At 44.6% G+C, this 144,179-nt stretch overlaps 1 long non-coding RNA gene across 1 annotated transcript; it reads left to right on the forward strand.

Moving 5' to 3' along the window:
* The first annotated feature begins 1,024 nt into the window (after window positions 1-1,024).
* LOC146805791 (uncharacterized) lies at window positions 1,025-87,647 on the forward strand. The gene is made up of 3 exons (XR_014967511.1): window positions 1,025-1,070; window positions 50,940-51,002; window positions 85,123-87,647. It is a non-coding gene; the product is annotated as an uncharacterized LOC146805791 (long non-coding RNA).
* Window positions 87,648-144,179: the final 56,532 nt, after the last annotated feature.

Raw genomic sequence — 144,179 nt, forward strand, 5'->3', positions numbered from 1 at the left:
ATTCCACTCAATAAAGTAATTCAAACCCAGTTGGTCTGTTGATTTGCATTTAGACGGGCGTGCAATTTAAAAGATAAATTGGTGCACACGGGGCTTCTGCAGAAACCGAAGATGACAACAATGCCGGCTGGACACTAACCTACCCACATGTCATTGCGGGCTTCATTATATTGGCTTGACGTCACGTAAGATCAAGGTTCGCATCCAGGAGCACCTATGCACTATTAAAACAGGCAAACTGACCACATGTTAAGTGCAGCATTTTTGCGAACAAAAACATGATTTAAGAGCACTAAAGTGGGTGGTTTTAGAGAGGGTAACAGCTGGCATTGATTGTGTGGACAGGATACTGGCATCAAAAGAAGCACGCTGGATTTTCTTTGAGAGGGCAGACCAACTGGGTTTGAATTACTTTATTGAGTGGAATAAAGTCAGCAGATAGAGATATAAAGAATTCTGTCCCTATGTATACAGGAACAAAGAGGTACGTTCCTTGGACTCAGTGATGGTTGCTGTCCAGACTTGTGGATATGAGTTTGGAATGTGCCGAAATGAAATAGTAAGGCTTCGCTTGAGAGAAGTGATTTATTTCACCAGATGACACAAGATTTCCTTATAAATTCAATATCGGGAAATTAAGAACATGAGAGAGTGGACCATGTAGGAGCTGTCATAATCAGAGGGGCATTTTTAAAGATGACACCCGCCAGCTGGAGTAGACATGAGGAATATTTTAAACATACATGTCTAAATATACAGGCTTGAATATACATGTTTGAACCCATCATGACTGCTTACACATGGAGATAAAAGAATACATTGAAAGACCAACTTAGGGGATGGAGTATGATGTAGTGTGCAGTATTATAGTATATAATAAGCAGCTAACGATATTAAAGCACAATCCAAGATGGCGCCCGCTGTGGGCTGGAGAACTGGCAGGTCTAGAATGTATGATCACGTAAGTTACGTGATGCGTGCAGAGAGCTTTCTGGCTCATTAAAAAATTCCCCGGCATTTTGGCAAAGCGAAGCTGGGACGAGACAACACACACAAAGCTCAAATACGCGGTAAGAGTGTGGACCCAGGCTGCTTTATGGTGACGGGATTTTGAAACGTCAGTCAGATACCTGACGTATTGTCGCATGTTTTTGCTTTTAACTGTAATATGGTGCACTTTTGGAAACTGAGGCGCTGCACGATATCTCTCATCTTGGCTAAGGAGTTGAAATGGTAATGTGATACCTCATGTAGTATCCCATAGAGTATCGGTATTACAATAAGGGGTATTGTAATGAATCAAGACGATCTAAGACATGCCTTATCTAAGAGGAGGGATTGAAACTGCCCGTATGAGATTTATATAGGAAACAGGGGCTACGGTAGCTAAAGCATGAATGAACATATGATGGCACGACTAGAGGTATGAATGAGGAGTGTAATATACCTCCCAGCACGAAAACGTCTAATGAGGCATGGGACTCATTTTGATATTGAGAATTTGTAGCAATCATACATGTAATCACGATATATACCTCCACAGGTACAACAAAAAGCAATAGAAGTGCTTTAAAGAGGGGAAATTTCGATAAATCCAACCCCTTGTGGTATGTTGGCAGCTGGTACAAATGCCCTTGGCTCCCACATGGTAATTACAGATTGAGCTTGATCAAGGCTGTGTGTTATACATGAAATGTATTGATAGACACTGTGTCTGGTTGGTCAGTTTTGAATAAAGAATTGCTGTTCTGTTTGTGTTTTTATCAGCCGATCCGCATCACAAGGTTTACTGTCCAGTAAGGCGAATAACAAACCTCGCGCCCTGACGAATTTGCCACAACTTAGCAATGGCAATGAAACATGTTGGCCTACTTTGACATGGTTTGCAACATGCAGTGCTTTTAATTTGATTAAGCTCACGACTATGAATAAAGAGGGCAAATCTAACTGCGAGTCTCACCTCAATTTTAATTAACGGAGCACATTGTCCTTTACACATCACGGGGTTTCTATATTGTAATTAGCTAAAATTCTCTCTTCTACTCTTTCTATCTTCTTGCTGGACACGATTCTGTTTTTACAGTGAGTAGGCAACCAATGAAGACAAACGTGGGCATGCTGGTGAGAACCTGCCGGTAGCCTCCAGGGTGTTGCGTGCGTGAGGTGCCTACTCACTCTTTCACTTATTATATTTTTATAAGTGTCCTTTACTCACACGTTGAGGGTAAGGATTTGTGGTGGTGGATTGACTGAATGCAGTTCATTTTTAAGAAACTCAAATGGTCGAGGGCTCTAGGACTGGCCTATACTGGACATATTGCCAGAGTCTAGTTGGAGGTAGATATCCTCACGTCATAAGCCTTTCCTCTGAAAAAAATCTGTTTACCCTCTTAAAAGCCAAGCCCTATGTTGTTTTTAAGCTAAAGCTCTTGCCAGGTCCAAGCCTTCCTTTATAATACATATATGTCACCCCTAAGATAGGTCCAACATGGCACAGAGGGAAGGGTGCAGTGTATTTAAAAAGTGGGACATATAAGTTTAAGTTTTACATGTCCTGGTAGTGAAAAACTCCTAAATGTATTTTTCACTGTGGCGTGGCCAAGAGCTTCAAGATGCTGGTCGCACTTTAGAAGTGCTCCGGACACCTCCGTCATCCGCTCCTGCATCCACCACCATCGGAGAGTACCTACCCTGCACTCCGACTGCCTGGCTGTCCTAAACCCTCGAGCCTTCCCTGGAAGCTGTGTGGGTGGCATCCTAACGCCACAGGCAGCCCTTGCTGGGAATCCTGCCTCGCCGTGATCCCAAGATGGCGGCTCTGTGGCGGCGATCTCCCGGTCGCTCTACGGCCCTGAGCTCTGGGATTCCTCCTAGTGTGACCTAGAGAGAGGAGGATCCCGGAGAGTTGTTGGCACAATCCCGACTGGTGTTTGCAGTACCGCTTTCCCCGCCCCCCATCAACAGAGTGTGCCCGGCTGGACGGGAGGCACTGGGGACGCCCTAGGGAGGCCCTGCCTGCTGCGCATTCTGAGGCGGACCCTGATCTGAGGTGCTGCCACACGCGATCAGCCGCCGACCGGGCGGCGGTGAGGAGAGAAGAGCGATGCTTTCCCCCGGGCTCCCTTTCTGCTCTGCCCTGGTGAGGGCTCACACAAGTTGCCGGGCCTGAGATCTGAGCCTGCGGCTGCTGACCTGTTGTGGCCGGACTTGTGCACAGGCCGGGTGCTGGGGCATTGGCTGTGAGCTCCGCTGTCAGTCGGATGGCAACAGAAGGGGTGCGCAATCCCGTTCTACACACACCCCCACGCCATTATACAGGAGCCCGGATCAGTGCTGCAGGGCCCTGCGCCGGATGCGGGCCCCCCCTTTTGTGAGGTGACTGCAAGCCAGGAGTGGGTACAAGGCCTGGTGACGGACTGCCGCATTGCCCAGCAGCGGGCTGATGAGGTGAGGATCTAATTGATCCTGGGCAGTTGGGGTTTGGCCGGGCGGCGGGGGTCCGTATCCTTACGCAACCCCTCCCCCCACTGTGTCCTGAGGTCCCCAGATGTATCGCTCCTCTGGCTGGCGGCAGTGGCCCTGGACTGTGGATATTGACTGAATCTGCCCTCTGGCCCGAAACACTCCCCGGCGCACTGGTGGTGTTTGAGGGGCACCTCGGCTGCTGACTCGAGCAGCGGCGCCGTTCGGGGGACTACTTCCTTCTTGTGGGTCACTGAAGATCCGGCGGACGGAGCCTCTTGGGGGAGTATCGGTCACCACATCGATGTGAGGAATCTTCTCATTTTCCCCCCCCATCTCCTGGATGCCCCGCTCCCTGCGCACCTTGAGAGCTGCGCCCTATCCCTTCTTTTGTGCTGGCCTTGTGCCCTGACTCCGGCGATGACCCCGGCCCATCTGTGAGACCCCGAACGGCTGAACTCGTCCCAGGGACGTGGGAGGGCCCACTGGAAGAGAACATCTGCTGTCGGTCGGACAGCGAGGTGCGGAGCGGCAAGGCACTCTCCCCTCATCCTCCTCCTCCACTCTCCTTCCTCCTGTCTGGGCGCCAGAGTCCCTTTTAGACCTCCTGCCTTGCTGGGCGACGGCCATGTGTAGGGACAGAGCATCGCAAAACCCCGCCACCCAGACTAAAATGGACCGACTAACTACCACGGACTCTGGGGTGGCTGGGGGAACTGTGGACAAAGACGCCCCCTCACCTGTGGACCTGTTCACTATCCTCCAGGCTATCCATGCCTCGCAATCTTCAGTGGAGGGCAAGATTACTAAAGTCCGGGTTGATGTGACTCTCATCCGGCAGGATCTTTGCAATGACATGGCCTGGATTAAAGAAACCGAATCCTGTATATCCACCATCGAGGACGAGGTCCAGCAACTTAAGGATCAGGTCGCCCGCTTCCGGTCCAACACCGAGGAGCTTCACCGACGGGCCGAGGATGCCGAAAACAGGTCCCGTTGCAACAACCTTCGCTTGGTGGGATTTCCAGAGGGTGTGGAGCAGGGCCGGGCGGCGGACTTTGTGGAGCACTGGTTTCGCTCATGGATGCCCGAACGCTCCCTCTCCCTATGGTTTGCGATCGAACGGGTGCACCACTGCCTTGTGCCCAAACCACCACCGGGAGAACCCCACAGACCGATAATAATACGGATCCTTAACTTCAAGGATAGAGACCCTGTACCGGCCGAAGCCCGTAAGCAGCAACATCTCAAGTATGAAGGCCAGACGATCATGATCTTCCCCAACTATACTCGTGAGGTCCAGGGCCAACGCCCCTCGTTTGGCAAAGTCAAGCAGAAGCTGCGTGCTCTCAACATACAATACAGTCTCCTCTTCCCGGCTCGCCTAAGGGTTGTGTTTCAAAATAGAACCGTCTTCTTTGTCTTCCCTGAAGAGGCATGGACATGGGTGACAGAGGAGCCCCCTTAAGGCTCAAAGCCCGGAATCCGTCTCCCATAACCGGTGCTGGAGATGCCTGCCGGGACATCCCTGCCCCCCGGCCACAGTGCAACTGCTCACGCAGGTGGCGAGACCAGAGGCGGGCCCGTTCAGACTCACTATTGGGCCCCACTCGTCAACCGACACCTGGGGCGCTCTCCAGAGATCTCCTTGTTGTGCTCTGATTCCTCGGGCCACTCAGACCCTGGGGGCGTCTCACCTCGCTCATCAACGTTGGATATACCTGACACAGATCTTTCTCGCAGCCCGACGCTTCTCACAGGACCTGTTTGAACCCATCTTCACGTTTCGGATGCAACTAACTCAGCGGCCGGGTATCGCACTTCGTACTACCAATTCTATCTCCCGATGGACGATGTCACGAACATCCTGTTATGAGAAGGGGTCCTCCAGGATTCCCCATTCCCAAGCGTTTTAGATTGGTTCTCTCTTGGTTATCCACTGTAAGGGTGAAAGATGCTTCCTTTCCTGAAGTATAGGGAGGGGGGAAGGAGTTGGGTTGGGGGGGACTGGTGTCCCGATCTGTTTTTGTTGTTTCATTTGTTTATTGTATCAGTATACATTTCCAGCTACACTACAAGCGCACAAGGCCCCACCCTGTAGAATCACACCCACTACCTCGCGCAAATGCACTACTCTGCCCACACTGGCCACTCGCGCTAGGTGTCCTGTCCGCCCGCTTTCCCTATGTCTGACAACCATACTGAGAAGGCGTCGCTTCACATAATGTCTTGGAATGTTAACGGCTTGCTGGATAAGGTCAAGCGCACAGCGGTCCTGCGTTATGCCCAGCGTCAAGCTATAGACATATTGCTGCTCCAAGAGACCCACCTGGTAGGCAACCATTGCCCTTTCCTGGCACGCTATGGTTATGGCGAAGTCTGGCACTCTGGCTTTAACTGGGGATCATTCGGGGTGGCTGTCCTGGTGCGACGTAGTCTTCCACTCGTGGTGAGTAAAGCAACCCATGATCCAAAGGGCTGGTTTGTCATCTTGGAGGGGAGCCTTGGGGACCAGCCTCTGAACTTGCTCGCTGTATACTCCCCCCTCCCTACTGACCTCCACACTTCAGCGTCTCGCTACACTGGTTGCCGCCCTGACCCTGGGGATGACCATTGTTGGAGGAGACTTTAACGCAGTTATGGACCCTGACCTTGACACTGCTAAGGCCCCTTCTGCCTCCAGAGTTGCTCAATCTAACCTCCTGTCAAATTGGGCTGCCACTTTAGGTCTCGGAGACGCCTGGAGACTCTGGCATCAAACAACTTGACTTTACACCCACCCATCAGCTTCCCATCACACGCATGCACAACTCGATTATGTTTTCCTGCCGGCCCTGGACTGTCGAGCAATTCAAGATGTCACCATCCACCCCAGAGGTTTATCAAACCACTCCCCAATGCTGATGCGGATGGGCAGCCTCCCTGAATCTTCACGCCCGATCTGGCTGCTGAATGCCTAGTTCCTCCAGGACAAGGACTTCAGGGACCAAGTGGGAGAAGAGCTCCGCCATTACTTTACCACTAATCACGGGTCGGTTTCTTCTCCTGGCACCCTATAGGAATCTGGTAAGGCCACCATCCGGGGCTTTGCCAAAGGCCAACTCAAACTTAAGCGTGTGAAGCAGGACTCCCGCCTCACACTCCTGGAGGACCGGGCTGTCCTAATTGAGGCTCAACCTCAGGAGGAGAGAACTGAAGCCCAAGATACGAGACTGGCGTTTCTGAGGGATGAGATTAAGCAGACCTCCCTAGAGGCTGTCAAGCTGCTGTGGAGGTCCTCCGTGGTGCAAGTGTATGAGTGGAGAGACAAAAATGGGAAACTCCTTCACTGCTGGCCACTTACCCAATGGCCAACCATATCATCCCTGAGATGATCGGCTCGGATGGAGTGATCCAGCGAGCCCCCGTTGCAGTGGCCCAATGCTTCACCACCTACTATGCTACTCTTTACTCTGCACAGCCTCCCATTCTCTCCCTCCTGGAACTCCTCCAGCGCGAACAGTTTTCCCTCCCGCGACTCAGTGAGTCTGATTCGGAGGCATTAGACCTCCCTGTCACCCCAGAAGAGATCAACAATGCCATATCACGTATGGCTGCAGGTAAGACACCAAGGCCGAACAGACTCCCGCAGGAGTTCTATGCGTCCTATCGGGACATGCTGATTCCCCAGCTTCTAGAGGTGTATCAGGAGGAGTCTGGTCAAGGCTCTTTTCGTACCGAGATGGATATGGCCACTATCATGGTGATCCCTAAGTCTCAGCATCTCTCGAAGCACTGCCCCGATTACCACCCCATCTCCCTCATTAATTTGGAGCTTAAAATATTCACCTCGGTCCTAGCCAATCGCATACAGCCGTACCTAGTCAAACTGGTCCATCCCGACCAGTGCGGTTTTGTGCCCTCCCAGGTAACCCAGCACTGCCTCAGACGTCTCCAGCTCGCTTTAGCGAATCGACAACAGCTGACCCCCTATTTATCTCTCCTTCTCGTAGATTTCGAGAAAGCATTCGGCTCGGTGGACTGGCGATACCTGAATGCGGTATTGATGGAAATGAGTTTTGGAGCCCCTTTCCGCGGCCTGGTTAAGGCACTCTATTGCAAACCAAGGTCCCATGTACTAGTCAACAGAGCCCTGTCACACCCCTTCCCCATCAGAAGAGGCACGAGGCAAGGATGCCCCCTCTCGCCCCTCCTATTCGCATTGGCGATGGAGCCCTTTGCCTATCTTGTCCGATCTGACCAGCTCCTCACGAGATAGAGATGGCCCGGCTTGGAGGAAGATAAGATTGCTCTCTATGCTGATGACGTTCTGCTATTCCTAGCAGATCCGGCTCGGGCAGGACCCCGATGCCTCCGGGCCTTGAGTCTTTTCGAACGAACCTCCAGTCTTTGATTGAACTCGGCCAAATCTGTTCTGGTCCCCCTTCACCTTTCGAGAGAGTGCTTCGACTGGCAGTCATCGATACCTCTTTGACGACAGTCCTTCAAGTACCTGGGAATTTGGATTGCCTTCCTCCCTGACCTCGCTTGGTCACTCTACGTAACCCCGCTAGTGCAAACCCTGCTACTGAACCCTATGGGCAGAATAGCTCTATTTAAAATGATGATCCTGCCCAGATTCCTTTACATGCTTCAGAATACGCACCTCTCCTTCTCAAGGTCGTGGTTCCGGGAGCTGGACAGATGGCCACCAAGTTCTTGTGGGGAGGTCGGGGGCCTCGGCTGGCCCTCGCCCAGTGCTGGATCCCACCATTTAATGGTGGCATGGGGATGAAAAATCTCTACCTTTCTTATCTAGCGAATCAGCTCCTTACCGTGCATGATTGGCTTAACGGTGGCTGGTCTGACCTGCTATACCACTTGGAGCTACACATCCTGGACTTGTCTAACATTCAGGGGATGCTGTATGGGAGCACCATCTCCCAAACTCTACCTGAGGTCACGCGCTGGGTGCTTTTGGCCTGGCAGGCTTCTCTGCGTCACACCCACTGGTCGGATAAACTGACCCAACATGCCCATTGCGGTGCATCACATGGCTCGGGGAGGTTGCCAACCTCTCTGGTTTTAGAACGTGGGATATCATTGGCATTTCCCTACTGAGGGACATCTGGGGTGGGAGCCACGTACGCACTTTCCAAGAATTGCAGACTCGCTCCCTTCACGCGTCCCAGTTTTATCGTTACATGCAGATACGCCATGCCCTCCACTCTCACATTTCAGAAGGCACCTCCCTGCCCAAATATAGCCTGCCCGAAGCCCAGACCATGACCAGTAACCTAGGGAAGGGAGGGATCTCTCGTATGTATCGCTCCCTTACCAATAACACCCCCAACACACTCTCACAACTCAGGGACAGATGGGAGGGTTAGCTTGGGTCCCCGGATGACCCTGATTGGAGGGACGCATTGATGGCTCCCAAAACAGTCACAGCCTCAGCCAGGCTTCGCTAGTTCAAATATACTATCTTCACACTGCCTATCTTACGCCGCTGTGTCTCCACCACGCTGGGCTCCGACCCTATGCATCCCGTCCCCGCTGAAGCCACCCACAAGCTGACTTTTATCACATGGTATGGCTTTGCTCCACAATCAGGCGCTACTGGGAGTCAGTAACCGAGGAACTCACTGAGGTCCTGGGCTGGGAGGTTCCCCTTAACCTAATGAATGTCCTTCTGGGTATCACCGAGGGCATGGATGGTTCCAGAGCTGAAAAACTCTTTCTAAACACGGCACTGATGGTGGCCAAAAGGGACATTGCGGCCAACTGGCTGAGCTCAGCTGCCCCCACCATGACGCGCTGGCGCAGAGGGGTGGATTGGTGCACCGCACAGGAGCGGCCCCTGTACGAGGCCAAAGGTTGCCCGAAGAAATTTTGTAGAATGTTGGGCAAATGGGTCAAGGTGGTGGAAGACTAATACTCTTAATGAGTAATTGGGGACTGGAATGGGTGTGAACCTGTTTTTGCTTTTGCCTTGTCTATCAGCTCATCTGTGCTGGTGTAATGTCCTCTTGTATTTGTCTTGCACCACTAAATGCCCAAACAGCTGGTATTATCATCTCTTGTTGGTCTCTCACAAAATCAATAAAATTGGTTAGAAAAAAAATGTATTTTTCACTACTGTAAGGCCAATAGGATGACATTGGGTTACCTTATTACATTTAATTAGTGAACACTTTCAATTGGGAGCAGGTGGACAGGTTGAGTTTGGTTTCTAAAGAATTGTAATTAAAAGTCCCCTTTAAATGGTAAAGTTGGATTTTTAATCACAATTCTGAAAATGTCACTTTTAAAAAAGCATTTTCTTGTCCCAACCATTTGGTGCTTACAGCCTGTTCCTTGGTCATATGACTAAGTGTTGCTGGCATTGTGACTTTGTCTATCACTCCCAGACACTGAGCCAAAGGGAGGCTTGGCGTTGGCAGGATGGGCCACTCTGTCTTAATGAGGGGGAGGAACTGTCACCTACTTCACATCACAAAGGCTCTGCCAGAGCACTCTCACAGTGGGTTTGCCACTAGCCTTTTGTGACTCCAGAGAGGCTCGGGCCAGGGCAGGGGGTGAAGGAGATGCCTGAAACCTCACGGGGATGAAAGCCTCTAGAAATGTTTCCTACTTCAAAGTTAGCATTAGGTATACATTTTAGACCTCAGCCTCTACCTCTTCAGTACACCTCTGGACCTGTGAAGAAGGACTGCTGTGCTGCTCTGCAAGATGGGCTGCTGCTCTGTTGCCCTGCTGCCCTGCTACATGCTGCACTACTGCCTATGTGAAGCACTGGACCTGCCTCTTGAACCCAGGACCACTAGATTGACTCCAAGGGTCAGTGGCTGGCCTCCTGATTAGAAGCCTCAGGGATGGAATAGGTTTCTTCAATCTTCTACCAAGCACTTGGACTCTTCCAGCTGTGGGTGCTACCTTCCCAAGTGGTGCCAGTCCTGGACCTTTAGAAGTGGGCCTAAAGCCTGAAGCTACATTTGATTGACACAATGGCAGAACAATGTCTGAAGAAGGTTGTCCCACAGCCCCTCTCTATATGTATTATATTACGTATTAAATACAAGAGCTAAAGTTGACTTTTAGTCAGACCTAAAAAAAAAACAATCATTGCCTAACCATGTTTTATTTTGTGTTTACCTAAAAAAGAAACGCCTTCGCAACAAAGCAATCCTCTTGGGCATGCGTTAATACATCTGACACTTTGTGACTTCCGTAGTGGTAGAGATTTCTTGTGTGAACGTCTTTGCTGCACGTGCAATCATAACTATTCTGAACCCACCGACGTTACTTTCTGAAGGGGTCTGCTGCTGTAAATAACGTGTTTTTTTCACATTCGAGCTGTCTTCTGAAAGGTCCTGAATTGTAGATGCTGGTACGAGGTATTATTTCAACCCTCTTCTTAATATATATGGAAGCAATAATGTCTATATCCTACCCTCAGATTCACTAGCGTTACAAGACTTGAGGGGTCCTCCCTGCAAGGTACGTGGAGGGGCCCCCTCCGGACTCAAACGGGAGCTCTCCGGCCAGAGTACTGTGCTAAGGGGGGCCCCTGGAGCATGCCCACCCCCCGCACCCCAGGGGCTGCGGGGTCCTGTGTTACGCCAGTGCTCACATTATTCAACTAATTCTTTATCTTCGAACAACAGTTAACAAATACCAAATTACAGCATCTCAAAAATGTTTTCCTTTATGCCATGTGTAATTCATGTGTTTCACTGTTATATTTCTTTGCTGAGTTACCAGCTTTACCTCATTACAAAAACGTCATTGCTACTCAAATGCATTGTTATCTATTCTTTATCTTTACTTGCTTTCATACACTTTGAAACATATAATCTTCAGTTTTGCGACATTTAATGTGTTAAAGTTGAATGTGTTTTGATAATTCATCAAAATAATAAACCACCATAAAAAACTGTATAAACTGTGCCTCAATATATTATAGACTCATTGCCATAGGGCTATTGTGGCCATTAAATGAATGGTTCAGCTTTAGGGCCTATAATGAGGGAGTGGGCCTTTAATGGCCAGTATAACCTGCCATGCCGCGTATAAGGCTATTAGTAGGCAACCAGACAACGGATGATTTTGTGACCTATATGAAGCATCTTGCTATAAAACGATTGAAAAAAAACCCTGTTTCTCAAGCTATCAAAGAACCTGAATGGTTCTAAAAGAACATCTTTGATACTGAAATTAGAACACTGGTTTCTAACAGCGTCCTGAATAATTGTTAAAAAAGTTGTTTTTATTCACACCATATTCACTTCCAAACACTATGCCTTTACATAAAACCTACCTCCACACCCCGTGTGATGATCCATTCAAAAGCTAAAGAGCATTCTAAATGAAACAAAAATCTATAAGATTACAAAGATTTGTGTGGGTTGTTTAATTAAGTATGGACCCTAGAGCTCCAAATTTACATGTGAGATTTTTACAAATGAAGGAGCAAAACCTAAGCATACAACACCTAAGGCTAATGAAAGGGAAGCCTGGCTTAGGTAGTAACATATGCTGATCCTCAGAAAATAGACAGAAAGAACACAGGTCAGTGTACTAATTGGAAGACATTACTCCTTAAGGACTACACTAATTAGAACACAAATACCCTCTGCATCAACATTGCTATTAACAACTCCAAAAACAACATTTTATCTTCTGAATAAATAAGAGTAGAGTAAAGATTTAATTAGTGTAGTGTACCCCCCTGCTTAACACTATCCTTCTCTACAGAGGCAAGAAACAGATGTATGTACCCTTTATAAACTAAGTTAATAGAGCATTACAGAGTTGATTGCAGGATGGGCCTGCATATCAACAATGCATCATTAGATTTGAATGAGAGGATGCAACTTTGGACCATTTTAAAGGTTGATACTTTATTTGTGGTTGTGAAATAGCCTCCTAATTAATGCGGACTCTCCTTGCACCCTATAACACCCTCTAATCTTTGGTATGCATTTGTGAACTGACATATAACTTGCCATGTTCCCTTATTCCACTAATTTGTTTATCCTCAAGGATAGTGGCACTCTTTTTTTGGTTTGTAATTCTTGATTTAGTGTATCCGCTTAGTATTAAACGGTTATTCACGCTACATCCCTGAAAATCATGTTTTTTGAAAATATTTATTAATAATATTATTTTCTGTAGTTCCTAATGCACAACCCTGACTCAGTGACACACAGATCAAAGCAAGGTAATATACTTCATCACTGAAACAAAGTAAAGCAAGCAATAAAAGCTTTGAATTAACAATAGAAAACACACATGTGGTTCAAAGTACGCCCTGCCAAAGATTTTAAGGATATTGCAAGTCACTGAGGAGTTCCATGGACATATTAGTGAACAAGGCAGAAGGCCTCCAAGGTGACTTGTAATATCCTTATAATGTATGGCAGAGGGTCCTTTGTTCCTTAAAATTCATAGCCACACCATTATCCCTCCCTCTAAGCACTTACATTTTTGATGTGTTGTCTGTCATATGAAAGCAATAGGATGGTTGCAGATATGAAAAATAAGAATGTCATGCACAAATACTGCAAAATTGAACACACCAAAAAAAAAGTTGTTACATACGGCCTCATTACGATGCCGGTCAGACAAGCGTTCGACCGGCATCGTGTCGGAAATGGGACTGCCTGACAAGGAGTCAGCGGTATCACTTCTCAAACTATGATGTGACTGCGGGCCGCAGCACAAGCCGCAATAGGAAAAATACACCTTTTAAACATCCGTGCCCCATGTGGCAGGCACCATGCATCACGTGTTGCCTGCCACATGATGCATGGATGTTTGGGGGGCACCACAGGTGACTCCCTGGGCTCATAGCTGAGGGCCACAAGGGACAGAGAATCTATTAGGGGCCCCAAATAACCCTTTCATGGCGGAAAAACCAACATGAAAAGGCTGTAGGAAACGCGCATCGTAATCCTCATAGCAGTGCCTGAGCACACACCACCTTCATTTTGGGGATTATGATCCATCCTCCGCCCCGACGGGCCCCTTGAGCCTGTGATATACGGAGTGGATTACCCCCATAGGCATCGGGCGGACTGCCTATACCATAATACGGCGGTCGGACCGATGCCTCAGATGTCGGGTGGAACGCCACCGACGAGCTGTCGGATGGCTTTCTCCCCGAAATCATAATAAGGTGCTTTGTTGATTCAAAAATATATTAGAATCAGTTTTACAAATCAGATTTAAAAAACGATGTAGGTCAAAATGTTTAGAAACATGAGACATTCTATCCTTCCTATAATTACATAAAATGTGCACAAAAAAAATGTTGCCGCAAGTATCTCCTTTCTGCTGATCACTGTTCATATAGAAAAACAGAGAAGAAGAAAAATCCAGGCTTTGTTTTTGTTATTTAAACTGCAGCCTTTATTATGCTCCATGTCCTGCCTTTTCTTTTGGCTGCTTGCTCTGGCACCAGGCATCATGGCATCAGAAATCAAATGTGATAATATATTACAGTTGAGCAGTTGCGCATTTCTTTATTACAGGGGACTAGAGACGTCACAAATCGCTAGTAATAATGAAATTAGAGGCACACATGGATTGCAGGCTCTTAAGTATTTTTAAGAAATATACCTCTCCTCAGAATCATCAGTCAAAAGTCCAAGATAAGAATTAACAAGTACCAGTAGAAAGCCAATTTAGAATAACCTAATTTTCCCTGGGATTAGAAAAAGTTACCAGTTTCTTCTCGGAATACAACAATAACTGCACAAGACAATCAACAACTGGAGAACTGTTCTACAAGTTTGAAGTTGTGAATGAAAATGCTTGCTGCTTGGTCTGAGAAATCGTTTTCACTTATTTGCTGTAAGAAGAATGCGACCACCTGAGATTCAGTAAATGGTGTTATCGTAATATCTATGTGTCAACAAGTCCAGCTTGGAGAGCAGGTGGTGTGCAATAAGCAGCCAACAGAGAAACTGTGAAACATGATCCAATTTGAGAGCTGCTACTACCAGTTGTGCAGCAGAATGGCAACCTACCTTTTAAGAGACTGGAGCAGAGGTTTGTAGGCCTCAACCAACATGGTGATGCCCCCCATCAACATGAGATATTGAAGATACTGAGCAGAGGTCTGCAAATAATATTTTGGCAGAAATATTATTAGTGTAAAGCTGATACAAAGCATGCATTAGTCCCAGGATGCAACCACCTCCAAATTAGATGATAAAATCATCATAGACCAGAAATTATCCCTTTTCAACTCTTTTAATCACTTGATCCTCGTTTTATGGAAACAGTAATTCCGATTTACAAATGCATGTATAATGCCAATCCAGGCCTTTTCTAAAGCATGTCAAAATTACCAATTCAAAGAAAGATGTGAAGTTTTCAACCCAGTACATTTCAGGCTTTTCGTCCTTCTTCAGGGGTAACTGTGATGTAGGAAAAAACAACATATCAGAAGCACTTTACATGCCCAATAGTTAACAGTTTTTGAAAATAGTGCCTCATGTCTTCTAAAACTTTAAATAATTAGCATACCAAAACCCCATGGCTATTTCTTTTATCCATCCAGCAAATACAATTTCCCCTTTCCCGTAATGGGCTGCAATAAAATAAAATAAAAAAATAATAATACACCCATGTCGTGGCTTGAATTAAACTTTAATGACGAGCATATTTAGAAGTGTGCGCTCAAATTGTCTGAACGCCTCCTACCTTCAACTCTCAGACCGATCACACAGCGCGGCACCTTTGTAAATTACTCGTGCTTACACACTGGTGCCCCAACTGCCATTAATCAAATGAACGTAACGCCCGTTCAAAAACATGTGCTTCCCAACTGCATGCAACCATTGAAACAGAAAAAATACATAGTGACCAATTTAACGTAAAAAACCACTGTGAAAAGCCACCATAACAACATAATAAATTGCGCAATGGCTTTTTCCAAAGTTTAAAAGTCGCTCTCGGATATGTATTGTAAAAAAATTGGATGGCACCCCGAAATGAATAACCATTTGATAAATTTGGAGTAAAACTGGTTTGCGGGTTACGGACTATTTTCCATATTGTGTATGTATCTGTCCCATCCGATACTCAGCACCCTAGGATTAGATTAACTTTGAGACAAACTTGATCGCAATAATAAGGCCATTTGTCAAATCATGGGCTCCATCCATATTTTTTTTTTAAACATATCCAAAAGCGACTTTTAAACTTTGGAAAAAGCCATGGCACAATTATTGACAACACAAGATGTGAACGCTCATGGTTTTCATGGGAGCGCGGAAATCTGCACATCAATTTGTATTTTATTATGTTGTTATGATGGCTTTTCACAGTGTTTGTTACGTTAAGTTGGTCACTATGTATTTTTTCTATTTCAATGGTTACATGCAGTGGGGAAGCACTTATTTTTCAATTTTATTTTATTGTAGTCCATTACAGGAAAGGGGACATTTTATTTGCCGGGTGAATAAACGGAATAGCCATGGGGTTTTGATATGTTAATTATTGAAAGTTTTAGATGACATGAGGCACTCTGGCAAAAACTGTCAACTATTGGGCATCTAAAGGGCTTCTGATATATTGTTTTTCCCTACATTACAGTTACCCCTGAAGAAGGGCATAAAGCCCGAAATGCAATGGGACAAAAACTTCACATCTTTCATTGAATTGGTAATTTTGACATGCTGTAGAAAAGGCCTGGCTTGGCATTATACATACATTTGAAGATCGAAATTACTGTTTCAATACATCAAATAAAATGAGGATCATGTGATTGAAAAAGATTGAAAATTGATCATTTCTGGTCTACGATGATTTTATCATGTAATTTGGAGGTGGTTGCATCCTGGGACTGATACATGCTTTGTATCAGCTTTACATTTGTACATTTTCTGGTGCCATGAGATGGATAGCTCCCCAAAAATGAATAACCATGTGATAAATTTGGAGTAAAACTGAAGTGCGGGTTTCCAGAAAAATTATTAGAACATTGGAATGTTAGGAGCTCTATTGAAGACAATGGAGTAGCTGCGGGCTTATAATGGCTGGTATAAGCCCGGAGCTCCAAAATTCCAATGTTTGTCTTCAGTTTTCCCTTTTTATTTTAGAACATTCTACCAGTAGTGGGTGGAAGGTTCTAATAGCCTTATAACTGTTTCTGCCTCAGGCAATGCCAGTTGCTAAAGACCCTCTCCCTTGTTATAGGCTCTCGCCTGCGGCTTGGACTTATACCTCAGGTTTAGGGCCTTTAACAACCAGTATAGCTCGCAGCAGCAGGCTAGAAGGCTATATTATATGTCTTAAAACAGTCCACGCAGGTTGTGCAACTTGAGTCTACGTGGTCCGATGTGCCTTCCAAAAAAGCCCTGTGACGATGTTAAATCGCAAAGACATAACAGAGTTTTTATCGGTTGAATTTAACTTTCAGAGTCCATCCCTACCCAAAAGGTTGAAAGACAGCATCCCAGGAGGTGGACATAATCCTGAGATAACACCAATAAATGCAGTTGTTTGCTAACTGTTTCCTGGTGGATAGCAACACTGCAGACTGATATCATATCTCTCATCATATCCATATTGAGTTTAAAAACAACTCATGATAAGCTGGACCCCTGAGTCAGAGCAAATGTTATGGGTAGGTGGGCCTGAAGGATCACTTCAGTACAAATTGGAGTTCTACCGGAAAGGAAAAATCTAGATGAGTCCTGAACCTTAACCCCATATGTGAAATCTGCAGTCTGAAGGCTTTGGTGGTTACCTGGATTGTAACTGTTTCAGGTATCTGCTGAGGTGTAATATGGGCTGATATTTATTGTGTTTGATAAAACATAATGTCAGGGGGTGGCCGGCATGGCTCACGGGTGGGGGGCGGGGGTGTCATGCGGGGTTAGGGTGCGCAATATTAAAAAAGCGTTGTGATTGGTAAGCACCTAGGCTCCCTTGACCAATCACAATGCTGCAATGCAGCGTTGTGATTGGTCTGAGTGCCATAACACGGCATGGAGAACAGGGAATGTGGACATGACTGGTATGGGCGACCCAAGCGTCTGACCAAACAGTCACTGCGCACTTAGGAGTGGGCAAACCACTCCTTTCCTGCTCCGAGAACAGAGCAGCCCCGCCCACCTGCCTGCCCGCAAAGCAGCAAGAAGCATAAAATAATAATTACTCAAAGTTATTATCATTTTATGTTTCGTACTTTGCACTGCTTAAAAGCAGTGGTGAGACGCTCCTCTGCCATTGCCGAGGAGCTGCCACTGCATAATGTATCCATTAAACATTGATACTTACTGATGTGATACTGTCTAAAATTTAGATATTCAGTTGTTTTCACTCACTCACTAATCTCAAAGTTCTTTTTTTAATGTAAAATATTAACTGAATGCATTCTTATCTGATAACCATTTCATCAACTTTAATCAAAATTGGCATACCTTTTTCATAGTATATCCATATTTAATTAACATGAGTCTCTGGGTTGTGTTTTACTTTATAGAATCCCTTCTTCAGGAGAAAATAAAAAAAAATGCAATAGTTGATTGACACTCAGCACTCCAAACAATCATCAAACTGAATGGTTGGCAGACCACTTGCCTAACACCTTGTTGTCATGAGCCACTGGTGTGGCCCTCGACCTCCAAGTTGCTCTACCCAACTTCTCTCACGCATCATCTAATGTGTCCATTAGACTCTGCAAGAAATAGTTATTTTATGATCCCTAAATAAATCAGTTACACAACAAAAATCAGATGGTTTCAACAACAGTGTTTTCAAAAGTGGCTGACTGATCAAATTCTTGTTAAATCCTATCAGTGTCAACTTCTACTGCAATCTATTCAATGTTTATAAATTTAGTACCATTGAGTTGGTTATTATTACCATCTGCTAGTTAAAACAATTCTTAGAAACAAAAGAAATCCCATCTAAAGCATCATAAAAAACAAGGCATAATCATTATTTTTATTAATAAATCTATTATCATCCTTATCAATAGTATTACTACTATTATTATTATTATTAATAAACTCATTGAGGGAGCATTGATGACTCCTTTGGTATTTCCTAGAAATTGTATGGTATGAAAATAGGCAATTTACTGTTCAAAATAATCATCTCATAATGAATAGTTTGCGCCGCCAAATTTACAATCAAAGAGAAAGAATTTTAACGTTTACTAGATATGATAATCACAGTCCCAACAGATAAGAGTTCAAAAGTGTGATGTGTAAAAGGAAGGGGCAACTCAGAGACCTCACAGGCAATGTATACGATCAGACTTGCTAAATGAGATAATGCTTGCGGCTAACTTCTGCTTGGATCTGCCTGTCAAAATTCAACTTCCAGCAAGACCATGATCCTTTTACGTCCTTCCCAGGTCATAAAGTACCACATGATGCTTACTGGACTTAGAAATGCAAGAAGCGCTATTTAAATGGGCCATTGCACCCTCAATTAATAGTGAAAATAATGTTCAAACACAGTATTAGTTATCATGTCAACTCATAAATAAAACATAATCTCTATTACAATGCATGGAAATTAACTGATAATAAGGAATAAATATGAAGGATGCTCCTGTCAGATCTCTTGTCTTGGGTACTCTAGTAATTACCCTTTCTAAAGTGCGCATGTGAATCTAATCAGCACAGGGAGTCATCAACCAATGTGATATTGAAGGATCTGTAATTTAGTGCAGACTTTTAAACATTTATTTTGTAGGCTTTATAAACATGTTAAAAAGGACCTTGTATCATGGAGCCCCGTATTGTAAATGCAGTGCATCTGTGGCGTTGTAAGGTTTTATGACACAGGCACAAGAAATTTGGGGGCATATTATCAAGACAGGCGATAAAATTATCGCCGCTTTAGCGGCAGAAAACTGCTGCTAAAACGGCGATAATGGGCTTGATAATATGCTCTATGGAATTCCAATTGAAGCTCAGGTTAGATGTCCTTCACATCTAACATGGGCTTCAGTTGGAATTCCATAGAGCATATTATCAAGCCCACTATCGCCGTTTTAGCGGCAGTTTTCTGCCGCCAAAGCGGCGATAATTTTATCGCCTGTCTTGATAATATGCCCCTAGGATCCATAGCTGCCTTGGCGCAGCGATGCGTCATTTCTTGTAAATGAGTCCCCTGGAGAATTTCATACTCTACCAATTCCTGTGGCTGGTCAACATATTGCAGCTTTACAGTCCCTTTCTTGCCTTCCATAATGTCTAACTGGCTCAGAACGCACTATCGAAGCTTTCTTTTTTATAAAGGTTTCCTGGCAACGAAATTGCGTTTCTCATGAGATCTCACTATCCAGAAAATCTCCATGTCCTACTCAGTGTCTGATGCACGCCTAATGCCAACCAGCAGAGGATGGGGAGATCCTACAGGGACTCCCCACGGACCTGACTGTTAGAGCAGAAGCATCTCCCCACCCCAGCCGAGCATGAGTGGGGAGAGCACCGACAGCCAGTGTCTTCACCAGCATGAGCCTCACAACAACACAACAAATGAGCGTTAACTTACAGAAAGGAGCATGGCTTACTTGGTCATCTGTCCTCAGTAGGAAAAGAAAACAGGAAAAGGAACAGGAATGAGGAACATTTTAGGCAGTTAGTTCTTAGACATAGAAAAAAGACTGCTCTAGGTCTGATAGGGATTCCAGAGTATGCTAGTCTTCTGACTGTGGCAGGAAATGCCTCATATGATAAGAACTGGGCTCAGGAGAAGTAGATGAGGGGGTAATTGGAATCTGTGATCATCAAATTACCCAGAAGTCACTATGGGAGATGTATTGAGCAACTAATTCATTTAACCAGCTTCGGTCTGGAGGAAGAAGCAATCCTAGTAGTAAAAGAGCCTCAGAGGAGGTCACAGAATCATTAACCCCTTCGATGCTCATGACGGAACGGTTCCGTCATGAGCATCGGTTGGGCTGTGCTCATGACGGAACCGTTCCGTCATGAGGACAGCCCCCGGGGGAAGCGCTGGCGCTCCCCCCCTTGTGCAGCGATCTTCACCCCCTTTACGGGGGTGGCAGCGGAAGAGCTTCCGCTGCCACCCCGAGCCCCCCCGAGCCCCCCCACGCTTTCTGATGACGTCAGCGCGCACAGCGCGCGCCGGCGTCATCAGGAAGCGTTGGACGCGCTGGAATCCATTTCTTCCAGCGCGTTCAAGGGAGCAGAGGTAGGTTTTTGTAGTCCGGTGGGGGCCGCGGCGGTGAAATTTGTAGTATTGAGGCATCGGGGGAGAGGAAAGAGTATTTCCTCTCCCCCGATGTCTCAATACAGGGCATTCCTGCTCCACGATCGCGCACAGCGTCGCGATCGTGGAGTAGGGATGCCCCACTAGACACCAGGGATTTGTTATTTCGAATTTGGGAAGCGACCCCTTAGGCAAGGGTCGCTTCCTTGGGGGTAAAAATTTGGCGAAGTCTTTTCTGCCCCCCCTGGGGGCAGATCGGTCCGCTTTCTGCGCGTTTCTGCCCCCAGGGGGGGCAGAAAAGCCCACTAGACACCAGGGATGTTGTTTTTACTATGTAGGAAGCGACCCCTTAGGCAAGGGTCGCTTCCTTGGGGGCAAAATTTTTGGAAGTCTTTTCTGCCCCCCCTGGGGGCAGATCGGTCCGCTTTCTGCGCGTTTCTGCCCCCAGGGGGGGCAGAAAAGCCCACTAGACACCAGGGATGTTGTTTATGCTATGTAGGAAGCGACCCCTTAGGCAAGGGTCGCTTCCTTGGGGGGCCCAATAATTTGAAGACTTTTCTGCCCCCCCCTGGGGGCAGATCTGTCTTCTTTCTGCCCGTTTCTGCCCCCAGGGGGGGCAGAAAAGCCCACTAGACACCAGGGATGTCTATTTCGTTATGTAGGAAGCGACCCCTTGGGCAAGGGTCACTTCCTAGGGTGGTAAAGTGATTAGAAGACTTTTCTGCCCCCCCCTGGGGGCAGATCGGTCGTCTTTCTGCCCGTTTCTGCCCCCAGGGGGGGCAGAAAAGCCCACTAGACACCAGGGATGTCTTTTTCTTTATGTAGGAAGCGACCCCTTGGGCAAGGGTCGCTTCCTTTGCGGCCTAATTATTTAGAATACTTTTCTGCCCCCCCTGGGGGCAGATTGGTCGTCTTTCTGTCCGTTTCTGCTCCTAGGGGGGGGCAGAAAAGCCCACTAGACACCAGGGATATAAATATTATTGTAGGAAGCGACCCCTTGGGCAAGGGTCGCTTCCTTGGGCCCCTAAATGTTTTGAAGACTTTTCTGCCCCCTCTGTGGGCAGATCGGTTTTATTTTTTTGCCGTTTCTGCTCCCATTGGGGGCAGAAAAGCCCACTAGACACCAGGGAATTAGTTCAATTAGAAATAGAAGTGACCCCTCGCTTCCAGGGTGCAATTTGTTATATGTATTTGGCTCACCTGCCCCGGGACTGAATAGCCTTTTTTTTCCTGCTGTTTTCTGCCTGACCTGGCACACAAACTGATTGACCATTTGGGTAGTGACATGGCATGTTATAATGTTTATTGTTATATTTTTTGTGATTTCCAATTGTAATGTTTTTTTTGTTTACTTTTTTGTTCTAGGTGAAGGCTTTTCTTCTGTTCACGTTGACGTTTTGGTTCTGGTGGTTTTGCTGTTTGTGTAGTTTGGTAAGAGACTGTTTTTTTGTACAATGCAAATGTGTTTGATTTCTCTGCCTGTTTTTTTTTGCAAATGGTGTAATAATAGCAGTATGTGTGGTTTTTGAGTTTCAAAAACTTTTTGCATTGGTGCTCGATGTGTATTTTGTTGTCTTGTGAGTAATTTGTTTTTTTTTCTTCTTTCTAGTTTGATATCGTTGGTCTTTGCTGTGTCACTGCAGAGTTTGTTTCTGGTGAGTGCAGCTGTCTCTTTTGATTTTGGATTGTATAGTTTTTGAGTACATTGATCTTATTGATATAAGGTACACATTTCTTTACTTACTTGGTTTGCACATTGTTGGTTGTTGTTGACTTGTTTGTGCAGTCTTCTATCTTAGTAGGTATAATGGCTAGCCGCAGGATGACTGCTCAGCAGGTTGTTGGTTTGCTGTTTGAGTCTTCCTCTGATATTGGGTCAGAGACTGACTCTGCTTCTGAGGGAGAGGGGGCAGGGGACGATTCTGGCAGTGAGTTTTCTCTCCGTATGGGGTCATCGGATGATGAAGATACTCTTAGTGCGGATGAAGTGCCTGTGTTAGAGGAGGAGACTGATGTGCCGATAGTGCGGCAAGAGGCATCTGGGCTGCAGCCTGCGGCTGCAAGGCTTCCCGTTGGTGTAGTGCGGCAAGAGACATCTGGGCTGCAGGCTGGGACTGCAAGGCTTCCCGTTGGTGTAGTGCGGCAAGAGGCATCTGGGCTGCAGGCTGGGGCTGCAAGCCTTTCCGTTGGTGTAGTGCGGCAAGAGACATCTGGGCTGCAGGCTGGGGCTGCAAGTCTTCCCGTTGAAAGTGATGACCTCTGGGTTGCCCGTGGCATGGTGCAGCCGGAATTTCCAGAGTTTACTGGTGTTCCAGGGTCTAGAGTGAATACTGAGAACTTTTTGCCTGTAAATTTTTTTCAGTTGTTTATGGACGATGTGTTTGTGGCAGAGATTGTTGAGCAGACTAATTTGTATGCCGAACAGTTTTTGAGGGACAACAGTGCCAGTCTTAAGCCACACTCTAGAGCTACCCGGTGGACTCCCACAAATGTTGAAGAGATGAAGAAGTTCTTGGGTTTAACTTTTTTGATGGGCTTGCTAAGGAAGCCATCATTGGCTTCATATTGGTCTAGCAGTCCCTTGATGGCAACGTCTATTTTTCCGGCAGTCATGACTCGTGACAGGTATTTGCTTCTGCTTCGGATGATGCACTTTGTTGATAATGGTTTAGCGTTGCCACGAGATCACCCTGATTGTGACCGTCTTTTTAAGATTAGGCCTGTCCTTGATCACTTTGTTGATCGATTTTCTGAGATTTATGCCCCTGGTAGAGAAATTGCAGTGGATGAGTCTTTGGTGTTGTTCAAGGGCCGCTTGGTTTTTAGGCAATACATTCCTAGTAAGAGGGCACGCTATGGAATAAAGCTGTATATGCTGTGTGACAGTAGGACTGGATATGTCTCTAATTTCAGGGTGTACACCGGTAAGGAATCTAGGTTTAACCTCCCTGGTTGTCCGTCCACTTTTGGAGTGACTGAGAAAATTGTTTGGGAACTTGGTAGAGGATTTTTTAACAAAGGCCACCATTTATATGTAGATAACTTCTACACTGGTGTGCGGTTGTTCAGGGAATTGGCCAAAGTGGACACTTTTGCTTGTGGCACAGTCCGCTGTAACCGTAAAGGTTTTCCGAAAGAACTTGTTTGTCAAAAGCTTGTGTGGGGACAGTGCAGTGCGTTGCGTTGCCAGGAGCTTCTTGCTGTGAAGTTTACAGACAGGAGAGATGTCTACATGCTGACTTCCATCCATGATTAAAGCACTGCACCTGTGACTGTTTGGGGTCAGGTCGCTGAAGCGCGCAAACCTGTATGTGTTTTAGACTATAATAGGCACATGGGTGGTGTTGACAGAGTAGATCAGAGGTTGGAACCTTACACTGCTCTTCGTAAGGCTTACATTTGGTACAAGAAGTTGGCTATCCATCTTTTCCACTTGGCAATGTTTAATGCTTTTGTTGTGTTCCAGGATTCTTGCCCTGAGTCAAAGATGACTTTTGCTAAGTTTCAGGAGTCTGTAATAGGCAGCCTTGTTGTAGTGGAACAGGCAAGTGTTCCTAGAGTTGGACTGGTGGAGGATGTTGCTAGATTGAAAGAACGCCACTTTCCAGATCACATTCCTCCCACACCCGCAAAAGATTTTCCCAGTAGGAGATGTAGAGTCTGTTGGCGAAGAGGTTTGCGGAAGGAGAGTCGTATGTACTGCCCCGATTGTCCCTCTCATCCTGCACTGTGTCTCTCTGCTTGTTTCCGAGCGTACCACACGCGTAAAAACTTCTGGGAAGATTCATGAGTGGTAAAGTGAACTGCCTGGTCTGTATTCTTTGGAAAATATGATTCTGTTTCAAGGTTGGTGTTAGTGAAATGTATTTAGTTGCTGATTTTCTGTTAGAAGATTTGTATCTATTTGCAATTTGTTTGTGTTTTTATTTTTTTCTAAAAAAATCCAAAATGTGATGGCGGTGTGTGTAGGCTTGCGCTTGGCTGTTGGTGTGTGTGGACTGGCACTTGGTTGGTGGTGTGCGTGGAATGGTGCTTGGCTGACGGTGTGCGTGGACTGGCGGTGTGCATGGACTGGCGGTGTGCGTGGACTGGTGCGTGGCTGGTGGTGTGCGTGGAATGGTGCTTGGCTGGCGGTGTGCGTGGAATGGTGCTTGGCTGGTGGTGTGCGTGGAATGGTGCTTGGCTGGCGGTGTGCGTGGTCTGGTACTTGGCTGGCGGTGTGTGTGGACTGGTGGTGTGTGCGGACTGGTGTTTGGCTGGTGGTGTCCGTGGACTGGAGCTTGGCTGGTGGTATCCGTGGACTGGAGCTTGTCTGGTGGTGTGTGTGGACTGGAGCTTGGCTGGCGGTGTGCGTGGAATGGTGCTTGTCTGGTGGTGTCCGTGGACTGGAGCTTGGCTGGCGGTGTAGGTGGATTGGCGATTGGCTGCCGGTGTGCCTGGACTGGCGATTGGATGGCGGTGTGCCTGGACTGGCGCTTGGCTAGCGGTGTGCGTGGACTGGCGTTTGGCTAGCGGTGTGTGTCGACTGGTGCTTGGCTGGCTGTGTGTGAGTAGTGACTTTCTGCTGGTCACTACACACACTGCTAGCTGAGTGCCACTCCACGCAATCCTTCAGCCTGTGTAGTTGCTGTGTCTGGATTGTGGGCGTGTGAAAGTGATGGGCCCTTGAATGGCGCTGTGTGCTGGTGTGAGTTTTGTTATGTGATGGGCCCGCGGCTGGCGGTGTGAATGGTTTTTTATGTCTCACACGTATGAAAGGTGTATGAATGGCCTGTAAAGAGGTTGGTGCCTTGTCGTGGCTTTACAGCTCACGAGCTGTGAGTCAATGGTTCAGTTTCTTGCCCTTTCAATTATTACCAGTGCATTTCATGTTTTGTGAAATCACTTGGTAATACAATTTTATCTACTGAACCATCACTCACCCTCGTGCCAAATCCAACCAGTATGTGTGTGTGCTTGCGGGTTAGATGACTGTGCAGTAATATTTGTCTTTCTGAAGCAGGGTGTACCTTGTCCCTTTTTGGTGATTTTTGTACTGTGTTGCTTTTGTACCTGGTGGTGCGAATGGTCTTGTTTGTATCACGTATGAAAGGTGTGTGAATGGCCTGTAAAGTGGTTGGTGCCTTGACGTGGCTTTACAGCTCACGAGCTGCAAGTCATTGGTTTGGTTTTTTGTGAATTTAATTATTGACAGTGCATTTCATTTTTGTGAAATCTCTTGTTAATAAAATTTAATACACTGAACCATGACTTGCCCTCGTGCCAAATCCAACCAGTATGTGTGTGTGTTTGAGGAATAGATGGTTGTGCAGGAATCTTTGTCTTTTGTTTCTCTGCCAAGGTACACTTTCCATGTAAGAATAACCCACCAACTGTAGATATTGTCGAAAACCCCTGGGAGTTCATGGTGATGTCTCTCTAGTGATTTGAAAAATATTTTTTATCCCCATTGTCCTGTAAACCTCAAATTGTCTGCCACATTTTCTTTGCAGTATTATTCCTAAATTCTCACGCTGTAGTAACAATAGGTAATCTGGTTTTGCAAGGGGGGTTACTTTGGTTTTTTGCCCAGGGCTCGGCGGCCATCTAGGGAAACCTTTCAAACCCACGCATTTCTGAAAACTAGACACCCGGCGGCTTCCAGGGAGGTATGGCTTGCGTGGATCCCCCAACGTTTCCTTACCCAGAATCCCCTGCAATCCTCATTTTTTGCCCAAAAAATCACTTTTTTCACACATTTTGGGGTGGGAAAGTAGTGGCATCACCGGGCTCACACAAATTTACCACCACCCAGCGTTCCCCCAGGTCTCCCGGTAAAAATGGTGCCTCACTTGTGTGGGAGGCCCAAGTACCCGCGGCAGGCAAGGGCCCCAAACGTAGTGAGGCGACATCAAGATGGCCTATCGCCAAACCACCTGGTTTTGCAAGGGGGGTCACTTTGGTTTTTGGCCCGGTGCGCGGCGGCCATCTAGGGAAACCTACCAAACCCAGGCATTTTTGAAAACTAGACACACGGCGGCTTCCAGGGAGGTATGGCTTGCGTGGATCCCCCAACGTTTCCTTACCCAGAATCCCCTGCAAACCTCAATTTTTGCTCAAAAAATCACTTTTTTCACACATTTTGGGGTGGGAAAGTAGTGGCATCACTGGGCTCACACAAATTTACCACCACCCAGCGTTCCCCCAGGTCTCCCGGTAAAAATGGTGCCTCACTTGTGTGGGAGGCCCAAGTACCCGCGGCAGGCAAGGGCCCCAAACGTAGTGAGGCGACATCAAGATGGCCTATCGCCAAACCACCTGGTTTTGCAAGGGGGGTCACTTTGGTTTTTGGCCCGGTGCGCGGCGGCCATCTAGTGAAACCTACCAAACCCAGGCATTTTTGAAAACTAGACACCCGGCGGCTTCCAGGGAGGTATGGCTTGCGTGGATCCCCCAACGTTTCCTTACCCAGAATCCCCTGCAAACCTCATTTTTTGCTCAAAAAATCACTTTTTTCACACATTTTGGGGTGGGAAAGTAGTGGCATCACTGGGCTCACACAAATTTACCACCACCCAGCGTTCCCCCAGGTCTCCCGGTAAAAATGGTGCCTCACTTGTGTGGGAGGCCCAAGTACCCGCGGCAGGCAAGGGCCCCAAACGTAGTGAGGCAACATCAAAATGGCCTATCGCCAAACCACCTGGTTTTGCAAGGGGGGTCACTTTGGTTTTTGGCCCGGTGCGCGGCGGCCATCTAGGGAAACCTACCAAACCCAGGCATTTTTGAAAACTAGACACCCGGCGGCTTCCAGGGAGGTATGGCTTGCGTGGATCCCCCAACGTTTCCTTACCCAGAATCCCCAGCAAACCTCAATTTGTGCTCAAAAAATCACTTTTTTCACACATTTTGGGGTGGGAAAGTAGTGGCATCACCGGGCTCACACAAATTTACCACCACCCAGCGTTCCCCCAGGTCTCCCGGTAAAAATGGTGCCTCACTTGTGTGGGAGGCCCAAGTACCCGCGGCAGGCAAGGGCCCCAAACGTAGTGAGGCGACATCAAGATGGCCTATCGCCAAACCACCTGGTTTTGCAAGGGGGGTCACTTTGGTTTTTGGCCCGGTGCGCGGCGGCCATCTAGGGAAACCTACCAAACCCAGGCATTTTTGAAAACTAGACACCCGGCGGCTTCCAGGGAGGTATGGCTTGCGTGGATCCCCCAACGTTTCCTTACCCAGAATCCCCTGCAAACCTCAATTTTTGCTCAAAAAATCACTTTTTTCACACATTTTGGGGTGGGAAAGTAGTGGCATCACCGGGCTCACACAAATTTACCACCACCCAGCGTTCCCCCAGGTCTCCCGGTAAAAATGGTGCCTCACTTGTGTGGGAGGCCCAAGTACCCGCGGCAGGCAAGGGCCCCAAACGTAGTGAGGCGACATCAAGATGGCCTATCGCCAAACCACCTGGTTTTGCAAGGGGGGTCACTTTGGTTTTTGGCCCGGTGCGCGGCGGCCATCTAGGGAAACCTACCAAACCCAGGCATTTTTGAAAACTAGACACCCGGCGGCTTCCAGGGAGGTATGGCTTGCGTGGATCCCTCAACGTTTCCTTACCCAGAATCCCCTGCAAACCTCAATTTTTGCTCAAAAAATCACTTTTTTCACACATTTTGGGGTGGGAAAGTAGTGGCATCACCGGGCTCACACAAATTTACCACCACCCAGCGTTCCCCCAGGTCTCCCGGTAAAAATGGTGCCTCACTTGTGTGGGAGGCCCAAGTACCCGCGGCAGGCAAGGGCCCCAAACGTAGTGAGGCGACATCAAGATGGCCTATCGCCAAACCACCTGGTTTTGCAAGGGGGGTCACTTTGGTTTTTGGCCCGGTGCGCGGCGGCCATCTAGGGAAACCTACCAAACCCAGGCATTTTTGAAAACTAGACACCCGGCGGCTTCCAGGGAGGTGTGGCTTGCGTGGATCCCCCAACGTTTCCTTACCCAGAATCCCCTGCAAACCTCATTTTTTGCTCAAAAAATCACTTTTTTCACACATTTTGGGGTGGGAAAGTAGTGGCATCACCGGGCTCACACAAATTTACCACCACCCAGCGTTCCCCCAGGTCTCCCGGTAAAAATGGTGCCTCACTTGTGTGGGAGGCCCAAGTACCCGCGGCAGGCAAGGGCCCCAAACGTAGTGAGGCGACATCAAGATGGCCTATCGCCAAACCACCTGGTTTTGCAAGGGGGGTCACTTTGGTTTTTGGCCCGGTGCGCGGCGGCCATCTAGGGAAACCTACCATCCCAGGCATTTTTGAAAACTAGACACCCGGCGGCTTCCAGGGAGGTATGGCTTGCGTGGATCCCCCAACGTTTCCTTACCCAGAATCCCCTGCAAACCTCAATTTTTGCTCAAAAAATCACTTTTTTCACACATTTTGGGGTGGGAAAGTAGTGGCATCACCGGGCTCACACAAATTTACCACCACCCAGCGTTCCCCCAGGTCTCCCGGTAAAAATGGTGCCTCACTTGTGTGGGAGGCCCAAGTACCCGCGGCAGGCAAGGACAACAAACGTAGTGAGGCGACATTTGGGATAGGCAATGTTGATGTTGCCTCACTACGTTTGTTGTCCTTGCCTGCCGCGGGTACTTGGGCCTCCCACACAAGTGAGGCACCATTTTTACCGGGAGACCTGGGGGAACGCTGGGTGGTGGTAAATTTGTGTGAGCCCGGTGATGCCACTACTTTCCCACCCCAAAATGTGTGAAAAAAGTGATTTTTTGAGCAAAAAATGAGGTTTGCAGGGGATTCTGGGTAAGGAAACGTTGGGGGATCCACGCAAGCCATACCTCCCTGGAAGCCGCCGGGTGTCTAGTTTTCAGAAATGCCTGGGTTTGGTAAGTTTCCCTAGATGGCCGCCGCGCACCGGGCCAAAAACCAAAGTGACCCCCCTTGCAAAACCAGGTGGTTTGGCGATAGGCCATCTTGATGTCGCCTCACTACGTTTGGGGCCCTTGCCTGCCGCGGGTACTTGGGCCTCCCACACAAGTGAGGCACCATTTTTACCGGGAGACCTGGGGGAACGCTGGGTGGTGGTAAATTTGTGTGAGCCCGGTGATGCCACTACTTTCCCACCCCAAAATGTGTGAAAAAAGTGATTTTTTGAGCAAAAATTGAGGTTTGCAGGGGATTCTGGGTAAGGAAACGTTGGGGGATCCATGCAAGCCATACCTCCCTGGAAGCCGCCGGGTGTCTAGTTTTCAAAAATGCCTGGGTTTGGTAGGTTTCCCTAGATGGCCGCCGCGCACCGGGCCAAAAACCAAAGTGACCCCCCTTGCAAAACCAGGTGGTTTGGCGATAGGCCATCTTGATGTCGCCTCACTACGTTTGGGGCCCTTGCCTGCCGCGGGTACTTGGGCCTCCCACACAAGTGAGGCACCATTTTTACCGGGAGACCTGGGGGAACGCTGGGTGGTGGTAAATTTGTGTGAGCCCGGTGATGCCACTACTTTCCCACCCCAAAATGTGTGAAAAAAGTGATTTTTTGAGCAAAAAATGAGGTTTGCAGGGGATTCTGGGTAAGGAAACGTTGGGGGATCCACGCAAGCCATACCTCCCTGGAAGCCGCCGGGTGTCTAGTTTTCAAAAATGCCTGGGTTTGGTAGGTTTCCCTAGATGGCCGCCGCGCACCGGGCCAAAAACCAAAGTGACCCCCCATGCAAAACCAGGTGGGTTGCCGATAGGCCATTTTGATGTTGCCTCACTACGTTTGGGGCCCTTGCCTGCCGCGGGTACTTGGGCCTCCCACACAAGTGAGGCACCATTTTTACCGGGAGACCTGGGGGAACGCTGGGTGGTGGTAAATTTGTGTGAGCCCGGTGATGCCACTACTTTCCCACCCCAAAATGTGTGAAAAAAGTGATTTTTTGAGCAAAAAATGAGGTTTGCAGGGGATTCTGGGTAAGGAAACGTTGGGGGATCCACGCAAACCATACCTCCCTGGAAGCCGCCGGGTGTCTAGTTTTCAAAAATGCCTGGGTTTGGTAGGTTTCCCTAGATGGCCGCCGCGCACCGGGCCAAAAACCAAAGTGACCCCCCTTGCAAAACCAGGTGGTTTGGCGATAGGCCATTTTGATGTTGCCTCACTACGTTTGGGGCCCTTGCCTGCCGCGGGTACTTGGGCCTCCCACACAAGTGAGGCACCATTTTTACCGGGAGACCTGGGGGAACGCTGGGTGGTGGTAAATTTGTGTGGGCCCGGTGATGCCACTACTTTCCCACCCCAAAATGTGTGAAAAAAGTGATTTTTTGAGCAAAAATTGAGGTTTACAGGGGATTCTGGGTAAGGAAACGTTGGGGGATCCACGCAAGCCATACCTCCCTGGAAGCCGCCGGGTGTCTAGTTTTCAGAAATGCCTGGGTTTGGTAGGTTTCCCTAGATGGCCGCCGCGCACCGGGCCAAAAACCAAAGTGACCCCCCTTGCAAAACCAGGTGGTTTGGCGATAGGCCATCTTGATGTCGCCTCACTACGTTTGGGGCCCTTGCCTGCCGCGGGTACTTGGGCCTCCCACACAAGTGAGGCACCATTTTTACCGGGAGACCTGGGGGAACGCTGGGTGGTGGTAAATTTGTGTGAGCCCGGTGATGCCACTACTTTCCCACCCTAAAATGTGTGAAAAAAGTGATTTTTTGAGCAAAAAATGAGGTTTGCAGGGGATTCTGGGTAAGGAAACGTTGGGGGATCCACGCAAGCCATACCTCCCTGGAAGCCGCCGGGTGTCTAGTTTTCAAAAATGCCTGGGTTTGGTAGGTTTCCCTAAATGGCCGCCGCGCACCGGGCCAAAAACCAAAGTGACCCCCCTTGCAAAACCAGGTGGTTTGGCGATAGGCCATTTTGATGTCGCCTCACTACGTTTGAGGCCCTTGCCTGCCGCGGGTACTTGGCCCTCCCACACAAGTGAGGCACCATTTTTACCGGGAGACCTGGGGGAACGCTGGGTGGTGGTAAATTTGTGTGAGCCCGGTGATGCCACTACTTTCCCACGCCAAAATGTGTGAAAAAAGTGATTTTTTGAGCAAAAAATGAGGTTTGCAGGGGATTCTGGGTAAGGAAACGTTGGGGGATCCACGCAAGCCATACCTCCCTGGAAGCCGCCGGGTGTCTAGTTTTCAGAAATGCGTGGGTTTGCTAGGTTTCCCTAGGTGCCGGCAGGGCTAGGGTACAAAATCTACAGCTAGTCACTTTGCCAAAAAAAGGGTAATTTTTCGCTGCAAAACCACGTTGCGTTTTGCGCCATTTCCTGTTGCGGGCACTAGGCCGACCCGCACAAGTGAGGTACCATTTTTCTCGTAGGACTTTGGGGAACGCGGGGTGGGTGGAAATTTGTGGATCCACGCAGGTTCCAGAACTTTCCATCACAGAAATGTGGGGAAAATGTGTTTTTTTTGTCAATTTTTTACGTTTGCAAGGGATTCTGGGTAACAGACCATGGTGGGAGGCAGTCAAGTCACCCCATCCTGGATTCCCCTGGGTGTCTAGTTTTCAAAAATGTATAGGTTTGCTAGGTTTCCCTAGGTGCCGGCAGGGCTAGGGTACAAAATCTACAGCTAGTCACTTTGCCAAAAAAAGGGTCATTTTTCACTCCAAAACCACGTTGCGTTTTGCGCCGTTTCCTGTCGCGGGCACTAGGCCGACCCGCACAAGTGAGGTACCATTTTTTTCGTAGGACTTTGGGGAACGCGGGGTGGGTGGAAATTTATGGATCCACGCAGATTCCAGAACTTTCCATCACAGAAATGTGGGGAAAATGTGTTTTTTTTGTCAATTGTTTACGTTTGCAAGGGATTCTGGGTAACAGACCATGGTGGGAGGCAGTCAAGTCACCCCATCCTGGATTCCCCTGGGTGTCTAGTTTTCAGAAATGTATAGGTTTGCTAGGTTTCCCTAGGTGCCGGCAGGGCTAGGGTACAAAATCTACAGCTAGTCACTTTGCCAAAAAAAGGGACATTTTTCACTGCAAAACCACGTTGCGTTTTGCGCCGTTTCCTGTCGCGGGCACTAGGCCGACCCGCACAAGTGAGGTACCATTTTTCTCGTAGGACTTTGGGGAACGCAGGGTGGGTGGAAATTTGTGGATCCACGCAGGTTCCAGAACTTTCCATCACAGAAATGTGGGGAAAATGTGTTTTTTTTCCCAATTTTTTACGTTTGCAAGGGATTCTGGGTAACAGACCATGGTGGGAGGCAGTCAAGTCACCCCATCCTGGATTCCCCTGGGTGTCTAGTTTTCAAAAATGTATAGGTTTGCTAGGTTTCCCTAGGTGCCGGCAGGGCTAGGGTACAAAATCTACAGCTAGTCACTTTGCCAAAAAAAGGGTCATTTTTCACTCCAAAACCACGTTGCGTTTTGCGCCGTTTCCTGTCGCGGGCACTAGGCCGACCCGCACAAGTGAGGTACCATTTTTTTCGTAGGACTTTGGGGAACGCGGGGTGGGTGGAAATTTATGGATCCACGCAGATTCCAGAACTTTCCATCACAGAAATGTGGGGAAAATGTGTTTTTTTTGTCAATTGTTTATGTTTGCAAGGGATTCTGGGTAACAGACCATGGTGGGAGGCAGTCAAGTCACCCCATCCTGGATTCCCCTGGGTGTCTAGTTTTCAGAAATGTATAGGTTTGCTAGGTTTCCCTAGGTGCCGGCAGGGCTAGGGTACAAAATCTACAGCTAGTCACTTTGCCAAAAAAAGGGTCATTTTTCACTGAAAACCACGTTGCGTTTTGCGCCGTTTCCTGTCGCGGGCACTAGGCCGACCCGCACAAGTGAGGTACCATTTTTCTCGTAGGACTTTGGGGAACGCGGGGTGGGTGGAAATTTGTGGATCCACGCAGATTCCAGAACTTTCCATCACAGAAATGTGGGGAAAATGTGTTTTTTTTGTCAATTTTTTACGTTTGCAAGGGATTCTGGGTAACAGACCATGGTGGGAGGCAGTCAAGTCACCCCATCCTGGATTCCCCTGGGTGTCTAGTTTTCAGAAATGTATAGGTTTGCTAGGTTTCCCTAGGTGCCGGCAGGGCTAGGGTACAAAATCTACAGCTAGTCACTTTGCCAAAAAAAGGGTCATTTTTCACTGCAAAACCACATTGCGTTTTGCGCCGTTTCCTGTCGCGGGCACTAGGCCGACCCGCACAAGTGAGGTACCATTTTTCTCGTAGGACTTTGGGGAACGCGGGGTGGGTGGAAATTTGTGGATCCACGCAGATTCCAGAACTTTCCATCACAGAAATGTGGGGAAAATGTGTTTTTTTTGTCAATTTTTTACGTTTGCAAGGGATTCTGGGTAACAGACCATGGTGGGAGGCAGTCAAGTCACCCCATCCTGGATTCCCCTGGGTGTCTAGTTTTCAGAAATGTATAGGTTTGCTAGGTTTCCCTAGGTGCCGGCAGGGCTAGGGTACAAAATCTACAGCTAGTCACTTTGCCAAAAAAAGGGTCATTTTTCACTGCAAAACCACGTTGCGTTTTGCGCCGTTTCCTGTCGCGGGCACTAGGCCGACCCGCACAAGTGAGGTACCATTTTTCTCGTAGGACTTTGGGGAACGCGGGGTGGGTGGAAATTTGTGGATCCACGCAGATTCCAGAACTTTCCATCACAGAAATATGGGGAAAATGTGTTTTTTTTGTCAATTTTTTACGTTTGCAAGGGATTCTGGGTAACAGACCATGGTGGGAGGCAGTCAAGTCACCCCATCCTGGATTCCCCTGGGTGTCTAGTTTTCAGAAATGTATAGGTTTGCTAGGTTTCCCTAGGTGCCGGCAGGGCTAGGGTACAAAATCTACAGCTAGTCACTTTGCCAAAAAAAGGGTCATTTTTCACTGCAAAACCACGTTGCGTTTTGCGCAGTTTCCTGTCGCGGGCACTAGGCCGACCCGCACAAGTGAGGTACCATTTTTCTCGTAGGACTTTGGGGAACGCGGGGTGGGTGGAAATTTGTGGATCCACGCAGATTCCAGAACTTTCCATCACAGAAATGTGGGGAAAATGTGTTTTTTTTGTCAATTTTTTACGTTTGCAAGGGATTCTGGGTAACAGACTATGGTGGGAGGCAGTCAAGTCACCCCATCCTGGATTCCCCTGGGTGTCTAGTTTTCAAAAATGTATAGGTTTGCTAGGTTTCCCTAGGTGCCGGCAGGGCTAGGGTACAAAATCTACAGCTAGTCACTTTGCCAAAAAAAGGGTCATTTTTCACTCCAAAACCACGTTGCGTTTTGCGCCGTTTCCTGTCGCGGGCACTAGGCCGACCCGCACAAGTGAGGTACCATTTTTCTCGTAGGACTTTGGGGAACGCGGGGTGGGTGGAAATTTGTGGATCCACGCAGGTTCCAGAACTTTCCATCACAGAAATGTGGGGAAAATGTGTTTTTTTTGTCAATTTTTTACGTTTGCAAGGGATTCTGGGTAACATTTGCAAAAAAAGTGTAAATTTTCAGTGTCAAAATGTGGTGTGTTCACCTTAGGTTTTGAGCCACTTCCTGTCGTGGGCACTATGCCTACCCACACAAGTGAGGTACCATTTTTCTCGGGAGACTTAGGGTAGTTCAAATTTGTAAAGCAACTGTTATTACCTATTGATTTTTGATGCATTTCTCCCTTCCAAATGAAAGACATTGTGTAAAAAAAAAGTCATTTTGAAAAATGACCAATAATTGTCATGCAAATATGAGTATTCCCAATTTCGAAAATGTGCAAATATGCACTGTTTCTGAACTCTGTAATTTGTTCCCATTTCAGAAATACATAGGTGACTTTCATACCGATTTTTCCATGTATACATTTTCCCACAATAATTGCTATATACCCGGACCAAAAAAAAAATACATTACAAAATGCTGCTCATTTTTCTACTCTGGGTTCGTTGGGCTCTTGGTGAACCTACAAGTCCTATATGTCCCCACAACCAGGAAGGTCTACCGGATGTAACGGTACATTGCTTTCAAAGAGATGTCATAATTCGAAGAAGTTACAGGTAAAAACGTTGACTCAAAAGGCTGCTTTTTTCAACAAATTTTTAATTTTTCCTATATTTGCCTGTAAATTTCTATAAAGAAACCTTGATGGATCTACACAAATGACCCCTTGCTGAATTCAGAATTTTGTCTGCTTTTCAAAAATGTATAGCTTTCCAGGATCCATTATTGTTTTGTTACCCTTTTCTACCATTAACTGGAAGGAGGTTGAAAGCACAAAAAATAGCAAAAATAGGGTATGTCCCAGAAAAATGCCAAAACTGTGTAAAAAATGTTGGTTTTCTAACAAAATTCCGTCATTCCCTAAAAGCTGGAGAAATTGTGATTTCAGCCCCACAAACCCTTTTTTGATACCATTTGCAGAGAAAAACCCAGAAGCTTTCATTTGCAGCCCGTTTTTCACATTTTTCACAAAAAAAAAAAGAAATTGCTGTATTTTGACTAATTTCTGGGAACCCTCTAGGAGAATCCACAAACCCTGGGTACCTTTAGAATCCCCAAGATGTTGGAAGAAAAGGACGCAAATTTGGCGTGGATACCTAATGTGGTCAAAAAGTTACAGGGGCCTAAGCGCGCACTACCTCAAATAGCCCAAAAAGGGCTTAGCACAGGAGGGGAAAAGGCCTAGCAGCGAAGGGGTTAAAGTCACTGTAGTGTTGAAGGAGTTTACTATACAGAGTCCTTACTGGTGGCAGTAACTTAGAATCGGAGACATCAAACAGGGAGTGAGGAATTTGCTAGTTAACACCAAGAGGGAGGGTGACACGAATAAGAAGCATCCACCAAACGAGTTCGGTGGACTAATGCAGCTACTCGGGAAATCTGTGCTTCATCTTATAGTCTAAGGCTAGAATCCTGGCCAGTCCAGTCAGCCTTTCATCTTTGAATAGGGTGACCAGACGTCCCAGTTTTCCCCAGACGGTCCCAGTTTTTGGAGACGTGTCCCTGTGTCCTGACACTTTTCTCCAAGTGAATCAAATGTCCCGGTTTTCGAACAGTGTCCAGGTTAAACACAGCAATGTCCCGGTTTTTCATTATTGTTCCGGTTGATTGCACTGCCTACGGCGTGTGATGTCACTTAGGTGAGTGCAGGAAAGGCTGCACGCCACTGGAGGTAGTTACTTTTGAGCCACCAAGCAGAACTATTGGTAAAAATACGCTTTTCAGAAATTGACTATTCACCGCTTTCCCATCACTGTTGTGGAATAACAAACTGAAGGGTTACAAAAGAAACCCGAATCAGCCAGGCTTTCTTTCCTAAAATCAAATAATAAACGCACTGTTGCTAAAACAAAAGACCCCAACCCCTTAATGACAACGCATCTTTTTCACATAACAGTCCTTGTTTACTAAAGTACATGGCGCTGTGTTGCTAAAATAAAAAAAAAACGTACAGGGGTGTAATGCAGGCCCCTGCGAAGCAAAGGTGGTTGGGGCAACACTTCGAGGGGTCCCTAGCCCCTGAGGGCCCCCCTTTCGGCCCAATGCCAATTAATATCTCTGAGAAATGCAGTGGTAGCTGGTGATGTTTTAAAGTGGGGTATACATGTCTGTCTTGAATGCCATGTGGCGAGTGATCCCAATTCTTACAATTCTGGAGACCAAAACAGCGATCCTTGCAGCAGGGACTCTAACCCACTGAACTACCTTAACAAAAATAATGAGGTTCCAATCCAAACGTTTCTTACAGTAACCAGCCGTACGCCACTGCCGTGCTGCTGCTCAGCCCTAGACCCTTGTCAGCGCATCTGAGCAGCAACACATGGGGATTTAGTGAAACACGGTTTGCAGGCGCTGTGTCCTCCAGGCTTTGTATTAAGTAGAGAATGGCTTTTTTTGGGAGGATGTTATTGAGGTTGTTGGAGACAATAAAAGATCGTGTTTATCCAGTTGGTATGACCATCTTTAAATTACACAGGTACATTTACCTACAATTTTAGTCACAGGGAGACAGAGTCATGCAGTGATATTCACTCAATAGCTGAGGCCACGTTCAAACTCAAATTCCCAAGTTGCATTGTCGGCAGCTTAGCCTCTGTCTGAATCAAAGCTCCTGCCAATTATGTCACTTTGCATATTTAGTGGTGATGTGTTTTTTTCCTAAAAAAAAAATGTTAGTTCTTGTTAGATGAGAGAACACCAGAGGAACTACATTTGACTTAGAATCCTTTAATGTTTAAATTTCTTGGCTCTGGATGTTTGAAATTCCCTATGTCTTGGTTAGTTGCATCTCTCCACCCCAGATTACCGACACTCATACATATTACTTTAGTTCCGCTCCAAATAGCAGACCACAGACACTTGCAGATCACATCTGGTCCCCTGAGTCTCAGTCACTTTCAATCCCTCATTAATTAAACAACTCACACTGAATATTGTATTGTAGTAGCTAATATGTAGTGCTTCACACACCTTGCGAAGAGCTATGAAACTCAACAACCCCTACAAATGCAACATCCTCTACCTAGGTTACCATATTCTTACTGTTTCAGAACCTCGTCAGGGTATAAAGTGCTATAAAATTGAAACTATGATGCAATACCACCTCCTACCCACATCTTCCTCTACACCGTTGGTACTCATAGTACGGCCCATGGGCCGCCAGTGGCCCGGCAGGCCTTTCTTGGCAGCCCGCGCACCTTTCATTCAGGTTATGTACCCATGGCTCCCCAGCGAGAGAGTGGAGACAGGGAGAGTGGAGAGAGGGAGAGTGGAGAGAGGGAGAGTGGAGAGAGCGGGGAGAGTGGAGAGAGAGGGGAGAGTGGAGAGAGAGGGAGTGGAGAGAGGGAGAGTGGAGAGAGGGAGAGTGGAGAGAGAGAGAGTGGAGAGAGAGAGGAGAGAGAGAGAGAAAAAGTGGAGAGAGAGAGAGTGGAGAGAGAGGAAGGGGAGACTGAGACAGACTGACTGAGACTGACTGACTGACAGAGACTGACTGACAGAGACTGACTGATTGAGACAGACTGATTGAGACAGACTGACTGAGACTGACTGACTGAGACAGACTGACTGAAACTGGCTGACTGACTGAGACTGCCTGACTGACTGAGACTGACTGAGACTGGCTGAGTGACTGAGACTGACTGACTGAAACTGACAAACTGACTGACTGAGACAGACCGACTGAGACTGACTGACTGAGACTGGCTGACTGTGACTGACTGACTGACTGAGACTGACTGACTGACTGAGACTGACAGACTTACTAAGAGAAAAAGACAGACTGTAGGCAAGGGTGGTCACCTACTATAGCAAATGTTGAGGCAAAGTCTGTTTCAATGGAATTAATGGCTACTGCCAATAAAATACCTCGGATTTGTCATCTGTAATGCTTCATCTTGGTCTGTGGAGGGAGCTGTCGTTGTAGTCCCTTTTCTATGTCTATGACAGCTGTCAAATAGTCTTACTTTTATGTTGATGGTTTCTGAAACCGTAGTCCTACTTCTATGTCGATGACCTGTCCCCATTTTTTGTTTTGAGAATCTGGTCACCCTATCTTTGAAGGTCGATAAAATGAGTAATATTGATCTGGGTAGATAGATACCTGTTTTTCAGCGGCAAGATGCAGCAAGGCTTCACGTGCACTTCACATATACAGGCAATGTTGTGCATACTCTGGGGGTTGGAAAGAACAGTGATTGCAGCATGTGTAAGAAAGTACACAGAGAGGTGTTACAATGTTGAAGTGGAAATTGAGCTGGTGGTGGGCAGGGTGAAACAAAAGCATTTCTTCTCGAGCTCACGCATTTCACGTGCCCCAATGTAGCAGTAGTTTAGGAGTGTATTACGTCTCATACAATGAACTTCAAAGGTCTTGACACCAGTTAAATCACAAAACTATATGGGTTTACGGAAATATTTAACTCAAATGAAGCCACTTTGGGATGCGTTTGTTTGCAAGTATATAATGTCCTGTTAGGATTTTGCATGCAGGAGTGAGATGTAAATTCAAGCGAGAAGATTTAGGGGCACAATTATGAAAAAGTGGCGCTGCGTGTCACTGGGAAAGGGCAAGAATGGATCGTATTTAAGGCATACAGTGCATTCTTAACTTCACCCCCTGCACTGATTCCCAATGGGCTACCTAGTGCCAACGCAGGCACCCTTGAACTATGGTGCAAGGGTGCCTGCGTTGCATGATGGATTGTTTTTGTGCAGGAAGGGACAACTTCCTGCACAAAAACAATCTTGAGAGGCATATTCCTTATTCTATGTGTGCTAGAAAAGAGGAAGTAATGAGAAGAAATACAAATATTTCTCATTGTTACGCCTCTCCTGGGTAGGCACATCTTTTTGGTGCATTCCCAGGTTGACAAGGCCGTGTAAATCTGGGAATGAGTCAAAAACCATGGGAGTTTTGTGGGTACACCCCCGCAATGCACATGGAATGCCTACCCTGGGCAGAGTAATACAACTCCACGATTTGCGCTACGTTGCATTACTCCAGATTTTTTAAGCTGCGCAAAGGTTTGTGTCGCTCTTGCACCACGTTGTGTGGCATAAGGTAGCAGCTTTCCAATCACAGAACATATTTAATGCCTTTTATGTAAAGCGTGAATGGTTATATTTCAGTCATTTGATCATGTAAAAGTGTTGGAATAGTTTCTACATTAGGGCTTTTATATAAATAGGGATATTTCAAAACATTCTTCAAAATCCAAATTGGTTATTAATATTCTTTACCTTGCAATACAATAATCCCTGTCTATTCCAACCAAGCTGTTCAAAGTATGTTAGCAATTCATAAAAAAGCTCATTTTAAAACCAACTTAATGTCACTCATGGCTAACTTGTGCCCTAATGTAGAATAGGTGTGAATACACCTGTTCGCACCTCAAGGCACTAGGACAATCCAGATTAAAAACTTAGTTGTACAGTTTATGATTGAGGATAAGCCTCTTATAAACCTCTATTAAACATTAACAGATGTAAACTGAGTGACATGAAATAGCAGTAGGTATTTCGGTATATGACACTCACAAAGTAAACAGGAAAGCACATCTGCGCCTCCTTCATTAGGTGGCCTAAGCGAGCTTTAAAGGCCCCCAAGTAGTAACCAGCACCAAAGGCCTCTTGAAGTAATGAGCAATCATGGCACAGCAATGACAAAATGGCAAAATGTGCACTCACTCTTTCACACTGCTTTCTTTATTTCAGTGACTCTCTCACTCTAACAGGACTCAGTCTGTTATATAGGAATAATAATACTTTTATAGACTTTTCATCAGTCTATTTATCTAAAGAGCCAATGCCTGAACACAGCTGAAAGCGTTTCAATAATAACAATTAAATATTTTGGCATTATGTTTAAATCTAAGACTAAAAGGCCAGGGCTAGCTGGAGATATCAAGGAGATAACATAGATGGCAGCTATTTATATTGATAACATGATGGTATGTGTAAGATTTGTTGCCATGTTTGTACCACTCCCCAAGGCAAATGGGGAGATGGAGCCAACACACTTTTCAGTGGTATCTGCCATTCCACCATGTATTAAATGGTCAAAGCATGGGGTGTTTGGCCTATCTCTTCCTGTATATACTGATTTCTAAGCAAGTATTCTTGTTAGACAGGCATGTTTTCAACCAGTGATACAACAGAAACACTAGCCCTATTGCTGGTTGAATTGATCCTTGGATCACCTTGATGTTTTTTTCTGGGATTCATAAATGTACGGTCCATCAAGATAATTTTGCCTGGGGATTTAAAAAATATATATTCCTCTTACCATTCTGAAAGATCAGGTAAAAGTATAGGTAAGTATTTCTTAGTACCTATGAGAGATTCTATTCATCTGTATCTCTGGGTCAACTTCTATATTAAAAAACACAGGCAAGACAAGAAAGCACACAACTGGGTTTGGTGTTTCCCATATTAGTTCTCTCTCCGTCGTCAAAGGAAACATTGTTTTGGGTTTATGTCCATGCTGGGAGCCATGTGCCATGGCCATTTTGAGAATGATTTTGGCATGTTTTACACAGTTATTTTCCCTTCTTGGCTTATTTTGCTTTTGAACCTGCTTTTGCCCTTGAAGATTCTGTCTCATCCTGATTTTAATCACTTATCAATGGCAGTAGATAACTGTAAGGGTTCAGAAATCTAAAAATCAACTAAGTTCTGTCCCACAAAAAGGGTGTGCTCAATGTCACCTACTCCCAGCCATCAGAGTTTCTATTCACTCTTCGCATCAAAGAATTCCATGAGTTTTCCTGGCTTGCATTCACATTCGTAATGTTTATAATAGTGGGTTGAGGCAAGTGTACACTGGTTGTCTAAACTAACTGACAAATGTGTCCATCATATTCATACTGCAGTTGGCCATTATCATTCAACTCAAGAATGGCCTTGGTCTTCCTATGAAGGTGACTCACAAGTACCTTTTCCTAAAGTCTTAATCTCACAAACAAGTACAAAACTCAATTGTGCAAGAAGATCTGCTTCACTTATGTGAGTTCTGCATCAGGTATTTGAAGACATTTGAGGAGCATCAGACTTTTGTGCTGCTAGTGAAAGTTCAATGTGTCCAATTCTAACTCCTTCAACCTAAGAGTTAAGGAAAGTGTGGTTTATCTATTGGACTATCTCACTTATTCTATGTAAGTTCCCTCTTTCTTCAGTCATGTTTGCATGCTGAACTTTTACTGCTCTAGCTCTCTGGCTTCATCTTTTTTCTGTGATCTTTCCTCAAGGTATTACAAGCATAAGACTCTTAATTTCTCTATCGGACTGCTTATCCAACGTTTCTCCAACTTGATATATTGACAAATTCAACACATTTGGGATTTTTCCCTCTATCATGAGTGTCAAAATATATACCCAGAACCATGATATTATGTGCTCTGAATATTTTCTGGCACAGAATTGAATCATTTAAGGGATTCAACTGGTGTCTGCTTTCTAAAAGCTTCAAGATTATTTACATGGAGATACGATTTAATGTGGTTTCCACCATATACGCATTATAGAATGTATATAGTTTCTTATAAGAAAGCAAAACAAGTGACTGAGCTTAAAATAGTGATCCAAACTGGGACAGCCCCTCTTATATCTTCTAGATTGAACAAGAGCACCCTCTGTGAGAAGGATGGTCTCAGTTATAGCTGAGAGTCTCACAAAGACTGTATTGTGAGCCACCCCTCTGGATGAAGAGCTTTTAAATGGTTTACTTTATTTTTTTTGGGAAGAAACAGATAACTCTAAAAAGGGTAAGAGTATGTATTCAGGGGTTTAGATGTATTTTTACATTTTTAGCAGTTGTATATTATGTACCCGCTGCCAAAAGATGACAAAGCACTCTACGACAATATGAAAAGAAGAGACATGTGGTACCATACAGACCACAAACCAGCTTACCAACAATATTGTGTTCTCTACATTAGAGGGACAACAGTGTTTATACAGTTTAGACAAGAGTAACAATGACATCTTTATAAGTACACATAGTTAATAGTAAACAATCAATAGAGATTAACAGTTCTAAAGGTGATACACACCAAACAGGTAGGACATTTGGTAAAAGTTTATTTTCTACACATTTGTAATCAGTCTTCAAGCATTAACACCGCCATTGAGAATTGTGTTCGAACACAATGTGCTTCAAATATTTTTGAATGTTTAGAATGTGGGATTTGTTTGTATGGTTCTTTCCCTATTAAAGGTACAAGGTAAACCCTGAGGGTAGAGCATTGCGATTGATCAGTTTCACTTCATGGGGAAATCATACTAGGTATTGGGAAACCTTAGCTAAAGAGATGATACGGGTATGTACATTTGAATTTATGTCAGGTATGCAGGTGAAGGATTTAGTGCATTTTATAATGGACAGGTTACATTCCAGAAGGCTGAGTGAGTCGCGTCCTGCTTGGACTGAATGACGTCTGCATGTAAAGATTAGAATTCATTGCGTTTAAATATGGTTCTGTTTTAGAAGGTGAAACAAAATCTTAGACTGAATGTTTTCATGTGGATTAATGAGATTTTGAGAGAGGAGACCTTAGGATAAAACAGCGTATCACCAGGGTAAATGGTAACGGATATATTACAGTGTGTGAGGGGAGGCAAGAAAGTTCCAGCAAAAGAATGAGGCCCTCATTTACAATATCTTTGCACAGGGCAGTGCTGCAAGGCTTCTTGCTGTGCTGCCCTGCGTAAAACAAAAAGGGACGGAATTTGCCATATCTACAAGATACGGCGCATTCCTGTCCTCTTTCACAGAGCTGACATACAAACGGCTGCCATGTGCCAATGTAGACACCTTTACACTATGGTGCAAGGGTGTCTGCATTGAAATCAGGAGAAAGGGACACCTTCCTTCAAAAAAACCTCCCTTGCGCCACCCCTCGGGAGGCGCGAGGCTTTTGACTCATTCACAGATTCTCGCTTTGTTGTAAATCTGGGAATGCATAAAAAAACATGGGCATTGAGTAGGAACCCCCTACCGCAACTCCCATGGCACGCCTCCCTGGGTCAGTGAGAGGCAACGCAGCAACTTGTGCTCCATTGCTTTACCCCTTATCTACGAGGCTATGAAAAGCCAGGCAGGGTTTTTTTCCGTGAAAAGATTGAGAGGCCTGCACTACCAGAGAGTCATTAAAAGTGAAGCAGGTCTCTCGTAAATGAGGCCCTGAAGGACTTTAATAACAGGCTTGAACCATGTTGGACAAAATGTGATGAGTGTCCCCTAAGTCTCCCACATCTTACATATATTTCTTGTCCTTGGGCTCAATGGGGGCCACATTGAAGGGTTGGGGCACCCTAGAGGGCTGCCCCCCACCCTGCACCAAAGGGGCTGAAGGGGCCTGTGTTATGCCTATGGCCATCTGTCGGAGATGAGAGGGGTTGGTCGGAGTGCTGTTCAACTTTTATTGCTTTTTGCTGGTGCCAGTTGTCAATGTCTGAGGATAATATACTCAGGACAGTGGCATTTGTTTGCTTCTTTAGCCTCCTAAGGGACGTATTGTGGTTCATCATAGCAAAATCTGTTAATAATGCTAGTAGGATCAGAAAACAGATGCATTATAATCTGTGGCCAGCAGTTACCTCCTCGCGGTGGTGTAGTGCAGATATGAGATTCTTCAAACTGCCTGAATGTATGTGCCTTAAGAAGCAGGAGGGACTGGCAGTTTAGGTGGAGTGTGAGCTCTTCCTGAAAAGAGGCTTCACATCTCCAGTAGAAACAGTATGTGAGACTCACGAGGAATCCAACTAAGAGTACATCCCATGAAACTACAAGACTCTCACAAGACTTGCAAATGTGGCAATTTCTTGAACTCTTAATGTATGTGTTCCTCATGGTCTAGAACATCTTTGCAATCATGCCACGTCCTGTGAAGTACACTACACTAAGTCACTTCTTGGTTGCCCTTATTAGAGTTTATTCCTTTCCAGTTGTCGTCAAACAAGTTTTTTTAGGATTCAGAACCTAATATGTTTGTTGGTAAAGATTCCTTTTTCTTTCTCTTCCGTTTTCCAAAGTGTCTACACCTTGCTCTTCTTGCAAGTTTTACAATAATAACTTGGGGGCATATTAACAAGGGCTTTATCTCCGCTTTTTTGGCTTTAAAAGCCAAAGAAGCGGAGATCAAAATGTCGCCCTATCAACAACTGGGTGCTAACATGCAAAATCGCATGTTAGCACCCTTTTTCACTACGCTTCCCTTTGCATCTCTAATGAGATGCAAAGTGGGCATTCCAGAGCAAAATAATAGGAGAAATGTCGCTAAGCGACATTTCTCCTATTATCAAGCTTCACCCTAACCCTGTTAGAGACAAAAAAAGCAGCGCTAACCACGGTTAACGCTGCTTTTTTACGTCTGCTAGTTTTCAGACTTAGCCATGTAATCCAATGGGAGGTGGATTACATGGCTAAGTCCACCATGGGCTATCAACAAGGATATCCCTATCCTTGTAGTTTTATCGCTGCATTACCAGCGATAACCTCCCAAAATGCCGCTATTGTTGGAATTTTTATCACCTAGGCGGTTAGCTTTGTTGATAACGCGATAACCAGGCGATATTATCCAGCGATAGCGGGTGTTAAAAAAATTAACGCTAAGCGCCCTTAGCGTTAATTTTCCCTTTTCCTTGTTTTAGATTCTTCTGTTCCCTTTATTCAGGCGTTCACATTGTGGAGCAGACTGTGGTGGCTCAGCTTTGGAAAAGAAAAGAAAGCTAAGTAAGTTGACTGGTTTCTTCCACTTTTAAATATCCTACGTCATGTTATACCTGACAGCCTTTGGGTGGTCTTCCACAAATGTTTTGACTGCTTACCTCCACTTTTTGCTGTGTACTTTTTGTGGTCCTTAGGACTCTGAGCACTTTACCATTGCTGACCTGTGCTAAAGTGCACATGCTTCTCCCCTAAACATGGTTTCATTGACTTATCCACAAGTGGTCTATTTAAGTCTTCTGTAAGTCCCTAGTATAGTGCACTACATGTGCCCAGGGCCTGTAAATTAAATGCTACTAGTGGGTCTGCAGCACTGATTGTGCCACTGATACAAGTAGCCCTTTAAACATGTGGCATGGAGAGCACAGGACCCACTTCTGGGCATACTCTTCCCACTCTGGGTGACAAATGCAAAAATAATTTGTTCCTTTTGTCACCCTAAGTGGGAAGGGTATGCCCAGACGTGGGTCCCATGCTCACTGTGTCACTGGATTCAAGCTAACCTGGCTGATGAAGGGTGATGCCCCCAAACCGGTCCCAGGATGCTTGTTTCTGGTCTAGGGAGGACCGGGGTTGGCAGTTCGGGCTGGATTGTTCCCATAAGAAACAGGGTCAAGACTGATCTGCATATGGCTGGGTCCAAACTGGGGTGGCGGGGTGAGCAAAAGAACAATGGATTAAGCTCAGATCTTTGTGACTGGGGTGAATGTGCATTGTTCAGCATTCCGTTCTTCATTTGTTCCTTTTGCACTTTTAAAAAGATGGCATTTTTTTGCTCTCAACGCTGTGTGTGCTTGCAGCCTGTCTCCAATACACGTCTGGGGTGGGTGAAAGCTGGACTTTGTGCATTCCCTCTAGACAGCCACACATAAATGAAAAGTAAGTGTGACTAATTGCCCATCTGCATCTTGATGGCTCATCCTGTTCAGGATAGGAGGGAAGAGGGGACACTTACACCTGAATGGGCAATATCCTGTCCCCACATAACGGGTTGTTTACCCCCCTGTAGTGAGTTTGGAGCCAGGGCTGGGAAGAGGGGACCTCTTTGCACTTCAAAGACCATCTTTGATATCACCTCCACTTCAAAGGCACAACTGGGTTTAAGAACTGGGTCTCTGACCCCACCAGATCAGACTTTGTGACTTCAGTGGAGAAGTGTGGCTCAATGGTTAGAGCGGCAGACCCTGATGCAGAGATCTGGCCCGGGACCAGGGTTCAATTCCCGCCTCGGTGGGTCTTGGGCTCAATTTCCTCTGACCTGATAATTCTCGCCTCGGTGCCTACTCTAATCATGGGTCCCACTCTGCAACTCTGGGCAATAGCTTGCTTAATCTCCACAACAGCCCCAACAGCGCTGGGGATGCCTGGCTTCACCTTGGGGGTGCCCCGGAGTGGACACTTCACAGGGAAAGCCAGGAAGGGTTCCACAGCGGTATGAGTACAAGCGCCAGGACGCCCCATCGCTGGGGCAGCAGTGCGCTATACAAGTACAAGGACTTGTAAAGAAACTCTGCCAGGAAGAAGGACTGCTATGCTGCTACTAGGGCTTCCACGATGCTGGACTGCTGCTCTGGAAGAACTGCTTTCCCGCTGTGCTACCCTGCAGCCTGCTACCCTCTGCCCTGGCTGAGTAAGGACTAGAATCTTACTTGAACCCAGAGGGATCTCCAAGGGCATGCTGACTTGTCTCCTGTTTTGATACTCAGGGATGTCAAAGTCTCACCTCCTTCTCCTGGGTCTGGTCCATTGGAAGTAGATCCAGGTGCTTGCTCCTGTGGAACCAATACACCCTCTGCTGCAGGATGCAAAATTGATGCATCGTCCCTGTTCCAGGAGCAGACCTGGTGCTTCACACTCGGAAGCAGCGCATCATCATAAGAACAGATGCATCAGAACCGTTGCATCGCCGCAGCTGGAGTGTTAGAAAATCAACATTGACTGCAGGGATTGACACGACTCATCACTCGACTGCGCCCGCATCTCGCTGTTGGTACCAGGATCAAGGTACTTGGTTCAGCAAGCCTTGAGTGGCTCCTATATGTGACCCCCCCCCCCCCCGGTGGTCAGAGAGAATTCTTGACTTTACCTCGGTCCATCACGAACAGATAACCCCCACAGGCGCTCATTGCTTCTTAACGCTATTTTAACTTTTAATCTCCATAAATTAATAACTCTACTTCTGCTCATTGGATTTCCATCAGTTTGGTCATGTTTTATTTACAAAATCATAATCTATTCTTCTAAACTGATATGGATGATTTTTGTGGTGTTTTCACTGTGTTACTGTTTGAAGTGTTGCACAAATATTATGGTGTGTATCATATTTAGCCTAACTAGAATTGTGGATCCTGCTGGAACAAGGTGCATGCAATCAGAAACCCAATTTCGAACACATCCTCTTACTTATCTCTCGGTTACATTATCTTAACTATGTTTTCCTTTTTCTTCCTCTTTCTTATCTGTCTTATCTCACTTACTCTAATTCTTACCGTCTTCCAATCCTAATTCCCATGATTTTCTCATGTGCTTTAAGGTACTTGACCTTCAACAAGTTATGACTTTCCTTTTTTATCTTTCTATGGTCTATACACTTGATTTGACGTCTGACCTTTTTATTATTGGATCAAGCTTTGTGAGCCAGTTCCCCAATGATTTTAGGCTTTTTCTATTGCCTGTTTTCTGTTTTCACTGGCCCCAGAGATCCTCCACCCAAACCCACCCCACATTTCTCAGTCTTTCCTTCTGGCCCAGAAACTCCCCTGATTAGTCTGTATGACCACCCCGTTACTTGCTATCCCAAATGAAAAGCAATATTTATCCGGGAAAGTGGCAGGAGAAAAGAACAGGTTCAGTTTCACAACAGATTGGGCGATAGCTGCAGGAATTTGCTTCCGGTCAGCTTTGTCCCGCTCTGTGAAAACTGAAAAGATCCTTTCACCACCATCCAGAATCCTGTGTCTGCCTGCAATGGCCAGCCTTGGGATAACCTTGTCACAGCCTCCAGGGCCACTTGCTTCTCTCTGCTTCTTCTTCCGGCCTCTGTTTTATTTTGTCAGTTCTCTCCTCCTGCTTCCTGGTTGTTCTCCTGATCCAGTGAGATTTAAAAATTCATAATCACAACACATTTATACATAAAGAACACAAAGGTTGAAAGTAACCATTGCACTCGATAGATACAGTGATACATGAAACAGAGACAAGTGTAGTAGAACCACAGTTAAAGCATGCTTTCAAATGTGAGATGAAGAAAACACACATAAGGTAATATTAAATCACATAAGCGAAGTTGCACTAACAATGTACTTACGTTTATTCATCTATATTATTGGAGGTTTATGCTAAGTGAAGTGGCCTAGTGTTTGATGCATTTTGCTAATGTACACCAGTTAGAAAAGAAGGTGCAAAAATGTGTTACAAATGAAGTACCAACTTGATATTTTATAGAATGATATTAGAGACATTATAGTTTATGAAAACGTTCAAACGATAATTAAATATGTTATTCGAAAAAAAGTGCCTTTATATGAATAGCATTAGTTATTTCTGTGTAATAACATTTTGTGAAAGTTTACAAATTCTTTATTTGAATTGATTTATTTTCATTATATTTGAAGCTAAGTTAAAGGTTACTTTATTCAAATGTGCGATACTAACTTTAAGTCCCTTTTTGAGATACTGCCTTTTCTCCGGTGGTGACCTTTCCATTGATTTAATACAATGGATCATTCTTTGCAAGTGTAATGTAACTTGCTTGTCCTGTACACTTCTGTCTTATGACATATTTTCAATACTTTTTCCAACATTCAAAGTGAAATATTCCTGGGGGAATAAAACTTTAGTTATGACCATAAGATGCAACTTTGTATTTCTTCTCTACCAATGTTAGACCTGTGTGGACTCGCAAAGTTTCATTTCCTATTACTAGCATGGGGAAACCAGCTTGATATTTCAATCATCTTAGGTGTCATGATGTAACCATAGCCTTGTGATGGTCTTTCGATTGTGGTGTGATGTCAAGCCACTGGATTTTACCGAAGAACCTATCAAAGAAGAAACCCAAAAGGAGGGGCATCGCAGATGTAGATGGTATTGATTGTTGCCATTTGAGAACCGCTATTCAGATTTTTCTTATTTAAGACCCAGATGCTATGCATTTCAATTTTCTTTTAACTCTTTACTAACTTTGGACTCCTTGGTCTATGCTACAGTCGGTAGTAGACAAATTCATATTTCTTTATTTTTGGTTATGCTAATTGATTTTCCCTTAGTGGACTCTAACTGAACCCTTTCCATCCTCTTAGAATCTGAGCTGTTAGACACCGAACTATCCTTCGGCCTATATGGTGATAGGACCGTTTAACTATGTGGCTGATTTGAATGCCTGCTTGAATGCTTAGCACTGTTATGAAAGTTGTTATTTAATTGAACTTCTTAAGCAAATGTTGGTGATGATGACTTTTGAATCCCTTGCACAATAACCAAATTACTCAACTTCTGTTTAAGTCTATTTTTAAGTCCTGTTGATTCTTCCATGTGACTGTGATTAATGATTTAAACGCGCTGTAAGGAAAATCAACAAGCTCTGACAGAACACCAGGTGTTACTGCTCTTATTCTGTGGAGCTATTGCAGAGCTATTGGTTTGTACAATCCTCACTCGCCTTAACTTCTTTAGGGGGTTAGGACTTACTGTTGCTATTCTTTATATCAACAGTATGGTCTTGAGGGTGGTGTATCTAAATCTGATTTATAACCTGTGAGTTGGCTGTCAATTAATAGTCCTCATTGGACAGCTAACGTGGAGTTTAGATATTTCAATTTGCACCCCTCCTTTCAGCGGGGAAATATTAATCAGAGTATCATTGGCTTTGTGGTAAATTAATTTGATTTAGTTGTCTAATTGTAAAGGGCCCAGTACAGTTAAAGGAGTAAATGAGAGTAGACTAAGCAGAAAAAAATTATTTGTTATCATGTTTGCATTGCATCACTCCCATTGGGGTCCCAGGGGTTCATGCAAGAATGCAGCTGAAAGTCGGTCTTTCTGATCCTCCAGTCTGTCTTTTCTTTTCTCCTTTCTCTATTTTGCTACCCTCTTCCTGACTTTCGTTTTCTTTCTTTTTAGTGCCTGTGACATCCAGACTGTCTTGACAGTCCCACCAAAGTGAGAAGCCATCCAGAAACTCTGGTAAGTCCTCCCTGTCACAGCAAGGCTATCAAAATACATAATTGCTGCAGCCATGACCTTGTGTGAAAGTTCTGAAATTTTCCAAATTGTTGTTCCATTGAAGTTGTCGAAATACTGAACAGGGTACAAAGAAGTATTTAAGGTCAATACTTGAATTAAGGATGTATACTTCATGACTGTTTGATTTTGTCCTCCATCACATAGTCTGTGATGATGTTATATTGTTCACATTGCAGCAGAATCACAAAGAACCTTAAATAGCACAGGATTGCAGGTATGAGGTCATACAGAGAAAAGCAAATTACTTTCTGTAGCTTACTTAACAGCTGCCACAACTTCTGGTTCAATTTAAAAATGTGCTTCACAATAAGGGCAGGGCAATGTGCAAAATGGAGCGGTTAATATACTGATATTGTATTATACTGTAGTTATATTTATATAGCACTTCAAATTCCTGACCAGGTGCTCAGGTGCTTTGCTAGAAGGATAGTTGTTTAATTGAATAGGTGATGATTTGTAATCTGGCCTGCATGAGATGCATTTTGGTGGCTTGTTTGATGATCAGTGGGGGACTTTTATTAATTCTACCTACAGATATCAATCTGGGATTAATAGAGCGCACTACTCACCTGTGAGGGTTTCAAGGCGCTGGGGGGGGGGGGGGGGGTTGGGCGGTTCTGAGGTCATCCGAAAAGCCAGGTCTTGAGATCTTTTCTGAAGGCTTGCAGTGTAGGGCTTCATCAGATGCTGAGGGGGAGTTCGTTCCAGGTATTGGCCGCTATGTAGGAGAAGGATCTGGCCCTTGTTCTGCCTTTGTGGATGCGGAGGATTTCAGCAAGGGCTGGGTCGGTGGGGCGGAGGTTTTTTTTTTTTTTTTTTTTTTTTTTTTTAAAACATTTGTAGAGCGCGGCGTACACCTTGCGGTTTCTTGGCGCTGGGGGTTGAGTAACTGAGGGAGAAAGACCAGGAAAAGAATGAGATAAGTTTAGGCGGGGAAAGCCTGGCAGAAGAGGAAGGTTTTCAGATCTCTACGGAAGGAGAGGTAGTGGGATGCGGAGCGGAGATGGTCTGGAAGTGAGTTCCAGAGAGTGGGGGCCAGAAATGAGAAGTTAGACCCGCCCCACTTTTTGCGTGAGAAGCGGGGAATCTGGAGAAGAGACTTGGAGGAAGACCGGAGATCTCTTGCGGGGACATAAGGTTTGACTAGTGAGGAGATGAAAGCGGGGGCAGTGCCCTGACGGGCCTGAAAGACCATGCATCCGATCTTAAAGAGGGAGCGTTGTTTCACGGGGAGCCAATGAAGCTCCTTTAGAAGGGGAGTGGAGTGGTGGTAGCGTGGAAGACCGTATACCAACCGAGCCGCCTGGTTCTGGATGGTTTGGAGTCTGCGCAGGCTGTACGCTGGAATGCCATGATAGAGGGCGTTGGCGTAGTCCAAACGCGAAATTACCAGGGCGGCTATGATGATCTTTAGTGCCTGGGGGGAGAAGAAACGGGAGACAGAGCGGATAGTTCGGAGAGTGAGGAAACAGGAGGAAACCACAGAGCTGATTTGTGAATGAAGAGTGAGCTGATTATTGATTTTGACACCCAGTGTTTTGACAGTGGTAGAGAGGGATGGTGCCGGGCCAAGAGCGGGGGACCAGAAAAGAGAGTTCCAGGGGCTGGATGAACCACCAGTGAGAACCAGCTCGGTTTTGTCCGGGTTCAGTTTAAGATGGTTGTGGTTCATCCAGTCCCTGATAAATGTCATAGTTGACTGGAAATTAGAGACCGAGAGAGAAGAAGGGGATAGATCAAAGATGAGCTGGAGGTCATCCGCGTAATTGTAGACGGTGACCTCCAGCTGCTGGAGTGCAAAGATAAGAGGGAAGATATAAAGATTGAAAAGTAAAGGAGAGAGAGAAGAGCCCTGGGGAACACCGCAGGTGACAGGGAGAGGGGTGGAAGTGAAATCGCCTAGTCGAACCGCCTGGGTGCGGTCCCTCAGAAAGGAGGAGAGCCAGATCAAAGCTGATCCCCGGATGCCGGCCGCCTTGACACGGGAAAGTAAGATGGTATGGTCCACCGTGTCAAAGGCGGCGGAGAGATCAAGGAGGACCAGTGCCTGGTGGTGGTTGTCATCCATACCCTTCCTGAGGTTGTCTAGGACTGAGACTACGACCGATTCGGTCGAGTGCCTAGGGCGGAATCCTGCCTGGCAGGAGGCCAACCCCCCATTCGCCTCGACATGAGCGCTCAGTACCGCGGTGACATGGCGTTCCATCACCTTGCCCAGGAAGGGCAGCAGGGAGATGGGGCGAAAGTTGGCCGAGATGGAGGGGTCCGCGCCAGGTTTCTTCAGAAGGGGCACAATGGTGGCCGCTTTTAGTGCAGGGGTCACAACACCCTGTGCCAAGGAACCGTTGAGGAAAGCAATAGGGGGATCCGGGCAGCTAGAGTAGATTTGCTGCAAAATGCGTGCGGGGCAGACGTCCGCCGGAGACCCCGACTTCACTTTGGGAAGTATCGCCAGAAACGATTCCTGAGTGAGAGGAGGGATGAAAGTGAGAGGACTTTGGACGGTAGGGGGGGAGGGATCAACAAAAGCAGGCGAGGGAAGTGGGATATTAGTCTTGATAGTTGTAATTTTGTCCAGGAAGTAGTTATTAAGTTGGTCACAAAGAAGCTGGGAAGGAGGGACCTGGGGCGAGGTACGATCTGAGAATGCCAGGTCATTCACAATGCCAAAGATTACCCTGGGTTTGTTGTCAGCAGACGTGATTTTGGTAGAGAAGTAATTGGTTTTTGCGACCAAGATTGCTGATTTATATTCAGCCAGTGACATGAGGAAGAGGGTTTTTGATGAGGGGCTGTAATCTTTCCTCCACTGCCTCTCCGCCCGTCGGGCGCTCAGTTTAAGATCTTTTAGGTGGTCGTTAAACCATCTATTGGAGTCCTTGAGACGACGGATGGAAATGCGGCGTAGGGGAGCCACTGAGTCGCAACCTCCCGCCAGCCAGGTGTTAATGGCCCTGGCTTGAGAAGCCGATGGTAGGCCGGTAAGGGTGGGGATGGAGTTGCGGAGCAGGGAGGTCAGGGAGGGGAGATCCAGCCTGTTCCAATTCCGCGACCAGGTGTTTTTAGCGTGCGGGGTTTTGGATATTGGGTTATGGGGAATGGAGAAAGAGATGAGGGCATGGTCGGACCAAGGGCATGGAGAGACCGCCAACGAGGCCACTGGAAGGTTGAGAGACCAGACCTGGTCGAGTGTGTGCCCGCGAGAATGAGTGGGGACAGTTATGTGTGGCACAAAGTTGAGGGATAATAAGGATTCTGTAAATTCTTTAGAAGCTGGGCACTCGTATGGGTCTGAGGGCCAGTAGTTGAAATCCCCCAGCACCAGAACCGAGGCATAATTGACCACCAGATTGGCCAGTAGGTCTTGAAAAGCTGGTAGGAATGAGGGTGAGGGCTGGGGGGGACGGTACGTGAGTAGGCAAGTGATGGGAGGGGAGGATAGAAGGGAGCGGGCTACCAAAAAGTCAGCCGGGAGCATGGAGGGGAAGGGAAGTGATTGAAAATGCAAATCAGACCTGGCGATTAAGGCGACCCCACCACCAGCCCTTCCCGCCGGACGGTCGGCGCGTAGGGCCACGTAGGAGGGAGGTAGGGTAGCCAAGAGAACAGGAAGGGAGGTGTCACAGTACCAGGTTTCGGTCAGGAGCAGTAAGTCCGGTTTCTCTGAGTCGAGTAGGACGGAGAGTTCATGGTGGTGCTTGACCGCTGACCTGGTGTTGAGTAGGATAACAGAGAGTGGTGGAGTCGTGGGGTGAGGGTCGGGGAGGGAGGAGCAGGGTGACAGGGGAACACGTGGCGGGGAGAGAAGGGGAGTGGGGAGGGTGGGAGCAATGCCCAATGAAGAGACGAGTCTACGGACGGGCTCCGGGAGTGGCCAGAGGCCCTGGAGGGCGATAAGGTCCTTAGAGGAATAGGACAGATTTTTGGCATAGTGTCGTGCCCCTGGCCCCGTCCGGTCGCGGACGGGCGCAGACGGGCTTGACTTATGCGCGACTTCGGCGCGCAGACGGCGCTCCCGCTGCGCTCCCGCTGCGCTCGTCCGCTGCGCGTTCTGTAGATGCACATTTATGTAGACTGCCTCAAGGGCGGGAAGGGGGCGTGGCCTAGCGATGGGCGTGGCCAGCGGCGAAGAACGCCGGTGTGAGGGGTCACGTGAGCGCTAAATCCGCTCCGTGATGCCCTAGAGTGCCAGAGTGCAACAATAACAAGATAAAAGCAGTTTTTAAAAGCAAGTCTTTCCAAATGTAAACAGCAGCGTCTACTCCCGGCTTTTCGCCTCAGGAGACAACCCAACAGAGCGCTCGTAACTCAGCGCTTATGTAGGGCGGAAAGGGGGCGTGGCCTAGCGATGGGCGTGGCCAGCGGCGAAGAACGCCGGTGTGAGGGGTCACGTGAGCGCTAAATCCGCTCCGTGATGCCCTAGAGTGCCAGAGTGCAACAATAACAAGATAAAAGCAGTTTTTAAAAGCAAGTCTTTCCAAATGTAAACAGCAGCGTCTACTCCCGGCTTTTCGCCTCAGGAGACAACCCAACAGAGCGCTCGTAACTCAGCGCTTATGTAGGGCGGAAAGGGGGCGTGGCCTAGCGATGGGCGTGGCCAGCGGCGAAGAACGCCGGTGTGAGGGGTCACGTGAGCGCTAAATCCGCTCCGTGATGCCCTAGAGTGCCAGAGTGCAACAATAACAAGATAAAAGCAGTTTTTAAAAGCAAGTCTTTCCAAATGTAAACAGCAGCGTCTACTCCCGGCTTTTCGCCTCAGGAGACAACCCAACAGAGCGCTCGTAACTCAGCGCTTATGTAGGGCGGAAAGGGGGCGTGGCCTAGCGATGGGCGTGGCCAGCGGCGAAGAACGCCGGTGTGAGGGGTCACGTGAGCGCTAAATCCGCTCCGTGATGCCCTAGAGTGCCAGAGTGCAACAATAACAAGATAAAAGCAGTTTTTAAAAGCAAGTCTTTCCAAATGTAAACAGCAGCGTCTACTCCCGGCTTTTCGCCTCAGGTTTCTCTTGGGGGTGTGGAAGAAGATTCCTTCATGAGGTATTGGGGTCCGGTGTTGTGGAGGGCTTTATAGACGTGTGTGAGCAGCTTGAAGGTAACTCTCTTTTTGACGGGGAGCCAGTGGAGGTCGCAGAGGTGCTGTGTGATGTGTTGTGGGATGCCAAGGACGAGTCTGGCTGCAGTGTTCTGTACAGTCTGGAGTTTGCGAAGGTGTGCTTTGTTCATTCCGACATAGAGAGCGTTTCTGTAGTCCAGCCAGCTGGTGATGAGTGCGTGGGTGACAGTCTTCCTAGAGGCGGGGGTATCCATTTGGAGGTCTTGCGGAGTATGCAGAGGGTGTTAAAGCATGTGTAGGACACAGTGTTGATCTGTCGGTTCATGGTTAGTGAGGAATCGAGTATGATGCCGAGGATGCGGGCGTGGTCCGTGGGGTTGGGAGTGTTTCCAAGGGCAGGGTGCCACCAGGTGTCATCCCACGTGGTAGGAGTGGATCTGAGGATGAGGACTTCCATTTTTTCCGAGTTGAGCTTCAGGCAGCTGCTGCTCATCCAGGATGCGATGTCTTTCATTCCTTCCTGGAAACTGTGCCTAATGATGTTGGGGTCCTTGGTGAGGGAGAGGATGAGCTGTGTATTGTCAGCGTATGATACTATGCTGAGTTCGTGTTTTGTGACAATTTTTTTCAAGGTGGGCCATATCAATGTTGAAGAGCGTGGGGCTGAGGGAGGATCCTTGGGATACTCTGCATCTGATCTCTCTTGGTTCAGAGAGGACGGGAGGCTAGTGTGAGGTGGGAGACAGTGTCGAAAGCTGCTGGGAGGTCTAGTAGAATGAGTGCTGCAGTGTGGCCTTGATTGAGGAGGGTGCAGATTTCCTCAGTGGCAGCTAGGAGGGCAGTCTCGGTGCTGTGGTTGCTGCAGAATCCAGGTTGAGATGAGTAGAGGATGATGTTAGTTTCTATGAAGTACGTTAGCTGGGTGTTGACAATTTTCTCAATGACTTTTGCGGTGAAGGGAATGAGAGAGATGGACGTGTAGTTCTTGAGGTCTGTCAAGTCTGCGGAGGGCTTGTTGAGGAGGGGTTTGTCTTCGGTACATTTCCAGTCATCGGAGAACATGCCTGTTTCGAGGGCAAAGTTGATTGTCCATTGTAGTTCAGGTGTGATGGTGGAGGCAGCCCTGTGGAAGATGTGAGGAGGGCAGGGGTCCGTGGGTGCTCCAGAGTGGATGCTCTTCATAGTCTTTGCAGTGTTTTCTGTGGTGACAGGGGTCCAGGTGAGGAGGGACCGCTGGGTGGTGTTTGCTGGTGGATAGTGTTGGGTCAGTGCCTTGGTCTTGGTCGCCAACGTTGCCCTGGAGTGTCGTGATCTTGTGGTGGAAGAAGGAGCTTAGTTTGTTACAGAGGTCCTTGGAGGGAGGGATGGCGGAGGTTTCGCTGTGTGGTCTGGTGAGTTCTTGTGTAATGGTGAAGAGTTCCTTGGAGTTGTGGGATTTGGAGAGGATTCTGTCCTGAATGAAGTTTCTCTTTGTAGAGCTGATGAGTTGGTGGTGTGCTGAGGTGGCCGCCCTGTAGGTGGTGCGTACTTCCAGGATTTTGCTGCTTCTCCATGTTTTCTCCAGTCGTCGACATGAGCACTTTGATTTTTGGCGGTCCGTGGTGAACCAGGTGGCTTTCGTGTTGTGTGGCCTTGCAAAGTTCTGGAGGGGGGGCAAGCAAGTTGGTGCAGTCGGCTATCCATTGGTGGAGGTCGTTGGCTGCAGTGTTGGCGTCTGTTGTGGTAAGGGGAGGAGTGCGGCTATGGGCAGAGGAGAGGTGCTCTTTGGGTATCTTGCTCCGGTTTCTGCATGGGATAGGCTTGTGTGTGGTGGGTTTAAAGAAGGAGAAGTGGACACTGTGGTGGTCCGTCCTGAGAGGTTCCGTGGTGTGGCTGAAACAAATGTTTCCTCTGGCAAATATGGGGTCAAGAGTGTGTCCCGCCATGTGGGTGGGGGGTTGGAGACGAGTTGCTTTAGTCCGATGTTAGCAAGGTTCTCTAGGAGGGCGGTGGAGTTGGGGTCGCTGAGGTTGTCTAGGTGGAAATTCAGGTCTCCGAGTAGTACGTAGGTGTTGGTGAAGGGGAGAGCAGGGTCCGGGTGGTCTGTAGGCTTGTGTTCTGTGGAGTGTCGTTCTAGGGTTGGACTGGATCTGGAAATGGATGTGTTCCATGGGGGTCGAGGCCTCGTTCAAGCTGCAGGTTGTCAGTCGGAGGGAGCTTTTGTGGACGATGGGGAGGCCTCCTCCGGGGAGGTCTGGGTGGTCTTTCCTCAGGATCTCTTACCCATTCAGGATGGCGGTTGCAATGTCAGGAGCGGAGCTGGTGTTGGTCCAGTTCTCTGTGAGGAAGGTGACGTTGGGCGAGAGGGTTTTGAGGGGTTCCAAACTTCTACTGTGTGTCTGTGTAGGGAGTGTACATTGAGGAGGATGCAGCTCAGGGGTTTGGGTGTGCTGGCGTCTGGTGGGTTGGCAGTAGGTATCTGTGTCCAGAGGTGGGTGAAGGTACAGCAGCAGTGTTGGCAGGAGAACTGGCCTTGGGAGTTGCTCGGCATTGAGAGCTGGCTGTAGTTTTTGCATTCAGGGTTGAGTGCATGGAGAGTGCTGGAGTCATAGCAGCGGGGGTCGGAAGTCCAGGGTCCCTAGCGCTGGTCGTGGTCGTGGCATGGACAGGCGCAGATGGGCTTGGTTTTGGCATGCCTTTGGCGTGGCCGCCATTAAGTAGGGGTCGGGGAGGGAGAGCAGCTGGGCGGCGGGAGCGCTAACATTCAGGGGAGGGGCCGCGAGGGCAGTAGCAGCAGGAAAGCAGCGAGAATGGAGGCAAAAGAGAAAAAGCTAAGAAAAAGGGAAAGAAGGCAAAACAGAAAAAAGAAAAACAGAAAAAAGACAGAAAAGACAGGCAACAGAAGTAAGGAACAGAAAAGGCTGCGAAACACGGAGCGGACCAGCAGAAGAGCTGGCTCTTCCACTGGAGCACCAGGGATGAGGCTCAGGCTGGAGCCTGCGGGTGGAGGAGGGCCTCAAACACCTGCCTGGAGCCTGAAACCTGGAACCAGAAAGGCGCTGGGGGCAGAGCCTTAACCACAGAGCTGCGCTAGGGGAGAGCAGTTTCCCTGACCAGGAGGTCAAAGGTCTTACAGATTTTACTGTCTAACCCATGTCATGTCATTAACACCAAAAATATACACAGAGGCTTTATGTCAGCCCTTTTCAACCATTGGCTTGTTTATGCAAAGTTACTTCAGCTATTGCTAGAAGAAAGTGTAGTGACATTTATGCTCAGGTCAAAGGAGTATTTAAGTCTTACTTTTAGCTTCTGTCTATTAGATGTGTTGGTTCATCTCTCTAATAATTACTTCTGAGCAAAGTGTCCATGCACGACAATTAAGTCACATTGGTGCTCCAAGACGTATTTTGACACTCCTGCTAATGAACCAATAGACATTTGACACCTTAATGTGATTCTTCACTTGAATGTATTTTGCTGCTAATGGTGACAACACAATGGTACTTACCTTGCACCAAGGGTGATTTTGCACTTAAAAGTGATGTTACCCCAAATGTGATTTGAGGCAATACCAGTGTTTTCACACTCCTATTGAAGTTGCACCAAGAGTTACAGCAAGAGTGACCCAGTGTAATGTTGCACCTCAATTTGTTTTCTTTCTAAATGTGATTTTGGCCTCTATAAGTGATTATGAATCTGTTTATGTTGCACCAAAGGTGATTGTATACCTAAATGGCACTTGTTGCTCACAAAAACAAATTATACTTTGTAGTAAGTTTAAACTTTTGACTATTCACAAATGTCGAGTGTAAGTAACTACTTTAAAAAAGTAGTAAGTCCAGAGCTATACACAACCAGCCACCAGTACTGCAGCACCAGCCAATGAAAAATAGTGGAGGGACTTAGTGAAAATAAAACCCTATAGTGTTGCAGGGATTCTGCTCATGCACAGAACTATGTGCAGAAAACCAGGACCTCAGTGAATTGCGGTGTACCAAAAACTCACCTCAGTACCCAGAACCCCAATCCGACTAGCATCAGTGTCCCATTCATCCTCCGTATCCTCTCGGAGCTACCAATGTATAGACAACCCAGAACAAGCGACTTAGAGTACTCTCAGGAATGGTGGGAATCAGAAATACCTGTTCGTTATTATTCTCATATCAGTCCACAACAAGAGTAATCAGAGACACGGTAAAGTTTAAAACGTTTATTTTATAAACTACGTGTCCTAAGGTGCAGTACTTTAGCTAACATAAGCAGACAAATTATTGAAATTAAAACCATCAGCATTGTTACAACACCATAGAAAATGAAGGGAGAAATCATATTACAGATGATAGTGGAATACAACCACCCTCCCTTCGCTAGTGAGCTAGTATTATTATACTAATAGAAGGTCTCTAGGTTTGAATGGGGAACCCCATACCGTAAAGATCAGCTTAGGTGGATCACATCACAGGATCAGCTTTGCTCTGCGCCTGGAAAAGTTCTTCTCCAGAATGTGTATCTAATGCATGCAAACTGCAGTATTAAAGGCTCTTGACTTTCAGATATTTGCAGCTGTGTGCGTGTTATAGCTAGAGCGTGGGCCGATCAACCTGAACTCAAAAACATACATTGTTTGGTGGCTCAGACTGTTTCTGCACACAATGTTCAGACCAAGGTCGCAGTGCACGTCTAGGGATGTGAACAACAGACAGTTCTCATGTGAAGAAAAGGCAAGCAGGCAGTTTTCAAACAATAACATGTACCTGCAGTGTTGTGTGCAAAAGCAGCAAAAGTGGAAAGATGGCGTTTCTAACATCTAAGGCGCTTATGCTAACATAGCAATGTATCTATCCAAAACGCTGTCTCCACTACAATAGAAAATGATGCTAAATAAAATAAAATCATTTAAAATACTTGAAATGTAACTACATATAAATTAATGTTGAAAAATATAGAAATAGCGAATATTTATTATTTATCAAATATTTAAATCGTCTATTCTGAAATTAGGAAATAATGTAAGAAAACATTTTGATTAAAAAATAATTAAAATCAGTACATTTTAATAATTATCAATGGTTATTAGCATTTGTTTTAAGTGGGGGTTTATTTTCTATTGTATACTTTGGAAAAATAATTTTGGTTTAAAATATTTCTATGATAACAGGGCCGTCATTTAAAAAAAAAAAATCTACATTTAAACTAAATATATAAATGCATTTGCATTAATAGTCGTCTTAAAAATATTTTCAGTATGTATTTTTTATTTAAATAAATGTTTATCTTTTTTCCTATCATTTACCATGTGGAGATCTGTGCCCTGACTGCACAGTCTCTCCATAGTAAGGTATAGGGAACATTTTAAAGAATGTATTTAAGTCAAAGATAAATATTAAAAATATTCTCATGTTAAATACTAATGCAAATGTATGCTATATATTTACTTCAAATGTAGGGCAAAATAAAAGTACTATAACACTATTAAGTTATTTATGGATTAAAATGCTACTTAACAAAAACATATTAGATTCAATTACAATCATTTTTATGAAGTTTAAACTAAAACACAATTTCTCACCTAAAGGAAAATAATTATTTTAATATGCATTAATAATAAAATGTGATATATAGAACTAAATACAAATAATTTAATTTAAAAAAAATATGTATGTTGGTATATTAATTAGAACATTTAAAATAGGCTATTAAAGTATTTTGCAATTAAATATTAACTATGTACATCTATTTTTATCAATGAATGATATTTATTTATATGTTTTACTAATTTGAATAATTTAATGTAATTTAACATCATTTCCTATGGGTTTTCATTTTAATCCCACCTTCATAATTTTCTACATGAGGGTGTTGCGGTGCCAGTGGTTAGCCATATGTAGTGCTGAACCTAATAAAAAGTTGAACAAAAGTGCAGTTTGTGAATACCGAAAATTAGTAAACATACTCAAAAGTGTAACCATATTCAAAAGTGCATTTTGTGAATCAGGCCCTGCCTACTTCTTGCTTAAAGTTTTTTGCACCTAATTGCAGCACCACTATAAGGTGCTGGCTTTTATAATACAGTTGTATAGCATCTAAATGTGATCTTTGCTTTTAAATGTTTTCCACAAAGAGGCTAATGGTGTAGCATAATTATTTTGTACCTTAATGTGCTGTCAACTATATGACCAGAACATACACTTACACTTCCACCTATATTATTAAATACTGCTGTCACCACCTTTATTGCATGACTACCCAGAGCTATCCTCTTGGATTACTCAGTTAGATATTGCAGCTCTCATGACAATAAACACAACCTTTTATTTCTTTTCTTTTTCAGAATAATAAAGTGAGCTAAATAAATGCGTGGTCTTTTGCCAAACATGCTGAAGAAGTTCATGTTTTAATTATCTCTGATAATGTAAGCGTTTTAATACAAAGAGAATCTTGGTTCGCAGAACGCGTCTCCATAGAGTCCACCCGTAGTAAACCCCTGCGGGCTGTCAACTATTTCAGCAAAATCATATGGATTAAAATCTCTTTCTACAAGTCACCTGCCCCTAATATCACTTTCTCTGTCTAACTAACTTATTGCATTTGGTGAGTGATTTCCCATAAGGTTTTCTTTCGAGAAGGCGAGTTAATTAGTGCCCACAACAGCTAAATTAATAATAGCTGGTGACTACGTTGCTGATGCCCCTCCTGATGGGTATGCATGTATGTTTTTGGGACTTGCTATTGTCTCTCATCTTCCATGAATGAAATGCAGATCCTGCTCACACTGAACGTTATACATTAGATCACCTTAGGAGATCGGGACATATTGAAGCAAATCTACCTTATGAACTTCTGTTTTGTTTCAGATCACCACCGTATTCAGTTTGTATTACCATTGTCAGCTCTACAGAGAGCTCACCTATAGATGAAACTGGGCCTGAGTATATAAGAGCATATTTACACACATTCTTCCACCGCTGTCCTCACTGCCATTGACTTGGTGACAGATACTGTAAGAAATTGGGTTGTTTGTTGACTAGAGTGTGAGCCCTGGTCAAGTAGCAACCACAATCCTTGTCAGGTAAGGCACAGCAAACCCCAAATTAACCTGTGCTCAACCCCCTGGTAGCTTGGCACAGAGCAGGCAGGCTTAACTCAGAGGCAATTTGTAAAGTATTTGTGCAAAACTTCAAACAGTAATACAGTGGAAACATCACACAAAAAATATCTCACACCAGGTTTGAAAATTAGAGCTTGATTTAATAAATAAAACAAGACCAAAACTACAAAAATCCAATTAATAAAACAGGAGATATTGAATATTAACGTTATTAGGTAAAATAGTGCAAAAAGACGTAAAACACCAACTGTATATATCTGGTCGTGCCGGACCGGGAAAAAGTCACAAGTTCAGGCTGGCCGCGATGGAGTGCAAGCCAGCAACAGGGACCCAAAAACCCTGGTTTGCTGAGCGTTGTGTGGATCCACGGCAAAGCAATGCATCGGTTCTGAGATGCAGTGAGGCTGCGGTGCGAGACCCTGTTGCATGAATGTCGAGGATCCCGCCGATGGGGCTTGTGTCAGGAATGTGACGCGCAGTCGGGGAGATGCGTTGGTTTGGGATAGCAATGAGGCTGCGATGAAGGGTCCAGCATCATCATCGAGACTGGCGTCGACAAGAGATGCGAGGGCCTGTGCTGGGGAAGCGTCTCCCAGTAGTGGTTCCAAAGGCGGTGTGAGTTGTGGTGCCAATGTGTGTCTTAGCAACAAGTCAAATCTACACGGTAGCGGTGATGCATCGGTTCTGCTCCGGTTTGCGCCACGCTGCACAGGGGATGTGTTGGTTCTGCTGTTAAAAGCATGGAATAATAATATGAAATTAAATATAAGCAGATAATTCTGGCCATCCTGCAAGAAATCAGAAAGATATATACACTAAATACATCAGATGATTACAACCACTGAAGACTTGGATGTGCACACAGACACTCACACATCACAATGAAAACACCTCAGATGATAATAACCACTGGAGACCTGGATGAGCACATAGACTCACTCACACATCACAAAGTCAATAATCCAAATTAAAACACCTCACCGATCACAAAGTCAATAATCCAAATTAAAACACATCACCGATCGTTCCCTCAACATCCTTGCCAACTCAAGCTGGAGGAGCCCTTTGACAGCCGAGGCAGGATTCTCGATCGGGACTCAGGTTCCCCTGTGATGACATGTCTGCCCCACAAGCGAGCTCCCGTTTGGGTGCCAGGATTTCCCACCTTTAATACCTTTTACTCAACCTGAGGAGAAGATTCTAGAAACCTCGCCCCCTTTCTTCTATTATAAAAAACCAGGCTGACTGTACTGGTCTATGTCAAGGGCAAGACAGAAGCTGGCCAGGCGCCTGTATTTGGACTCCGAGACAGATCCGTACATTCAACACATTCCTCTGGCAACAACAATCTCTGCTGTGAAAGGTACCAAGCACACTTCCCACCTATTAACCCAGCGAAGCTCACGAAAGCCTAAAACAACCTTGAACGTGAATAGCCTAAACAACTTAAGTAATCTGGGGGCCTGCTTGTGTGCGCAAAAGCTCAAGCTAGCCAACAGAATTCAAGATGTCATGAGGGCATGTCAAAGCCAATAGTAAGAACTTTATAATACTTCCCAATGCACATTTGTGCACCACTTCCTATAGCATCACACACTTCATCGCCCAAATGTACAACATAATGCACATTTGAGCACCACTGCCTATAACACTGCACTTTGAGACCAAGAAGTGCGTTCTGCATCTCTCTCTCTCTCTCTCTCTCATGCTTTCAAATGCACATCCCACATGTTCTGTTCCTGGCAAGGCTGTTCAACTCTGTGAAAGCTCTCACTCTAAACTACAAAGAGACATGAAAGAAATCTTCAAAGAAACGTGCACATGCAGGACATTCAAGATAGGATAAAATAACACCCCAAAAGTCAATTAAAACAATGGTAGTCAAAGGTCATCACATGGTTTCAATACATAGGAGTGCCTCTAGCACTACACATGGTGACCTGGTTCTGGAAGGTGGGTGAAACTTCTAGACAGTGACTTTTGAAGTGCAAGGAATTTCCTGCCTCCCAAGCCCTGCCTTCAACCTGGAGTGACAATGCAGGGTCATTAGGCCCTTTGTGTGGAGACAGGACACAGCCTATTCTGGTTTAAGTGAGATTGTGTCCAGCTCTCCCCTCCCGCCCTGCCAGTGATGTCCCAACCAGTCACACCTAAGCTGTCATAGTGTTTGGCTGTGCAGGAGGAATACACAAAGCCCAACTGCCAACTACACCCAGTCATGTGACCAGAGACAGGCACCAAATGGCTAAGGCAAGAAAATTACAACTTTTTAAAAGTGGCATTATCGGAATTATAATATAAAATCTAACTTCACCATAAGTTAGGATTTTAAATTGTGATTCCAAAATCACCAAACATGAACCAGTTATCTCTTCCCATTTGGAAATTACTCTTATAAAATATAAGAAGGCAATTCCAATGTTATCCTATGGGAGATGCAGGACAGATCTTTGGAGCTTGTTATGTCCATGAAGCTCAGAATAGGAGGCCAGTCAGCTAGCCCTTAGAGTCACTCTGGTGGTTCTGGGTTGAAGTAGCAGGTCTAGTCTTCCTTTCTCATGCATCACTGCAGCAGGGCAGAAGGACAGTCTTTCCAGCATCACAGCAGCAGAGCAGTCCTTCTTCTTAGTCGTGCACATACCCACGCTCCACCCATGGAAAGTCTCTCCCATGCAGAGTTATGCAAGGCAGTGACTTGTGCTGAAATGCATTACTTCGTGTTAACTATGCCATGTGGAGCCACACAATGTGGCTCTGCATGGCATAGTAAATCTGACTTAAGGGCGTATGTTGGCTTGAGTTGCCTTGCGTGACATATGTGCAAAGCAAACCCTTGATAAATCTGGACTTTGATGAGGATCCAAAAAGGCTTGCATTTTTCCTTAAGTAGTATCAATTGCATTTTTCATGATATTTCCAGATTACTAATCTAAACTAGGTTTGTTTTGTCACGTTTATGGAGACATGATGCCAATTGAAGTATTCCTTAAGTAAAAATAAATGTTTCATTGTTATAGAGTTTTTCTGCCTTCTTTGACCAGATCCTGAAGATGTTCAACGGAAAGTCACACACTCATTCCATAGATAGTGAGCTAATAAATTTAAAATAGGGCCATCACGATCTGTTGATTTATATTGGAACATTTAATTATTTAGCTGTTGAGAGTGGTTGGCCTGAAGAGAAGACAGCATCATTATTTTATAAAGGACTATGAAGTGAGCTGAATGATGTACTGGAGCAAGTTGTAATTCCTCCTACCAAGTGTGCCGAGTTCATAGACTTAGTGATGCAATTTGATTATAGTTAAGATGAATCCTGTTCAGAAAGAACTACAGCAGAGTCTAACGTACTGGTAATAGGCCTGCAATTAGAACAGAATAGAACCTCTGAAGTTCCAGAACCAATGCAATTAGTCAAGGTCCATATCTCAGAAGATAGAGAAAGAATACATTCAAAGAATGGATGCATATTCTGTGGACGGTCAGATGATTTCATTAAAGACTGTTGAACTAAATCTAGAATGTCCAAAAATCTAGTATCTGTAACCTTGAGTACAGACAGCCAACAGGCAGAGGAAAACTACATTTCCCGAATATGAAAGAAGCATCTTTGACAAGAGAAGAAGGTAAGTCAGTTCCAAAATGATTAGTAAATGTCAGGCAGTCCTCTGTAGCTCTTGTGATTGTATCAATTAAATTCCTTTGTCAGGTGGGCATGGACAGTTTTCTTCATTCCTTTTCAATTGAGAAGCCCCAGGGAGCTTAACGAACAATACATTTGCTTAATCTTTACTGTGATAAATCAAATAGTTCCTGAAAAGTTTAGGGCAGTTCATGGTTCTATTTTTTTCAGTACAGTCTCATACCCATATGATTTCTCAGATTTGCTTAGCAAACCATCATCAAGAGATTTGTTTTTATTTAAACATGATCATTCAGCTCTTTTTTAGGGAAGGTATTTGATGGCAAATTGAACAGGTGCCCCCAAAGGTCATCTCACAAGTGTACTTTTAGAAGGATTTTGTGCATGACATATTTGTATTAGGCATGGGGAATGAACTTCAACAGCTGGTTCATAAGAATGATCTTCATGGCCATATCCCTTCCAGTCTATTAAGTGATATAAACATCCCCAATGTCTTTTTGAATCTAATACAGATTTCGCTTCATATTCTAGTTCATCATCCACTTCCATAAGTGAGTCATAACCACTTAATCTAGTATTGGGATTTTATGGTTTTAACAAGAATGAATGAAATACAGGGTGTACTAGTAATGAGGAGGATTGATGAAGATGAGATACAACTCAATTAATCATTTGTGTAATAGTATAGGGACCATTATAATGTGGTGGAATTTTTGAGGCCCTTTCAACTTTAAGGGCCGATTATGATGGTTGGAAAGCCTCCGACCATAGGTCGGAGGCTTTCTGACTGACATCGCTGGTTTGAATTCTGACCGCCTAATAACAATGTAGGCGGTCAGGTTCGAAACCGGACGGTCATTCCGGCTGGATTCCGTTGGGCTGAAGGAGCCCGTCGGACAGTCGGAGGTCCTAATGTAATCCCTGAGGATGGCTTTTCTGCCATCAGGATTACGATGTCGGTTTCCAACAGGCTTTCCATGTCAGGATTTTCTACATGGAAAACCTGTCAGAAAGCGACATTGGGGGCCCCTAGGAGGGTCCCCATTCCTCCATGGCCTCCGGTTGGGGGCCGAGGGGGCACCGTAGGTGCCCCCCTTATAATCCCTGCACCGTGTGGCAGGCACCTTGAGGTGCCTGCCACGTGGTGCAGGGATTAACAGAATCTCCCATTTCTCCATGGCAGCTTGTGCTACGGCCATTTTACGGCCGCAGCTCAAGCTCCCATAGAGAAATGGGAGTATGTGATAGCACCATGTGCAGTAGCATTGTATTGGTGGTGTTAAGACCGCCAACCGGAGGTCAGTCGGTCTCGAGACCGCGGCGATGTCGGCTCGACATCGTAATCAGGCCCTAGGTGTTTTGTAATTAACCAAACTTTATTCCCAGATTCAAAAGGAGGTTCAGGCCTTCAATGAATATCTACACCTTTCTCATATTCAGGTTTTGCACCTTTTAAATGATTTTTTGTGATGTTTGATATTTTTGCACAGATGGTACAACAAAAGGGGCATAATCTTCAAAGGGTAACATGAGTAGGTGTTGGCCAGTTAAGTAGTAAAAAGCTGAATTGTTGTTGGCAGGATTGCCAATATTATTATAAGCAAATTCAGCAATATATAAAGCTTGTACCAGTTGTCAGGAAATGTAGCCAATAAATATATTAAATATTGCTCCATTGATTGGTTTGCTTGTTCTGCTTGACCAACTGTTTGGGGGAGGGTTAACAGAAGACAGCTGAACATTAGTGACAAACAATGTACACAGCTCTTTCCCAAATTTGTTTATAAATTTTGGGCTTCTATCAGAAAATACTACAGATGATAATATATGGACAAAATGATGTGTCACATTTTTGGATGAAGTATTTTTTTTTTAATGGTGCAAAATAAACCATTTTAGTCAAGGGATCCATATCAACTAGTATGGTGGTAAACCGTTGAAAAGTTGGCAATTCAACAACAAAAACTATAAGAACTATATGCCACTTTCAAGAGGGAATTGATTAAAGACGGAACAAACTTATTGGATTTGTATCTAAACTGTTAAATTGAACACAAAGGACACAAGTTTGAATGAACTGGCGCACCATCTTGGGCATTGAGTCCCATCAAAAATTAAGTTTAATCAAATCTATGGTTTTGCCTTCTCCCAGATGACTTGCCAAAGTTGAGGTATGCAACCATTTATTATCTTCTTCCTGCAATATTTTCACAGGAATAAACATTTGGTTTATTCCTGTGGAAATATTACAGGAAGAAGATCCCAATAAAGCAATCCATCTCCAGTTGAACATGCAGGATTCTCCTACCAGGGAAAGAGAGGTAATATCAGAATACAATTTAGGAAAATAAATCTGCTTTGATTAATACTATTACTGAACCTGTGGATAAAATTGTTGTAGGTTCTTGTGTGGTATTTGAATTTTCATGATCACTCAATCTGGAGAATGAGTCACCATTCTTTTAACCAGGTCGGAATGTATTAACAAGATCATTTTCATTATTGTTTATAATGTCTGCTTAAATTGTGTGTCAGATAAACTCTTAGGAATTGCAAACATTGACAGTCAGTAAAAATGGTGGCAGTATGTTTTGCCCCAAAGAGGTAATGCCACCATTTTTGAAAGGCTGTCTTAACGGCTAATAATTCTCAATCTGCTATGGTGTTGTTAGCCTCCGCTGGCAATATTCTTTTCAAGAAGAAGGCCACTGGCTGTTGTTGTTCAGATTGTAAATGTTTTTGAGATAGAGCCCATCACCTCCACCGAGAACTGTGAAGCATTGGACTCCACAATGAGTGGTTGTTCACGGTCAGGGTGATGCAATATTAGTGCACATGTGATTTGTTGTTAGATGTTGCAAGGCAGCTTCAGCATCAGGAGTTCATTAGAAATCAACTCCTTTACAGAGCAATGTTGTAATAGCCAGAAGTATAAGAAACACTTGTGAAACTAATTGTCTCTAAAAAAAAAGTGGACTAGCCATAAAAGCTTTCAAATACGTTTACAAATGTAGGAGATGACCACTGCAAAACTGCATCAATTATTTTAATGTACATGTGAAAAACCAGAAGAACTAATTGAAAATCCTAAATATTATTCAATTGTTTCATGAAAATGCATTTCCAAATTTAGCAAACTAACTATTTTCTCATAGGTGCAACACAGTTAGTATAGTACATGAGTGATGTGTTCTTCTTCAGACCTTGAAAAGATCAACATATCATCAATAAAGACAACTATGCAAACATTCAAGAATTCACAAAGTTGAGGCATTACAGAGTCCGAAGGGCATGACACAATATTCATTGAGACTAACCTTTATATGAAATGTGGTTTTCCTCTTTTCACCCTCTCGAACTCTCATAAGACGGTAGGCCTCAGGCAGAACCAACTTAGTATAAATGGTTAAAAAAAATTGGTCAAGTAAACTGGAATTAAAGTCCCAGGTAACAATGTTTGATTTTCACCTTCTTCAGAGTTCGCCAATCAATAAGAACTCTTAACTCTTCATTTTCTTTTGGACAAAAAGTGGAGTAGAAACTGGAGAAGTGGAGTGTCTTATAAAACCACTTGCTAAGAGTTCATCAAAAAAGGCTCTAACATGTAGAGACTCTTTCTCAGTTAAATTATAAATGCGTCTAAAATATATGGTACCACTAGGTTGGATGGTAATAAGATAATCAAATTGCCTATGTTGGGGAATATCCCTTGCCCTGACTTTGTCATGTACATCAGCAAGTTTTTGATACAGTTGTAGTATTTCCCTCTCACATTATTGAGTAATTCCAGTGGAAGCCATAGGATAGTCCAACTTTAGAGGTTCACAAAAGTAAGTCTGTATACAATAAGGTGACTTTAAAGTAATGGTCCTCTTTCCCCAATTAATTTTAGGATTATACAGAATAACCAGAGGATACCAAAATTGCACCAAATTGTGGAGCACCAAGCAAAAACTATTCTTTCTTTATTTCCATTGCACCATAGGCACTGGATATGTCTGCCAATTTATAGTTCAAGAGGATGAGTAACAGTCATTCATGGCCTTGGCCACGTCTGGAATTCTCTTTTATTGCACAGCTATTGTAAACAACTTTGCCAGAGTAGTCTCTAGAAAACTACTAGTGGCTCCAGAGTCAAGCAACATTCAAAATTGCACTAGTTGCTTTGATTGTATCTTTAATGTCACAGGGGCAACACAGTGAAAATGAGAAGGTCTATAAAAGTCTGAGTGAGAGACCCAATTTCTCTTGAGCTCAGTTGAGCGATCTCTTCTATGTCTGAGCTATGAAGTATTCTTGAGCCTCTGGTGTTGAGGTTACAGAAACCATTGTGACATTGGAATTTCTGAATTTTTGTCTGACAATATTCCAGTGCCCTGTCGCTCTACAATATATATATTGGTCAGATGTTCTCCTTTTTTCTTTTTCTTCTTTAGAAAAGGAGCCTTGAACCTCTCTGATTTGTATTGCCTCTATTCATTTACTCCTCTGAGATATGGTATCACTTTTTCATTTTTCTTGTCATTTCATCCTGTAATCGCTTTTAGATCAAATTGACCACATTTTTTTTTTAAGTAATACAATGTTCTATTTTTACAACTAGATCAATAAAATAGGTACAGGTGTCAGATGGATCCACTGTCTGAGCTGGACTATCTTTTATTTACTCTCTCAAGCCAGATAAAAAAAGAGACACACTTTTTTCTTTAGACCAATTTGCTTCACACTTACAGCAAATAATTTTGTAAAGCAGGTTGACTTGCATAAGGTTCAATAATTATTTTTCAGAGACTGCATGTAAGTATGTTTAGCAACCACATTTTTCATAACGTCTTTACATCTGCATAATTATACAGCACTGGATCATTTCTCTGTAACTATGGTGTGGACCAATTGCCTACATTGCCATCTAGATATAATAATACAAACACTACTTTAGCAGTATCACTAGGAAACAATTTGATACAGCATAGGAAGTGTAACTGGCACTGATTCATAAAAATAGCAAATATTTCATTCTCTCCATAGATTTTACCTAGGTGGGCGAAAGGGACAACATGGTTGGGGAAACTGATATTGCCATTGGTGGAAAGGTTGACACTGTCTAGGAATAAGGGGATTGCCACTGATTTGCACCCTGTTTTTCAAACTGCTAAGTTACTTGCAAGGTAGACGCATGTATCACTGGTCGAAGAGAAACCAGTGGGCACAAGTTACAAGCGTTTCCTCTGTTTCCAATCCAGTCAAATTCTTGACTGAGACCTTGATGCGTCTGGCATATTTTCTGCATTTCATGATGCTTAGCTGCTAATTCAGATTGTACTGCTTCTAAGAACTTGGCCAGGTCAGCCAAACATACATTTTGAGAATCTATATTAATCCGGCAAAATTCTTATTTGTGGGCTTGGTTTTCTGTCAGAAACCTGGAACCCACCAAAGAAGAAATAACTATGAAACTAATGGGAAAGTACCGTTTTTCTTTTACATTGTAGGAACGGTCTGTATTTCATTTAATTGTCTTCCTTATATTATCATGATAAATGTTTCTCTAATGAAAGGTATTTGTTATTATTTCATTGAAAACTCTTGGATTAACATTTTTGAGTCTTTAACTTTTATTCCACTCTGACTTTATTTTTAAGCAGAGGAATATTTAATGACTGTATTCTGAATCAGTCTTCTCCTGGTAACTGCATGTGTGGGTGAGATTATTCCAGTGCTTAATTTGTGCCGGGGCTTTCCGATGCTTAGCACCGGCACTTATTTTTCCGCTCCGGGTCTACAGGCTGGTTGAGTCCACATGCAGTATGAATAATAATATTATTCGCTACGCGCCTGCGCGCTGCTCAGAGTAGGTGCCACTGACTGTTCAAGTCTCCTCCCCTCGCCCCCCCATGAAGCGCTGATGTCGCACATTAATGCAGGCGCCTAAAACATTTTAAATTGGTTGCAGCGGCTCTGCCGCCCACTTAAATATGAGCCACACACATTACGATTACCGCCAGATATTGAAGCAGCGTGGGTCCCTGCCTCGGCGTAGGTCACCAACACCGTCACACCCCATTCTGCAGTCATTCTGCAAGGCTGCCCCGGGGGGGTTGCGCAGCAGCCCCCCTAACAGGGCGGCCGCCTTAGTGCCGCATGAAGGCACTGGGGGCAGCCGGTCTAGTCCCTGGGCTCAGCCAGGGAAGACGTGCGGCGAATGGATATTTCCGGCAGAGGGGGAGGGTGCAGGGGTATTTAGGCCCTTCCTCGCCCTCTTGTCCCTCTCGTCTCGCCTTGTGGGTGCCTTCTGGTCGTTCTGGCCAGAGGCCTGGTCTGGCGTCGGCGTGCTGTTTTTTCCTCCGGGGGTTTCCGTTGCGGTGAGTCGTTCACTCTCGGGGATGGGTGTAATTTCAGAAGTTGTGTTGTGCTTTGGTATTTAGGCGAGGGGACAGTGGGGGTGCAGAGGCCAAGCCGCGGGTCGCGTGCGTTAAGCCCCTGCCCTGCACCCCGGGAGGTACTCCGGGTACGGCCTCGGTGATGATCGGGGGCATGTGGGGTCGCTTGGGTTGGCCCGCTATTGTTGTACTGAGGGCTCCAGGGTCCGCATCGTTGTTATCAGGGGAGCGCAGGCATTCAAGGTTGTGTGCGCTTATTCCATGCCCCCCCCCCCTTTTTGAGTTTCCCATGTCGCGGTCCCGGATGCGATTGGAGGCCGGTGGGACCGCTGGGGTTGTGCTCTATTTTTAGCTACTTGCATAGCTCGGGAGGGGGCGGCTGCGGAACTGCTGCCTTTAACTCTGCTTCATGCGGCGAGAGGAGGAGAGGCAGGCTGCTTCGGTTTAGTGTTGAAGGGGGCACTTTGGGCGCCTACGGTTTTTCGCGAATCGTTTAATTGTCTTGTGGCCATTGATACGGCGAGCGGAGCATTGGGGTCATTTGAGCAGAGGGAACGGTGCTGACTGAGCACCAGTCGTGTCGGCACTCTAATTTTGCTTTGCCTTGTAAATAGGAGGTCTGTCCGCTTGAAGGGCGAGGAGGATGTTCAAATTCATTGTAATGATAGTATCCAATGAGCACTACACGGATTGCTTGTCCAGGTATAATACCCTGGGTGCAGTAAGGTGTTTATGCCACGGGGTGGCACTGTTCCTCATTTACGGTCTCCATACAGGCTAGAGTTTTGTTGTCCCGATTGTAATGGTTTTCCTGCATTTCAGAGGTGCTGCGTGATTCCAGGCACCTTGACATGTTTCTCTGTGCGCCAATGGGGGACTTCACGTTTTCCAGCTAAGTCAAGGGGAGAGGAGTTGGCCTAACGGCTAGGGCGCTCAACCTCGGACCTGGGGGAACTGGGTTCGAGTCTCGGTAATTACGCTAAAACATCTTGTGAATCTGGGCAAATCAAGGGCCAGAGTGGGATTTTGATAGTTGTTGGAAACCTGCCTCATTTTGGTGCTTGCCAGATCGTATTGTATTTTCACAACTTAAATGCGCTTGGCTGGGCTTTTGGCGGGCCTCGATGCTCCCCTTTGCCTTTGACCATGGTCATCCCACCCCTGCCTTTTACCAGATTTGTGCAACACTAATTTCCATATACAGAAGAGCAGATTGCTGTGTCTCCCAGCTGGGCCATACAGTCTGTACATCTTTCGGCTAATAGTGGAGGAGATGCCGGGAAATACATCGGAGAATGCATAGGTAATTTCTCGCTAGGGAGGTCGTAGGCCCCCCTTGTTGCCTGAATGTGGATTAATGCTTTTACTTTCTGTTTACCTGGGCAAGCAAGGGCCAGCAGTGCATTGGGTGCGAAGTTTGAAGGCAGTGCAGAGGCGCTGTTTAAATACCAGCTGTGGGTGAAGCTGGCAGGTTGTATTGCACGGGGCATGGAAGTGCCGGGGGCACCAGTTTTCTTCCAATTTCGGTTCTGGCTGGGGTACTGCTGGGGGGAATTGTAGTGGTGGAAGAGAGAAGAGATGACTAGACATCGCTGTTGTTCCTTGGCTTCTTGACGGCACAGCGCATTCAGAGTCAGTGAGGTCTTGTCAGTGAACATTTCTAAGGTATTGGGGTCGTGCGTTGTAGTCGCTACAGCGAAGTCGCGGTCTAGGATGGGTCCTTGAGAAGGAATTCAGTGCTCTCTCAACGAACGGAAATGTAGTTTTCAGGCTCCTTGCGGCATGGTCAACCAGTAGGGCAGGGTAGCAGCACCATTGTGGCAGCCCGCTCGTGTTCCAGACCTGGCGTGCTCCAGCACGCGGACACATTAATCTTGTGAGTTGGGCGATTCCCATCATTTTCCCGTGTCCAATCAACAAATAGCCTTGACCGGGTCCGGGTGTGATGTATATGGCCCTCATGTAAAGCGCTCCTATACTTGCTGGGCGGGTTGCATTATACAAAACGGCACTAGTCTTTCAACCCCCTGACGGCGCCTGGCTGGGGAATGCAGAGGAATATAAATGTTTAATGCGCAGCCTCGTTCATCTCCCTCTGAGATGGTTTGACATTGTGTGGTACAATGATGACTTTTCAGTTTAGGTGTTATACAATTGTTTTTATTAAAACGGCAGGGGGTGAGGAACTAATACACTCTCACCCCTGCTAATACAAGCACAGGGATAAACCATTGCAGATTTGAACCTTGCATTAAGTTACAGCCTTGTTTCGTCATGATCCGCAAGGTGATATAGTTAACCTGGACTTCCAGGTGCTGCAATGGCCTACCGATGTGATTCGCTGGATCAGGTTTTCCGGAGCTAAGTGTGAGCGGGTGGTTCCTGGTGCGTGGCACCGCCTCTTATTGTTCAGCTCCGGCGCTTGTGACAGGCTACCAGTTAGCACTGTCGGTCTAATTTTAGAGAGTACCACTATAGCATGCATTGAGTAATTCAATCTCATTAAGATTGCTATTGCCTGCTGCCCAGGCCGTTCTATTAGCGGTGGGAGTATGGAATAGTCTTTACTGTCACACTTGGACTGGTGTCAGGGTTAGGAGTTGTGATGTTACTGGGAGTGGCAGCGCAGCGGGAGCCATGTGTGGGGCAAACTGAAGTGGCCGCCTGTCGCCAGTCCGGGCACTTAGTTGCGCAAGTGTAAGGGTCAGTAGTTAGGGTGTGCAGGTTTGGCAGCACGGCAGGGGTATGTATGGCGCAATATAAGGGGCCGCCTAGTGTCAGTCCTGACAGTTTTATACGAGTTAAGCACTTTACATTCTGAATTGTGAGGTCTTTTGGACACAGTCCTTCCTGCCCGGGTCTCGAAGTATGGGCGCAGTCACATGGGCAGAGCTCCTGGTTGATGCAGTTCTTGAACTTATTGCCAGTTGGGAAGGCACGACGTAGTGGGAGACATACAATATTCGTACATCCTCCAGTTACTTTCAGTAGACCTGCCGCCCATTTCTCGCGCGCTCCTTACCTCACCTAGCCACTCATTTCTCATGCTTTCATTACCTCCCCCAGGTGCCACACCACCAGATGAGCGGTACCCTTCCTTAAGGTTGGGGTCCCCTTTGTAAGATAGGGCTGCATTGGAATGTTTTAAGGTGTGCTGTGATGCCTTTATATTTGTGTGCTTTGTCACATTCGGGCTGTCAGCTAGGTGTGTCGACGGTGGCTTGCGTTTGGGTGCGCTTTGAAGCAATGCGGTGATAAAGTGTAGTTGGGTAGACGGTTGTAAGGGGGATGTAACTTCAAAGTGACTAATTAGGATTTACACAGCCTCTTCATTCCAGAACCATTACATGTACAACGGAGCTACAGGTTGCCTAGGCAATGAGGCAACTACCTCCCAACAAGTTTGGCTTGTAGGTATAGGGTCCTTTTGTAGTACGTAGCTTGAGGCAGTGACAGAGGCCGCAATATTCCACACATAGGCGTTATGTTGTTAAGAGTAGGATGATAAGGTAAAAGCGCAACAGGTTACGATGATTTGGAATCACAGCGTTATTGGTGTTGAGAGTGAGGATTCGGCGGTGCTGGTAGTTAGGCAGAGTCACTGTGGCCAAATGGTTAAGGTCTGAGACTCTTACTCTCAAGGTCACAGGTTCAATTCCCATTGATTCTGTTCAGGTAGATCTCTTCCTATAACGGAAAGGGAAGAGCTGGGGGGGGTCTTCCTTCTGAGGAGGCCGCTGTGTATCTTGTGCAATTCCTCCATCCTCGCCTTTTATTAAGGGCTCCCCCGGGAGTTGTGCAGACTTGGCTGTATGCAGGTGTGGGAGGGCCAGCCCAGCTTTCGTATTCGCAGGCAGTTTAATCTGAGGTAGAATAGCTCTCGGGCCCTGCAACTGAGCTATAATGGGGAATTATTTCACTATATGCAATTAGCAGCACTGATTAGCAAATAGAGGGGCTTGTTGTAGATAGTGCCCCGTGTGTGGTAAATATAGGGATGCGATGACGTGCTCAGTATGTCATGTAACTGGAGCTCATGTTTAACGTTTCAACACCTTTGCGTTCACATACTCTTATAATGAAATGTATTTCTCAAGGTGCATAGATTAACGCCATGAATGGTGATCAGTCAGGTTTTCAGTGAGCGGGACACCTAGTAAATGTGCGGTGGGCCAGTCGCCGATCTGCATGCCATAGTCATTGCCTGAGCTAGCTGGGGAGCACTGCAGATTAGTTTTAACTCTTAAACAACACTTGAAGCTTGCGCAGGGCTCCCTCGGCTCTGGGTGTCTTTAGACTGGCCGGGGTCTCTTCACCGCTGTGTCCGGGATCAGGGGGAGGTGTACTCAGCACCTATGCTAATCAAAGAGTTAAGCTTAGTGTTGAAGGAGTTTTAATGTTCCCGGGTCGTTCATTGGGGCTCCTTAGGGCAGGATGCCCTAGCGGCAAGGAACAGCTAGGGTGGTTTACGGGTGCTTTAGCGATCATGAAGACAGTATGCATCGCGGGCCCTGGCTCACACTGAAGTGGGCAACGATCACACACACCACAGGTGCCGAGGCCTGCACTGATGCCTGGCCCTGGGTCCCCAGGTCACTTCTGAAAGGGCTAGGCCTTCAGACGCTGAAAGGATGTGCGTTGTTATTTACTCGAGTGTTATTGGTTATTTCCTGGGTTATCCGCGGGTGTAGAGCGTTAGGCTCTTGTTGTCTTTCCATCGGGTCTGTTTGATGCGGGATGGTGGTTTTTGGGCCACAGCCACGTGGTGGGTCTTTCTGTGTCACACTGGGGTTAGCCTGCCTTTAATCTCCCTGTTTGTCACACACTGTTTTAAGACGATGATTGAGTTGTTAGTACTGTTATTAGTATTGAACACACCAGGTACTTGTGGTACTGATATTTGCACCCAAACAATAGGTACTCTAGGACACATGTCCTCCATTACACACATCTCCAGACAGGTCTGCCCCTCCCTGCCCCCTCTCCCCCCTCCAATTTTGGAGCAATAGGGGTCCAAATACTGGTGGGGTTGGCAGGCTTTGACAGAGGTTGGCGGCGAGCTCGCACATCATTCGGCTCATAGGATGATTCTGTTGAGTTTTGGGGCAGGTCACAGGCCGCTTCTTCACGCTGTGTTTGTTCTTCGAAGTATGGTCGGGTCAAGTGACGGAGTAGAGCAATCATCGCATGGTATATCTGGGAATGGAGGAATGCCAGGCAAGATTGTAGCGTAGGCAGGTAGTGGTACTTATCGGGGATTGGATGTTTGTCTCAATGGCATGCCGCCATGCAAAGGGACCATGTAACTAGGTCACGTACATCAGGCAGTGACAGGTCAACAGGGACCATTTGTACTAGAATGTACAGGAGTGGTTCCCACCACGGTTGGTCAGATGGGAGGCTGTCGTCTTTATTCTCACTGGATACCCTTACTCCAACAATCCTATTGTAAGCTTAGGATGCCTGTTGACGCTGTTAGACCTGCTATTAGTTATTAAAATCTCCTATGTGCCTTGGCATGGTTTGTCTCGCATCAGGGCCAGTTGGGGGTTACTGTTCAGGATACGGTTAGACTTCTTGAACATAGACATGTCAACATCCTCCTAGGAAACCATGATTAGCATGAAAGTATTGTACCATGGAGAGCCAATGGTTGTGGGTTTGTGCACAGCAGTAGCAAGGGAATTACAGTCTGCTTCATCAGGCCACGTGTTCCATCATTAGCACCTGCAGCTGTAAAGCTCCTATTTTCACCCGGGACTGGGACTGGCAATGTCTAACCCTTACAGCCAGACACGGAATAGGCAAAGGGCATACCTTGTTGAGGCAGTAGTATTGTCTGTCTCGCTTCCAGGCCAGTTGGGGGTTACCGTTCTGGGTACGGTCCGACTTTCTGGTTGCGTTTGGATGCTTGGACAGGTGCCCTTGCACCTGTCCAAGAGGACATGTAGCATGGCGATAAAGTGGTTCAGTTGCTCCAGTTATTCGTGTTAACGGGCAGGTGAAGCAGCAGAACTAAGAGGGGCTTGGGTCTGACCTCTGGCTCAAGGGCGGAGCCTGGTAAGCTCACTTAGTAGCTCGTCCTTGAGTTCGACGAAACCGGTACCATTGATGTGAGCAACGGGCAACTTCTCCCGCCCTCCAGCACTGCTGGCAGCTATGCAGGTTGTGGAAGTGGCCTTCCAACAGGGGCGATTTGGTCCATATGATTGGGGGAAACTCCTGGGAAACCTATTTGGGCTACAAAGTAGCAGGAGAACTATTGGCATTCCCAGTATTCAACAAAAGGAAAGAGGAGGGAGAGTGGGCTTGTCAACTCTTAACTACACTCGCATTGGCACTTCCTGGCAGGAGTGGCTTAGAATAGGTTTTGTTCTTCAGCCAGGCAAAGGTATCATTGGACCATCGCCTATGTTTTTAGGCAGGTTAATTCAGTCATAAATCCATGGGGAGTTTAGAATGGATGGGGGCACCTGTCCTGATGGGGCATGATGGCCTCCGGTCCGGTATTGGTTAAGACTTGTTTTGGCTGGACCTGGGAGAATCCCAGCAATAAGATGTTTTGGCTTCATCAGGCATGGTCTTATACATGCCGAGTCCACAGGGTGCCTGCACCTCTCTAGTTTAGGCATGGATCCTCTCCTACTGGACCTAGGGGAAACTTTGGCTGCAGCAGGTTGTAAGGAAATAAGGCTACCTTGGTGGGGGGCCCTGGTAGTGACGGTGGCCACTCCCAAGGCTGTGGAGGAGTTACAGGGCGATCCAGAGTCTGCAGATACCAAGGGGTACTTCATGCAGCAGCACAGCGTGGTGCTAAGCCAGGATACCCAGGGATGTCTAGAGTTGTCCCCTGGAAGAACTACGGCGCCCCATTAGTCCTACGGGCGGTTGTGGGTCTGAGCAACCGGGGGCTGCCAGCATACGCTCCGCCCACCTCTTTCGGGGGGGGGGCGTAAGTAAGCACGTGGACTGGTGGTCCACGGATGGGAGGGGTGGCCCCTCCCAAGATTTGGTATGCACCAATCGGCGACTGTCATGGTGTAATTTAGGCTTATCAGACGGGCAGGCTGCTAGGGGTTGGCCTGCCCTGGGATCGGATCGCCCGTAAGATAACCCACCATGTTTGCATATTGGTTATGCTAATAAACCTGCAGCAATATTTCTCCACTTACAAAAAGTGTCGTGTGGTTTATTTATGTATTTACTATGTGTTATGTGACAACAGTTGCCGATATTGGCACTAATGATTGGTAGCGCCGCTCGCGCTAGCATAATGCACTACCAATAGCCGATTGCAAAACATATTAGTAGCCTGGCCCCGTCCCTCCTTGTCAAATCATCAAGTTTGTGCCCCGCATTGGACCAATGAGAAGTGTTTTCACCCGCGGCCTGCCCCGCATACTGCGCAGCTGCCGCCTTAATCATTATCCGAAGTCAGAGGCAATCAGCGTGTCTTGCAGCAGGCCTCATCCATCGCAGATTAATTAAAATGAAAAAGGCCGTTCCGCAGTGCCAGTAAGTTTAGCAGCGTTATATTTGTCTGCAATGTTATCTTTGAAATGCATTATTATGCTAAATAACATTTTATAGTGTTGGACCCGTGGCTGCAGCTCATCCTCCACTGCTGCTGGCTTTTAACTTTTGCAGCGAAATCTTTTTTTTAAATTTAAAACCAGCTGCAGTGGCGGAAGAACAGCAGCTGTGGGCCCCACACAATAAAATGTTATTTTGCAAAATAAGCAATGTGAATGCTTTGTAGACAGATAGGCGTGGGCAGGCAGTCCGTCCGGTGGCCCTGTGTGATGCCAGCAGTTTCTGCAGAGAGGAAGAGACGCAGCAGGCCTGAGGGCAAGAGGAGAATCGGAGTTAACAGTGACCCCGGTACTACCTCTCACCTTAAAGCAGCTCTGCGCTGTTCCTGCCCGTTCTGTCACTGTCCTGCCTGTGCTGTCCTGATTAAGCGGTGCCCGAGCCATGCTTCCGCTTTCTGTGCTGTGCGGCCTGTGCCTCTGCCTTCTGTGTAGGCGCTGTGCCAGCTCTGTCCGTGGTGTCATATCGTTCTGCCTGCACTGTACTTGTCCTGCCAAGGTTGTGCCTACTCTGTCTGGACTGTGCCTCTAGTCTACCCTGCATGCTCTGGGCATATGCCCTGTCTGCTCTGTTCCTCTCCTAGCTGCACGTTGCCTCCGTGTGCCCTGCCTGCCCTCTCGATCTGCCCTACACCTGCACTATGCCCAGTGCTTAATTTGTTACATTAGCGTTCGTTTGGTTCCACGGGCACAGTGATTTTGTGGTTTTTGTTATAGCCACATAATCAGGACCACTGGCCATATTTTGAGCAAACACGGGACCGGAAGTCTTATATATACTATGGGTAGCACAATTTTGCGCGGCTCTTGCATGCTTTTTAATGATTAGTATATCGACACGTTTTGCATAGCTTTTCGCACCGTGACTGCCTGTGCAAAACCTTAGCAAATACGAGCCCACCCTCAAAGAGCGGTGACTTTGCATACCCTAGAAACACCAGCACGAGTACTTTAAATTACAGGGCAAAATTTGGGAAGGTTTTTTTTATCACCTTTTGGGCAAACTCTGGACGTTGGATTTGTCTTTCCCTGTTAATGGACTGATTACTTCACTGTTCTGATTGAATGTATCTGTTTTTCAAACCACTACCGGAGGAAAAAACAATTCACAACAATAGAATTTGCACGTTGCCTCCGTGTGCCCTGCCTGCCCTCCGGATCTGCCCTACACCTGCACTATGCCTGCTCACAGTTTGCCCCACTTACGCTACAACTGTCCGGCCTGCTCTCTGCGGGTGTTAATGCTGCTGCTGTGCCTGCTTTGGCCGTACTATACCAGTCGTGCCTGTCCTGGCCCACTCTGCTTGTAATATGCCTGCCATGTCTGTGCTGTGTCTCCCATGCCTGATCCTTGCTCTGGATGCTCCACCCACAGCTTTTTCAAAGTTCCTACAGAAAGGAAGTATTTTATTCATTAAAAAAATGATAATAAAAATGCAGTTGGGCTGGACTTCTAACCAAGCACTCTACAACTACCGGGTAGGGCCTCTCAATAACCCTTGGGCTCTTAACCAAGCACATCGTCGCTGATCTAGAGGAGCCGCTCTGCTCACTAAGTCTCAGGCTGCCAAGCACGCACTCTACGATGCAATGGAGGAGACACTCCCATTTTAACCAATAACTCTACCCCTGAGTTGCAGGAGCAGCACCCGAGAGAACAGCTTACCTTTTCCAGGCTGGTGCTTGATGTTGGGCGAGTGCTCTTGACTCTGCTCTGAAGCGCGGTTCTCGTCGCTATAGGTTCTGTCTTCTTGGTGTGCATCAGTGTTGGCGGCAAAAAATTGCCTTGAGTGGCATGTTCAGTTAATCTTGTTTTTCTCTAATCAGCTGTGTGCCAGTGTTCAGTGTTATATTTGTCTACAAAGTGGCTGATTATTCTATATAACATTTTATAGTATGTGGTGCTCACGGCCGCAGCTCTTCCTCCACTGCTGCTGGCTTTTAACTTTTGCGACGAAAGACATATTTTTTTCAAGTTAAAAGCTGGTAGCAGTGGCGGAAGAACTGCAGCTGTGAGCCCCACACACAATAAAACATTATTTAGCATACTAAGCCATTTGAATGCTTTGTAGACAGATATAACACTGAACACTGGCACGTTCGGGTAGACTTGATCTTCTTGTTTTTTTGCCATCAGCTGTGCACTAGTGTTCAGTGTTATATTTGTCTGCATTATGTTAAATTACTTTTTATAGCGTGGGCCCACGGATGTAGTTATTCCTCCACTGCTGCTGGCTTTTAAGTAAAAAAAAAAAGATTTATTTTGCCTTGAGTGGCACATTCAAGTAGTCCTGTTTTCTGTCATTAGCACACATTCTTGCAATGTTATAAAGTAAAACTAAAAGTCCTACAACGCATTGTGTTATGCTAGTTCTTCAAAGCCTTGTACTGGCTAAAGGTAGCACACATTGTGGGTCCCTTGGACGCTATTCAGAACAGCCCACCAAGTGCTGCTGAGTTCCTTCCTGGCCTCCAGTAATTTTCAGGCATAAATTAAAATGTCAAGTTAACTCTGCCTCTGGTGATTAATTGTCTTCCTGGAGAGAGACAGGAGGTTTGTCTAGGGGGAGTTGTGACTGCTTGTAAGGTAGTACAGATGGTTAATATACCTGCTGCATTAAACGTTTACCATGCAGATGAAAAAGTGCATATAATGTAAAGTAGGTCAGTGTGTTACTGCTTCTGTCAGAGAGATCCTTTTGTTACCTGCAGTTTGTAAGTTAAAATCCTATCATAGAACAGCAAGCTATTAACTAGTCTGAGTGTCATCAAAGAGCTGCATGCAAACTGCAAGTTATATATTACAGCTATATGTTTTTTTTGTCCAATCTTTCATTATCCTAATCTTGCAAAAAGGGTTCATTTGGGTAGAAATCAATTCTTATTGGAGAGTAACCCTAACAATGCTGTTGTTTTTAAATTCTGAATTTGCGCTTTTCCATACTTACAACACTTAAAATATATTATATATGCCTACAATGACAATCATGGATGACATGTGACTCCTATACCTTGTAGTCCTGTCTGATGTAACATTCCCTATATACTGATTTACACACGTAGGATTGTATCTATGCTGTGTGTGTATGATGCAAAGTGCTCTGACGCCTTACACTGGTGTGAGAGGCACTATAAAACTAAATTAATCTGAGAGACAGTGGTTATGCTATGGAGACTTGAAGGACAGTGTTAAAGGGTTGTACTGAGGGAATGCGTGTGAGGGGTGGTCATTGGGGAGCACCAACAATGTCACACAGGGCGCCACGCCGCCACCAATGTGCAGGAATATTGCATAATGTGCAGTGTGGTGGTGGCGTGATGCCGGTCGCAGCCGGTCACGTCACCGCGTGGTAGTAGTAGCATGATGTAATATGTTTTAATACTCTACTATACTGAATAACCCCATACCCCTTCGGCCACTGGTAGTGACTGTGACTGACTCATTCAAGTGTATTGCCTGATTTTATTCAGTTCATCTGTTTAGTGTTTTCACAACATTTTGGTTTATTTTGCCACATAAGCTATGTCAAAGTTGTACCTATTAAATCATAGACTCTGTTAAAAATGGCAGACCCTACCCCAGTATTGTCCTTTCCCCAAATCAGCACATACATCACTGAAATTGTCCCTTTTCAATGCATTAGTGATTTTAGCTAATTTATTCCAAAATTGTGCTTTAAATGCACTTTTGATGTAATCCTTTTCAAAATGTTCACAGGGCAGGGGAACCTCCTATCAAAACCTTATTATAAGGAAGACTCCCTTGGAGAAATTTAGATCAGGTATATATTACATCTGACTTTTAGCACTGCCAGTTGATGATGTGGGTGGAGCTAATATAGTAAGTGGGTGGAGCCAGTGGAGGAAGTGGGTGGAGCCAGAGAAAATGGGTGTGTCCTCCGACAAACATTTGAGCACCTGCACTTCATATTTTACAAATTAAGCACTGGATTATTCGCCCCTCATTACAGTTCGCACCCAGATTCTTTACCGTTTGCATCTTTATTGTGGGTGGCTTCCCTAGGTAGGAATCATTGTGCCGTTCAAACTTCCCCCTCTCTCCTCTTACTCCAGCTCATTTATCATCCTGTATTATCTGGATTCAGCCTGTTGGTGAATGAGCAATACAGTGTTTCTACCTAATTCTAAGTGCTTATGGCTATGTATGAAGGATCTTAGACTTTTGGGAGATGTAGGCCTATCTGCTGGTATTTCAGTTACAGCCTCAGTCATGACATTTATTTAATTCAGAAAGCTTCCAATTGAAGCTGACTTTGACTAACCTTTGTGTTTTTCTTTTTAGGTCGAGCCTACTGCACATGAGTTGTCTGCAAGAACTGTTGTGGTCAACAAAAGGACTTTAATCCCACCTCCTACTTACCATTGGATCACTGCTGTGTCGATCTTCTTTGCTGCCTCCTAAATCGTTCACGCAGCGGATACACCACTTCCGGTCAAAGCGAAGGAGCCCCGGTCAAGCACAGTCTCCTTACACTTACTTTCTTTATCTATTGTTGAAGATAATTTCTTTTTTAAAAAGGTTGCTTTCCACCGTCGCTGTTTCCAGCATTTCCCTTAATACACCCTCCAACACCAATGCTGTGTTCTGACGCTCTGAACTCAGCACACACCACAGAGTGAGCCGATTTGTAAATAATTCAGCTGTGAACATTGCCTTAGTTTCTGTCCACTTCTTTTGCTCTGTTTTCTGCTTCTTACCTCTGCCTTTCAGCACAGAAACTGTAACATGGCGTCCTCATACTGTCATCTGTTCCAAGCTGCCTGCGAGCGGCCGGATGTCTTTTGTTAGGGAAGTCCTGCCTGCTGTTCATTCCTTGTCTTATTTAGACCTGCATGACTGCAGTTAGGCCTTTTCTAAGCTTCACAATGCTGGCAGATAAGGGACACTGGTCGTTTGCCGAGGATTACATGACGTAGCGACTGTGGGAGTTAGGATTGAACCAAGGTCATCCGAGACCAATTTAGCTACTTTACCTCCTCACTTAATTAGAGGTGTACTGTTCTAATTGAAGCAGAATATTTCCCCACCTGTTGGTGCCTTTTGTTAGTTGGAAGGGCTGGGCCAGAGACAGTCACGTGTGTTTGCTCTGAATGTTCACCAGCCTTTCGGCCTTTCTACCTAGACGTCAGCGGATGTTTAAATTAGAGAGATTCCTGGAAACACTGTTCAGCTTGCTACAAGGGTTAGTTCATGTTTCTCGTACGGTATGTAGCCTTTATGTAGCAGTGTTTCAGATGAACATGGGCTAGTCCATGACGTTGCTCTGTAAGGTAGAAAGTAGGTTTTTTTCTATCTTTTTGTATTGGGTACATATTACAAGTTTGGACCTCTATGGGGCCAACTCAGCCTTTTATCTTTCCGAAGTGCATTAATAAGTGGCATGCCGCATGACGAAACTGCAAATCTGCTGTAGCGATTATTGTATAAAATTCAATCCTCCCTCTAGCCTCCGTGATGCACATAGCGGTGAAGACGATTCGCTGGCCCCTACCCCGCTTTGCTGTTCCTCGGAGCTGAAAGTCCATTGAGTGCTGCTGCCTGTGAGTCCCGCCTCACCGGCTCCACTTTGTGTTGATTAGACCTTGGGTTTCTATTTCCACCTCTGGTCAAATCTAGCCATGAAGCGAGGTCTCTGCTATGTACCCGGTGAACTTGTGGTTTGTTCATACTCCCTGCTTTTAACTCCACCATGACCTCATTTCCTAGACTGGACAGTGTGTGCCACCTGCAGGCCGTGCCTACACCTTGTCCAGGCATGACAGGTGGTGGCCAACACACCTCAGAACTGGGAAGGAAATGCTTTCTGTTTCACTCGTTAAACCCTCAGATGCCCCTGGAATATAGTGGCACTAATAAGACAAAAAAAACCAAAAAATATATAAATATTTACCATGCGCTCAATCCAGGAAGCTACAAATCTCACAAATACAATACAATAGGTATTGCATTTACAAGGATTTCAGCTATTGGCATTGTAAATGACAAGGCCTTTTATTTATGTGTTGGTTCATAAAACAGATAAATTAAATGCATTGCCATTTACAATGCAAATAGCTTAAACTCTCGCAAATGCGAGACCTATTGTATTGCAAATGTTTGTTTCAAGTAGGGGCCACACTACAGTTGAAAACAAATAAAACACTTACTGCAGTTTCACCAAACCAAAACTGGAATTGATGAATGTAACATTGTACTCCAACTGGCTAAGTACATTTTTGTGAAAGCGTGTCTAAAAAAGAAAATATTATTTTCAAAAAAGTTTCTCTTGCGGATGACTCCAGTTGCAGAAACCCGCAGACTACAAATGGACTGATTGGGAATTTACAATTATGTTTAGACCAGATACAAATTGTGGTAAAGCAGACCCTACGTCTCTGCAGAGTCAACCTGAACAGAAGAATAAACTGAATAATTATCCACCATTAATCTTGCCATCTTCAACTTCAAACTGTCATTTAATTAAAGAGGAATCATTATTGACAATACTATTTGCAGAAACATAAACTAAAGATAAAGAAGCTTTCCTGAGAGAATAGGAAGACAGACGTGAGAAAGATGAACTACTGTACCAAGGAAAGGCTATGTACTTGCTGCCAGTTTAATTAAGACAACACGCTAAGAGTTGACTTCATGATTCTGAAACTGTCAGGGAATACCAGAACAGCTAAAGCATTAGCAGCAGTGAGGAAAACATTTTGGTGGCCAACTTTATTTATTGATGCAAAACCACATGTACAACCATGTTCCATTTCTGCTCAGATAAAGAGTTCCTATATTAAACCTGTGCGCCTTTTCAGATCAGTGCCTTTTCCACCCAGGAAGCAGTGTCAATGGATTTTGTTGTACACTCCCCAAGAGTCCAGCTCCACTCACTGTAATTTCAATGGCTGTGGACCATTTAATCGAAATGGGTAATGTTATATCAATACCGGGATGCTCACTTCACAAGAGTTAACACAAATCTTTGTACCTCTACTGTATTAATTACTGACTGTTGCGCTTTATCTAAAGAATAAGATATTGAAGTCAATCTGCTTAATAGTTATCATCTCCAGACCAAAGGGCAGACTGAAATATTAAACTAATGTGTTTAAAAAGATTTATAATATCAAACCTTGCAACAAGCGAAGGATTGGACTAAGGTGTGGTTTGCAGAATTAACATTTACCATTACTGAACATTCAATTATCAGGATATCACCCTTTTCTTGCATGTATGGACTTCATCTGAAAATAATACCATTAGATATGTTCCTGATCACATCAATTCATTCAGTCGAAGAACTTTAATTGACCTGAAGAAAGTTAAAAAGTCATCTCAAGCTACAGCTAGTAATCAGAATATTCTGATTATAAAAGAACCACTGTAAGTCAATACATAGTGGGTGAGAAAGTATTGCTACTCACTAAGGGGGATATTATCAACAAAATGCGATAAATATCGCTAAGCGCGTTTACCGCATTTTTTTTTATCGCCGTCTATCGCTGGTTCACATCACATCATTAGCGGCCTATTATCAAGGCGCCCACTAAGATGTGATGTGAAAGCCAGCGATAGCGGGTTTTACCGGGAGAAATCCTGCGATAAACCCAGTGCGATAAAAAAAAGCTTGCTAATAGGCAAGCGTGGTCGTAACCTGACTATCCACCTCCCATGTAATGTATGGCTAAGTCATATTTCATTTAGGCATCAGGAAAATGCTATAAACGCGTTTAGCGCACGTTTTTTTAACGCGTCGCTGGATTCGGGCCGCATTGGTAATAGGGCGATGTTGTGTTAGCGACCGTTTTCATGGACTTTAAGTCAGGAACGCCTACCTTACATGTCATTAGCGATGACATGCAAGGCGTAATTGAAAACGGTCACTAACATTATCAAGCAAGCGCTAAAGCAGTTTAGCGCTTGCTTGATAATAGTGCGATAGAATTATCGCCGCTTTTCACCCAAAAACGGACGCTAAAAGCAGCAATAAGTCTATAGCAAGACCTTGATAATATGCCCCTAAGTAACTACATATGACATTTTTTCCAAAGTTATTAGAAAGACTCATTGTTTTATTTTTCAATTGGAGATATTGTGAATCCAGTTGCTGTAGCACAAAAATTGCCCTATTCCATTAACATTTTTCATGTATTCGATATATCTTTGTAGAAACTCTGGTCCGGAAAAACATCCGTAGTTCCCAATCCTGTGCTAACCAGGGGAATGCTGAAAATTAACATAAAGTACATAAGATTGTAGCTGCAAGAATTGTTAAAAAACAATTGAAGTATCTGGTAGATTGGAAGGCCTTTGAGTAGGAGTAGTGATCATGGGAATTGGCCTCCAATCTTCATGCCCCATATTTATTAGGGGAATTGTGACCCAAAAATCCAGATAAATTAGTAGCTTCACCTGTAAATCTTTTAGGGCGATGGAAGGAGAAGTACTGGCATTGCGCTTATATTTCCGTGCTCGGTGGTTGCAATTCTCTAATCTTAAAGTCCTATGTGCATTCAGAGGAAAGGAAGGCTGGAAGTGCATGTGGAGCATTGGTGCTGTCTGGTGACAGCCTTCATATACTTGGGATAGTATGGAAGGGACCAGGGTGCAATTTAGGACTGGTGGCATTTTTAAGTTATTGAGTATAAATTCCTTAGGGCCCAGAGCAGTCTTGCTAAGCAATTGAGTCGATTTGTTGCAGCAGGCATGACCTTGTGACCAGAACTACTATTTTCATGGCTACACATATGTGAATGCATAGTGTTTTCTGTACAGTTTGTGCAGATTCACAAATGTAATATTAAGAAATCGGATTATTATTGTTAATCAGATTATTATTATTAATAATCACTACTTTTGTGACAGTGAGCCCTCTAGGTCACTAAATTAACCTGAGCTCAACCCCTTGGTAGCTATGGCACAGAACAGACAGGCTTACCTCAGGACAATGTATATATTATTTAGGCAGTACCAAAACAGTAATAAGGTTAAAAGACACAGCAATGAAAATTCCAATCCAAATTAGAAAAATAGTGTAAAATGTAATAAATATAATTACACGAAAACAACAAAATCCCAATACGGGAGATCAGAGATATTTCTTTTTAAAATTGTATGTAGAAATAGATACAAAAAGCACAAAATGCCAATGATAGTCTATGGAAGTGGTAGACCAGTACCCAGGCATGAGTTGAGGCTGGCTGCAATGGAGCCCTGGTCGAATGCAACAAGCAGATTTGTCCCAGTGAAAGTCTGAAAGTCAAAAAGTTTGAAAAGATTTCAATTGTCAGTGCAGAAAGGCACTTTGTCACTTTTCTGAAGAAAAACATTGACATTTCTTCTAAGAACAAAACAGTCACGGTAGTACACTTCTAAGGCCCCCGGGACTTCAGGGAAGGACACTTACAGACTCTCAGGGTATCAGGGAGAGGCCAACAGCAAAGTCCAGTCCATATACATTTACCACTGTTCAGCTTTGATCTTTAGGAAAAAGGCCCCTTGAAGCTTGCTATCTCCCTGCACCCATACAGGAGCTTAGCCAGCTGACCCTAGGAGTCCACTTCTTTGCACTGGGCAGATGGGGGGGAAGATCCAGTCCTTCAAGGCTCTTAAAATATCACAGACATCAGGTCCAATCCGCTTCTGTTCTTCTGCAGGTCCAGAAAGTGTGCTGATGGGGTGCCTTGGGATGCCATATTGAATCCTGGCACTAGCTAGTGGGTATTACTCCTTGGCACCCAATAACCAATGGGGTAAACAATTCCAGGGGGTAACTCTACCCACTTTTTCAGTAGGTAGTGTTTGCGTTACTGAAAACAGACCCAAAATGCCATTTGCCAGGGCATTTTCAAGACGGTGAAATTCTTGCGCTACACTAAACTTGGGCTTTGAGGGTTGTGCATGTTTAGGGGAGCATACTATGGTAATCACTAGAATTCTAACATGCCAAACACTAAAATCCAGTTTGAATCAGACCCTGTACCCACAGCAAATTAGGTGACAGGAGTCTGATAACACAAAGGCAGAATCGTACAGAACCCAGACAGGGGATACATAAGAATTGTCCTGGCATCCTGTTATCTCAGTTTCAAGTGCACCAAAGTTTTACATGTGGCTCAAACAGACCAGTTTGACAGGACTTGACACCATAGTGTTAACAGAATGCCCCAGTCCTCACCCTGTATAGTCTGCTGCAATCAGGGGTATCATCCTTGGCCATTTACGTCAGCTTATTTTGTATCTCAGTTGAGGAATTTCGTTCACGCCTTGTTCAGGCCAAGAACAGGCTGAGATTTGCTAGAGAGTGATTGTAAATTAGTCTGTAGGAGCTTCAGTCTGGGTAAATGTAACTTTCTAAAAGTTATTTTTCTTTAATATTATTAAAAATTCAACTACAGCATGGAACTGTATTTTAAATAACTATTAAAATAGTGTTTTCATTATTTTTCTAGCTGGTCCTATTTTTGAGATACAGCATTATTATTTTATTCTGTACTCTGTTTTTTTACATAAGACAGCTAGGCCTGCCATGGTGAAAATAGCTTTATTTGGCCTTGTCACTGTAGGGACAAAGTAATATTAATTTTGTCTATGCCCCGCTTTTAAATATCATGCACCCTGCTTTGTGGGCTACCAAGCCTACAGAGGGGGGACTCATTTGTATTTAAAAGGGCAGTCTTTACCTGAACAAAAAGCGATATTTTTTCAGGTCTCTCTGCAGGTTTTACACAGCAACACTCAGGCTATAAAGGGTGGGCCTGTAGCCATGTTAGTACTGCCACTGTTGTGGATGACCCAATAGATGCTGCAGCTCACAAGTGGCCTTTAATTTACAGGCACTGGGTGCACTTTCTACCCCATATACCAGGGACTTAGAGGCAATTTAAATGTGACAATTAGCAATAAGCCAATTTAACCATGCTTAAAGAGAGTTCTCAGGCACATTACACTTGCTTAGCAAGAGTAGGAGAATTGGTAGTTCTAAAGTTAGCAAAAATAGGGTCAAGAAAAAGGAGAAACATATGTGGTGGACAAGCAGAAAAGGCAGATTCCCAACACACATAAATTAGTGTATGAGTGTCAGCAGACATGTTGCATGGGTTTGATTCTAGCCTGTGCTCAAATGCCACATTTGGCTAATGTCTTTTGGGGTTTTTAAGATTTTTTTTAAGGTCTTGTGGCTTTGCCAGATGCAGAGAACAGAAACTGTACTTTTTTGAGCACGTAATATTGATACGCTTTCCAATTGCTGGTAGGTCTGACATTTTAGCTGGAAGCAAAGCCTATTGGCTATATTAATGCTTGTCCAAAAAAAGAGATCTATTTGCTTTGCCAAAGACTGTTTTCAAAATGAAGCAATCATCCTGCTCTATGACAATCATCAAAGAGATTGATTAGAGGAGTATTTTGGGATGAGATCCTATTCAGCAAAAATATCTAACTAATGCCATTGGCAACTACTCTTTAAAATCTTTCAGTGAAATTAAAAAGGAGGGAGCGGTAAACTTCAAAGCTTCCGCTCTTCATTTAAAATACTACAACAGGAGCTCAAATGCTCTCTCTGCTCACAGAGTAAACTGAAAAAGATTAATTCTAGTCTGTTCCATGGGAATCCTAAACAAATCTTTAGGGCCCTTTAAGGGAAGAGGTGTGGTGCAGCGGCCAGGGCGACTGTCTCCGGAACACGGGGGCTCACGGGTCGATCGCCGGCGCCAGGTGACTCTGGGCAGTAGCTCGCTCAATCGTCCCGATGGCCCCCAGCGCCGGGACACGTCTCCAGAGGTAGCTGTGTGCTTTACAAATGCTGGTATTTCTAATTCTACTACAATAATTGCATGTATGAAATTTTAAAAATATCTTACTTATTGAACTACTTTGGAAAAAAACTATGAAAAGAATGTAATAAATATGATAATTTGTAAAATTTGATACATGCAATTATTGTAGTATGATTGGAACAGAATCAACTGCTTGCTTAAATGCATACAATCTGAAGAAATACAGGTCAAGTGGGTACTCTTCCCTCTTTTTTTTGTTTTCCCCCCCTGCACCCAGACCTCCAAGTACCTTTCTATATTTGACTGAGAAACATGGTGCCAGTGTGCCTGTTTCCTTTCTCTCTGCACAACAGAACAAAAGGGAGCCCCCCAGTACCCAGAGCAACACCCTTTTTATGTCAATGATACTCTATAGGAACACTAGCTCAGGTAGCATCTTTACATTCAAAGACTTCAAACCTCACTCATCACGAGTGACAGTGACACGATTTAAGGTTAGGTTGAGTGCAAACTCACACACAGTGGCGGCTGGTGACATTTGAAAGTGGTGAGGCGTAAACTTATCATGGTACTGCACTGAGGCGAGCGAGCGAGCCCTAACAACTCCTCCGAGAAAATTTTGAAAAAAGAGTGGATAAATGGAGCATTTTCAAGCAAATTTGAGGAAGCAGGAAGGTTGATAAGGCACTTGCAAAAGTATTATGACAGGATCTGTAATAACATCCTTATATCCATCAACTTTACCCCAACACAAGTACAAACACACACTCAAACTCTTTCAAGTACACACATAAAGCACAAGTCACAAACATTTGTGTAGGCTTAAAGACCTATAAACAAAAAAGTATACAGAGACCGCTGCAGCTGCAAGCAGACGTGAAATACTCGATTTACTCACAAAGTGACAAACACAAAACCCGCAGCCAGACATACTGGGCCCGGTGCCACCTCATAAGCACCCCTGGTCACACCTTCCCCAGTTTTAAGGTTGCGTCAATCAGAATACAAGCATTTGCAATGCAATAGGTCTCGCATTTGCGAGAGTTTGAGCTATTAGCATTGTAAATGACAGTGCCTTTTATTTATGTTTTAAAAAAAAAAAACTTAAATAAAAAGCATTGTCATTTACAATGCCAATAGCTCAAACTCGTATAAATGCGAGACCTATTGCATTGCAAATGCTTGTTACCCTTGAATCTCAAAATTGGCTTTCAACATTAACAAATCCATTCATTGTCTTAAGGACCCATTTTGGAGGAGATGCTTTCTGAGCCTAATTCAATCAACTCCTCTAGAAGCCATGAGAATGAAACTTTAATTAGCATAGAACTGGGCGCGTCCTTTTTCTGCTGAAAGATTTAAACTATTTTTAGTTGGTATTTCAGGCAGCACCTAAAAAAATTTAAAGCCGCAATAAGATTGTCCTAAACACAATAGAGAGCGGGATGTATTCTTGGCTTGCAACCTGTTTGCACCTCTTAGCAGGAAACGCTCCGGAATGTACAGATTCTGGACAATACCGTTAATGCAATCAACATGTTTAAGTAAAGATTAAGACTCTTGGTGAAGAGGCTATCTATTGGAGATGATTAATGAAACCTTGTAACACAAATTACATATTCTTTTTAATATTCATTCAGGGCAAAACAATCTGTTCCATTATGACAATTTCGTTATTTTTTTTAATTCGGATGTATATGTTGATTAGGCCATGTTTCAATACTCAAAATACTTGTAAATGGAAAACTCAATTACCTGACATAACTTATTGGCTTCTATAAAGAAAACAAAGCTTACATTATATTCCACTGCATGAACCTAGTGACTTTCACTGCTCCCATATTTCCTACACTCTGGGTTTGATCCGGACTCTAATATGCTTCAGCCACTCATTTTTAGATAAAAGGACACTGCACAAAGGTTTCCTATATACCATCAATGTAAGGTTAGTAATAGCAACCTGACCAAGGGCACTACAATCATTGAAGACTAACGCCTATCTCCCTAAGAGGTAGTACGGCACCAAAGTTCAACCTTAGTGGAGAACAAATTTGTCCCCAATAAGCATCGCCTTCCTCACATCAATGGACAGCTATGGGTACGGAAAATAAAGGAAAAACTGCCTTCTCACCGGACAAGAGCAAATGCAACACCAGAAACTCTTTAGGGCTGAAAGAATAGCAAAGATGACAACTTTCGAAACTGGCCTGTGAACCAGGGTGCAGGCAAACAGTACCTATTCCAAGCAGAGGCGAAAAATAGATAAAGTGACACCTCTCACCATAGCAATAATCAAAATAAAAGTACCACTGTCTTTCAGCCATAGTACATTTGCAAACAATTCACATTAGGTAATTGGAAGGCATTCTATGCAATAAGTTTTCCCTGGCATTAGCTGTTTGAACCGAGAGGGAAGGAACTTACGAGTGGGAGAGGGGAGGAGGTCGCCTGGGGTGGGGGGATTACAATTTAAAAAAGAAAGCTAAGCTTACTAGACCAGGTCTGCGCGGCGCCTCTCTGCTTCTCGGCCGGGTCCCGTTGGCGCCTCTTCTAACAGCACTGGTTGGCAACCCCTCTAAGCCAATACTGACGCTGCTCCAGCAGCGCCAGCATTGGCTTAGAGCAGGGTGACTCACCGCCCGCCTGCCCATTAGGAGACCGAGGTTTGAGCCTTTGCTCAACCCTCGCTCTCCTAATGGGCATGCGCCAGCCACAGCAGACAGTAGTGTGCATGACTGGGCACGGAGCGAAAATTCGCCACCTTCACCCAGCATGCGCACTGCTGCCTGCTGTGCGCACTGCACCACCCCTGGTCTGCTGCATGTCAGTCACTCAGCAGCATAACGTCGGACCGCCCTCCCCCTTCAGAATCTGAAGGGGGTGGGCAGTCCGAGTTCATGCTGACTGTGACTGACATGATGATTGTCAGAATATTCTCGCCAAGGGAGCTGCCGGTGCGGGCGGCTTGTGGGGCAACGCCCGAGCGCCCTTAATGGACGCATTGCCACTGCTCACACAGGGCTGAATCTGACACCTCGTGAGGAGAGCTAGAACCACAACCACAGATGTGACTCTGATCATTGCTTTGTTGGGTGCAGAGAAGCTGCTGACTGCTGGAAACGCTGCAAGAAGTTCTCCCATCCGGGGTGGCGGGGAGGGGGTTTTAAGGGCGCGCTTCACTACAGACATATGCTTCCAGGCGCGTAGCTAGGGGGGGGGGCGGTGGGGGCGGTCCGCCCCAGGCGGCACTATTTTTGGGGCGGCAGCCGCGCGGCACTGGTGGGCCGTTGCGGCGGCCTTTATAATTTATTTGGGGACACTGACACTACTGTTACAGTAGTGTCAGTCAGTGTCCCCAAATAAATTATAAAGGCCGCCACAACGGGCCACCAGTGCCGCGCACGCGGCCCTGTTTGAAATGCAAGCGCATGCGCACCGCCACCACCTAGCATAGGCCCGTGACGTCGCAGGACACGAGCTTCTGCAAGGTTGACAGCGATCCGGGCGGAGGTGGTGGCAGGCCGACGGAGCTGCAGGCAGAGAGATACAATACAAATCTGCGAGTCTAGGTAAAGCGATGTACCGCCCTAGGCTCGAAGCAGTTAATTGTTCGGGGACGTGGACTACAGGCAGGGCAGAGACCAGAGGAAGGGTCCACGGCACTTTCTGAGAACGCCGGGCGCAAGTAAGTGATGTTAGATGAAGGGGAGAGGATGTGGTCCGTTGGCCGGCATAAACTGCCACCTTTGGTGCTGGAAACCAGAGTTCGAGCTCGAGGTCACCACACCAGGTACTGGCTTCCTGGGGGCGCCGTGTTTGAAAGTTTATTATGCTTTTGAAGCACCTGCTGCAGCGTTTCTTCCCCCGCAATTACCAAGCTTCACATAAATGTCAAGATAACTTGTGTGATTAATTACCTTCCTGGCGAGAGATCAGCATTTTGTATAGTTGAGGTTTTGATTTAGGTGAAGTTAGTGCAGAGGGTTAATATGCCTACTGCAAAGGACATGTACCAAGTAGATTACAGAGTGCGTATGATGTAAACAGATCAGCAGGTTACTGCTTTCAAAAGAGACATCCTTTTGTTACTTGCAATTTATAACTTAAAGTCCTAATATAGTATAGTGAGCTATTAACTTTCATCCTGGAACTGCATACAGACTGCAAAGTATACATTATTAGAACATTAATTAATGTTGCAAATAGGGTTAATTGGGCTTGAAATCGATTCTTATTATTAAAGAAAACTCCCAACTATGCGGTTTCATTTTCGCCTCGGAGTTTGTGCTTCTCCACACCAAGCACTCTTAAACTATACTGCCTATCAGTATGGATGACATGTGACTCCTACACTTTTAGTCCTTTGGCTTATGTAACATTTCCTATACACTGATTTACACGCGTATGATTGATTGTCTCTGTGTAATGTGTGTGTGATGCAAAGTGCTCGGACACCCTACAATGGTATGAGTGGCGCTATAACTAATTCAGTGCATCTGAGAGAGTGTGGTTATGGAGACTTGGTCACTGTTAAAGGGTGCTAGCGAGAGATACCTGTGGTGGTGGAGGTGGTCATTGGGGGGCGCCAACAAACATTGTCGCACAGGGCACCACCAGCACTTAAGCCGGCCCTGGCTCTAATACCTTCGGGTCGAGTTTGCGCTATATAAATATGCAAAAAAAATAAAAATGTCAAAGTACACAAGTTTTGTGAGTTCTGCTATAAGCACAGTTGCTCCAATGTGCTTCCGTGTTCACACTCCACTGAGTGGGGGTGAAGGAGGGTGTGTTTGTGATATGTTTATAGCTTCTTTAGTTTCTTGAATTAAACTTGCCATGGGTTTATGGTGAACCTGTGTGTCAGTGTTGAGCTGTGATATCTAGCAACCATATGCATGACGTTACACATTCTGCAGTAAACATGTGGTAGGTGCATAACATCTTGAAATAGTTTTTCACGTGTGATGCACTGGACAGTCCATGAACTGATTGGCTACAGACTGCCACTGTTTCACAGCCTAGCTAGTGCATGCAGTAGATGACCCGAGGCCTGGTGATTGCGTGCAAGTGAGCAGGTGATTGTGTGCGAGTAGGTGATTGCTTGGAAGTGAGATCACAGAGAGCCATCACTGGGTCAGATCTGTGGAAGTTCTGCATGCTTTCACAGATACACAGCACCAAGTGACAATGGCTGTCTCTTCAAAGCACCAGCCATAGTCTGTGCCTACCTGCTCCACAGGGTTGTATGTGATTTCATAGAAAAACGGTTAAATGCCACATAAACTGACTGTTGGAAACTTTCGGGATGAATTGCATTTACCATTTCATAGAAACCGATGAATAGATTTAGCATGCTTATTGTTTAAGGTGTAAATCAAACCCTTCAGGATGTCATGATTGCAAAAAAAATCACAATATCAACACTTTTGTAAAAATGCCTCGCATTTTACAAAAGTGCCTGTGAAATTTTGATAATGCTTAAACTTTTGCCCTCCCCACCGCCCGCTCGTGAGGTTGGATCACTGCATTTCTAAAATGTTTTAGTGGCGCAGGCCCTGCGTCTTCTGCAGCAAAGCAACTCTTTCTCTCCTCTTCAGCGCGAATATCCAAAACCAGCTTTACCCCAGCTAATTTAGCAGCAGAAGTAGGCTCCAGCCCCTGAAGGTGGGGCTAATATGTGCGTTCTCTCTCTTTAGTAATATAAAACCTGCGGGACTGTGAAACTGAATAGCTCCTCCGCACTTCTTTCTGGACTGATTAGTTATGTTTCAAAATGTGCACACACTGCACTACGATGCCGAAGGAGTGGGTGGAGGAGTGGTAATACGTCAGCAGCCAGCAAGAAGGCCCAGCAAGTTAAGACCTCTAGTTTTACCTGCAGGTCAGAAGTTTGAATCGCAGTAAAGTGGATCTTAGCCTTTCATCCTTTCAAGGTTGATAACCAGAGCACTCTGGGCCTCATGTAGGTAGCGAAATACCGGTCGGTAACGGCCGATTTTCGGTAAATATGCCGTTACCGACCGGTATTCAGACAAGTGAGATGTAGGAGTCCAAAAACCACTTTTCGGTAAATATGAGGCGGTAAATACCGATTCATAGTTACCGAATTCCAAAATACCGATTCATGTTTACCGAATACATAATTAACGAATCGGTAAATATGAAGTGGTAAATATGAAGTGGTAAAAATTTAAAATGACATGTAGGAGCAGGCGGTAATTAAGAAATCCAGGAAAATCGGTAAATAAGAGTCGGTAATTAACACGGATTGAAAGCAGGTGGTAACCATCAACAATGCACATAAGCAATCCCAAAATGCAACAGCGTGGACAACATGGCCGCCATGTACGTCATTGCAAGGCGCCTACGTCTACAGGCAGCAGGACTGAGGGTGTGGCGACGGGAGGAACAAATCTACAGACAGCGCATCACACTATTCCAGCTGACTGATGCAGAGATACATGAGAGGTACAGGCTACACCCCGAAACCATCATGGACCTGATAAGGGACCTGCACCCACTCCTGGACCAGCCAACAAGAAGGGCGCACGCCATACCACCACATGTGCAGGTGCTCTGCAGCCTACATCTACTGGCATCCGGCAGTTATCAGGTGGTGATAGCTGCGGTGGGTGGTGTATCCCAGAGTTGCCTGTCGCGTTTCTTCAGGAAGTTCCTGGATGCCATGATGCAGAGAATGCACCACTACATAAGCTTCCCAAACACACAGGCTGCACTGCAGAAAACAAAAACAGACTTTTATCACATGGCACAGTTCCCCCATGTCATCGGCTGTATTGATGGTACACACATCCCAATCTGTCCACCAGCTGATACAGAGCACATCTACAGGAACAGGAAGTCCACCCACTCCATCAATGTGCAGGTGATCTGTGATGCAGGGAACATCATCACAGATATTGTTGCAAAGTTTCCTGGGAGCACCCACGACTCATACATCTTCCAGAATAGTGGGATCTACACACGACTGAGTGCCGGCGAATTCGGAGAGGGATACCTGCTGGGTAAGTAACAGTGACGCCCCTTGAAACCTGCAAATCAGAGTGTATAGAGGCATGTAACTGATGGTTCCCTCTTACTCATCCAGGCGACAGTGCATATGCATGCCGTTCATTCATCCTCACTCCCTACCTACACCCAGCAACCCAGAGTGAGAGACGATACAACGTGGCCCACAAAACAACACGCAATGTGGTGGAGCGCACGTTTGGACTACTGAAGAGCAGGTTCCGCTGCCTCCACAAGAGCGGAGGCGCACGCCAGTACAAACCCATCACCTGCTGCAAGATTATTGCCACTTGTGCAATGCTGCACAACCTTGCCACGAAAAAAGGTACAGATGTGGAACTAACATATGTTGAGGACAACGAGGATGAGTCAGGCCAGCCAGAGGGCAGCGCAGCTAGAGTGCCAACTGCAATCGATGGGAGAGAGAGACGGGCAGAGATCACATGCAACTATTTCTGAGTAAGTGAGGGGACACAGCGAGTTGTGAGAAGTCATGACGTAGTTTAATGTGGCACCACGCCATGAACACATGAACAGGCCAATCTGGCAATATACCATCTATACAAGGAGTATGTCCAGGGTTACGTCACCCAATGGGAAGTGGCTAAGCAGGGCCACATCAATGTTTGCGCATACGCGCTGCAGTGGTGGATTGCACGGCCTGTGCATCCTCACTAGAGCCAACCCCAAGCCGCCTGCTGCTCCTGCGTGCTTCTGGGACGGGGGGTGTGATGCTGCTGCTGGTGTCGATGCGCTCCGCAGCATCCCCTGCAGCAGTTGTCGACGCCTGACTACTCAATAGCACCCCTAGTGCACTTGTCACCTGCACCATCCCCCGAGACAGGTCGCTGCAGCACTGTGTTAGGCCCTCCTGCATCGTCACAGAGCGCCGGCAAAGTAGGGAAGTCGCAGTTGCCAGACGGTTGAGTGCCCTGCTGGTAGTGTCCCTTCTCTGGCGTTCCCGGCGCCGTGCTTCGATGTCAGCATCTAATTTGCTGCACAACTGCTGGATTGACTGGGACAAGTCCCGAATGCCCGCAGCCATGCCGCCAATGTTTGTGTCCATGTTGACTAAGCTTGTCTTCATCACCCGCATGTGCCTCTGGACTGACATAACTGCCTTTGATTGCAGGCGCTGTTGCTTCAACATTTGGCCCTCGAGCCCCAAGAAGACACCATGGCCGTCAGTGGGTGCTGGTGGACTCTGGACACGCGACCTGCGGCGCCCTCTTGCTCCCGTCTGTGCTGCCTGTGAGGTGTGGGGCACAGTGGGATGGCTCCCTTCCTGGTGCCCGGTGCGGTCTTCTGGGCCCATGCTGTCGTCTGACGAGGTGTCGAAGGCCCGTAGCCTGGCTGCTGGACGCCTCCTCATTCTCACACCTGCAAGCGGAGATGTGGCCGGTGATTCGAACATGAGTGGCGATGCTGGCTGTGGTTGTGGTGATGCTGGCTCTCGGTGAGGTGATGCTGGCTCTGTGTGCGGCGAGGCTGGCTGTGTTGGTGGTGCGGCTGCCAGTGGGCCTGCTCCCTGGTCTGAACTCGTGCTGGCTAGAGGTGATTTTTGTGGCAGGTGTGCCGTCTCCCCTGCAGCATGCCCTGTACTGCATGATGTCACATCTGTGGACAGAAAAACAACATTGGCTCAGTGTCCCCGAAGGGCTGCATTGCAAGCGTCACAATAAATCATTTCACATTCCAATCTGTCCTCTGTCTCCTTGTGCCTCGAGTGCGTGACATGCCCTGTTGCCCTGTGACATTTACGTCATGGTTAGTGTTGCCCTGACTACATCTCCCGGAATGCATTGCCTGTCTGCACTGACACGTGTGGACTGCAGTGTGATTCTCGTTTCACAATGGGGGATGTGGGATAGGGGTAGGGGGGGCTACATTGCTGTGCTTTCGTCTTACCTTGGTGTGTTGCGGCTCTGGCAGAGCTGTCGGCGTCCCCAAGACCCACGACGCTCTCTTGCTCGATTGTGGCCGCCACCAGCTCCTCCAGTTCGGTGAGGGCAGGTGCCCTGTTGGTTCCACCTCCGGTCTGGCTGGCCTCCTTCTGGATGTCGCCCATCTTCCTCTTGGTCACAATCCTCAGGTCATACCAGCGCTTTTTGAGGACCTCAATGTCCCTGTGGGTCACTCCCACAGCATTGACCTGCGCCTGGATGGCCAGCCATATGTTGCGCTTTTCAGCCTCAGGCACTTGCAGGGATTGCCTCCCAAACAGCTTCTGGTGCTGCTTCACCACCTCCTCCACCAGCACCTGGAGTTCCTTGGGGCTGAATTTGAGCTTCCTCCTCCTTTCCCCTCCGTCTTTCTGTGTTCTCTGGCTGGACATGCTGTTCGTTTCCCGCTCGCACATGCAACTGCTCCCTGCCTCTCCTCTGCACTCCAAGCCTCTCCAGGCTCGGCTAATTATGTACACCTGCCTGGGTGTGGCCACGTCGGCTAATTGTGTACACCTGCCTGGGTGTGGGCAGTTCCTGGTTGGGTGGGCTGTCGTTGCACAGGATTAGCTGTTTCGTCAAGTCATGTGATGTTATTTACCGAATCCGTACATACCGATTCGGTATTTTCCGATTCGGTGGATACCACCTCGGTATTTTCCGAATCGGTAGATACCACCTCGGTATTTTCCGAATCGGTAATTATCACGTCGGTATTTACCGATTCGGTGAATTTCGATTCGTATTTACCGAATGTTACCGAATCGGTAACTGTTACCGAATTTTTACCTACATATAACTTACCGATTCTAATTTACCGATTCGGTACGGCTCGGTATTTAAGAACCGGTAAAATTTATTTACCTACATGAGGCCCTTAGTGAGTAATTATAGAATATGTTATTTAATTTGAAAATAAATCCAATTTACTGTTATTGTAGTAATGCTTCAGGTGCCAATAACTCTTATTTATTTGAAGTTTTTGAAAAGTGCTCTTACAATTGTCCTTTCTCACATTCTCCATGAATCCAAGGCTGACATTCAGTTCTCCAGTGTGCAGCATTGAAGTAACAATTACCATGCAGCACTGTACCCTCCCTTCTCATCACACCTCATTCCACCCTGGCCCACTCCTTCCTGTCCCACCCTATACCACAACCCTACCCTGTCCCATCAAACCAAACCCCCACCATGCCCATCTCATCCCTTACCCTCACATCTCATTTCTTCCTCACATCTCACCCCACCCCATCCCATTTGCATCAAATCCCACCTCACCATCTTCTCAAGCACCCCATCCCTTTTACTTTCCCATCCCCTATCCCATTGCATTCCATCCCACCATTCTCCCATCTCTTTCCATCCACTTACATTCCATCCATTACACTTCAGTCACCATTGCATCTCCCTTCCCCACCCTCCCTTTTCCCATTTCATCCCATCTTCTCACGCCCCATCTCACTCACCTGATTCCAGGGGCGTAGCTAAGAGGTGGGCGGTCCGCCCCAGGCGGCACTATTTTTGGGGTGGCGGTCGCGCAGCACCGGTGGCCCGTTGCGGCGGCCTTTATAATTTATTTGGGGAATCTGACACTACTGTTACAGTAGTGTCAGTGTCCCCAAATAAATTATAAAGGCCACTGCAATTGGCCACCAGTGCCACGCGCGCGGCCCTGTTTGAAGTACGAGCGCATGCGCACCGCCACCTGCTGCTTGCAACTGCTGCCTGCAGCGTACGCACGCCGCCACCACCACCTAGCATAGGCCCGTGACGTCGCACGAGCTTCTGCAAAGTTGACTGCACGCTGGGCGGAGGCGTCCGGGTTCATTGTGCGCGCCGCCTGGGGTCTGGTCCGGGTCGGGACACAAAATAATGCTTGCGCTTCCTGTGGACGGCGCTGTGCAGCGGAGCTTGGGGTGCCTTGGCTTGGGGTCTCCTGGTGCTTGCGAGGACGGGACATTTAAACCTGGAGCACTGTTTGTGGAATGTAGCGTGAGGGGAGCTTCATTCAAACAGGTAAGCCCCGGCACAGTTCTTGTCTATTAGGTTCCTCTTGTGAGAGAAATGGGGACAGAGACAGGAAACGTTTATCCTTGCACACAAAGGCTTTCTTCGTTACTTTTTAATATAATTATGTGAAATGGTGACAGGCTGTGCCCTTACAGCCCTAGATGATGCAGACTTGATACATACAACAGTGTATTCCTGGTGTACCTACATAGAAGTTTGATTCAAACTGTTTGAACGTCAATATTAAAGCTTAATTTGGGAAATTTTATAAAAAAATAATGGAAACACAATTGTAAGCAGCTAAATATAAAACAAAATTGACAAGGACAGTCATTTTGATTTCTTTTTTTTTTTTAAGTGGAACGGTCTCTTAAAGCTTCGCTAATTCACACACAGCATAGGGACAGTATGGACAGCTGGTATGCAACGTTTCCAAACACACAGAGAAGAGGTTTAGCATGTGTAGCAGCAGTTCTGTTATGTTGACCTGCCAGATATGGTTCAGAATTAGCCAATTACTTGGCCTCGGCACTTTATGCAGACATCAGTCTGCGTTTGTGATTCATCCATCAGAGGTTTTCCAGTAGAGGAACTGAATCACATTAATGTGGGTGGCTGGCTTGGAAGACATTGGTTATCCTCATAGAGCTGTTCTATAAAGGGAGTCGGGGGGGAGGAGAGACTCTTGACACTTTCCAGCCTAACCTGTGTTAATGTTGAGTGTGTTTGGGGGTTCTGCATGGTGGTTCACAGTGGAGGTTAGGGCCTTGAATCCTTCCCCCTAATTACTACTCTGCCGGATGTTTCCCAGCCTAAAGCCGCTCAATATTGAGGTCTCTCTGTCTCCAAGGCCTATCTATTGCGTCTCCCGGTTCCTTTGTTTTACCTGTCCCACTAAAGTATGAGAGGCTTTCTTTCTCCAAACGCCATCCTGAAAGCATTAGTTCCCGAACCTCTCTTGTTCACTGGTTCCCTGTTCCCTAGTTGCCTAGACACCGTGCAGACAGATTGTCAGAAGGACAATCACCTATCCAGGGATAGCTCAGCTGCTATTAAGGCATAGCTTTGCTCCCTGTAACTTGTTTGGGAATGCTCTGTTGCCTGGTGAGAGTAGCTCTGCTGACAAAAACCTTTAAGGATAGATTTGCTGTTTGTACTGAGTAAGAAATTAACCAGAAGAGCAAGGGATTGATCAGATGAATGGTACTAATCAGCTGCCTTTGACATGTGATGATAGCCGTGGTCACTGGGGCACGTAAGTAGTACTTTTGCTATCTGTGACATATGAGTGATACTTGTACTATAAGCGCTGAGTGTGGAATAAGTCTTCATCTGAGCAAGTGGTGGCTGTGCTGTTAGCGCCAGTTAGACATGTGGGCTATTGCACCTGTCTCTGGGTAAATGTCAGTCTGTACCCTGCCCTTATGTTGATGTCTTCATGTAATTCTCCTCAGGAAACAGCAGGGATAAACTGACCTCTCTGCTTCCATTCTCTCATTGATACATTTACCTGCGAGCACAGGGAAGCCTTTCTACTCTCTCTTCCTAAATAATGCATTCATCTGTAGAGCCTAGAGTTCTAGAGAGAGTTGAATGTTGTGTGAGCTATTTACCTTAAGCATTTTGGCTTGTGAGAGGAAAGGAACACAAAAGATTGAGATACAAGATACAAGAGAAGAACCTGGTATTCTCTGATCCCAGGGCACCAGGGCCTAGTCTACGAGAGCTCCAGTTGTGATCGCAGGTTGCCAGTGTGATTGCTCCAGTTAGTCAGCAGTTGTCTAGGCGCATCCAGGTCTGTGTCCACTAAGGTTATGAACCTTTTGAAATGTGTAAGGGATCTGATGAAGGGCTTTATTCCCGGATGTCTGTGAGTAGAGAGATACCAGTAGTAGCATGCTACCACTGTCCAATGATTGAGCCGTGGACATTTTGAAACACACATGCGTAAAAGCACACATAACTTACTTCATATCCGGACTTCTTTTAAGTGGTATTTTTCTCCAGACCTTGGTTCTGCCATGCCTACATTCGGGTCTGGGAGGCAGCTGAAGACGTGTGTTACAGGGACGTGTGTTACACAGCCTTGGCGTTCCATACTAGACACGTTATTATGATTTTACTGTTTTTGCGGACTTTTAACACTGTTGGTTACCATGAAAGTAATGTGAAAACAAAATTGCAGAAAAATGTAATGTTTCTTGTTTCTTCTGATTATTCACGGAGTCCCTGGATAGGGTTGAACATATTCCCATGGACCCTACAGCTGTGTTTAAGGATTGTGATGACAATGTGTCTCCACTCCCTGTATTTTAGCTTTGGGCCCCCTGGGTAGGCTGTGCACCATGTGTGTGCTGAGGCTGCTCTGAAGGAGAGATGCACTATTACAAGCTGGCTTTGGGTCCCAGGGAGTTAGTTGCTGCTGCTTAGAAGTAATGACAGGGCGTGATCCCTGGTTGTTGCCATTGGGCCACCAGAGCGGGCTTTGTATCTGGTCTGTGTTGGCAAGGTTGTGGAGCTGACTGACCCCTTTGTGCTGAGTTTAGTTCTAAGGGCACACAGTGAGTCATTCCCTGTGAATAATTAATTTGCTGTTTTTGAAAGATAAAGAATTACAGGCTTCAACACTGTTAAGTTGGCTCTGGGTCCTCAGAGCACATCACGTTTGTGCACGTCCCCACTGCTTTAATGGGGGGGACCATGATGTTTGGTCATTTATTGTCAGCTGTAAATGACGGATCCCGAACAGTGTCATGTATGTGCATGTTTACATTGTGCTGAGGTGAGTACCAGGTAATCGTTCACGCAGCTTTCTGATAGATGTCGCATGTGGTTTTTCTGAGTCCCCAGATAGATCATGCAGTCTGTGTGTCCTCCTTTGTACTGCCGGTCACTGGTGTATTCAACTGTGTAGCCTTGGACCGTGTCATGTATGTGCATGTAACTTGCATGATCGAGGTAACTATTAGCGGCGATACTACGTGTCTCTCGGACCTCTTTCAAGTGCGTGCTGTCCTTTCTTCCCCCCCTCCCCCAACCGGGGCGGCAATCTGAGGGACAGCCCCGGGTGCCACAAGCTCTAGCTACGCCACTGTAGGCTTCGCGGATTTATGATCGTATATTTTCCATATTTTACTTGGATATGTGTTCATACAGTGAAAGTTTGATTTGTGTATCAATTTTCGTGAGATTTTATTGTTATATGTTCAATTTTAGCACTGATGTAATTTAAACAGGTGACTTCATGTAAAGTCATAAATGTAAAAAGAATTTGTGATATCACATCCAGTGATGTCATCAATATACTAAGGGGCATATGCATCAACATTGGCATTTGCTATTCCTTATTAGCGAAAAATAAGGATTCGCTAATAAGGAATAGCAAAAGGCTATGCATGTAGGAATCGCTATTCAAATAGCGATTCCTTAACTTTCCTTAATTGCTACTAGCAAATTGCGAGTAGCAATTAAGGAATGCCGTCCCAATCATTCCTATGGGCCTCCAGGCCCATAGGAATGAAGTGGAGATTGCATGAGCAAATTGCGAGTACCAGTAGGTTCTCGCAAATTGCTCATGCAATTTCAAGGGTGCAAGGGTGTCAAAATGACACCCTATTGCACCCCTGAAATTGATATGTGCACATATGTTGCACACACACATGCTCTAAGGGCATGTGTGTGCGCAACATGAAACTTTGAAAAATGCACAAAAGTGCATTTTTCAAACTTTTAGCTAATTACCATGCAGTTCATCTTCATGGTAATTTGCTCCCCCTATTAGCGAATTCGCTAATCTTTTAACTTTCATGCAATGCATTTAAGGAATCCCAAATTGAGATTCCTTAAATTAAGGAATCTCAATTTGGGATTCTTTAATTGCTATCGCTATTTAAGGAATCGCTATTTAAGGATTCCTTAAATAGCGATTTTTGCTTTTGGGTTGATGCATTGGGATTGGGTATTTTTAACTCAATACCGGGAGCTATTAGTGAATCGGTATTTTACCGACTGGATTTTGGCTTGATGCATGAGGCTGTTTGTAGTTATAATGCCTAAGAATATTTAAATGTTGATAACTCTGCTTGTAAGTAAAACTAGGCAAATAATAACCCAATATCAAGTATTTGAATTTCTTTATGAAGCCTTTGCAAGGCTCTTCCATCCTAACTCCTGTGTCAAGATTGCCCGGTGGCATTGTCAGTCCGCTGCAGTATATGTAAATTGATCACATGAATAATATCCCTATTTTCACAGTTTCAGCATCAGTGAATATAGTTATTATGTGCATTGAAAAGAGCAGTAGTGCATTCAAAAATAAATTGCTAATGGTGAATACAGTTAAATGTAATTCATTTAAATCATCGCATATATAGCAAAGTAGAAAAAAAACGGTACCAGTTACAATTACGTTCTGCATCACGTTCCACGTCCTTTCCCCACAGGGAATTAAATGGTTTAGCTTCTAAGTCAGAAGCCTGGACTCAGAAGTCTGAATGTCACCAGGTCAAAACGCGCTTTAAGATAGAACTGAATGATCACTTTTCTATGCCATATCTATGCAAACTAAGTTATTTTTCTCAGCTTATTTTTTTTTTTTCAAGACAGAACTATACCCATCACAATTTCCATCACACAGTTTCTAGACCCTATGGAGAAGTAAAGGGGAAAATTAATTCAGATTTCTCTCTGGCCAGGAGCAGCAACAGTGTCACGCGCAGGCCCTCGGTATGCTGAGCACGAGCCTGCGCATGACACTTGCTGCGGGCACATGGCATGTGAGAGGAACACATTGAAATGTGGACTGAAGCCGGGTCAAACAACAAACACGTCTTCTCTTTGCTAAATTTCTCATGAGAATATCTACCACTCTAATATTATTGCACATGGCTGCTCCAGGCAGGCGAGAGGGACGCCCATAATAGATACATGGAGCCAGAACTGATGGGGAATTGGGTGAGCTCCTGAGAAGATGCCACTATTTGTGAATGTAGAGACTGCACATCCTCATGGTAGTAGTGGGAAACAGGTATGTTTTGTTCATTATACGGGAGCCCACGTGTCTCACCACGATATCCCAAGACCTAAAGTAGCAGTTAACGCAGAATCTAAGGAGAGTCATGCAGACCTGAGCTCCAGGACAAAGGACCATTTTCACATTATGTGGGCATGCAGTAACCCTAGAAACTTACACCTCACAAGCACGATCACTGGTTGGGGGCCTGTGCTAACCTCAAATTCATGAGGCGATAGTGACAAGATAAGGTACTAAAGACTTTGATGTGTGATTCAGTGTACTTTTGTGGTATAAAATAGTCCCTCATGCATTGCACGATCAGCACTCCTAAGCAGGCAGAATGATACACCAAACATACGTAAGAAGGGGGAGAGTGAAATACTTCTCTGGGAGGTGTCAATGCCTTCTCTTTGTACAGTTAAAATAATTGGTACAAACTTTCTTTCTGAGTGATGCACTGTAAGCTGACCCTAAATTTCCTTAGGGTTAAAATTGATTCCTAGTGTAGACCATTACAGCATTTTTCCATTAAATGGATGATACATAAAAAGTGAACATGTACAGAAAAATTTATTCTAAAATTCCCACACTTCAATCAGTTTCTGACTCCGGTTAAAATGATATTAGAAAATAATTTGTTAATAGTAAGCAAAAGAGAAATCAAAATGATTTGGGCATGGACATATTTTATTTATTGTGGACATGATCTACACATGCATCTAGCCAGAGCCACAGAAAAATACATTTTCCCATATACATAGTAAATGCAGTTAGTGAACATTTTATCCACTAGTCTATGTAATTTTTCAGTATTTTACTAATAGTCTCCGCTCCCGGAGTACTGCAATCTTTTAAGGACACAATTGTCAGCTTAACCTCTGACTACCACAATAGGTGTTTTCAGATCCAATTCCATACTGTTTCTGCATCGATAGAAGGCATTCAGGAAATCAAAGCTTATTTTAAAACCTGATAAACACCATTTTGTGTATACGCATGTAGGCTTATGTATCCCTACTATCACCAAGTGCCAAAAAGCAGGTAAACTCCTGAACCAGTTACACCTAGTATTGTTAATCACTGGTACTTAGTAAGAAAATATTGTTTAATTTCTTTTTGTCAGGTTTGTATGTATGTGTGTCCCGCACACCATTTTAGATCAAGTTTTACGAAAAACTTGATCTAAAATGGTGTGCGGGACATACATACATACAATCATTTCTCTGTCATCCTACTTTGAACCAGCACCCAAACAACGATGAACTTAAATTGATTAAAGATGGACTCTATTTCGCGATCAAATAATGTTGATTATTACACATTGCCATTACTCTTGGTGTATTTAAAATGTCATTACCGAGGTTCACCGCATTGTTTACATTGTCTGTATTTTTATTCTTATTCATGTTTTGGGTAAATTGTATCTTCAACTTAAATCGCATTTAATTGACCACTCAGGGCAGGGCGGGGTATTCAAATTTAAATCACGACTACCTATAGGAACTTGAGTAGATGGACCAATAGACAGCTTGGGGGAATTATGGGAGTTGTATGCTAAGTAACATCGAGGAGTTTAGTTAAAGCCGCCACTCAGGTGAGGGTGATCACAACGAGGGTTACAAAACGATCGCATCACGTGGTAAAGTGAAAGGGACGTAATCTCCATAGGAGAGACGGATGAAGTGGCCTTTGCAACTTTTTCAAGTAAGATTAGCGGCACGCTAGTTTTTTCGTTCTAAATAAAGGTTAGAAGTAGTACTGAACATCTAGATGAATGCTTCGTGTTTAGACGGATGGTAACTTTTTTGGAGTAATATGATGGATTAGTACATCAGGGGTAAAATCGTGATTATGTGTTGAATAACTTTTTAGCGGCAAAGCGGTATAGTTGGGAGCGTTAAGATCGGCCACTTACATGGATATATTGTTGTTTAAATGACAGTTCAGGTGAAAAGTTATACATTATTGTAACAGCATTTATGTGATTCTTAACTTCACAGATACATGCCCCTGACGAAGGGCAGAAGGTGCCCGAAATGCATTGGGTTAAACATCTTGTATTTTTCACAAGAAACTGGGATCCTAACATGCTGTATCAAAGGCGTTGAGCATAATACATGCATTTGAATATTGGAGATCACCGGTTTCACAATTTGCATAAACGAACAATAAAATGATGATCTTATAATTAAACGAGTTGAAATTTTGAATGAAATCGATTTTGATGATTTTATCATCTTTACATGGTGTGAGCATCTCGGGACTGATATTACCCATATCAGCAACTTTATGGACATTTTTGTCAGGTTTCACACACTATAGCCTTTCTTTCTTGCTTCATCTAACATACCGCTATTTAGTAGCTTAGGTATCAGGTGCCAGGAATATTGTTTCATGTTTAAAGATTCTTTATCAAGCCAAACTTTGGGCTTGGTGTAAGCAGTTGTCTTTTTACCATTCCGATAATTCAGGCTGGAAGTAATGTTATGTATCATAGATGATGTCAATTAGTGCGCTCCTGCAAATCCTGAGCTATACTCAATATGGTTTTGGGATTAAGGACATCATTTATATCTTGGCGGTAAGGGTACACCATCTCAACGGTGACAGAGTATCCTTACTGCCAAGATGAGGGTCCACCCACCCAATTTAAATGTGGGTGGACCATTGGTATATCTACGGCAGAAACTGTTCCATCTCCGCTGTGGTTACACCCTTCCAATGGCCCAAGGGAGTAAGCTCCATCGAAGGTTGACCTCCATGTCTGCCTACCTAATTTAGATGGGTGGACATGCAGTTCAGTTTTCACAGCCTGTCACCAGTATGAAAACCTTGGCGGTAAGGGGCTATAAAACTGTCTAATACCCCCCAAACCACGGGGGTAACTCCCATAGCGAGGTGGGCATTTGTTTCTTTCCAAAAAGAAAATCCCATAGCAGGATTCTTTTTTTTTAATTAAAAAAAAGTTTTACGGATGACTCCTTCATGTTGACAGAGCTGTATGTCAAACTTAAAAAAGCATTGACAGAAACCGCCATGGAGGCGATTCCAGCTAATGCTTTAAAAATTACATCCGACTTGGTGGTCCTTTCTAAATTCAGCAGGCTGGGACTCCGCCCATCAAAAGTTAAATCACTCACTTAGCCTCCATGAGAACAACCCGTATAGATCACCGATGAAGGAAACGTTGAGATGTTTATAAATAGATTAGTGCCATCAGAATACCTTTGCCTTTGGGACCTTTCTTGTTTTAAGAAGCTTTTTTCAAGAGCTTGGTCAATAAGATGACTTTCTTAATATGTATCACAGATGCCTCAAAGACAATATTTTATAAGAGTAATACCTACCAGTGCATGTGGAGGTTAGGGTCTACCCTAACCATTAAAAAGTGGAGGGATTTTTTTCACCACAACTATGTTAACTTTAATATGGTTTTTTAAACATAGATTTCAAGGCCACCATATGGTCTTCATCTTCTCAAGAAGGAAGGACTTAAGGGCATATGGTGGTCTTGCAGTCTATGTTAAAAGATATATTGGTCGAATTGTTATGAGGATAACAGAAATTGTAGCAAATAAAGTTTTGAACACCCTGCCTGTGTAGGTAGCCATTCCTTGGTTTTCCCCTATGTTCATTTAGGAAGTGGTTGCTTAAGTTCTACCTATTTTCTGTTTAGTCCAGTTTAGTTTAGGTTATGTCTTATATAGCACACAAAATGACCTCAATAAGAGGTGTACCAGTGCATATAAAACAGTGGTCCAAAGAGACCAGGAGTTCAAATTGCGCTGAAAGAGGTAGAAATGTTCTCCAATATTATCTTCTAACTCAAAGAAAGCTGCTTACTCAGTCACTCTCTTTTTATTTCAAAACTATTAGTAGCTTACCTTGACAGTATAATCATCAGTTAAGTTTCACCGATCATTGATTGATAACGTTAGCAGTGACTGGATTCTTCACAGGTCTTTGAGGCCAAAGAACTCATCAGCCTCTTCATTAGTAGTTTCACTATTAATAATAACCTATATGGGTTTGTCACCCAAAAAAGATCACTGAAGTATTTGTTCAACTGACAAAGTTGTATATGAATACATACACAGGCTTTGGGAATAATAGAAGTCCATGGGACAAGATTCAGTATGATAATTGGATTGCCTGAAAAACACTGCAGCCTTAGTTAGCCTCTAGCTTGCAATCAGATCCTCACATGTAGGCGTATTAGTGAGGTGTAAGTCATTCAGCAGATCAATATTTTGGGGAAAAACACAGTTGAGATTGCTTTAGTTTTGTTCACTAGATTTCTTATCATAACATCATCAGTATTTCCAAAGCTGATCTTAGTATTGTACTTTGTAAATATTCTTTTTGAGTTTATAACCATTCCATGTCATGCACAAATAAAAAGACTTGATATCTCCAAAGCCATGCGGCTAATCATTCTAAAGCGAACAAACTTAAAAAATCCACAACAAGTGTACATTCCCCCATCCTTGCATCCGATGACATGGCAACGGGTGGATTTTGCACACTTTGCATCATACCACCATTGTACCACTCATGCACATATGGACTGCCCACATTGATGCCAGTGTCAAATCCTTTTGCTGATTGGTTTCAGGTAAAGGAGACCAAAGTAAATGCCAGAATATTCCTCAGGGGCAGTACAAATAGAAGCAGATATGGCCTCCAGTGAAATGCAGAGCATGTGGCAGACTTCCAATTGATAAAGATCCTATTGTCAGTGAAGTGCACTTTGCAGGATAAATTTGTGTTCAATAATGCTGCTCGGTACGAAGGGACTCCCCAATATGACCATTTACATCCAGTGCAAAGGACCTTTGTCGGACTTCCAACCCTCACCTAAACTGAATTCACTCACAGGTGCAGAAACTGTTTTCAGTACGAGGACTTACCAGAAATGGGTCTAGGTCGTTGCAAGAATGTTGACTAGCGCATACATTCAACAGAAACTAAAGTGGTGAGGATAATTATGGCTTATCTTTGAAGCAATTTTGATCAAATTGAAGACAACTGATTTCATTGTTGACATCATGGTGCTATTAGGTGATTAAAATTAATTTGTAACTCATTGAATGATTTGGTTGGCCGGCCGCTAATGTTGGATTTATATATAAGCCGATGTACAGAAAGCCATCCTGGTTTTGAGCAAATAACATGATGATCTGAATAAATAAACAATATTTTTCATGGGAAACTATGCAAACCACTTACTGTTCAGGAGGAAGGACTATAAATCAATTTGGCAACATTTGGAACCATATTGAAGACTATATAAAAACACTCCAGACAGACAGGAGCTGTCAAGTATTTTTGGGCCCGATTCACAAAAGTAATCTGAGACACAATCCTAACTTTACGACTTTCGGTATTCACAAAGGGCATTTAGGAGTAGTAAAGTTAGGACTTTGTCTCAGTTAAACTTAAGATTTGTTCTTAAGTTAAACTTAAGACCAAAAGTTAATCATCCTTCCTGTTGCCTCCACTTCTCCCAGTCAGAACCTCACTAACAGTTGTATAATACAAAACAAATTCCTATTCACTAACTAACAGAAGGCTTCTGGGAAGTCACAGCATCACCAGCGAAGAGCAAAATATATTGTGCAAAATAACAGCTAAACATGGAAAACAGGCCTTCAATGTTAGTGAATTATTTGCGGTTAATATGGCATCAAGAGTAAAGGTAAATTAAATCAAAACATTATTATTTCTTATGTATGCTTATATTGTTTAAGTATAAATTTCTGCTACACATTTCACCAATTGTGAGTTATTTGACATAGACTTGTGCACTTTCCTACTTGAGGTTTTTATTTGCAAAAAGGAAAATTCATGGCAGCACAACAGTTCTTGTCTTTTCAGTATTCCACATTCGATGGTGCTTTTAAATCCAACAATTAGCTTTAGTTGTTTTTCTTCCTGTAGTAGTTCTCTTTCAGAAAATGCATCAGAAAATGCATCATGTTGATAATTTCTGGGTCCCAAATTCTGTAAAGGATCTGGGTGCAGTCAACATATGTCTGCATCACAGATGGACCAGATCAAAGACCTTTGTCATATGGTATGTATAATGATATACATTTTCTTTGGATTGCTCCATGAAAACAAAAAATCATTAAAATATGTTGGAAGTTGGGTTACTGGTTCAAGGGGGTGAAACCCCATGCAAGCATCAACCACAATTGCTGTCAGAGTGAAACACAAGCAAACCCCTAATTAACCTGGGCTTAACCCTCTGGTAGCTTGGCACAAAAGCAGACAGGCTAATCATAGAGGCAGTGTGTGAAGTATGTTTGCAGTACTTTAAACAGTAATAAAGTAAAAACACCACACAAGAACATTTCAGAAAAGCAGAGTAAATTGTAATACATTATTTGAGATCAAACAGACAAAAATCCAATCAGTAGAACCAGAGATATGCAATTTTAAAGATTTAAGTGAAAACAGTGCCTAAAAGCACAAAACGGCAACTGTTATTATCTGGTTGCACCGGGCAGTCACAAAGACACAAGTTTGGACCCACGGTGAAGGAGTGTGACTGGCTACGGGGACCAAATTAGGCCCGCTGACCGAAAGTACCTTTGTTGTTGGGATGCGGAATCCCACGTAGAGGATGCGTCAAGCAGCAAAGGCAATGTGAGGACCTTGTGTGGAAATGAGCCACACAGTGGTGGTTCTGAAGGAAGTGCGGTGGTGATGCATGGTCTGTGCGTGGAGACACGTCATGCAGTGAGGTTTCGAAGAGCTCTGGTCGTGAGGCGACATCCGTGCAGGGAGATGCATTGCGCAGCGGAGGTTATGAAGAGCTGCAGTGGTGATGTGATGTCCTGAGCAGAGATGCATCACACAGCAATAGTTTTGAGGGGCCTTGGGCTGCAATGTGAAGTCCAGTGTCTGGAATGCCCCATGCAGAGGTTCCGATGCGGAGTCTTGCAAGGCGATGCATAGAGCTCCATTGGTTCTACTGGGACTACAGATGGGCATGCAAAGCACCTTCTGTCCAACTGAAAGGTTTCAGGACTGGGGTGGCACCACCTGGGGGGGCAGGACTCACAGCTGGCAGAGTCCAGATGCTGGGTTAAAGGTATTAGAGCCTGTTCAGTGTCCGAGGCTCTGATTAGAAGGCCAGTCAACTGCCGCTTGGAGTCACAGTGGTAGTCTTAGGTTCAAGATGCAGGTACGGTCCTTCACTCAGGCAGCAGGCCGGGCAGAAGGGTCACAGGGCAGCAGAGTAGCAGTCCTTCTTGCCGCAGAGCAAACAGCAGTCCTTCAGAGGCTTTCACAGGTCCAGAGGCGTACTGAAGAGTTGGGTCTGAGGGTCCTTTATTTATACCTGGCACCCACATTGAAGTAGGAGAAGGTTCTGGAGGCTTCCAGCCCATTGAGATGTTAAGCATTCCCTTCCTCCCTCCACTGGCCCCAGCTTGTCTGGGCACATAAAAGACTAGTGAAAAATCCTTTGTTATTATGTTCAGGCAGGGCCTTTGTGATGTGGCAGTGTGGTAGGTGACAGTTCCGCCCCTCGTTAAGTCAGAGTGGCCCAACCTGCCAACACCTATTTTCCCTATGTCTCACTGTTTGTGAGCAATACACAAGGACCAACTTTGAGCAACACCTACTCATCAGACCCAGGGATATGCTGCAGCACCAAATGGTTAGGACAAGAAATTATGAATTTCTAAAAGTGGCATTTTAAAAATTGTGAGTTACAATCTAAATTTACCATTAAAGAGGGCTTTAAATTAGAATTCTTTAGACACCAAACTCGAACTGTCAACCTGCTCCCAATTGAATGTTATCATTTATTAAATGTAATAAGAAAAAGCAAATGCTGTCCTACGGGAGAGGTAGGCTTAGCAGTAGGTAAAAATAAATTTAAAAGAGGTTTTCACTACCATGACATCTAAAACCTAAATGTACGTGTTCAACTTTTTAAATAGACTGCACCCAGCCCTCTAGGCTATTCAGAGCACCACCCTAGGGGTGACTTATATGCATTAAAAAGGATGGTTTAGGATTTGCAAAAGGTTAATTTTTGCCAGATTGAAATGGCAGCTTAAGCTGCATACACAAGTTACAATGGCAGCCCAGAGATATGTTTAAAGGGCTACTTAAATGGGTGGCACCATCAGTGTTGCAGGCCCACTGGTAGCATTTCATTTACAAGCCCTGGGTACATGTAGTACCACTTTATTTCTGACTTACAAGTAAATTAAATGTGACATTTGGATGGAAGCCAATTTCGCCATGTGTAGAGGAAAGAGCACAAGCACTTTAGCCCTGGTGAAGTGCAGAAGGTCCTAGAGCCAACAAAAACGAATTCAACAAAAATAGGGTGGGTGAAGGCAAAAATGTAGGGATGATCCTGCAGAGAGGGCCAAGTCCAACAAATACCGTACATATTATCTGTTCAAGTGGCTTAACGGCCAGAGCAGCCGATCTTGAAGGTGGGGAACCAGGTCAGAGCCTGGCGGGATGCTCAAGCATCCAGTGATTGTGGGCAAGTCATCTAATCTCCCCATCCCTAAAAATTTGTTTTAAATGAATGTGTCCATCTTTAATGCAACTGGCGCTCATGTAAAGTGCTCTGATACCTTAGGGTCGAGTTTGCACTATACAAAACTGAAAGAAATGTAAAAAATAGCCTCACAGAGTTTCCTTGAGGAGAATCATGTACATCATCATTTTCGATGGGTCTGGCAACAGGAGCTACCAGGCCCATTAATGTTAGGAATAATGATGTCAAATTGCAGGTCTGAACAGTTTTCCCGGGAGACACCACCTGCTTAAAGCACAGTGGCGACTCGAGCCACTTTGCCACCGTGGCGGTCCCTGCCTGTGCCGGCCTGCGACAAAAGCATGTAAGAGCGGGGGTGGGTGTTCGATGGGTGCTGGAATTTCCTGCATTTGCTGCACGCATGTGAGTGTGGAGTGTATGGGGGGAGGCCACCTCCCACAAACCCATGCCACCCGGCTCTCCCCCCCGGACTGTCCCCCCAGCTCTCCCCCTTGCTGCACCACTGCTAAAGCAGCCAAAATATTCAGGTGAAAATAAAGCCAAGAATGATGAATAACCTTGGAACTAATATGTGGTTACTATGCATCCCACGGTTATTTCCTGTTTCTTGGCGGACCGTCAGGGTTCAACTTGTAATGACATAGATTTTCGGCCCCTAGACCTACAATACAAGCCAGTAATGATAACTATGAGGGTTGGAATTACCCGCCTCTTTACTGGAGACCTAGTAATGAAGCCTAGAGCATCCTTTGATGATTTAGTAGACCCATTGTTTCTTGTTGATTTTTGTGGAATAATTAGATACACCAAAGGACTGTATGTTTGTATGCCAATAACTCACTCAGCGGCCCAGAGAGTGTCATGTTTCACCTCTTAATAGATAGATGAGAGTTACCAGCATCAATACATTAGCATGATATGTTCTGGTGGAGGAAAGGCTATAATCTCCAATGCTGGTGATTGCAGCTCTCGTCCTTTGAGTGGTTTGATACGATTGGTGGTTTCGAATAGGCTGTGACATTGCATATGTTCTGTCTTAATTTGTTTGCTTCTCTTTCACTGAGGGCCTTATTTATGGGCTTTTGGCGTAGGGCAGCGCCGCAGGCCGTCCTGCTGTGCTGCCCTACTGCAAAAGGAAAGGGCAAGAATACGGCGCATTCCTGTCCTTTTCCCCTGCGCCGGTGCACAATGGGCTGCCGTGCGCCAATGCAGCCCCCTTTGCACCACCTACACATCCCCAGCGCAACTAAGACTGGACTTTGGCCTATTGAAGCATTCATGGGCCAGGTACAAGCAATCACTGGACTCTCCATCCCCTGGAACACGCAGATCCATCACCCAGCCTTTAAAAAGCTGGTCTGGAAATCCCTAAAACAATTGACATTGGTGGAGGATAAAGCTGCCTTTTCGGCCAGATCTCATGCACGGATGTCTTTGAATAACTATAAGATCTTAGCCCTTCAAAAATACTTAAATTCTTAAAATGTCACCTTGTCATGCGCCTGTGCACTCAAAACCTTCCACCGTGGCTGCGGGTATCATCCCCAACTTCTTGCATCTTGTGCAGAAATGGCCATTGAAAGACCATCTACTATGCTCCTGCACGGAGATGGGGCAGGAAAGGACATAGCTGCTAAAAATCCCCTTCAATCACAGAGGAATTTGCTCAAGGAGGCAAGCAGTTCTGGCATGCTTTGATCCAGGAACACCACAACTAAATTGCAGAGTAGTTAGATTTCTTGCATTAGTCGAGCAAAATATTTCACCATAAGATCAAGCCTAACCTGCGATTCAGAGCAAACCTACCAGTAACCACTCTACGTAGGCCTAGTCATTAAGAATTGCTGGAAGCTTTATACACTGGCGATCCTGGCATCATCTACCCAACTAAAGAACAGAGGCTGCTCCTACTAAGGGAGAACTGGGAAGCCCCCATTGGGATAGCAGCTTAGAAACACCGTAAAGTCACTTTTTGCACTGATTGCAGCGCACAGAAAAATGAAAGCACAAGGAGAAATGTTTCATTTCTCTTTGTTGCGCCTCCCTAACGCCACCCCTCGGGTTGTGTTAGATTCTGATGCATGCCCAGGTTTACGATGCCTCGTAAATATGAGAATGTGTCAGGTTCCATGGGTGTTGCGTGGGAACACCCACAGAAACACCCATGGAACGCCCCTTTCACTCAGTTTTCTGTGTGAAAGAGGCACATATTTATAAGGCCATGGAAAGCCACGTACAGTGGCTTTGCGTGGCCTTATAAATATGCGGTGGCACATTGCGTCAAAAAAGTGACGTTCTGGGGGCGCAAAAGTGCCGAGAGGGGTCATAAATGAGGCCCTGAGTTTTCTGGGGCGGGATAGATTTGTAATAGGCTGGAAATTGTCTAACACCCTGACGTCTGATACTTGAGAAGTGTTCACTGGTGACCTCCTAAAAAGAAAGACAATACGGTAACTTTTTCTTTTTAAAGAAAAAAAAACAGCAATGCTAGCTCTGAGTTCTTGCAGTTGTGAGTCCATTAATGCATGCGTTCATGTGTCTGTTAAATGTCATTGTGGGTGGCTCATACAAGTGAGAAGTGACAGGGCCCTTAAATAGTATTAATGGCTTTCTGGAGGATATTATGAACAAAAATAATTTGAAAATGCATAACATGCTGCTCCTGAGCTGTTGCATCGTGCTTCAGTTTCTGTCTTGTTATGCTTAGGTAGTTCGGTACTGGGAAATGAGAATCTAAAAATGTTATTAATTCATGCATTTTGGTCTTTTTAAACTTTATCATTTGGGACATTGGCTAATAGGAAAGTTTGGCTTTTGAGTTTTTATGTGGGAGGCTTGGAGCTTGATGGCTTATCTTTTTAATCTTTCTTTAGTATTTGTTGATGTACTTTCTAATTTGCCACCTTTTCATTTGCACCTCAGTAAACTGTTGTGGTCTGACACTCCAGAACAGTTCTTTTATCAGTTAGTAATTTTTTACTATAGGTCAGGGTGTCCTTATTTCGATGTTCATGATACCTGACCCAAATGTAGACAGTACTGAACATCTTGTTTCTTCATTTTAATTTTTTGTTGTTCCCATATCCAAACATCTGGAGGATCAGTGGACCAACACATTCACTGAATTGGCCTATTTTAAAGCATGTGGTCACAGCTAGGTTGGAAATCTAATAGAGATACTTAACCTTTCATCCTTTAAAGGGTTTGAATGTCAAAATATCGACTTCTGAAACATTGACTTACACTTAAATTGACTCCAAAATATTTTCTATAACGATATGGTTAAGATTAGCCCTCTGTCCTTTACCTGGGTTGAATGTCAAAATATCCACTCTAGAAGCATTGACCTATAATCATATTGAGTCCAAAATGTCAATTACCACCATATGGTTATTGTAAGCATTCATCGTAAGGGTGAGTGCAGTAGCGGCTCCTCCATTAGGGCGGATGAGCGCCGCCCCACTGCTTTCTTGCAGCGTGAGAAGCAGAAAATAAAATGGTATTTTAAATACCATTTTATTTTTTGCTTCTCATGCTGCGAGAAAGCAGAATGCAGTGGTATGCCTGGTTGGGGGTGGGCGGGAGAGTATGCCTGTTGGGGGCGGGTGGGTGGGCGGGTCAGGGAGGAGTGGCTTGCACCACTCTGAGTACCCTGACTGCTGGGGCCGACCAATGCAGTCATGCGCACTTTACATTTTCTCTATGTTGGCTGCATGCGGCCTACATAGAGAAAATGGCCTCTCTACCTGATGCCCGGCTAGGCGCTGCCCGCGACTCCGCACCAATCACAACGCTGCCATTGCAGCATTGTGATTAGCTACAGGAGGAGAGGGAGCATGCCTGATCCTGTTCCGGACTGGCCCAGGAGCGGAGGCGGCGTGGGACAGGGATCGGGTAAGTTTTACTATTCTTTTTTAATTTTACCCCCCCTCTTGGTAACACCCGCGTGAGCCCCCCACCCCACCCCGCCCCCGAGAATTGCGAGCCGCAACTGTATTAATCATTTACTTCCAGCAGTGCTGGGCGTACTAATTAATTCACTAGTAAATGTATAGGTCCTACTCGCCTCCCTCTTGGGCCGGGTACCGGGGCACCCTGCTTGGAAAGCAGGCGGCACTGGTGGTAATTAAAATCTCTTGACCCTTTTCATGCCGGTGCCGGGCGATTGGGTTTCACGTTATATAAAAGGCACAAAACAGATTAGTCTACAGTGCGTCCTAATGTGGCTTTAGATCTGGCAATCCACTCCAGGTTAGAGATCCACACCCCAAGGGTCAGACGCCAACACAGCCTGCCTGCCACCCCTTCAAAGGTCGCTGCTTCCCACGGTTCCTCAGCAAACGACCATGAGGCGTGCACAGCCCCTTGGCTCTGCTGCTAGTGCTACGTGTTCCACTTCCGCCACAGTACAAATTGGATTACCGCTGAATTACAGTCAATCCGATGTATGGTAATCAAATCCTTTTGTCATTAAGTAATATAAAAAATATCTCTCAACGCTGTTATTTTTTTTTGATTTTTTATTTTAAAACTCGAAAGCCAGCCAGCACTGATTCCCCATTTCCTCCCTCATGCCTTCTGTTCCTGTAGCTTTTGCAAATGGAGCTGCCTGCACTTTTATTGGCCCTGCACGGAGGCTGAGTGTGACCAAGGACTGTGCGAGCATGCAGTTTCTTCTCCCCCTCCTCATGCGCCAAACCGTCAAACGTTGTTTGCACAAGGGTGCAAATTTAAGAGTCCAGAAGGAGACCACCCCTCTTGGCTTCTGCTGTGGCCAGGCTAGAGGCTCATTTGTTCTGACTCCGAGGCCAAGCCCTATTGTCACGTTCTATGGTCCAGGATCTAAAGGGCACAATGTTAAAAGGCAGCCAAACATCCCCCGACAGTAAGTGCTTCAGCCTTCACCTGGAGTAGGGCACGAGTCTCCACTCTCCTGGGTTGTGAAACCGAGGGAGGGCCAGGCAGCCAAAGAAGCTTTCTGCCAGTGTGCCTGCTGCCCAGAAAGGAATGTAAAGGTGCACAACTAGTCAATCTGCAATTGTAAGGGGTGTCTGGAACCCAGTATTGGTTTTAATTGATGAATTTATTTTAAACTTCCTGATAAATGTTTATTCTTTTTGAGAGGCATTGTTGTAAGAGAGCTACCACCTATGATGGAGAGTGTGCTTTTTAAAGACAGTTACCAAAACAATTGTTTCCTAATACACATTTATTCTCTTTGAGGGGTATTGTAACGGAGCTACCAGCTAAGCTGTGAAGTGTATGCAGACAATTATAAAAAACGCCTGCACTATGGATAGCCTGCAAAAAATCAAGATTTTGGAAATACGTTTTTTATCTTGAACCTTTTTATGAATTCTGTAGCAGCATATTTTATACTGTTCATTGTTATCCCAAAGTCTTTTATGAAGTTCTGTGATTATACTCAAAAGCAGCTACCTACATTATCATATGAAATCTCTTTATTGATGTCATAACTACACTTACGCAATTGCTTTATCAGTCTTCTCGCTTTCTCAATTTTGCTTGAAAATGCACCATTTGCCCCCTCTTGTTTCAAAATGTTCTCAGGGAAAGAACCTCCCCCGAACCTCCCTTTTGCTAGTGGAACTCACTCGCTACGCCTACAACTTTTACGTCCGCCTCTTTGAAATATCACCAGCCGCTACTGGGTGAGTGTACTATTCTTAATCTGCCTTTAATTTCATTGCCAATATAGAAAAAGGGATAGCTTGATGTCAATTTATATGGAGGTATATCATAAAAATGAGGGGGCAGATTTTCTAACATTTTGCACTGCAACACGGCAGAAAATATTTATTTTGACTTTGCTTTCCAACACAAAACACATTTTGCGTTGGAAAGCTCTCTGACAGAAACGCAAAGCAGCACTTAGTTCCTGCTGTACTACAAATACGTCCATTGGCAGTTGAGTAATCATTCATCTCCCTCATAAGCCCCGATTATAAATACCCCGGATGGGGTGAGGTATTTCATGCACCTACTATACACCGTATGGTGAGGTATTTATCATTTGTGTTAAATATCTCTTATCTTGAATGTTGTCCTAATGTTGTCCTATCATGAGAAATGTGGTGCTTCCTGCACCAAATCTCCTTTGTAGTCTAGTTTACCTGCCATTTTCCTCCAGTAAACTTTGAAAGGGCTTACCTGATGAAATTTACCAGGAGAAAATTGTGCGGGTTGCGGTAATGGCCATAAAATACGGAACTGCAATATGTGAAGTAACTGTAATTACCGCTCATAAAGGAATTTAATGTCCCACTTGTTACTGAGCCCACTAGATAGTATAGTTTGGGGGTATTACCAGTTTCTGTATAATTGCAAAGTCTAAAATATATTAATTCAATTGAATTTGAATTTCTCTGCATGATTATTTCCACATTGGGGTTTTACCACAAAACCTAAAAGCCATGGTTTCTCTAAGAACTCAAGGGTAGAACATTGTATCACATATGTACAGAACATGCATGATTTTCCACTAGGCGGATAGAGAAGCTATATAAATGCGGCTGCCCAATCTACATAATATATCAAATATACTCTAAAAGACTTCTAGGGTCTCACATACAACCACCATCAGGGGAGGTACAAGGTAAGATAACCCTCTCATTTTGAGAGGTACAGACCATGCACGAGACAGAGCATTTCACTCACATTTTACATTTCACATACAGGCACTTTTCTGAAAGAAGTCAATTCAATCAGAGCATAAAACTAATTTTCCCAGAGCATCTTAAGTACCTCGGTGAACCGAGAGCTCAATAAAGCAAAACCCCTTGGTAATTGCTGGCCATTAGTCTTCTCGTTTAAGAACTTCCTATTGGCCTTCTGGGGCAGCCTCCTTAGCTGCATTTGCTTTTCATTAATTTACTGGCCGGGTATAAACGCCATTAATCTCCTATTAACCACCCAGATGGGGATTATATGAAGCTTTGAAGGAGAAATTAGGGATTTCTGTTCATTAGAGTACAGGTTTCAAAGGGCCGATAGCATCGCTAGTCTATGGCAAGGATTTCCTTCTTTTAATAAGAGTCAGAATTTTATTCAAATGAAAAATAAATGTTCCTTGCTTTAGTACACAAAAGCAACCGAAGCATGTGGTGTGTGGTTGTTTTCCATTCTAGAGACACGTTTGACCTTTAACTTCTCTAGAACCAACAGTGACCTTACTTACATTTTTAGTTTTCAGAGAGTTGGGGTTGGTGGGAGCCTGAATGATATGGGGGGTGGGTCAACTGCTAGGTCCACAAGACTGAGTGACCCCTATATAATTTGTTGTCTTAATAAGTAGACTGATGCATATAGTTAATGAAATCTATCTTCGTAGTTTTGCTATTTGAACAACAAGGAATCGAGGAAATACGATTTGCTCCAAAATTCGTTTTTACACCAAGGCAGTAAATGTGGCAAACTGATTTCATTCTACAATTTCGCTGTGGTCATGTGAGTCATTGAACAGATACATGTTTCTGCTCTTTTGAAATATGAAAGATGGGAATCAGTTCAAAGAAATATTCGACTTTTAGCATTTCTAATTACATAAGCTACAATTAAAGTGCAAACGAGTTTAATCTTTATTTTTATCAGAGGAGATTTGTAGGATTTATTTGCTAAAATCTGCATTACGCAAAATCTTTCTGGAACATGCAATGGAGTAAAATGTGTTTTTTTTCTATTCCAATTACGTACGCACCACCGGTAAGGCAAAATGGTTTGCACTGTTTTTTGTACCACTGAAAAGTGTGCGTAATAGCCCTGAACTCTTAAAGATATCAAACCTGGCAACTTAAAGTCAGCTTTTCCTTTCAGAAATAAATATAAGAATAAAAAATTGATTTTGTCGGCTATGCGTGCTGCTTGGCAAAGGGCACACCGCTTACTGGGCTCACATCCTCGTCTTCATAGAAAAGCCCCATTATGGAATAATTCTGCAATTCGTATTAATAGACAATCAATATCTTGGCCTATTTGGGAAACAGCAGGTGTTTCCACCTTAGATCAACTTTTTTCAAACGGAGATATTAAATCATTTGCCCAACTGCAGGAAGAATTCCATTTGCCTGATATACAAGTCTCAAAATACAACCAGTTACGACAATCCTTACGGCGGAGTCTAGGACCTCCACCATGGCTCTTGCCTGACTCACCAATTGTAACATATCTCCACACTTGGGGTAAGATGAAAGGAGCTACATCTGGCTTTTACCAAACTCTCACTTCGCATCTTTTTTCTCAACCCTTATCGCAAACTTTACGTACTAAATGGCAAACCTTATTGTCAGTCTCTTATACTGATAATGAATGGTCTGACATTCTTAACAATCTCAACAAGGGTGCACGTGAAGCACGATTGAAATTTTGCTTATTCAAGATCTTACATGATTGGCACTGGTCACCAACAAAACTGCATAAAGCTGGCTTGCTTCCCCATTCAAACTGCTGGAGATGTGATAGTACGTCTTGTAACATTTCTCATATCATTTGCGGATGTCCAGTGATCCAACCCTTTTGGAATTATATAGGTAAAACCTTACATTCCACGATGCCTCTACAAACTCCACTTTCGCATGCTACCATTCTTCTGCATGATACACGTCAATCACAATCACTCTCTAAACCACAAGCCCGACTCTTACACACAGCCTTAGCTACAGCCAAAATTTGTATACTACGGCAATGGAAGTCACCTCAACCACCATCACAAGAAATATGGATGGTGGCCATGATTCAAACAGCTTCCTACGAACGTATTATATACAACATACAGGATCAATCTGATCTCTTTCTTCGAGTATGGTCACCTTTTCTAGCTTTAAATACCGATGCTAATATTAATGACCCATCTACACAGTAATTTTATTCTTATCCCTTTTCATTCTCATTCATCATTCATTATTGGTGGTTAATAAATCTTAATACATATTGTGTCTACCTATTTGTTGTTGTTTTTAATAGCTACTCACCAGAACACTTACATATAATTCTGTATCTTTTAATATATTTATACATCAAGTGAAATTATTATCCCTTATATTCATCTTTTCTCTATTCTTATTGGTTTTCTAGAGTGTCTTCTTTTCTCAGGAACATATTTATATAGCTTTATATAGCATTATGTCTTATATTTGTGTACATTTTCATTTATCGTTTTCTTTTGTGTTCCCTTCTTTGCCTTCCCTTTCTCTCTCCTCCCCCCCTTCCCGTAATTCCATCTTTTATGGCCTCAATATAAAGTCAAATATTTGTTTTTGCATGGATCTGTTTATGTATTTATTAAATTATATAATATGATTAATTATTCAGAAAGTTTTATTATATGCTTATATATAACAATTTTCTTATATATTTATTGTATGATAATGCAAACAGTTATTATACTATATGTATTCTTTTGTAAATTTCAATAAAAAATTGAACCGCAAAGAATAAAAAATTGGAAATGGTAAGAGGTGCAGCTGATTCCAATATTTTCTACTTCGCCCATTTCAATTCAGAAAGGAAATCAAAACCTGCTATTCATCACTTTAAGCGCTGGTAATGTAAAGTAATGTAAGGGGTTATTTATAGAGCGCACTGTGACCAAAAAAATTGTATCCTGGCGCTAAAACCACTATGTAAGGTACCGCAGATGAAAGAGCTGAGAAGTGAGTCGCTAATGAGGAAATAACCAGGTCTTCAGTGCCTTCCTGAATTTTTGTAAGTCAGATTGAGATCGTAGGAAAGCTTGAGTGTATTCCATATCCGGGCCACCTTGACCGTAAAGGTGCGTCTTCCTTGTCTGACTTTTTTGTATCTGAGCTCTTGGACATAGTTGCCAGTAGTAGAACGGAGGTTTCTGCCGGGGATATTTTTTTTTAGTTTGTTTTGGAGAGGGTTTGCCCTTTTTTTTTTTGTGCCTTGTGGACAATACAGAGAGATTTAAAGGTTATTCTCTGCTTGATAGGTAGCCAATGAAGCTCCTTCAAGGCATCTGCGGCAGATGAATATCGAGGTCTGTTCAGTGTCAGTTTAGCGGTGATGGTCTGAATACGTTCTAACTTTTTTAGCAGGTAGTTAAGGGCTCCTAGCAACAGGGCGTTGCAATAGTCCAGCCTACTTAATATTACCCTTCTGGAGATCGGTGATCTGAATGATAGATCGAGCAGGGGGTGTAGCTTCCTAAGAGCCCGGATCAGAACAAAACAGGTCCTGGTAAGTCTGTTTACTTGATTTTTCAGGGATAACCCTTGGTCGATGATCACACCCAAGTTTCGCACCGCCACATGGTTGACCAATGGCTTTTCCATGGGTAGCGGCCAGATGTTCGGTGATAAGGATACCAGGATTTTGTTGGAGGAGCAGCAGAGGAGTTTGGTTTTATTTCCGTTAATTTTGAGTGAGTTAGAATTCATCCAGTCAAAGATGTCAAGAATGCATTCCTGAAGGTTTCCAATGGTATCCTCCTGGTAATTGTTCAGTGACAGAATCAATTGGTTATCATCTGCCTGGTAATGCCTGGTGCGACAGTCATTTTTGGTGCCCCCTATGACCGTCTCCTCGAATTCTCTCACCACTACCTCCCCTGAAGTCAGCACCCCTCCCCCCCCCACAGTTCCGCGCCCAGTGCGGCCGCACCATTCACTCTGCTCTAAAGCTGGCCCTAGTTTTTAATAATAGATGCTTGGAATGTGTTTGTATTTAAAAAGAGCATGTGTATACTTCTTTGAAACAAAAAATGGGGTTGGTAAAATTCTGTTTGCCTCCATCACCTCTCGTGCTTTGAGCTTAGTTAATTGTGAATACCGGCCCCAAAACTTTTTGTGTACCAGGGTGCAATATCTTGAAAAGTAGCTGAACAGGATATACTACATGTGAATTTTAAGAAATGCTAGGTAGTGGCTTAATTTAATTAGCCGTTTTTAGATTAAGAGATATCAGGTAGTGAAGAATTCGAGTATGTAAGCTCGGGTCTAGTGAATGCTTTGCTGTTATGTATTTTAGTAACCATATTGGGCCTCATTTACATTAGAACTGCGCAGCACGGTGCTGCAAGATATTTTGCAGTGCCGCGCTGCATCATTCCAAAAGCGCAGGAATGAGCCGTATTTACAAGAATATGGTGCATTCCTGTACTGACCCCTGCACCGGTGCTAAGAAAGCATCCTAGCGCCAACACAGGCACCCTTGTGCCATGTTTCCAGTGTGCCTGCATTGCGGGGATGATTGATTTTCTGCAGGACGGGACACCTCAAAATCAATCAATGGAGGCTATTTCCTCTTTCTATTTGTGCTGCAGAATGCAACACACATAGAAAGAAGGAAAAATGAGGTGAAATAAGGATATTTCTCCTCGTTGCGCCTCCCAAATGCCACTGCTGAGTTGGTGTTAGAATGTGACGCATTCCCAGGTTTACGATTCCTTGTAAATCTGGGAATGCTACTGATTCCATTGATGTTGCGTGCGAACACCCAGAGCAACACCCATGGAATGCCCCTTTCACGCAGTGTTTTGTTTGAAAGGGATACATTTTTATAAGGCAATAAAAAGGCACGTAAAGTGGCTTTGCGTGTCCTTGTAAATATGCTGTGGCACATTGCGCCACCGGATCCTCAAAATGTGATGCCCGGGTGGCGCAAAAGTGACGCTAGGGCCTCGTAAATAAGACACATTGTTTGTATCTAATTTTGATTGTTTTATATCTTATCTGTATCCTATATTTATAGGATGTGTTCATTTGTTGCTTTTTATTTGAATTGTTGTGGTGTATTCTGATAACCATAAACAAGACTGGTACAGGTAATGACCAGAAGCAAACGAATTGGAGAAAAAAAACCTTTGAAACAGGTTTATGGAGAAAGAGGCCTCTTTTTAATCATGTTAGTCATTCGCAAAACACCTCATGTAAAGTTGGTAAATGGTTTATATTGAATCTAACTTCCACAGTCAAGTAAACCACTCTACCCCAGTCAAGGCAGTAATTACATACCGCAGACTCCTAAATCATGCTTACGTCGTAAGCAGCCATTGCTCGACCTTTGAGTTATTAACTCCAGTGTCGTCGCCTTTATCTCATGAATATTATGCTGTGTGTAACGTTTCAGTGGGATTCTGTGGCAGGTTTCAGCTATATAAAATATCCAATAAAATAAGTAATTAAAATAATGGCAGAATTGTATTCATGGAAAGAAAGTTTTTTTTATTTTAACCAATAATTTCATTTTAAGTTTGGTTTTTAACAAGAACACTCATTACACACAATTGAGAATGTGAAGTGCTCTAAATGTGCCAATTTCCTCAGGACACTGGGGGATGATATATCAGCACTATGCCAGTGCAAAGTCTGCAAAAATGATGCACACTGGTGCAAAGTGCTGATATTGTATTTAGACTTGCGATGGCAAGCAGCTATAAAGTATTGCAAGTGATGCTTTTGCTACTTTGCATTGTGTGTCCTTCCTGTACAAACCTATTCTTGAAAAATACACACACACCTTTGTACTATGCTGCAAATGTGTGTACATGGTGTTAGGCTACCCGTATTTCCTCCCTTACACAAGGTTGCTTAGACGTGTTGCCCAGCTTTTTAATACATTCGTACCTTGCTCTTTCCAGGGACTGCACGTATTATTTGCATTCCCTTATTTTATAAATTCACCCGAACTTGTGCAATTTCAGCAAATTCATCTTTACCTTTACTTTCGTTTTCTGAAGCATTCATATAGGAAACTGCGCTGCCTTCAATTTGATGAGTACTCCACTCAAGGTAAAATCCTTTTTCAAAATCTTTTTTTGGATATAGAAGTTTTGAGTACCTTAAATAAAGCACAACGAAAATTGTTTAAAAAAAAAGTGTAATACGAGAAAACTAATAAATAACTATTAAATGCCTGAATATAAATGTTAAAAATGAAAAAGTCATATTTTTTTAAAGTAATGAACATATATTTTATGTTCATATATTGATTGTATTGGTTCGCACAAAGGCATCTATATTTTGAGACAAATCAGCAATATACAAACAGTAATCGATATACATTTACTAGCCTATGTATGTAATATATTAGATGAAGTTTTGCTGCAGACTTATTTTTAGGGATTTTGTACCAGAAAACATCTTTTGCCATACAGAACAGCCTTAAATCTGGCACAATTTGATAGTTGTATATGATATATTATGTAATATCAGTTTTACAGTGCATTATACATATAGGTACTGTTAAAACAAGTATGTGTCGAGTGTTGCTGTCAAGTAGGATCAACCCGCTATATCTAAAGATCCCTGCCCTCCAGGTGGTGATCTTTATGAGAAGAAAAGGCTTCAGCTTGTGTGACAGGTGCATTTCCGTTTCCGCTGAATGCCAAGTGGCCACCGATTTGAAGTCTGCTAGGCATTCTCTTTTGCTTTTTAGCAACAAAAACCCAAAGAAAGTTTTCTCCTTGTATTTCAGGGTCTATGCACCAAAGGAGAGACTTGAATTCAATTTTTGTGGAAACAGTACCTGCAGAGAGCAAATTGTGGAAGATCTTGTATATCCTCTTTTTTATGATTCGCCACCAGTGTATCATCCATTGGCAGATTTCTCTCTGCCATGGGGATGGTGAGGTAAATCTGCTTGAGGATTCGCTTGTGGTGCATTGTCCGCTGATCATTTAACTTTCCATAATCACCCAAATCAGGCACGTAATCAAAGTGACTCTCTGAGTAGTATATGAATTGTGCAGTCTCAGTCCTTAAAATTTACCTTATTTTCAAACATGAATTTGAAATTAGTAAGTACAGCATCAAACATCCTGGACAGGCACTCAAAGAGATGGGCTAGAATGATATGCAATTGATTTAGATTTACTTGGTGTGTAGTTTAAACAGGTTACTGGCCATTCAATGCTAGACTCTAGTAAGATCATGCAGGATTTTCATTGCCACATTAAAGTCTGAGGAGAACAGTGATGTCTTATTTACTTTATTTATTTTATTTCATCTGTAGTGCCTATTTAAGCCTGAAGGATGGAAGAGAACTTTGTATTCAACAAGATGCCAACCATGGGCATCTCGTTGTGCGAGACTGAGGCAAAATCAAAAGTTATTTCCAAACATAATGAAGTGTGGTTCAGGTACCGGAGGTGGATTGGGACCGGTCTCCGCTTACCTTTGGACTTAGAAGAAATATTGACAGGGTAAACTTCAGTGGGGCAAGGCAGCTGGGGTTGTCCAAAGAGAAGGCATCATTGTCGGGAGTCACTGAACGAAGTTATGGTAAATGTTTCTATGTTCAGACTTAGACTCTTTTTTCAAGTCGAAAATCTTCAGCGGGACTAAGCTTCAGTCCGTACCCGACGAGGGCTCCATGAGGCCGGATACCCTTCCTGAGATGAGCCGCTGAACTGGATTTGTTGCTGTGGAAAAGTACGTAGTGGGAGCTACAATGAAGTCAGGCTGACCGGCGACGCACCTCGGGCGATGGGCGAGCTGGTTGATTCCGGTCTCTTGTTGCTTCTCAGGCCACTTTTCTAAGACCCAAGTTTCTGATGTTGACTGTTTTGGGCACCTATAGCACCACCTCCAAGGGTCTTGGGATGGATGGTGTAAGAAATTGAGTTAGTGGCTGAAGAGGGTGAAACCCTACTCAAAAAGCAACCACAATTCTTGTCACTGTGAAACGCAAGCAAACCTTAAATTAACCTGTGCTCAACCCTCTGGTTGCTTGGCAACAAAGCAGTCAGGCTTAACGTACAGGCAATGTGTAAAGGCAATGTGTAAAGTAGTTATGCAGCACTTCAAACTGTAAGAAAGTGAAAACACAACAGAAGAAAAACCCCACACCAATTGAGAAAAATAGAGTAAATTTTAATAATTTATTTTATCCCAAACATCCAATCAGTAGAACCGTTGGTATGTAATAAAACATTTTTAAGGTAAGTATAGTGCCTAATAGCACAAAGTACCATTCGCTGCTATCTGGTTGTTTGAAACAGGTGAAAGTCACAAGTTGAGACCAACTGCTATGGGGCACAGGCCAGATACAGGGACCAGGTTAGTCCCGCTGTAAGAGTGGCATTTGAAACTCTAGCTCAAAGAGTCCAGTTTGAGATGGAAAGGGCCACAAGGGGCAAGGAGAGTATCGCTGATGGTCGCTGCAGTAGTGCAAAGAGCAGGCCGGACAGTTGTCGCTGTTGCGTGAAGATCCTGTCAGGCTTCGCAGATGGTCATTGCCAGAAACTCCTGTTAGAGGTCACCATGGGCTGTTGATGATGTTGTGCAAAGTGCAGATCTTGCATTGCCCGTCATTGCTGTAGTGCAAAGAGTCAGGTTCACAGGAACTTCGCATTGGTGGTAGACAATGGCAGCAAGATCTTGCACAGAACAGGCCCGTTTGTGGTCATGAAGAGCCCAAAACCCTCAGGAGTTCTCCTAACCTTTGAGGAGGAGTTCAACTGATGCCTCACAAAGGAGATAAGACCTGAGGTGCACCTCCTAGGGATCAGAAACTCAGATCAGCAGAGACCCTCAGGGTCAGACAGTTCCAGGTACTGGTCCAGTCACAGGTCAGCTGGGCAGGTGATGGGATCCTCTGGAGATTCTTATGTTTCTATAGCTCAGAACAGGAGTTCAACTAGCTGACACTTTGGATTGAGGGTACAGGTCCAGCCTTCCTACTCAGCAAGCAGGGCAGGTCTCAAGCAGCAGGGCAGCAGATCATCCATATTCTATATTATTTTCAGGTTCAGGAGTGCACTGACAAGTTAGGTCTGAGGGTCCGAAATGTATACTTGGTACCAGCTTTGAAGTAGGAGAAGCTGCTAGAGATTTCCATCCTAGGAGGTGCTTCAAATTTCCTGCCTCCCTGCTTCAGCCCCAGCTAGTCTAGGGGCAAAATGGACTGGCGAGAAAGACTTTGTGAGTGTGATGAGACAGAGTCTTTGTGATGTGCACGTGTGGTAGGAAACAACTACTCCCCCTCTCAAGTCAGAGATGATACATCCTGCCAAAACCTGTTCCCGAATTTTTTTCAGAGTCTGGGCAGAATACACAAAGACCAACTGTGAGCTACACCTAGTCATGTGACCCAGGATACAGACTGCAGGCACCAAATGGTTCGGACAAGAAAATGCCAAAATTCTAAAAGTGTCATTTTGAGAATGCTGACTTAAAATCTGACTTAATCAGAAAGGAGGGTTTTGAATTGCAACTTGTTAGACACCAAACTCAATGTCCTTACCTGCTCACTATTGAAAGTATCAATTGTTAAATGTAATAAGGTAACCCAATGATATTCTTTGGGAGAGGTAGGCCTCATAGTAGTGAAAAACACATTTTGCAATTTTTCATTACCAGAGCATGCAAAACCTAAAGGTACACGCCAAACCTTTTAAATACACTGCATCCTGCCCTATGGGCTGTTTATTGCTTACACTAAGGGTGACATATGTATTAAAAAGGGAGTTTTAGGCCTGGCAAAAGGTTTATCTTGTCAGGTCAAAATTACAGTTTAAAACTGCACGGAAAACAGCGTTTACAACGCTGTCAATACCACGCACGTAGGTAACAACGCGGTCATTACAACGTCCGGAAGTGAACTGAAGAGTCTGTCTGGGGGTTGTCTGACTATCTGTATCAGTGCCTGAGTGTTTGTGTGGGTGGGGTGTGTGTGACTCTGTGCATAGTGTCTGGGGGTTTAATATTTATAACTAGCGCCAGCCTGTGAAGTTGGAGAAACCTCTAGGCCCTTCTACATCTGGTTTCTGAAAACACTTCCCCTTCCCCTGCCCAGGCTTCAAGAGGTCAAGGGTGACAAAATACTGGTGTGAAGTTATTTGTGAGTTTGTTGAGGCAGCTCCTTTGAAATCTAAGTGGGGACAGGGATCAGCAACACCCCACACTTCCTGACAGTATGGCCCATACTGTCAATACCTAGTCCTCTTTTGTCTCACTGTCTGGGAGTAACACACAAAAGCCAACCACCATCTAATAATAGTCAGTCATGTGACCCAGTACACAGTCTGCAGGTGCCAATTGGGTAAGGCATGAAAATGTCATCATTCTAAAACTGAAAGTGGGTGGCCTAGTGCTAAAATTACTAGGACTGCAATCTGCACTGCTGTTGGATTCTTTCAATCATTTAATTCAATTTTCAACGTTATTTACAAAAATCATATACATTCTTTCAATATGCATTTCCAATTTTATACAGAAATGTAAATCAACAAATATGTATTCAGTTATACATGAATGTTATTTCGAAAATTAGAAAACAGAATAGCATCTTTAAACACCCAATGCATTTCGGGACTGTTTTAGTCCCTTCGTCAGGGGTAAGCTGTGGAAAAAAGAAAACTTTTTAGAATCTGCATTTTGCAAGATTAATAAGTCACAGTTGAGCTCATGGTGATAATGTGCTCCCCTCACCAAAGTGACCAATCTGAGGTATACGATACCTTAGTAGATTGATGCTGGTTTCTGAGGTTCACAAGTTCAATCACTGAGGAAACAACATTAAAGTAAGATCAAAAAAACGAATCCCTCATGTTATGCTCTGTTCTATCTGAATGCATTTAAAGTCTCTCTTCGTACCTGGTCTGTGTGTGTATTGCTTCGTGTTCGTATTTCGATAGTAAACAGGATCTATAAAAGCGAGTGGAAACTAAATATTAACGGTCTGTTTTGAGATGAGAGAAAGGTCAACAATGTTAACTTAACGGTGAAATCATGGCTCACCTTATTCTGAAATATATGCGTGGTGGCGCAGCCAAGTGACGTGTAAAAACTGATTGCGGCCGGAAACCGTTAGTGATCTAAAAATGAGAAGTAGAAAATTGCAGCAAATTATCTAAGGTCCAAAATAGTACTCAAAAGAATGAATAAAGAAGTTAAGGTGATGGTTAAGGCAAGCTTACCGAACGGGAGTGCGAGTTGACGGCGTGTGTGTCCGACAATCGCTGTCGACCGGGAATGCACTTCCTGGTTTTTACGTGCGCTTAGCGACGTGTTCAGTGAACACTAAAAGTGGACTAAAGAACTTGCAGGCTCAGAAAACAAGCTATGGTAAAAATTCTCTGCGTTATGCGTGTTAACGTGTTCGGTGAACACAAAAAAAAGAGTGTGGTGGATTGATTGTAATGCTAGCGCGAGGATGCGAGCTACTGCTGAAAATAAAAAGTGAAAAAATATGACGTGTGAACGTATAAATGCGAAGTTGTCGAATGTGTCATACCGTACTCACATAATCAGAAGAATATTATCGGTGAATAAACTAGACCTGATGTTTAATCATGGTGCGTGTTATTTTTGTTCTGCGTTATTAGAAATAGTGTGCCTATTGGGACAATGTTGAATGTATCTAATGCAGACTAAAACTGGATCAAATCATATATCTGGATTTTACAGATCTGGTACATCCTGAATTAGGAATCATTATTACAGTTCAATGAAATATTATACAATCGATTAAGAAATACAAAATACATTTTGCAGTTCTAAACTCTCTAGTTGTTTAATATCTGTAAAACTGAATGTGTGGGTGTGGTACTAGTGTGGATTTAAATGGATTCGGATGGTTGGTAAGTTAAAAATGGGTAAGGGTCCCAATGTGGATAGATGAATGCTTCAAATGATCTTGTTTATTAAAGAAAGAAAGCTATCTCGAGTTTGTCGTTGAGTCCATTTGGGGTTAAAGTTTTTAATCTTTTAATCCAGAATACTTCTCATAGTAGTAAATACTTTGAGTTGTCACGATCTGGAAGTTTTGGTACTTCTTCGATGATTTGAAATTTGAGTTGGGCGATTTGGTGACGTGCTTCCTCCCAGTGTGTAGCGATGCTTGAAGTAGTACTTTTAGTACGTATTTTACTTTTATGTTCCGTTAATCGAGTTTTCATTTTTCTCTCAGTTTTGCCGACATACAACAGTCCGCAGGGACACTTGATAGTGTAGATGACATTTTCAGAGTTGCATGTTGTGCTGCTCTGTATTTTAATTTTTTGGCCTGTAGATGGGTGCAACAAGGTGTCTTCTGTGATTGCGTTATTACAATGGATACAGTTCCAACATTTTTGTGTACCATTTTTATTGACAGATTCCGAAGTTGTAGATAGTTTCTTTCTTTTAGATAACGTTTCTTTTAAATGTTGTGCTCTTGTATAGGCGAAAAGTGGTTTGTCCTTGAATAAACCTTTGAAATCTGTTTCTAGTTGTAGTAAATCCTAGCGTTTCTGTATGATGTTTTTAATCCTCGTTGATGCAGTAGAGTATTTAGATCAGGGTTCCTCATAGTACGGCCCGCCCGGCCTTCATTGGCGGCCCGCGGACCTTGATGGAGTACAGTACACTTCTCTGGAGTAAGCAGGGAAGATGGCCGCAGGAGCAAACGTTGTGAATACGCGTTTAATACGTAATCACAACGTTTCCTCCTGCGGCCATCGTCTCTGCTTCCTGCTTTCCCCCGATTGGCCTGCCTGACTCTGACGTCACGCGAAGCTCAGGTCCTTTAAAAGTCAGCTGTAACTAGCGCTAGTTACAGCTGACTTTTAAAGGACCTTTTGGTGAGCTTCCTGCGCCCCTGGTGTCACAACGTCCTTCCAGCCCCGGAGAACCTTCACAGCAGCGCCTGCACAGGTATGTTTTTTTAATCGTTATTCCAACAGCGGTGAGAGGCCTGGAGCTGCCGAGGCCGCCCCTGCCTCCAGAGGAGGTGCCTTCGTACCTGGGCTACTCCGTAGTGACCATGGTTTTCTGTTGCCTACCTCTGGGGATAGCCGCACTCATCTTCTCTCTCATCTTCGCACAGCTATGTACATTTGTTCCATATGGCTCCTGCGCGCAGCCTCCCCAAGCCCCTATAAATTAAACTGTGAGCGCATGCACCGGTGACGGCCTCTAAGCCTCCGAGTCTTCCCTCTCTTTCGGTCTTGCTCCTCAGTGAAAACCAAGACTTCAGGAAACGGGTATTACCTTCTCTTTCCTCCTTTCCGTATTTGCTGCCCTGTGAAATGGATCTAAAAAAGAAAACATTTTTGCTGGGAACGTCTTTTTCTGACACCAGTGCAGCCTCGGGGGTGGAGAGAAATAAAACATCTCAAATGTAAAAAATAACTAATTAAAGCAAGACCGAGTGGTTGCAAGGTGGCCAGATTGATTTATTGACACCCAAACACATTAGCGCCACTTTACAGTGTTTGCCAGAGAAGTGATACTTTTGTTTTCTCCCCTCTTTGAACAACATTGTTTTCCCTGTGTGGGAAAGTGCACCTTGCCTGGAGGTACTGAAATACCTGCTTGATGGGTGAATTGGAAAACAAAATGTATACAGCGTCTGTGTGTTTACGAATGTGGTCTTTTTAAGCCATACCGCCTATGTTTTGAAAGGGTATAATTATAAGCAATGGGCACTGAAACGGGTCCTTTCCGGGCCCTGTATTCATGGCCTTACCTTTTCATGCGAAAGCACTCGCTGCTTACATTTCACATGCTTTACTTAATCTTTGCTTTTTCTAGGATGTTAATTTGTTGTAGGCAGCATATTGTTCTTGTCAAGTGCGTAATTAGAATTGAGTCACATCCAGGTGTTTATAGCGGGTCAGTGCACTGCAAGTTTCTCTAAGTGGGGCAATATGGTGATCAGTGGTGATCTTTGTAGTTGCATCTGATTGTGAAATACAGCATTGTCTAATGTTTTGAAAGTTTTTTTTACTCTAGCTCCGCCCCCACTGATCCCGCCCCCACTGACTCCACCCCTACCAGTGCGGCCCTCGGCCACTAACCACACTGTAATTTTGGCCCCCGACAGAAAGTTTGTGAGTACCCCTGATTTAGATACAAAAACTGTGCGTGTACTGGATTTTTTGGGGGACTTCTGAAGTAACTCGTCACAAGGTCGATTTTTGACTTTGTTGAGTTGCTCTCTAAGTAAAGTCTCAGGATACCCTCTATCTGTGTAGTTCTTAATTTGCTGTTGCCATGTTGTTTCACAAGCCGTATTAGTTGAAGAAATTAGTTTGGTTCTTAAAAATTGAGAGACTGGTAAATTCTGGATAAGGGAAGAAGGATGGAAACTGCTGAATAATAAGGCGTTATTTTTATCAGTCGGTTTTTTACACACACTAGTGTGTATTTCACCCTGTTCAATGTCTATCCAGACGTCTAGAAATGAGATTGCCTTGCGACTGATGGTGTGAGTGAATTGTATTCTGGAGTCTATCAGATTCAGTGTCCGTATGTTGTTAATTAATGCTGGTTCTGATTGGTTCCAAATGAGGAAGATGTCATCAATAAATCGTTTGAAGAATATTAGGCCTTCTTTCCATGTGGGGTCTTTGAGGATGTAATCATTTTCAAACTTTGCCATGTACGTATTAGCGTATACTGGTGCTCCCGGAAAGCCCATGGATGTACCGTTCAATTGTATATGGAACTGTTCGTCCCAACAAAAGTAGCTGTTTTGCAAACAGAACTCAAGTAATTGTAAGATGAAGTATTTTGGTATGTGTACATTTTCTTGTTGGAGTAGAGCCCATTCGACTGCTTCAATTCCATTAGCGTGTGGTATAGACGTGTACAATGCTACCACATCTATGGTACATAAGATCCAATTTTCTGTATTGTGATTTTTGAGCATCTCTATGTTTCTCAAAAAGTCTGTCGTGTCTTCAATGTGGGTTTCCCAATTTTGGACAAATGACTGTAAAAAGGTGTCGATGTACCGACCAGGTTTTTCAAATATTTAATCACATCCAGAGACAATGGGTCTGAATGGAGGGTCAGTGAGACTTTTGTGGATCTTGGGTAATAGATAAATCTTTGGTCTCCGAGGAAAATCAGAACTGAGATATTTTTTAGTAGATGAGTCAATCCAGTTTAAATCTTCTGCTTGTTCTAAAATAAAATTAAGATTTTTAGAAATCTCCATGGTTGGATCTTTGCTCAGTTTTCCATAGATTGCTTCATTAGTGATGTGTTCCAAAGCTTTCCTTTCATAATGTTCCGTATCCATAATTACTAGTCCTCCGCCCTTGTCTGCTTTTGAAATTGTGATTGTTGAATTTCTTGCTAGTTTTGTTAAGGCACTTTTTTCAGCTCTACTCAGATTTTTTGTTTTGTTCGAGTATTGAATCTTTTTGAAATCTTGTTGCACAAGTAGTTCAAATGTATCCAAGGTTTTGTGTGATACTGGAGCAACATAGGTACTCTTGGGTTTAAAAGTAAAAGGTGTTGGATCTTCAACAGAATCCTGGGGACAAATGTTGGTGAAAACATTCCGTAATCTTAATGTTCTCATGAATTTATAGAACGCCACTTCTGTTTCTAGTTCCGTGCTGTTATATGTGCTCACAAATGACATTCCCTTATTAAGTACATTTTCTTCAAACGCTGTCAATTTAAGAGAAGAAATATTCATTATGAGGTTTTCGTTTGGCTTCTCAGTCCTTTTTTGCTTTTTTCTTTGTCCTTTTCCTCTCCTTGTTTGCCGGTGCCGTTGACCATTTTGGTTTGACTCTTGACCGGTGGTTTTCCTTGTTCTCTGCCTGCTTCCAAAAAAGAAGGAGAGGAAGTAGAAGTGCTAGGTGTCATAGTTGGTAAGCTTTCTTCTGTCGATTTTGCAGTAGTTTTTGAACTAACACTGGTTTTGAAGGATACTCTATGAGTGTCATTATCTGAATCGAACACTACGCTTTCCTCCGAAGATGCTTGGGTAGTTTTTTTAGTAAATCTTCGTTGTGCGTATACTTCCGCCCAAGTATAAGCCTCATTCAGCTTATAATCAATTGTGTCTCTTTTAAATTTTCTTAGTTTAGTTTCTTGTAACTCTTTTCCGTATTTGTCCAATTTCAGGTTGAGATTTTCTAAGAATTGATACCATGGTTCTGCTTCCATCCTAGTGGATAAATCAGTTTTTAATGTGTGTATTTCTTCTTCTAAATCATGAATTGTTTTAGACAGCTCCTCAATTATCAGCAAAATCAGGTCCAGCGAACATTTATTTAAAATGGAGCACGCATATCGATAACATTTATTTAGATTTAAAACGAGTGCGCTCACCACCCATTCTTACATATCATTCTAAAACTGGCATTTTCAGAATTGTAACTTAAAATCTGACTTTACCATTAAAAAGGATTTTAAATTACAATTTGCTTGAGTTCCAGCATGACATTTTACCTGTTCCCAATCAAAAATGTTCACTTATTAAATGTAATAAAGTAACCCAATGTTATCCTATGGGAGAGGTAGGCCTGACAATAGTTAAAAAATGAATTTAGGATATTTTCACTACCAGGACATCTAAAACATAAAAATAGATGCCCAACATTTAGATACAAAGCACCCTGTCCTATGGGGTGTTTAAGGCCTAACCTATGGGTGATTTGTATTAAGCCTGGGGCGGAACTTGCTGAGATCTGGTTCTTGGAATTCCACGAAGTGCCAAAAAAACTCTGCGAGATTCCGCGGAACTTCACAACCAGGCAAAAGCGCTCATCTGTCTGTCCTTTTACGCTGCTTTTTTACATGCCAGTAGCATGGTGCGAGCTTCTGTGCTGCAAAATCAGCACAAACAGCACCACACGGTCTGCATGCTGCATGGCCATTTTGTTATACCTACTTTCCTGTTCTCTGCATGTGCTGTTCCTGATTTTCCTAGCCTATTTAAATCTTTTCAATTCACCCCATCCCACTTATCCACCCCTCATTTACGTTTATTTTATTAGTGTATGTCGTTGTGCTTGTATATTTTATGTTTTTATTTATCTTTTTCTATGAATTTTTATGTACTTTTTTTGGTTTTACCTTTACTTCCATAGTTCTTCCTTTATTAGTTCCCTCCTTTTCCTATTTCTTCTTCTTTTTCCCACCCAGCACCATGGCAGAGCAGGGTGAGACAGGGTGCAGCCCTTGTGCTTTTTTTAGAGGCTGAGGTGACCACACGTGACCACACTTGTTTTTTACAGGCAGCACCACCTCTCCTCCACTCTGACAGTAGGCGGCAGACCTCGGAGCGGGAATGCCCTGCGGGGGCATCAGCTGCTGTGGAGGAGGGTGCTCCGATACACTGTGGTCCAGCGCACCCATCAGACCTGCTGGGCATCCGGGGTTCAGGGCTCGGTGAGTAATTATTTATTTGTTGTGCTCTGCAATGCTAATATTTCATTTCAAATAGCATGCTGCTAACACTCATAGGTAAGTTAAGTTTACATTACAAATATTAAGTGATCCAGTTTGAGCTAGCGAGGTGCTTGGTGCAACCAAGTCGTACTCATCGACGATCGCTGATAATTTAAGAAGCCATGCAGCCTCCTCTGTCCTGTCACTAAGATAGTGGTAGTTGTAGTAATATCAGTGAGTTAGCATTCTCTGTGCCCTTCTTTATGTGACTCGTACAGTCCCAAGCGTCTCCCAGTGATGTGCAGTATGCATCTATGCATTAAAAGAAAGGGACACTGAATTGCCGCATAAATGGGGTCTGAGAATGAGATGAGAAGCAAAGATCATTCATTGCAATGCATTAGTAGTTCCAATTGTAGTTTAGGAAACTTGGAATAGGGCTTAGGTTGAGAAATTTGGAGTAGATCATCTTGATACTTGTAATATAGGTGATATGATTTAGCAAAGTACAATAGTACTGTGTTTACCTTTGCCTGTCAAAATATTTGTGGGGAGATTAACTGTATCACAAATTTATATTTTTGTCTTCTTTATTTCTTACCTCAGCACATAAGGGCAAGAAGAGGACTGGGGAGGTGGGTCAGGGAGCTGGGGTGCCACGACCAGAACCACTGATGATGCATCTGATGGCCCTAGTAAGTCCTCCTGTTAATATTATTATTTCCCTAATTTTTACCTCTCCCCAATTAAAATAATTTTTCCTTCTTTTTTACAGTGCCTATTTACTTTTTTCCTTACTTCTCTTCGATCTATCCAAGGTTTGTTGAATGCTCTTTATTTGTGCATTATCCTAATTTTTTATTATTTCATGTCTCTGTAGCTGACATCCTCCTGTCTGTGCTAGTCTGTAGCTTCCTTGTTTTGTTAGTAATCTTTCCCTCTCCCCTTATACATCTTGTGGACTGGTACTGTCAGACAAAGAGAATATATTTTAGGACAGGTACTCTACTGTGACGATTGCATGCCCAAGTAAACTATTCTACTCATGTCTGAGAATGCTTTCTTTCTTTTGCTCATGCTTTAACAGTAAAATGAAAGAGTGACTATGGTCATGGTGGACCCATCCCCAGTGTTGTGTTGTATGTATTATAATTCATTTATACAGTAGCATATCCTATCAGCAGTTTCGATGACAGGTTGAAAAGTGCTATGTGGACGGTTCCATTGCATGTGCCAACCAAGACCATATGGCCTTCATTGACCAATTATTCCACCCCTTCATTGTGCTTCAATGGCTCAGAGTAATCGTAGCTCTGCCCTTCCATTATGAAAAGTATTTGGTTGGCTTGACTACCCAGCTTTTCTAATATTGTCAACCAACAAAATGCCCAAAGTGATATTTCTGACAGAAGATAGAAATGTTATGATGTTTTGCGGTTGTATTTTGTTTTTAAAAAAAATAAATAAGGGGCGGTATTACTGGCATCTAAATGTGTAATGTTTTTTCTGGCCACACAGACCACTATTACCTGGGCCAACTGCAGCACCAGTGCGCCAGACTCGGTGGCAGGTGGAGGGGGAGAACCAGCTACAGCAGGGTGGTACAGTGGTATGTCATATTGCTTGCTTCTTGACAATTACTGGTATACTCACTTCAAGGGCATCATGCACCCCCCTGCTTTAATAGCTACAGCGCGGGGTTGAGTACTTAATGGCCTCTCCTATCTGAAAGTCAGCAGACAAAAGCTCAAAATGAACTCTAAAAATGATGGGCTGACGGAAAAGGGAAAGAAGGATGGAAGGTTATAAGAAAGGATGAGTGAAATGGCATATGAGTGAAAGGATGTGTGGGTGGGTGAGAGAATGTGTAAGTGGTAAAAGGATGCATGGGTGAGTGAAAGGATGGATGAAGGGGTAGATGGGTGGAAGGATGTGTGGGTGGGTAAATGAATGGATGGGTGAAAGGATGGGTGAAAGGATGGTTGAACGGGTGGATAGGTGAATGGATGGATGGATAGATGGATATATGAATTGATGGAGGGAGGGATGGTTGGATAAATGGATTGGAATGATGAAAGACTGGATGAGAGAACTTAAAGCTTAAATGGTGGGCATCAAAGGGTTATTAAAACAATGAAAGGATGAATGGATAATTGCTTGGACGAAGAAGCAAGAGAGCTCTTCTTTGCGAGGGATGTGTTCACTTGCTTCGCTTGCTTGATTTCATCAATGCTTTGATATAAAGCAGTGGCATTTTAATTTTCTGTCTGATTCCTTAACTCACAGTATTTGTTAAGCAAGGCAGATATGCATCCTCTCACCCATCATCATTCATCACTTCCCTGCCAATGGCATTTGGCCATCAATGACCTAAATGCAGCAAGAGTATAATTCAGCACTGCAGTGTTGGCTGTTTAATGTGCACCTACTTAAGTTATTGTGGCATTTGCAAAATTTTCAATGTATTGTTAACCAAAGACAAGGTGTTTCCCTTCACTTCCAGTGCTCATTTAGTCATCTCCTAGTCCCTCTCTTCTTTATTCTTTCCTAAACTCTATTCCAGCCTACCAAACAAATTAAAAAATCCATTCTTGCCATGTGCCACATTTTCCTGCACATATATTTTATGGCTTCCATATCGGATTTACAACTGTTCAAATTTTTCCCTTTCGACATTCAGCAGCTACAGTCCATGATAAACTATGCCAAAGTGTAGGCGAATGTAGATGATCAGTGACACCCCACTATCTATAGCAAAATCTCTACCTACCCTGCCTAATCCCTCTAACTTTCCCTGCAGTAAAGTAAGTGAAGTTTCCTTTCCTAACTGCCAAGCAAATGTATTTGTTGGAAATAATCTGCGGAAGAGGGCAGGGCCATGGAGTAAAGTGGGACTAAGTGCCTGATTTTGAGTTTAGCAGATAGGATTCTCTATGACAAACATGCCAAATACAA

This window comes from Triturus cristatus, chromosome 8 (assembly GCF_964204655.1).
Source record: "Triturus cristatus chromosome 8, aTriCri1.1, whole genome shotgun sequence".
Lineage (NCBI taxonomy): Eukaryota > Metazoa > Chordata > Amphibia > Caudata > Salamandridae > Triturus > Triturus cristatus.